Raw genomic sequence first — 104,631 nt, 5'->3', positions numbered from 1 at the left:
GAGTGAGAAAACTCCTGTTGTTGATTAGCCACAGGTTAGCTGCCTTTGCCCCATCGCCTCGAGTGTTTGTTGTTGGAGCTGTTTTGCGGTTTTCACAGCTACAGAGCAGTCAGCGAGGAATGCTCGCCTCTGAAACCTGAGAGGCCTGGGGCTGTCTGAGCCACTGGGGCCCCGTGGGCTACCGTGACCCGTAATCAAACAAGGACACCAAAAACTGTTGGTGTCTGAGCATATTCAAACTTTTCTGTGCAAACCACTGCCAAGCATTTCTGGGAAAATGGAAGCTCCACTGCCTTTGTGAAGGTCTTCACACCACTTGAGTCCTTCCACACTGCATCAAGTTCTGCAAACTCCATTGTATTCAATTGGGATTTCATGTGATATACCAGCACATAATTATAAAGTGAAACAAAAATGAAATATGGTTTTCTTATATAAAAAAAAAAATCTTAAAAGTCCATGAATACATGAATATGTTTTCATCTAAACCACTCAGTCTGAAGTCATTTACAACCCTAAACCAGATTTTTTTCTGGGTATGCACTGTCACTGCCAATAAAATTCAGATTCAGTCTTTCTGCTTATTGGTAAATCAGTGACTGTATTCAAATATGTTGAAGGTAAAGGCAACATATTTGTTGTTCTTGTGAAATAAATAATTTGAAAGTCAGTGTGGAGAAACATGGTTATTTTTGCAGACGTGCAACAAAATCAGTTTGTAACAGGACCATAATAATGAGAACACCATAGCTCTCCAAGAATGTCATAGTTTGGCCTCTAAAGCCAAGTTAAAAGGAGAGTCTTAAAGAGTGAGCTTAAAAGCTTCCCTGATCTAAAATGGGCAGCTTTCTGATAACTAAGCTCCAAAGCAATGCATTCAAACATTGATCACAGAGAACGGGCCTTTTTTTGTCTCATTAGGCCAGTTTTAAATCCATCCAGCTTGAGGTTAATCCCAGCCACAGCTGAATTGTTTGCAGGAATGGCTCAACTTTAAAGAAAGTTCATCCTACGAGTTCCAAAACCAAAAACCAACATCTGTAGTTCACAAAACCTGGGTTGTGTTTGTTGTCAAGACAGCAACACATTAATTTATTTACCACTTCAGCTCATCTACACCATTTTGTTTGATGTAAAACTTTGAAACGGTGAAAACTGATGATACAGTCACCAGTTTAATTTGTCAAGGAAGAGAAAAAAACAAATAAAATCAGGGCAAGATGAAACTATAGTTTTTATAAACTTATTTGTGCTGCCAGATCAAAGTGTTATCTTTGTGCTTATTTACAAGCTATAATTAGCACTGGTCGACATGTTCCAGTGCAGTCTGGGACACCTCTTCATGAATGTGATAAATCATTAGCCAACGGCAACTTTTTATGCTATTACGTTGTATTCTTTTCTGTTGGCGTACATTAGTCATTATGTAAGACAGGTTTTAGCAATAAGGACAGGTTTTAAAAAGCTACAGGTTCAATACTGCTAAAATGTCCAAAGAGTTTTAAATTCTTTAATAGAATTCAACAATAAGTGGGAGTTTGTCAAGTTTGTCGTAAAATTGTAAAAAATGTCATATAAAGGACTTTTTGCAGCATAAATTTGACCTTTGAAATTTTCTATGAAGTAATATTAAAACCTCGCCTGGTTCTCGTGAATTCAGTATCGTATGTTGACTTGTGAGTTTTATGTATGGTTACACTCATCGTCAATAAGCATGGGCAAGTTACTGGTTTCAAGCTTTAAGGTTATTCAAAAGTTCCAAAACATTCATGTCATACCAGAGATGCCAGAGAAGAATGAGTGAGAAAAATGTTCCCCAATAGTAGAGCGTAGACAGATAAGCACAGCACATCCTCCTCCTTAAACCTGTTTATGCAAACAATGAGTCGGCTGGCTGGGAAAAAAAAAAAAAAAAAAAAAACACAGTTGGCATGCTTTTTTTCCATTTACAAGTCAGACAAATGCATCTGTTTGGAAAAAACCTCAGTCACAAAAAAAGGCTGTCATGGTGTGGAAACGTAAGGAGCGTCTCTTTTCAAGTCAAACACGGTTTCAACATGACCGTTAGTAAGCTATGAGTGGTGTGTGCATTTAAGAAGCCACCTGCAGGCTGCAAACACGACTGTTGGGCTGGACTAATTCACCAGCTAGATATTTATAACTATATGAAACGGCAACATTTATATTATGCACAATGAGGACTGGATAAATCTTATTCTGTATTTTTAGACTTTTGTATCAAAAGAACACTGTATAAACCAAATCTCTAACGGTAATTATTGCAATAGAAGGAAAAATTCTACATTACACATTTTAGTTTTAAATCTTGTATAAATACTTTGGAAGAACTACATATTTACTTAAAGTTATACTATAAGAACATAACCTAATGCCATGGCTGACAGTAGTGCACTCACTACAATCTACAAGGAAATACATGACAATATTGGGGGGGGGGGAGACAGAAGCAGAGATCAGGCAGATTTAAAGCTACACCTATTAACTCTTCAGTTGCCAGTCAGCAGGTTGTGCACACCACCCTCCTACATCAGCACACCCACACTAATCCTGTCTCCAGGGCTTCACTGGGTCAGGGTTCATGTATGGACCAAAAAGTATGTCTTAGGTGTGGCTGAATTTACATACAAACGTGTTAGTACTAGGCAAATGTGCAAACCTAATGTGTAAAAGCTCTTTCACTGCAAGAGATGGATGAGTAGTTGTTCTATAGATGTAGAGCCTCAAAAATTGGTTTGCACACAACAAAGATGAAAACCTGAAGCCCATGAGACAAACTGCTGCTTCCTTGCTGCTGCTGTTGCGCAGCCTGGTGTAGCCCCTCTTTTGCCCCCTCCAAACCAACTCCTTGCTCATTGCACTACAAAGGCCTGGAAGCCAAGGGTGCAGTATTAGAGCTTCACTTCTGATGTGCATGTTTTTTTTTCCCTCCTCCTTTTTCTCGTAGACCTTTGCCATGTCTTCTTTTCCAACCTCCTCTCCTGTCTCCATTTTCTTTTTCCTAAACACTACAAAGAAAAGACAGGAAGCGGGCACTTGGGAGAGGAAACTGTTTGTATTTGTAATGAAAATAATAATAAAAAAAGAACAGTGCAGAAATAACTGCCTCCCCTTTGCAGTTTTTTTTTATGGTGAAGTTGCACTGAACTCCAGGAGAAAGATACATTTCTAGGGTTTATTTCACAACAACGATATCAAATGTAACTCGGTGCAATACTTCTGTACTTCTACCCAGTGAAAGTGATGTTTATCAGAAGTGTTGATATCAGCTCTTATTGATGTGATCACATGACAAATATTGCGTCATCTTGTTGAGGCAGCAGGTCCCGGTGGAACTGTTTTGTACAGATGTGTTGTGTGATTGAGTTAGGGGCCATGTTTTATGCAGAAATACGCTCGGACAGCAGTGCTGATATTTTGCTTCAATGATTCCACAATCTGGTGTTTTTATCTTCAGGCGACATTAAAAGTTTTGAGGAATGTTTATCAGATGCAGTGAGAAATGACATATTTTGTGCGATTATCAATACTCGCAGATTGTGCAGTTGCTAAAAAGTCCTGGATGTGTCTAATAAATGTCTTTCCAAAAGCCTGATACTAAAGCTCATCATATGCCACAAACAAGATCTTCATGGATTTCCAAAGTTTAGGTCCTAAGGATAGAATCAGATCTTAACAGGATTTAGACAGGACCATAAAAGAAACGACCAAATAAATGGAACCAAGTCAGCAGAGTTTCTATATTCAACCATAATGGCCAGAGAGGAACCAAACTGTAGCTAATTAAGCGTGTCTCAATCTCAACACTGTGAAGAAGGTTGGCTAATTAAATGACAAGCTGTCAGTGTCTACCAACTGCTTGCTGCTGCATTTAAGGGTGACGGGGGTCAATTTAATTTGAATCGACCCAACCGACCACCTGAGGCACCCTCAGCCCACCTACTGTGATGGTCTGGGTGCTGGTGGTGAGTGTGTGTGAGTGTGTATGTGTGGAGAATCTATTTTTGGATGTTTACTGGCTGTTTGGAAAATATCTCAAATCTTTACTGCACAAACTCATAAAAACATAAATCCTTATACTCATAGCAGCACACTAATGTGCAAAACTGTCCCTCATGCTCATCAAAGCTCTCTGGTGAGCCTCTGGTGGTGTCTCACCGAGGTCCCGCTCTTCACAAAACACCTTAAGTCTCACCCAAAAAGGACAAGAAAATGCTGGTTCTTCTGTACGAACGGAAGGCTTTTATTCTCTAATTTTTGTTCATCTTGGAAACACTTTCAAATAATCTGATCTGGAAATAGAAGATGAAGCAATGTAAAATATTCACTATGTAGCACAGGCTTGATTTACTTCTCTTGTTGAATATGCTACAGTTCAATTGGATCTCTATTTAAAAATCTGACACAAATGTAGTTACTACATTTATTTAAAGCCGCGCAGCAATTATTCTGACTGCCACAATGCTAGTATAAATATGCAGATTATTACAGTTCCATTAAGATTAATCATCTCTTATTCTGACACACAAGAAAAAATTAATCCCCAAATAAAATTAGAGGAAGTTTTTAATCTCGTTTTGCTATTCTAACTTTTATAGTTTAACAAGCTGTTATATTTCTTATAATCAGAGGAGAAGAAATCATAGAAACCTTCTTTCAGCCAGCTGGCAATGTGCAGCAGAACTCTAAGCTCAATAAAACCAGAGGAAACTCCAGTTCCTTCAGCTGTTTTTCACATCTCATTAAAAGCATTTAGACTGTAGGAAGAGACTGATGGAATGTTGTTTTTATTGAAAATCACAATTTTGAAAAAATTGTGATATTTGGAAATACTTCAGGCTGGTCTAAAATTTTATTCTGTCAAATAAAATACATCAAACAATAAAAGGTGCTCTCAGACACTAAAATGTGACTTTTGATTCTTCAATACGGTGAATAAAACAAAACTTGTTTTAACAGCTGGTATAAGTTGAACTGCCCTTCATCTCCATTTATATTTAACCCAGTCAGACATGTCAAATTATCTCACAGACGCAAACGCACAATAACAGTTTCATCAAATTTTCCTTGTTACTGTTCAACTAGGTTTAGGGCTAGGGTTTGGGTAAAGTCAATTATTTACAGTGAATTCCTAAAGTTCAATGTCTTAAATGGTTTTAATGCTTCAGAGGCAGTAAAATTGTGACTTTTCACTACTGACTACAAAGTCTTATCAAGTCATAAGTAGAAAGTGACTTTGGACCTTCAGGGTATAACTGCTGTATGATCCTACTTTTCTTTCAGTGGCAGGTCCCATGTTCCTCAGCGTATCGTTAGCTAAAATCAGACTATTGCTGAATGTAAAAAGAAGGACTAAGTTTTGGACTAGAGTATGTGCATAGTAACACTTGTGTCTTTTGCTGTTAAACATTTTAATGAAAATCTGATCTTCTTGTACAAGTTTGATCTCGTTTGAGTTGCCCTGTAGAGAAAACCAATAAAAGACTAAAAGAACTGATTTTTTTTTTTTTTTTTTTTTGAAAGCACTGGAATAGGCTGTTATTTTGATGGATCACCTAATGTTAAAAAAATAATGTGCCATAAACATAAAGAGTAGAAAACATGAACATGTGCATTTAAATAAATAAGTATTGCCTCTAGTCTATGACCACAGTGAGTACTTTGGGAGAAACTGGACTTTCTTTTATCTTCCACCACCTCATCCAACCAGGGTCTCCTCCACTCCAGTGAAGTGGGAGGATGAAGCCTGTCAGCTGGTGGGGCTGTGGTTCTGAAACAAGACTCACTTTTGACACTGCACCATCAGGGTCCAGGGAGAGTCACCAGCACGTCTACCCCAACAGCCTCTGCAGCACCTCCCTATGCCTCCCCCAGGAGGCTCTCAGCCCGAGTTGTTTGCTCTCCCTCTCCACCAGACAGGATATAATGCTTTCCACATGTGAGGGTAAAAAAGGGGGGAGAATGGTGAGGTGGAGAGAGAAGAAGTGGGGAGGAGTTGCATGTGAAGAGAAGAAAAGCATGCACAACTGGAGGCTTAGAATGACTAACCACAACAGAATCACATTTTATTTAACTAAAATACATGATTGCCAAAGATGTGTAATCTGAATAGTTCAGCATCTTTTTCATGGCCTACAGTCACTACAAAGCCAACAACTAAAGCTGTGTTGCCTTTACCAGTCTGTGAGGACCAGTCAAATCCTTGAAATGGAAAGTGGCACCTAAAGTCAACAAATAAAACCCTCAGTCTGAAAGTGGTTCCAAAAACACAGCAGACACCAACATCATCAGAACAAAAGAAAAAAAAACATGACAGAAACACTTTTAGAACAATTCAAAATGATACTTAGACATTTCATTAAAAGGCCAAAAATAACAAATTGGATATCTGATGATCAATCAAAAGTGCTATGATAAAGTAGTCCAGGTGAAATCAACTCAATCTATTTTAATATGCATAGAATTAAACACATCACTTAAAGACTATCCAGCATGACAGTTGCTGCGTTTCCATCACAAATGTGTGCAAAACTTTGTCGATATTCCACTAATGTCAGAAATGTCAGGAGGATATACAGATGTACAAAAAGTCAAGAATGATACCCTGGATGACTCCAAGAGACGGTAAGGTTATTTTCTTCTGAGGAAAGAACAGAATATAACCTTGACACCATACACTTAAAAAACAAGTTCTGTAGCTGATAAACCCATACAGTGCCAAGAACACTTTATGCATGAAGCTCTGGGGGTTAATTAATTATGATGGACATGTCTACCAGAGTGATTGAAATCACTTTGTGCTTCATAAAAACACTTTTAATGAGCACCATCTCAAAAGTTTAATATTACACTAACTGGCAGAGGCTCACAAGTTAGAGTGGATTTTAATGTGGTTGATGGTTAAATTCCACGGCCTAAATAAAAAGCCCTTTGACAGAACGCTGAACCACAAATTGCCACTGATGGCAGGCAAGCACCTTGCAAAAAAGCCCTGTGCGTTATTGTGTGTTTTACAGAGCAAGTTAGCAATGCGTCCTGTTTGTCATAGAAGTACAAACTCTGGTCTGAAGGTGCTTCAGAAGAACAGACAAATTAAAATTCACGAGCCTTAATTGCAGAGCAAAAGATTGAAGCATGAGAAGGAGCTATCTGCAGACCAATACTAAAGCCACATGGCAGGACAAAAAGCATAAACAGGACCGTAAAGTAAATGTATTTGTTCTTAAATACATTTACTTATGTTTTGTATTGTGTGTGCAAACAGTACTCTGCATGTGGAAATGTCAAATATACAAATGGACCTCTAACAACCAGTGATTTATTTTGCACCAAGTCGTCTCAAGCTTTTCAACACAATCTCCACAGGGATGTAATAACACCAACACAGAAAAATGGAATGACACTTTATTTTCCAAATTTTTCTTGAGAGCAAATGTCAAGTGCATGTGGTTAGGAGCATTGGGCACAAGCCATTACCTTATGCTTGTCACCACATAATACCTTCACTTTGAAGTCAAGGTAATGCAATCGTTAAATAACATGGCCTCGGGCCACAGCAACCACACATTAATCGCGTCAGACTAATTGCATGTAATAAAACTTTATGAAAGCAAATTTTAATACAGTGACGCAACTCGGAACAAACATTAAATATGTTCAAAATCCATGGCCGTATAAGTTAATAAAGCTTCTCAGAAATGTGTTGCAGACCTTTTTAGGCTTCCAATGGAATATCTGACATTTGTCTTTCTTGATTTTAGCCTGGAAGCAACAGCGTGCACACACCTTGCATCTGTAGCAGCGCCAGTTCTGTGGTGCATTATGGGAGTAACAACTCGCTGTTAAAGTGGAGCCTGAGTGAAAAGATTTGAAGGAGCGATCAAAGCTGCATACCAAGGCACTTCCATTAAGGTGATAAAAATCAGGCAGTAAAGGGGGAGGAAAACAAAACCTCACACACAGCAGTCAACTTATTCCAACAACACATAGTAATGAGAAAATCCTGCCTTTCTTTGGAAACCATGAAATGTTCTCTCAATCAAAAGGCTCATCAACTGTTGCTTTGGCGCGCAAACAACAAACAACAAACAGTGTTTACGTAGAGTTACAAGGTCGAAAGACATCATTTACTTGCACAGTCTTAAGATTAACACAGACTTTAGCGATCAATTATATTGAATTAGTCTGTGGTCAGTCTGAACCTTTTGACCTATGCTGCCTGTCGACTCAGTGACGTTGGGTAAAGAGCCTCTGAAGATAAATTTTCAGGTTCTGTCACAGATTCTTAATTGAATTTATCTCTGGACTTTGACTGGGCCATTCAAACTAAGGACATATGATGACTTCACTTGCAGAAATTGTGGATGAAATCACTGAAGTTGGCAATAAAAATGGATATCAATGTATAATGTTGAATATTGTAGACTTTGTGTGGTGGAAGGAATTAAGAATGGATGGACGAAGGAATTAAGAATGGATGGCCAAGTAATGGTGGAGTTTAATGCTTTTAGAAACAGTCAAAATATAACAAAGAAAAATACTTAATTTGGAAAAAGAATTTAAAATAAATGTTAACCAGCACCGATTTTAACATCAATCTACTTTGACCTAAATTATTCCACTGCATGCTTTGGCTATATGTTTCGGATCATTGTAGAGCATTGGCTAAATGGCACTCATCTAAAATGTCTCACAAGCAGTTAATAAGCTAAACAGAAACATCTGTTACAACTAAATGTTAACTAACTTAGCATTAGCCACAGGCAGAGCTAGTGAAGGCAGCTGTTTGAGGGAGAGGAATTGACTCTTGTTTTCTCTTCCTCAGTAAGTAAAAACTAAAAGCCGTTTGTTGCATTTCAATACAATCAGGAATTGCAAAGTCTGTTTCAGTAAAAGACGATGTTACTGCTGCTGTAGTTTTCAGAAAAAGTCCAAGACACCTGGATCGAAACCGGGAAAAATGTAATTGAGACCATTGCAACACCAAGACTTGGAAAAAGCATTCTCAAGAACATGAACATTTTGATGGCCACAACATAACCTGTGCTTCATAACGTCCGTTTTAGCAGGACTTCATATATCAAATGAAGACCAACAAGTGTGTGACAGAACCATCACTGATAGGCTGTAAGCACTGTCCAGAGGAAAAATAAAAGATACAAACAAATAGGAACCAATAAAACTGTGGATATATCGTTCCTGTTTAAAAAGCGTCTCTGTAAGCAAAAAGAAAGTTATATGGTCTTAGATGGTTTATGCAGATGGTCTGGTTTATGCAAACCATCTGTTTCCCACAGTAAAATTCAAGTTATTTTCAAGCATTTTCAATGCAAGTTTTCAAACTTTTTCAGCACCACACTTTGGAGACCAAAATTATACAAATGAACTCTAAAGCCACTTTCAATTCACTTTCATATGACAATTTATAACTGTAATTATATCTTGTGATAGTATGCTACATGCTAAGTAGAGACAAAGAATTAAAACATAAAGTTATGTTTTGAAATGTCTCTCACACACTGGGTTATCACACCTGGAAGGGCTTTCAGATGTGGATCTTGAACCTTTTACTATAGAGATGAACAATAAATCTTCAACGCTCTCAGCACAAGGAGACAAAAATAACGGTGTATATTCTGAGAGAAATGCTGCTAAGTAATCAGTGAGCAGGGAGCTCATAAAAATGCTGCCTGGATCCAATCAAACTGAATGATGGTTCTTGTTTTAGGCTGATTAACCATTGGAACAGCAAAATGCAGGCGAACGTCAGGGGACAGCATGTGAAAAAAGCAGAATGTTTAGATTGTAGGGAGATAAGAAGCATAAAAGTAGGAGACCAGGAAGAAAGAAAAAATCCTGGGGTGGTCTCCTCAGGTTTCTGAGCAAGATATGAGCTCATGTCTGGCGTGTTATAAAGGTCTCTATGCAGACAGGGGGCTTTGTTCGAATACATGTACTCTCAGGGAAGTTCCACTCACTGATCATTGGAGACCAAGAAGAGGATTAAGAGTCATATAATAGAGGTTTTACCTTTGAAAAGCTCAACTTCAGCAACCTTGACTTGATAATCTTTGTTGGCCTGTTTTTACTTGACCGAAAGAAAAACTGTCTAATGAAAGAACATACATTACCTCAAATGTATTCACAAGGCCATGTAAATATTGTGGTTGTTGCTAAGGTTTGAATGTTAGAGGTATGACGCTACGGTTGAAGAAACTTTACCTTATGCAATCTAGCACTAAAAAAATGGCATTGGGTTCAAAAAATTACGCCAAGATACACAAACTCAATTTTCAGTTTATTTAGTCACTCTTATAGTCAATATACAGTCGTTACCAAATCTAATGCTTATAGAATTGTCGTGTTTCAATTTTGTAGCAGCGCATTACATTGCAAGATTGTGCAAAGGCAAACAAAATCACTAGATAACAAAAAATGTGTTAAAAAGGGTATTTTAACTCACAAGCCACTTTTATCTCTATTTTTAATGGAAATAATAATCATAAGAACAAGAAAAGCTGGGAAATACTCCAAAACCAATTAACTACATAAAAGAGGAAAAGATGATACAGTAAAAGTTACTTCAGGGCATTCAAGAGAATATAGAACATGTCAAATGGTCTCCTCCTGAGAAGTGTACAACAAAACTGCGTTGCCATTATATGAGAGCACAACTCCATCAAACAGAGAGAAAAACTTTTAAACCAAGACCTTGAGACAAAACGTGTTCTGATAGCAAAGTCAAATTCAAATATATTTTAGGCATTTTCGTGCATTTAGCAGTCATGGTTGTTTGGGATAGATTGTTGTATTTAGTTGGTTGCAGTTTGTAACTTTCACTACATCTTAAATTTTTAAAGCTGCAATGCCAGAACATTTTTCAATTTATCACTCCTAGTAAGAAATGATGCAACATAGGGAACAATATGCTTTAGAGTAAGAAAGCATTAGTCTTTATGACATGAGCTCATTAACAAGAGACATTATTTGTGTTAGCTGGGAGCTGAGCAAGGAGGGAAAACATCAAGCAACAGTTGACTGTTTTGCAAAAAAATACACCAATATGTCTATGAAGATAGAAGGAGTAACCGATTTAAACTTTACACATTAAACAGCCTTTTAATGCCACATTCCCAGCAGACCAGCCTACATCTGCACTGTGCTAGAAACTCTTTCAAGCAAATTCAAATATTCTAAGAGGACTGGATACCAAACTAAATACACAAAATGCATTTGGATGGACATAAATAGAAAAAAATATATAATTTTCTCTAGTTTCAGAAAACAAAATCTGCCTGAAACGAGACCAATGCAAACACGAGGAAGAAAGGACAGTTTGGGAGTTATAAAAAATAACGATTATGGATAAAATAGGAGGAGGAAAAAAAATAACCAATCAGTTTGAAAAGATCAGAGAGTTGCTGTTTGGGATTGAGATCAAAGTACGAGAAGGAAAAAGGTGGAGGAGAAAAAAGAAATGCAAACAAAGGATAGGAAATGGACACCTGTTGGGTTTTGGATCATGCAGGGTCAATATTCCCATCAACTAACACACACAACTTTTGCTGGAAATGTAATCTATTCATTGTATAAAAAGACCAAAAAAAATTCTAAACACAGATATTCTATCAGAATAAGAGCAATTTATCTAATTTGCATCAATTTGCTATGCTAAGTGCTACCAGAATTTGCACATAAATTTATATTTTTTCCTCACAAAAATTAAAACAGATGTCATGGTTGGGGGTATTTCAGCAAGACACACTACACACAGAGTGGTTGACAGCGCCTCTGCACCAGCATGTCAACAATGTAAGGGGTGTATGGGGTTGGGGTTGTCCGCTGAATATGCATCAAGTGTTGTTTTTGTTTTTTTTCCAGGGTTGTCTAAACATTGGAAAGCTCTCTCCCATTCAGATTCACGATTCAATTGCTGCCGGGTGAAGAATTCAGAGTACGAACAGAGGAAAGGAGTTCCCCAAGGACATTCACAAGTTCCTGGTATGTAAATAGCAAAAGGCTTCGCTGTCGTAAATGTGAGGAGTAGGGGAGCACAATGCTTCGCTCACGACATATGCAGGAGACATATGACTGAATCTCTCAAAGAAGAATCTCCCATTTGGCATTTCAGCTGCAGCAGTGCGTCAATCAAACTGCATGGTTCTGCATTTCTTAAATATCAAAAAAGAAATCTGAATATTATGGAGACATGTAGTAATGTGGAAAATTAGGACATCCTACACCGGCCTGTGCATTTTCCTAAAATGTTAGCACATATGGATATATAATACAGGGCCATAGGAGTCATTCAGAAAGAAGGCTGTAGCAACCATTGAGTCTGGTGAGGTACTGAAAAAAAAAATCTGTAATCAACTTTTCTGCTCTCCAGAAATAGCATCCAAGTGGAGGGCATTCAAAAATACTTCCAACATGCTTAGTTCTGGATGTATAAGTAAGTTCACCCTGGAAGATGGCTACAAGATGTTAAAAGAAGTCTTGACAAGTTCTAAAATGGAATAAGTGGACGTACAGCAAGCTCTTGTGACTGTTGATATGAAAATGCATGCATGCCAGGACAATCAAGCAACTCACAGTTCATAATATAAGAGATTCAAAAATAAGTAGCAACAAAAGAAAAATCAAATCTCACAAGTTACTGTTTAAGTTCTGCATCAGATAAACCACTTAAGTTCTACTGCCCTGGAAAAGATCTGGCTGTCCCTTATTTTAAAGAACAGGTATTATTTTTAGTAAAAAGAACCAAACAAGAACCCCGCAAATACAATGACAACTAAACGTTGAAGACCTGGGCTTGTCTGTTTTTCAAACCAGCAAGTTACAGTATGCTCTTTCCCTCTTATCATTTTTGCTCAGTTAGATTTTGTTCTTGTTTTTCCTTCACACACAAATTATTTTCCCGTAGCTGTGTAAGCAAAAGCAATCAACACCAGGGTAAAAAATAGAAAGTACAAAATTCTTTGGTTGAGGCAACACATTTACTTTTGACAGATCTTGCTTAAAACTCTGCATTTCTAAATTTTAACATTTCTGAAATTAAAAAAAAAAAAAAGTTCCAGCAAATGTTCAAAAGGGGATGCAAGATTTCCAGTAACACTGCCAAGAGATGCCAGAAGCCAAGTCCAGCTGAATGACCCGCCAACTTCTGGGCTTGAAAGACTGAGAAAAATTGGCATGAAACCAACCAGCCAATGCTGGTGCCAAAGCTAATCATCTGGGGAAAGAAACTTTCAGACATACAGACTACGAATGATGATAAAAGACATGAAACTGGGCTGCTAACTTAGAAACCTTGCAAATAGAAAGTCAGAACTAATTTCTTAAATTACTTACAATTTGGGATTTGGAGATGTAATGCACTTTAATGTGTAATTTATCCAATATAACAATCAATTTTAGAGTGTGTTTTACTGGATGAAGACAGTGCAAGCGAGTTTGTAAGTCAAGCAGCATTCTTATTTTTATCCCCCGTCAATCTTATAAACCAGCTATCTGTGAATGAACATTCAAGAACAGTCTCTAAGTAAGCACCCAAATAATAATTAGATGAATTACTTTAAAAAGTAGTGCTAGTGCCCTACTGTAGGGACCACCTCAAGCATTTAACATGCATAGGTGAGTGAATCTTCATCAGTGCAGAGCATGAGATTGAATAACCCTACAATTCACTCATCATTAAGACATTTTAAGGGAAACTGTGTATATTCCACAGTAGCCTATGTGCGGTAGCTATGGCATCTCTACACTCTTGACACTTGTCCAAAATATCCACGGCAACCTAGCTTAGCCAGGGATCAAAGTGTGTATAATAACGTTTTACATATACTTAAAAGTAATATATTATTTCACTGAAACTTGCAGAAATGTAAAAGTGAGATGAGTATTCGTCAAAGAAGACATTATCTTATATAAATTATTTGTCTTAGGATTTTTCTCTAAAATAAGCCATTTTTATGCACCATTTTCACACTAACTGTAAAAACAAAATTATAATTACAGTGCAAACATAAATTTTAAGAACTACAATGAGAATGGTTCTTTCCTCTTGCTTCTTTTCCTTTACATATAGGTCATCTACATTATTTGAGCAATACTTCTGGTTGAGAGAAATCTCAGCAATAGCTAATCCAAGCAGGAGCTGCTCTGGATGCTGAAATTTGAGTCTGTTTATGTCAAGTGTTTTGGTGTATTTGTAAAAAAATAGAGTAAGAGTGTGACTTCACCCCTTTGCAGAATTTTGAACACTCAGCATCGTCTTATGTTTTATCTCAAACTCAAAGTCCCGACTGCTCCTCTCTGCTTCCTAATTAGCAAGCTGCATCTCCCACCCCGACTTTGCCATTTTCCTCCAGCAAAATACAAACACTGCACATCTTTTCATCTTCAGAACAGCCTCGTCTTACTGAGGCTCAGGCAGAGACGGCAAAGTTCAACTGATCAGCACAGGTCACCTACTGATTCATCTTCAAAGGTAGAGAAAGGAGGAAAAAAAACAACAGCAAACACGAAACAGCAGAGGACATGATTCCACATACCACCACCCAAAGACGACAACACCAGGAGGCAGGAGATGATCAGGATGGTGTGGAAGACAGACCAAAGCATAACTAGGGCCAGTGAAGAAGGCTTTAAGAAAATAAAACCTCTAGATTTATTTTACAGAAGCTGGCAGCTCCACTATGCCTGAAAACAACAGCAGAACACTTTAGTAGGAGCTTCTTGGTGACATCACGACATCCAGCATAGTTACAAAATTGCAGGCCTATCATCTCACAAATTTTGCTGGGTGATAACTTGTCCCAATGTTGTTTTGAGATAATTTTCTAATATAATATAATGGTAATGGCATAATTATGCATCAACATTGTCAAAGATTAATAACCTTTAAATTCTAATGAATATTGAACATTGGAAGACATTTTACATATCCAAAATATATCAAATATATAAACAGAAATATATAAACAGAAACAACAAAGTTGTTCTTTAATAAAAGGCTAGTTGAGATCAAAGCACCAAACTAAAGACTTCTGTCATTCAATTTTTGGTAGAAAGAGAGAAAAGAGGAAAACAATAAATCATGCAAATGGAAATTGAGCTTGTTTTAATTAATCATATATTTAATTGATTTATTGCTTATTGTGACAGCCCTCACTAACAGCAAGCATATTTGTTCCATTTTGTATTTTTTGAAATATATTTTAGGATGTCTATTGATTGTAAATAAATGAGAATCTTGATTTTTATAAAAAAAAATAAAATAAAAAAAAAATTGGCACACTCAAGGTGCACAATACTGCATATTGGGGGATATTTTGTGTTTGAACTATTAAACTAGGCAGTAGAAAGTGTTTTTGGAGGGAATCTCAAGTATTTAGGGAACGTAGCTGTCATTGTGTTCCCTTATCCAGCATAAACCAGTGCTCCATTGTAACCCCAATATTTGCTTAAAAGTCCTTTAGAAAATTGCAAAGAAACCACACACTTCCAGTACCCAACTAAACAAACGAAACCATCACAGCTCAAGCCCAACATGAACTAGAAGATGATGGACCCCCACCTTGCCTCAGAATGAAGCAGCTATGTAACATAACCCAGGCTTTTAAGTATAATTTTGAATTTGTGTTGATGGGGAATCTGAACTTTCAATGCACTGCACAAACTTCTGACTGGCACCGTTTCTGCCCTACATCGTAAAGTTGAACTTCAGTTCAACTATTTATTCACACTGCAGGAGTGGTTGTCAACATGCAGCACTGAATTTTTCTGACACTCTTAAACAATTCAATGAGCTACCAGTCAGAGAAGAGAGTTTGAACACTTAGTACAGGTCTGGTTTATATTTTTCATGATGCTAAATTTCTATGTGGCAGCAGACTAATAAATGGCTGCACAGAAAGAAGTTAAATCAACTGAGCTGACCTCCATGACTCTGTGACCCTGAACTTTGAGTAGTGTTTTAGCTCCTCAGGAACTGACAAAAGACTGCACTGACTGTTTTTTATACACCAGTCTCAGACTCCACAATATGACAGCCTGCTATGCAGAGACTGGATCGGCTGCACAAAATATCTTTGAATCTTCTCTCTCTCCCAACCCATTCACCTAATTTAGCATTTTTTCCCTCCTGTTCTCTGAACTGCTTCCTGCCTAAGGGAACAACCCTGAAGGCTGCTGTTGCATATGCAAGGTCACATCTTTACCCGAGAATATGCACCTACTCTCTCACAAAAAACCAGGGGGGTATAAACTATGGATGAATCTTTGAACCTCAGAAAGGAACTTCCAGAAACCTCAAAGGTGTCTGTATACAACTTAGAACTGAAAATGTGAGAAAGACCAGGCGTAGGCAGGAAGAGAAAAATGGGGTTAAAAAAATGCGAGGAAAAGAAGTCCAATGTGCTTCTACACCGTAGGAGTTCCAACTCTCTCCTCATCGAGAATGCAAAGCCTCTTCTGCAGCAGTGTGTGAATGTGTGTGTGTGTGTGTGTGAGGGGGATGGGAGAGCAACAAATTCAACTTGTCTGGGGGAGGGAGCTGGTCTCTAAATTCTGCTGCTTGTCCCCCCAAATGCATATTGTACCACCAGACCCCCACTCCTTTCAGCTCCTTCATTTTCAATATGGGCCCACATGGCCAAAAGATGGCCTTCGGTTTTATCGTTTCTGCTGCAACACACCCAGCAGGGCCTGCAGGAGTCTGACAGAACACACCAACAACTAGAAAACTAGAAATAGAGGTGAGAGGTGCATCAGAAAAAGAAAACTCACTTAAAAACAGTGAGTTAGCTCATACAAAAAAAACAAAAAAACAAAAAAACAGACAATTGGTTCCATAAAAATGAAATCAAATGGCTCCATATCTGGAACAAGTGTGTATAATTAAGTGTAGTTTAAAACAGTTGCTTTCAGGGTTTTTCCAAATTTTCCACGACAAACATCATACATTTGCAAAATCTTATTTTTTAGTGTTATTTTATACTTGCATTTTAAGGTACTTCTACGATGGACTGTCGACCTGTCCAGGGTGTACCCCACCTCTCGCTCTAAATGTGTCCCTGGAGATAGGCACCAGTACACGTCCCAACCCCTCTAGGCACAAGGGTGTAAGAAAACGGAGGGATGGATGGATTTTAAGGTAGTTTTATCTTACCTTTAAATGTAGAATCTTCAAGAACTTCAAAGAAAATGAATGAATGAATGAATGAATGAATGAATGGATGGATGGATGGATGGATGGATGGATGGATGGATGAAAAACAGGTCAATCGATGGATGCAGAACTAGACATATCGATGGATAGAAAAAGGAAAAATTGATTCACACTGGATGGATACAACTTTTAGGGATGAGATGTTAGTTTCCATACTTAAACAGGCCTGGAAAGCGCCCATTCCATAGTTTTTAAAACTGTAGGAACTCTGTTCTTCAGAACCATACATTTATAAACATAAGTAAACAACGACTCAACTTTTTATACAAATCACAGACGAAATGTTAACAAAAATCAAGGCTTTGTTGGCCCTAAATGCTGCAGAAGCATTAAACAAAATATCATATTTCTTAAGTAACCTCCCTCTGCGAAAAAGTCACTGGTTTTTAGTTCTTGTGGTGGAAAATCCAAACCGGTTAGGGTCTAAAGCTCCTCACACAAGGAAATCGTCACGGCAGCCATTTTCAGTTTGACGGAAAGGAAAACATTCATGTCAGTCAAGGAAAAGCCAGACATCTGGTTTGATTAAAGTTGCTTTGGAGACTTCTGCACTGAAATGGCTCCTGTGCTGATTTGGTAATCAGGTCTCAACTTGAAATCAGTTCCGTTTTTACTACACCTAGCTATCGACAAAAAATAATTGCAACTTTCTGCTTACTCAAAAATCTACCTCCATCAGGAATTGAAGGTGAGCTGCACTGTGACCAATCAGAATAGAAACAGCGAAAGTATGGCAAACATTTTAAAAAACAAGAACTGTAAGTAAAAGTAGGGCACCTTTATAACAGAATGCAGAACATGGATACTCCCATCAGATCATCTTGTTTGATAACGAGTTGAAGTCAAAACCTCAACTGAAAACAAAGCTTGGATTGCATTTATGATTATCAAACAAGTTTCTGATAGCTGCAAGTGGCATTTTGATGCATATCAGGAAAAAGTCATCAAGAAAGTGTACTTTGCAGATAGAGAACGTTGTTTTTGTCAAATCAACCGCACTGTGATTTTATCCTAAAAAATATTCAGACGAGACAGGCGTTCTGCGTTTCGGGGAAGATCAGTTTGAGATATGAGGAAAAGAGATAAAGGGCATAAAAAAACAACATAAGCAGACAGAAAAATGTGAGAGATGGCAGGGGCTGCAAAAACACTTCAAAACCACTTTCGGTCAAGGCCAAACACAGAGGGGGCCCCTGTTTCTGCTGAGAAATGTGGGAAAAGGATCAAAAAGCGGTCGCATAAATGATCTGGCCACGTCAGGACAGAGATTTAAACCACAACAGCTGGTGCACATAGGGAGGAACATCAGTTTTGTGTTCCATTTTAACCGCAGTTCAGCAGAAACTAAACAGAGTGCAATGAGCTGTACGTATACCGACACACAATTATGATTGATAGAAATGTACTTTGTATCAAATGAATGCGTGGTTTCTGCAAAAATATTAATCACTTTAGGACTTGTGAAAATATTTTACATACTTATGATTTAAGTACAAGACTCCTGACAAATAATTTCATGTATTTGGTGTACTTACGATGAGATGTTATGTCCAACTTCTTTCTTATTGAATCACAAACACTGGCCTTAACTGAGGCAAGGGAGTCCTGCGGTGCTTTAGATGTTCCTCTGGGTCCTATGGTGACCTGGATAAGTTCTTAAAACTGTCATTGTCCTTCAAACTTTTACACACCACTGCACTTGTGTTAGAAGGTAAATTGTTCTTGCTCCTCAAAAACTTAAGAAGGTGGAATGTCTGTGTGTCTAATGTTTCTACTACGTTGTCCTAGAAAGGTCCATAAAATTCAAAAGTCCCAACAAGTCACAACACAACAGCAAAGACATAAGGGATGCTAAAGCTAAAGTTCTGCTATAAGAAACAAAGCGAAAAAGGCTGTAAAAACCTGACTGCATATCATCCACTTTAGCCAGTGTCCGCATAAGCATAACGCCCATTTAGCATAACTTCTATTTTAGCAAGACGTTCCTTTAGCATAACATCCGGTTTGGCATAACTCCCATTATGGCTTTTGTTGTTGTGTTATGCCTTTTTGCTGTTGTCTTGTGGCCTTTTTGTGATTTGTTGACCCTTCAGGACCAAAGACCGTCCATTTCACAGCAGTTTCACAGAAGGATTTTGTTCAACTTTCCAATATGTGGATAAGACAACATCTTCAAACAGCCCAACATTTTAAGAAATTGAGTCTTTTTGTTCTGTTCTCATAACTTTTACTAAAGAGGTAGATGCAACAGAACTGATTCATTTAACCCAGGTTTGTTTACAAGACGAGACCTTTAAAGGCTATTGCAACAACACATTATCAGTAGGGTAAAACTAGCCTGTGTCACGACAGTCTAATCCCAGCTCACGTTCCATATTAGTGGCTGAACAATCCAACACTTGGTGAATTCTGCTTCACAATAATAAGAAGAGCAAATATCGAAGGATCAAAAAGCGACATTACTATGAACGCTTGGCCACCCAGTTATCCTCATGGTAATCTCTACAAAGGAGATTTTATAGGTTTTCAAAGATTACAGATTTCCCAGTGGGACTCAAGGGGGAAAAAATCCTTAATTTACACCAACTATAACCAAGCACCTTAAAAGTCAAACACACACTGTGAGTAATATTTAAATTTTAGTTTGAAAAAAAAAAAAAAACACTGAAGCTTGGAGATATTCTTTTATTAGCTGCAACGGGGGAATTAAAATCTATGGCTCTGCCTAAAAACAAGGAAGTTTAAAAAAAGAAAAGTACTCCAAACAATAATAGTTATGGAAGAGAACACAGGCACAGAGATTTCAGCAAATCCTCTGAGGGCTTATAAATCACTGAGACTCATCATGATTTATAGGAGGTGTAAGACAATTTCTGCTCTCGCACTGCAGTTCAAGGATGACTAATGGGAAGCACCTGAAGCTCCGTAAACCTGAAGACATGTGAAAGCAGGTGAGACGAAAACCCAAACACCAGACAGCATTATTATTTTTTTTTGTATAAAACATCATGTACAGTTCCTTGACTTATTCAAGGTTTTTTGTTATCTAAAGGTTGTGGCCAGAAATGCATAAAGCACAAAAATTAGCCGTAAGTCTAAAAAGAAAATGGAATAGAAAGAAATTATGCTCCCAGATGAAGCAATGAGTCTGTGAATGTAAAAGTAACCTTGATAGAGCTCAGAGTCATGCAGGCAGAGCAGCAAGACGTAAGAAAGCTTTGAAGCTTTTACTGCAGAGAGCATAGCAGGAATTCTGATGCCCTGCTATATCTCCTCAAATCCCCCACCCCCGACTCTCTCCAACTGGTTCAATATAAAGGGAGGATAAAGAGCAGAGCCAGTGTTTATCCAGCTGAGGGACAATAAAAAGAAAAGTAGTAAAATGAGAAATGGAAGGTTGCTAAGAAGCTGGAGGAGGAGGAAAAAAGAGGGAAGAGGAGTGAGTGTCTGACAAATGTATTGGAACCTCTGAATTCAAGATATTGAAAACCAGTAGGAAAACCACAAGGCTCTACAGCTCTTGGATTGAACGCAAACCAGAAAAGTTACAGGCTAAACAGCATTAATGCAACATGATTTCCTCTTTTCCTTTTTCTTCTATCCATCTGAAATCATAATTAATTTTATAATTATTTTGTGCCGTCTAGTTCATGGGTCAACCTGGCCCCACTTCAGATCAACATGTTGCAGTTTCATTCATACAGCTTCGTATGAATGACAACTCAGTTTTTAGACTAATATTTAAACCTCTGTGTATATGTATTTCCCTTTGCAGTTCAGCATTCAGAATTATAGTTAAATGTTCATTAAAATGATAAATTAGTATGTAGAATTTGAAATAAATGTACAAAGCCATCTAAATTTTGTATTACATCTTATTTTTATCGATTGTAGATCTGATCCCCAGTGATTCGGGGGACCCTGATATGACAGCTTTTAACCCCAGACTCAACCATAATAGATGTCAATGACCCTCAACTGGTAGAACACATTTATTGGAGTCAGAGAGTCATATTTCCTGTCAGTAGTACATGAGTATAACAGAAAATTGCCCTAAAAACAGTTTAATTCATACCTTTCAAATGTTGTCCACCAGGACCCTTTAAAGATGGTTGCATCCTGCCTGGATCCAGTGACTGTACGCCAACAGACAATACAACTACTATTCAAAAGGGGGCGCCCTTTTCATCAACAGCAGATGAAGAAAAAGCTTAAAATCATGACCAGAAAAAAAAAGACAAAATCTACCAACAGCTACCTGAGCTAGTCATCAAGAACGAGTTTAGCTAAAAATGGTACAAACAACTCAGATCATGATTATGTTTCTAATAAACAGATTAATTTCATACAAAACAAATAAAATCTCATTGTTCAGAACGTTTTCAAAACTTTAAGATCTATATTGTGTATTTTAAATGAACAAGAAATTATAAATAGAAAAAAATCTGATCAGAAACCACTTTTTAATGAACTCTACAATTATGCTCCAACTGCAGGAGAGAAGTAAAATCTTTAAACAAAAAGAAGAAAACCTGCCTAGATGTGACACTCAAGAAATATGAACACCAACTAAAGCAAAGTGTCATCTGTACACCTTCACATCTTGTGGGAAACTCAGCAACAGGCTGGCCAGCCTCAGATTACACAGCTGTAAAAGAAAGAGGGGTGGAGCAGAGATGACTACAATTACATTTTACATTCTGATTATGGGACACTCACTCAACCAAACCCCAGAAATCTTTTACGGAACTGAATCTTTAAAAACCACACTGCTTAAAAATCAAACTCCTTTTTCTACACAAAGCTGACTGAAACAAAAAAAAAAAAAGCTTTGAGATGTAAAGTGCCTTGAGGAAAAAAAATATATATATTTTTTTATATTTTTATAGCAATAAATTCCACCACTTCTATACAAACAACCAGCAATAAAGTCAAGAATATGTGAAGTGGAAGAAAATTATAAAAGAGAAGATATTTTTCTTTAAAATATAACTTCCAGAGAAATGTAGAGTGCATTTCAGTTCAGTCCCCTTGGGTCCATATTTTGTCTTGTACAGAAAAATCAAGACTGACAATTTTTTTATAACTCTTTGCAAAAAGCTCCAGCAATCTGGATGGAGGGCACATGTGAACATCAACTGTATGGATTATATATTTAAAGCTGTTGGGAGCTTTCGTGGTGATGTCAGTTTTTATTTTACAGAGTTTTGCAGGAGGGTAATCCTTCCCGTTTCTTGTGTTTCTTACAGAGATAGTCAGAAATGTCTAACGTTCTCCTACAAACTCGGAGGCTTTCAAAGAACAGCTGGATTTATAGATCCAACCTGTGGGCTGTAGTTCCCAAAAAAGAATTTCTGAATGAAGCCGATTGCTGTGGATTTTGTTTAGTAGTATACGATTTTTCAGAATTTGATTTAATATAAAAAAATTAAACTACAACAAATTTCCTTCCACTTCAAAATGCTGCACATTATGTCGATGTATGACTAAAACCTATTGAAATTGGTTGTAGCTTGGCAAAATGTGAAAATGTTTAACAGTTATGCGTACTTTAACAAGGCACTATGTACTAATAAGCTATCTGCTCACTTTAGGAAAGTGTTGGTACCTGAGCAGAACGTAAGAATATATGACAGAAAAAGCAATACATAGCAATTTATAACTCCGGACAGCGTCAGTTATAAAAAGATAAAAATCAGTATTGGCCTAATTTTAAGTGATATCTTTGCTCTAAAAGCCTGTTAGCCTTCATTGCTGTTCTATTTTCACACCTATTTTCACACCAGCAGCTGTAAGTAAGAAACAGCACTTCTAATTTACCATAAATCTTTCTTGCACATCACAAACAGAACCGGGAAGCTCATGGGATCAAATCTACACAGAAACTCCTCCAGTCTGATCTGGACAGCTGCTTTCTCACATGCAGCTCATGTGAGGGCAGCAGGGAGTGACTAAAAGCAAAAATTCAGTCATGTTCTTTAGTTTCAAAACATTTGGAGAGAAGAAGAGAAAAGAAAGAAACTCCACATAGTAAAAAAATAAATAAATACAAATTATTGAGTTTAATTGAAATTCTTAAAATGTTTGAATTCAGGATTCATCCAAACATCCAGCGGATTCCTGCAGTCTCAGAGCGTTTTCCCTGCATGCATGTCTGTTATACTTGTAGCGGCACAAAACGCATCACAATCAGTCGGATCAGCTTCCAGCCGTGACAGATTCTCACAGCTTATACAACAACATGACAGCTCCGGGGAGTTTACCCTGATGCTCTGGAGTGACGCTGAATGCCGCTTTTGGTATGAATATTAAATCAGTCATAAAAGTTTAAAGTGAGACTGACAAAAGCTAAAATTACTTCTAATTAATTACATCTTTGTAGTCAACAGAACGGTTTTCCAGTCATTTGAGAGAGAGGGGAAAAAAAAAAAAACATAAGCAGCCATTAATTCTCTGCGTTTGCAGGCAGAAAAACAGGAATAATGCCGAGACAAAGCAATAGAAATAAGAGCAAGAAAGAGAGCGAGCACAAACTGGGGCTCTGGGAGGGGATGAGCAGTGACAACGGTGGATCTGCCGGGATCAGAGGAAGCCCTCAAAGCCGACTCCCGGTGCTGGGATGAAGGCGGCTCAGTGTGGAGGCAGAGGAGATGAAACAGCGTTTGGGGCCTCGGCCCCCCCGCTGCCTTGCCTCTGTGCTCCAGGCCTGTGAGCTCCTCTGCCTCTGAAGTGCAAAACACCCCTCATCCCCCTTCCCCTCCCTGAAGCAACCACCACCCCTGCACCCTGCCATTTGGTGTGTTTAAGGGACTCTGCATGGATGGACATGACAGGGTATGGATTTAAAGGTGTTCATTCTGTCTGCTTCTAATTAGTTACAACTGGAACATAAAATCCTCCTCATTAGTGGGAAGAGTTGAGGAAAATTAAATGCATCAACTTATTGGCTGAAAATCGAAATCAGGTGATTTTCCCTTGTTCGGTGGATCAATCACCAGCAGCCCCCACTAGTCATTAAATGCATCAAAAATAAGAAATCCCACCATTTGCAGTCAATGAACACACCACCAAGCTATTCTCTGGTGCATTTTAGTTTTAAGTTTAGCAAAATAAATTAAAAAAAATAAATAAATCTGACAAAGGTTAGGGACACATTGCATGGATGGACATGACAGGGTATATAAATATGTAAATGGAGATAAACTTGTAAATCTCTCACTTTCTTCTCTAGAAATGGATCATCGAGTGCATTTGTTCCTCTTCATGTTTTATAAAATACTTTAAATTGGTCAGACTCTGGCAAATAACATGTCACGCTGTGAAGAACCCCGGAAAACCCAATCCAGCAGTGCATCTCAAAGAGAAAAGAGTTAAGAAATTCCCTCTTATTCTGAAATCATTTACTTATTTGCAATTTGCTGCAAAGCAAAACCCCCAAACTAATCAGTTCAGTAGATTTTGATGCAAAATAGTGAGAATTTTCCCCTGATTCCAAAATTAAAACCTCTCTTGCTCTCAGAAACTACACTTTTTTTTTTTCATTTTGGGGCTTTTATAGTTCTTAGGGGGAAAATTTAATCTGAATAGCTATGTTACACCATAAAGGAAACTAGAAATTGGTAAAACCATAAAAAAGCAGGATTGGTGCATCTCTAAAAGCTGTCATCAACAATTGCCTGTTTAAACCAACTGTATGCAGAACTGCCTTAAAAGCAGCATTCTGTTGATCTGTTCATTCACAGAACATTTTCTGATTTTATTTTTTTTACTGCAAAACAACCTTTATCTGATGTTTATCAAACTCCAAAGGGTGTATAAGACCACATAAACCATCTGTGCTGTCAGTGATTAAAATAGATTTAAGAAATAACTGGCCCATTTCTTAACCAACTGATCGGTGCACTTCAACAATTAACACATCTACAGGAACTTTAGATGACTCTCTTGGGGGCGAAAGGCTTTATCTGTGATTTAATTATCCGCAAGAAATAAAAAGAAAACGAGGATATTTTTACTGACTGATCTGTGAATGCTGCATTTAGAACCCCTCAAAAAAAAAAAAAAAAAATTAAGTGCATTGCAGAGACATATGAATCAGCTCTGAGATACAGCCTGTTAACCTTGATTATAGGGTCCCGTCTGCACATAATTAGTTAATGTCTCCTGATGTAATTCCTTATCAAGATTTATCGGAGGACCGCGTGCTGATGCTCCACATTAATGAACCCAAACTTCAAAGCATTTCTTTCGCGCTGCAACGCCACAGCATTTTGTTTCATAACACCCCAATGTTTTTCTCGACACGATTCTTCTGTCTAGAGTATTTCAGGTGCAGGCCTCCAAGTAAGGGTCAAAACGTGAATAAAATGCAACTATTTCATTACCTGCATCGTGAAAACTCCCAGCTCCTGTGAGGACAGCTTTTTCATTTGCTCCGCCAAAACTTGCGCTTCTTCCAGGATGGAAAACTCCGTCTCGGCTCCGCAGTATCCACAAGAGAGAGCCGAGCAAATCAAAGCGAGGCGCCACGAAAAAGCCACCGAGCCGCCGCGGAGGGGAAGGTGTTTATCCCGGAAAGCAGCGCGAGTCCTCGGCGTCTGAGCCTCCGCAGTCCGCCTCGCCATGATGGCAGGAGGTTTACAGCGCTGGAGGAAACACTGCGTGTGAACTGAACTGGTGGTGGAAAACAAACAAACAAACAAACAAACAAGAACTTCAAGGGAACTTCTTTTTACAACTTTCCAGCGGAGAGTACGAGTGTGCTTTCTCCCCGGCAAGAACCTCAAGTACTCCCAGCAATGCAAACCATCGCGCCTCCTTTACGTCCCCCGGGGAGAGCGAGGGATATCCATGCGGAAAAGTAGATGTGTTTATGCTGGTTTTCCCTTTTCTTTCTTTCACAGCGTTGCTCCCTCCTCTAGTCGTCGTTCCAACTCCTGGAAGTCTGGCAAAGTGTGTGAGAGCCGGAGATTCACCACAATGGGAGTGAAAGTAGGAGGCGTGGAAACAGTAAGGAGTCCCACCGGCGCCTGGATCTCTCGATCAATGGATCAGGGGCCCGTGACGCGTTCACTGTTGCTGCGAAAAACAACAATCGAACAAACGGCTCCAGTGAAATTAACTGTAAACACATTAGAAAACATTTTTGTTTGTTTGTTTTGATGTAACATTTCCTTAAAAAAAAAAAAAAAATTCATGTTTTGCTAACTGGATTTCCTTGTCAGAAACCGTTACTGAGCAACAAAAGCGACTACATGATTTTTGGTTTACACAACGTATTAAAACTAATTAGACGACGGTGGTCATAAACAGCTGAGCAGTAGTTTGAATTTCCTTTGCTTACGTCTCATTTTCAAAATAATGAAAATATAAACTCGCCAGCAAGGAATAATAATAAATAAAAAATGACCCGTTTTTCTCTAATTCCGACGTCCTCCACATCCAACTTCACTACCAAAATATTATTCACCCCGTGACGTCACTTGGGTTTCCGCAGAAAGGTTCACATTAAATGATGAAAAATTTAACATATATATTCCTCCTCAAATTTGATTGAAAATGTAAATATTACATTAGTTCTATCTTCTATTTTAAAAGTTGAAAATAGAACTACTTTTACAAATAGTTCAGACAGAAGAAACAGAATATCCTACAGTTGCAGTGTACTATGGTTGGGCCTGCCATAAAAAAATAAAATAAAATAAAAAATACTGACCTTTTTTCTATTTTGTTTTCCCTTTGATTTTGAAGACAATACTGATAAATTAAAATGTCAACTCATTTGTTTTTGACTGGTGTTTTATTTTATGTTTTGCTATAAAATGTGACTCAGATGACCATCTTTTGTTTTTTGAAGCCAATTGTAAAATAATAATAAAAAAATAACAACATGGCTCATTTATTGTCATGAGCCACAGCTCTTTGTGTTTTTGGTTCTCACTTGTGTTTGTATTCTGACCTCTCAGTTATTTTGTTATTGTTATTAGGTTCTTGCCATCACACTTTATTCGTCTGTGTTCAGTTCCTTATTTATTCCTGATGTTCTGCTCTTTATGGATTTTGGTTTAGGGTGTAAACAAAACAACATAATGATCACAGCATGACAAACAATATGTGAAACATTTAATCAACAAAGAACTGGAGAGCTAAATATAAACTGAACGTGTACAAAGTGTGCTTCCTAATTATCTCTTCATTCTAAAAATAACTCAAATCTTAATAAGACAAATTGTTCCTATTATTAAACAATGCAGCCCCATTCAGTTTATCATTCAAATTAGTTGAAAAGACAGTCGACAGTCACTTGTGTTTTGTGCTGCTGGCTTTACAGCAATCCCTCACACTGACAGCAGAAAGGAAGAAGTCCCTTTAGCAGGAAGAAACCTCCAGCAGAAGCAATTTACTGCTGAAATTGGTGTCCTTTCTATATTGAGGAAAGAGTTAAGAATTAATGGCAGCAGCTCCTTTAGTGGCTGTTAAACAGATAAATAGTGTGTCTGTTTTTAAGCCTAAAGGATGAATGACAGCACCATATTCTTTTAATATATATTTTTATTTCCAGGCTCTTTGTTCTATTCTATTTTTTGATTTGATTCTAGATTTATCCATTTAATATTAAATCATGTACAAAGATCAGGTAGGGAAGGAAAGTGGGATTAAAAATGTTTAAATGCTTTCTTTTTAGCACATCTTTACAGAGCTGGAAACATTAAGTTTACATAAAGACTAAAGATTGCATTCTAAATTGTTCATTGTCCTTCTTCCTTGAATTCATACAAGATGTAACATCAAAATAATAATAATAATGCCTATCATTAAGTAAGTTCTGCTCAGCTAAATAGTACTAAGGACCAGTTTATGAGCTGAATATTCAAATATGTTCTTTATGGGTTTATACAGAACAAACAGAGCTCCTCAAATGAACTAAAATGTTTTGTAGACAATGTATTCTTAAATTTTCTTCACACCTGCTTTATGTTTCTGTGTGAAACGTTTGACAGAAACAGCTCTTCACGAAGAGAGTCAGCATAAACATGCTTTCGCCTCCATTTTAACTGAAGTAAAAAGTTAGTATTGTATTCATTTGTTGTGTTTATTTGAATAAAAATGGAATTCTCAGTTCAGAAACCAGCCAAACATCCGTCCCAAAAGAATCCAGTTCTTGTTTTCCATACAACCAGCACACGGAGCAAAGACTTTGTAGATTTCTTCATTTCATGTTTTAATCCATGACTGCAACATAAGAACGCAAGGAAGATAGTGGGTTCATTAAAGAATAGCGTAGTCAGGGCAGATGACGCAAGGCTTTGAAGTGCAACAGCACTCCAACCCATCAAACAGCTGACCTTTATTCACTGTTTTCAATTCATCTCCACTTCATTGGATTGCAGAGCATATCTGCATTGCAGCTGCACAGCTGGCCTTCCCCCAAACCATCTCAATGATTTATGTTAACTTTTTTTTTTAATTTTCAGGCAAAGCATCATTGCAATAAGGCACAAAAAGGTCCAGTCTGTGGCGGTTTCAGATCCCAATAATAGAAGGATTTGTTTTTTCAAGATGGAAACTGATTTGGAAGCTGTGCCATCATTTGATGATTTGCCAGTTTGAATTTAGGTCATTTTATGCTTTACTTATTATTCTGATCTCAGTTGTTTGTTGCTTTGGCAACGTTCTCATGGGACCATTAACACAAACTCTTCACAGTTAATTTCAGCCTTTTGGTTCACAACGTAATCTTGGAGACGTCAAATAGCTCCGCAAAACTGACATCTAGTGTCTGCCACATTAAATAAGCTTAGAAAAGATCAGCGGAGTCATTGAGAGTTTACAGATAAAAAAGGAAAGACGAGCTCTGGCGAGATGGGAGTATGCTCTCAGGAGACGGGAAACAAAAGTTCTGAATAACAAAGTGCAATTTGTGCATGTGAATGAGCGAAAATGTGACAGAATGACACAGAGTCAAAGAGACTGAAGGCTCCTGAAAGTCAGAGAAAATATTTAACAGAATATTATGCTGGGAAAAAATTACAAAGAATATGTTTTCTGCAGTCATCCTGTTCACAGCCACAGTTTTAATTAGATAAACTTTCTTTAATTTTTAGAGGAGCTAAAAATCCTCTAAATGATTTAATTTAAGAACTTAGAGAAATAATCTAATGAATATTGCTTTGAGGATACATGTAATTGTCTTTGTGACTTAAAAAACTTTTTAGGTGCTTTAAAATCACCTGGTGATGGCATCATAAATGTGGATTTCTCTGCTTGTTGAGTACAGTTGGGAGTGAGTGGGTGAACACGCAGCTTTGGAGGCTGTGGTCTCTCCCTGAATGGCTCATCTGTCTGTGTCGCTGGCTGCAGAACCCCTCAGCTGTTTGCTGGAGTGTCACATCCTTTCAGGCCCTTGAGAAAACAAAAGTGTTGATTAAAGAGTCTCAATCAGGTCTTTGCATGGAAAACTTTCAGGAAAATTATGCTTAACTGCTTTATGTGGGTCTGATAATTCTTCAACATTTAGAACGGCTGTTTCCTACAAACAAACTGGTTCTGGAGTTGGTGCATCGTTGATCTTAATTTGCTGATGGTAGACAGCAGAGTTATTCAATTCTCAGATTTATATAATTCTCAACAGAATTAACTGGGTATTGAAAATTGATGAATGCTTCATGAAATTTTGTATTTTTCTTTATGTTCTTTTTCTAACTGCGTCCTTGTTGGATATGTGCAGCAATATATCAACCTAAATATAGATAAACGTCCGGAATCAACACAACCAATTTGAAAGACAGCCTACATATTTTGGATAAAAGTATTTTTATACAAAACTTTTCCAAGAATCCAGTATGACTTTCTTAGGTTCTACTCAGGGTTTATTCCTGTTTTTGTTTTTTTTCCACTGATGTCACATGCATGTTTAAAAGATTTCTGCAAGGAAACAGCTTGATGTGGTCAACTATGTACTGTTGCTATGTGCTCAATCAGGAGGAATTGCTGCAAACTTGCTGGCACTGATTGAACTTTGAAACTTGTATGAATGATTTGATTGAGATAACTGTATGTTTCTGTTCATGAAATGGATGTGATTGTTATGTAAAGCACCTCTGGTTGACTTTTTTTTTTTTTCAAATTCTTGCTATATAAATAAGCTATAATGAAATGAATGTGAATTTATGTCAGAGTAAACTCTGTGACCCATCAGAAAACCCACACAGTCTGATTGGAGTTGCAGGAGGGGCGCTGTTCTGATGGGATTGTTTGTTATATTTTTAGTTACTGGAGGGACAATTACAGATTAGCATCACTGACTTCTACTGTATTTAGAAAGCTGTGGTTCAAGCTATATTTTGGGGTAGTCCACTTACAACAACAATCTGATCCCCAGCTGCTTCTATTCTTTCCATATATCAGTGAACTAAGCATGAAGGAAAAAAGATCAGGAGACTGGCGAGCGTTGGAAAAATTAGAGGAACACTCAAAATTTAGGTTTCAACAGTAGACAGAAGATTACTACTAAACTGTACTACTAAACAAAGCCGGAATATAAATTTGTTAATTTCTGATCAGTTTTAATTTAAGCCTAAAGAAAAAAAAAATATCCAGAAAAATATTAACCTCCAAAGTAACAATTCAGCAACCCCACAAGGTCTCAGTAATGTGCTTCACAAACACAGCAGGCATTTAAAAATGACTGTGAATAAATATTTACTCATATGTATTTAGAAAAAAAATCTTTATTTTGAAATTTTATGTACAGCAATCAGTGACAGCAATGGGGCCCAGTGTGGGCCTCGGGCTTTATTGAACAAGAGTGGCTCATTGGTTTCTCGTTTGTTCAGAGAAAAGGGGAAATACGGGAGACATTTTGTCACACGTACGACAGTTCCTGGCAAAACTCATGTTGCTCTTTCAGTGTTACTGTTGGACTCCAGGTAATTACTGGCCAGTTTTGGAGAGATTTAAAGTTTTTATAGTGTCACTTTTGCTCTATTTTCTCTAAAAATGCCTTTCTTCTCTGTGTATAAAATATCATAGAATTTGTCCCGTTCCCTGACTTTGTAAAATAAATTTCTTAGATCTTTTTATGCCTTAAATGTTGGGTTTAGCTAAAAGAAAAAAAAACATTATTTTATTTTAGCTCAATTAGATCCACTATGACTATTGGCAGGTTTGATCTCAAGGAAACCAAAGGCTCAAAGGGTACATCAGTCAACCAGGTCATTGTGGCTTCTTGGTTTTTACATTTTTCCCACCCAAATAGATTAATTTTAATGTTGATTTATGCAGGGCATATACCAAAATAAAAGTGGAAGAAGTTTGAAATAATTTATCACAGTCAAAGTGCCTTCCCCAAGCTCCAAAAAGCTGTCAGTTTAAGAGTATTTAGCCACTGTACATCTTTATTCCTTTTATTTTCCAGTCTTTTTCAGAGGAGCAGCATTTAAGAGCTGTCTGACTTGCAATTTTCTTTGGCGTGAACAATACTGGTTTATTTTAAGACAATTTGACTTCACAAGAAGGCAACCAAGGTTTGTCATTAACAGAGACAAAAGGATTGGCTTTACAGGATTAGCCTCTATTTGCATTTTCCTAATTATGGTACAAACCCACAAAGCCACCTGGTTTGAGAAGATAAAGGGGAAAAAAAAAAGACAGTTTGAGACTGATAAGTGAACACTGCAGGATTTATGACATTTGGAGTAAGATGCAATGAGAACCAAATTAATGCAAGCCACAAAGACTTTTACATCAGGCTTCAAAGACTCAGATGCACCTTGTTTTTATTCGAAAAAACTAACAGTATTATTATGAGCAGCTACTGTTGAAATTGGTTAACCAATGTTAATTTATAGCAGAATTCTCTAAGCTTCATGAGTTCATATAAAATTCTTAATATATAAACAAGGTTGTATTAGAGCTCTGTGGGAAGGAGACAGTGCCTGGTGAAAACCAAGCCAAAACTTACTGCTGTAATTACAACTAAACAAAGGGGCTGTTGCTTGTTAGCAGGTCAAACCACTTTAAACCCCAAATTAGCTAGTTTAGAGTTGTTTTTGAATGCTCATAACCTCACTGACACAAAGCAATTTAGTTTGTTTACTGCTGCTTTATTGCCGTTCTAAAGACAGCATTTTCTCTAGAAAATACTGTTGTATTTAGTATATAAACTACCAAAATTACAGGGCTGTGTCATGACAAAAACAAAAAAACAAAACAATACGGTAACTGTCTTGGCTCAATGGTTATGCTCACCCGAGACCAGTTTTAGATCCACCTGACACTTCAATGTATTTTAGTTTTTGCAGGGGAGGTGAAAGGACATCCAAATACATTCTTACTTTTCATATTTGTACTTGTAAAATAATTTGAGAACCATGTATCAACATTTTCCCATTTCTGCTACTTCTAATGCTATTTTGTGTTGGTCTAGCACGCTCATTAAATGCCAATGAAATATGCTAAATGCTCCTCATACAGTGGGGTAAATGGGTGTTTCATTACTAGGTTACTATTTAAGAACAAAATAACATTTATCAATCTTTATGAAGAATGTGTTTTATGAACATAAAACACATGTTAAAACTCATACATGTTGTTTAGCTAAAACAGTTGGCATTTTCTTCCTCAGCTTTTTGCTGGTGATCTTGTCCAGACTAGCAGAAATTCATGATTTTATCTACAGAAATCCTTTCATGTTAAACTACCTACAACCTTGATTTAACCAACAACCAGTCAGTGGGAGCAAACATAAAAGATTTTGATACTTTTTTTGCTGGATTTTTAGCTGGTAATCTTTATAAACTTAAAGCGTCTATGAACAGCCAATTTATCATTTATCCCTGAACACGGCGGTCAGACACTCCCAAATGTTGTTTTTTATTGCCCTTTGCTCAGTACTTTTGTTATTCATGTTTTTAGATCAGACTTGGTTTTGGACTCTTTGTGGTTCTGCCTGTGCAGTACCATCCTATAAAACCAGCCATATCAACACTAATTACCAGCATACTTCAAGCAGTGGTGGTAAGAAGACCCAATTACAAAAACATTTCTTTTGACATGCATGACAGCTTATATTGCACTATTGCACGACTGTGGTCACCATAGCTTTTTTTCCCCCAGCTGGCTCCGGGTCAGTCTCTAACCACGTGGAAGAAATGTTCTGGATGAAGCTCCACCTAATATTTCTCTCTAGTTTACAAACAACTTTTTCATAAAAATCATTCATCCCTAATTTCTGCCCAATTACGGAGATTTTAACGGGAAAAAAAAAAAAAAAAAACTTAGCCATGTTTCAGAATTAAAAGTAAATGCTAAAAACATGCAGGAATGTTGCTATTTATTTTTTTAAGGCATTGTGTAGCTTCAACAATAATCAGCACAAAAGATACATTGTCTTAAAATGGATTCATTTGACTCCGTGAACAACTTTGGTAGATCGGATGGCTGACTAAATGGATTTTCTGTCTTGATGACTCTGGCGTCTCAATGATCACTTGATAGTGAGCTCAGAAATCATCCCAGACATAAACAACCTCCCAGTCCCCAGCTGATGTGACCTCGCTGGCAGCTTCAGCGGTTCAGCTTCAGCGTCTCTGGGCTGCAGTCCATCTGCAGACAGGAAACGCTGCGGGGACGAACCAGCCAGACCCAGATCTGCTGCTTAATGCATGACAGTCTGCTGCGCTTCGCCACAAACGCAGAATAGATCAACAAGGCAGAAAGGATTGTGTTGTTCTGGGTCACAAACAGACACGGAGACTTTATGATTGTATGGAAACCTTAAGACTTTTTGGAACAATTGAAAACATTGCTATGCTTCTTTTAAAAAGGTTGTTGGCTAAAAAAAAATGTTGTGGCATTAACACAAAACTGAGGGTCAACTTTAATGCAACTTGATACATCTGGTATCCAGACCCTGCTGTTGAAACTACATTCTTCTTCAGAGGTGTTTGGCAATGTTTGGTTTGATTACAATGTCTTGAAGAAAGAGCTCAGGTCAAACGAGACCAAAATGTAATGTGTGTTAGAATTCTGACACTGCACATCTCCCTGAATGCTCCTTTGTTGCCTCAAAACATAGTGGTGGCAGCATCATTGTCAGTTATTTCAAACCAACACAGATTGGTTTGGGAAAAAATAACATTTGAAAACTGCTTTTTTTTTAATTACTCATCTTTGCATGTTATAATTTATTTACTGAAACAAAAAGTGGTCAAACCTATCTCAAAACCCTTACACAGCTCAAATAAATCTGAATTTTTAATGGGAGGCATACATTAAAATTTTGGCATGTATTTAGCATGAACCATTTTGCATCTTAATTTTATTTTCTTTGGACAGCAGGACATGTTGCATACATCAACATTCTAACTAATTTTATATTCATATATCAAATCTGGTTGATATGAGCAAAGATTCCTGAACATTATTCAGTCATTTGTTCAAATATTGGTTGTGTAGGGGCAAGCAAAAATTGTTAAAGATAATACAAAAACTATAGAGTGTCATCTTCACCAAGAACGTACACACACAAAAAAAAATCAAAGCAGCAGACCTAGTACACTGAAATAAAATTTAACACGTTCACACAAGAAATCTGGTCTCTTTGTACTTTTCAAAGAAACTTGCATTTAAAAATCCAACTTAATAAAAGAGCAGCGAGAACGCAAAGCCACGCCACGAGAAAGAAGAAATGACAGTGTGGGAAATGGATCTGATTACCAAAAACAGTTTAGATGCCTATGGAATGATAGCATGTCATAATTACAGGGAGCGAGTCCCAGACATCAATGGAGAAAAACATGAAGCACTCATTGCCAGCTTTGAAAGATAAGACTAAACCGATCATTTCATACTGGGAAAGTGAGGCAGTTACTGCTAACCCTATTGGGTTTTAATTAGCTGCAGCAGAATCCATCACTGAACACATCAGTATGGTCTCTGCTGGAGACAGAGGGCAGCAGCATGCATGAAAAAAAAACAACAAAAAAAAAAACAGACGGACAGAGAAAGAAAAATAAGTGATTAGAGGACGAATCTGTAGCCATCATGGATGCCAGTCCTCCAGCACCATCACTTTTTATGAATGCGTTTCTGATGTATGCATGTTTAAGCAAAGAGGTTGTGTGGGTGGGGTGGGGTTTCAAAGTAGCACCATACTGTTACCATAGAAACATGGGTCTTTGAAGTCTTTTGGCCCCCTTTTTTTTCTTTTTTTTTTTTTGCAGCTGGATCTGCTCTGCTCCTGGCCCCCTTCTCTCCCACCATCCTCTCCGCTCTCCTTCAGCTGCATCAAAAATTTCTCTCTTTGAAGACTTAAGCCGATTGCAAGTCAAACGCAGAGCTATTTCTGGCTCTATTCAAGACGTGAGGCTGAGGCTTTGTGCAGGGCTGTGTTTGACATCTCCATGTAGGAAAGACGAGGGGAAAAAGGGCAGCAGAAAACCTGTAGAAATGGTTGTGTTCACACCACAAATGGACAGTGTATGATCAGTAAGGTGATTCGTGTTCCTGAGGCATACGTTCACATGCTAACAACATGCATGCAAAAACAGACACGGACCTTCAGAAAAGATTTCTAAAGGAATGGGGAGTGGAGGAGGTGATGAAAGGATGGGAGAGTAGAGGAGTAAAAGAGAATATGAAAAGAGGATGGGAAAAAGAAAAAGGAGGGAAGTTAACATCTATTACTCAGGTAAGTAAATTAACTGATACCTTCAGTGTTCACACCACAACACAATCATTCATTTATTTGACTTTCTGGCGACATTACTTCATGGGGTGTGCCTTGAAGTTACAAAGAGTCCATTCATGATAAATCCAGTAAGTAATTTAGTTTAAAACACATTAACAGGCCAATTTCAAGTGATTAAATTAAAAAGATCTTGTTTTTGATATTTCGTATCCAACAAATATGTCTAATAAATGTAAATAAAAAAGCTGTTTTATATTCGTTTCATTCATTAAGAGAAACAGAAGCAATCCAAACCAACCTGGCACTGTGAAAAGTAATTGCCTCCTACAGCTCACATTGTACCACATTTGGAGCAAGCAACCACTATCAAGTGTTCCTTGACCATCGAAAGTATGTCTGGACTTTGACTAGGCCACTGCAACGGCTTAATTTTTCTGTTTTTAGTGGATTTGCCGTTGTAATTTGTATCACTGTTCTGCTTCACAATGCAAACCAAACTTTCTCTTTCAGGATTCATCAATAGAGAGCAGAATTCACGGTTCTGTGAAGCTGCCCAGAGTCTGAAGGAGCCAAGCAGCACCAGACCATTACACCATCACCACCATGCTTGATTGTCTCCATTTTGGTCTTTTTCTGAAAAACTGAGCTAGTTCATAAAATGCAGTGAGATGGAGACGTTCCAGAAGGTTCTAGTCTTGTCCTGTCAGTCAGAAGAATAATTTACTAAAAGTCTTCTGGGAGAACATATCTCCCATTTTCTGGGACATGGGTCTGACATTAGGAATATCAAAGATGTATGAAGAGGATGGTCTGGGCAAAAGTGGTCATCAAATAATGGATGACAACAGAAAAAACTGGGAAAACAACTTGAAAATGATTATGTCTGGTTATGAAACTGAAATCGTATTGTCACATTAGATTTATGGTAACAGTGAGAATTTCAATAACGTGAAGCATGCGTGGACAGTTGATGAGCTAACTGTGCTGTTTACCACACTATCCGTCTCAAATTAAGCTCATAAAATATGAGCTGATGAAAGTTTCAGCACAGACTGTTGCTCAACGCTTCATCAAACGTTGTCCTCAAATGCCGTAAATCTTCTCAGGATGGGGGTTGCTGGAAGGATAGCTGAGATCAAGCTTTTTGCTATTCAGGATATTCTTAAAATCAAACTCTTCTGGTTATTAACCGACCCTTTGGTTTATTCCAAAAATCATTAGGATCCATGGAGAACAAATCCAGGGATCCAGCCAATCCTCCCTCCATGTGCCCCAGGCTAGGTGGGGCCCCAACATGGAGCCAGATCCCAGATTTTAGAGTTGAGTGGAACCAGACTGAACGTTTTGCTGGAAATGCGCTGAAGCAGAGAAAGGGGATTGAATAAAGAGTGGCAGGCCTTCCTTGCCCTTGGAGCCCCTCCACTGACGCACACAGATGGAACGCATTAGCCTCCATTCCACAGCATAGCTGGATGGATTATTAGATAGAGTCTGACTGGAGCAGGGAGAGAGGCGTGGAGGGTACGAATCTGGGAGGAGAGAAAAGAACTGAGGGAGTGGAAATCTGTTCATTTCACTGCAGATTAAAAGTATATTTACTTGCTGATTATTATTTTTGTAGCATAATGTAATTAGGCAGGAAGAAAGTCATTTTTTGCACAAATGGTTGCTATTTTATTATCTTGGACTGCAACATACTTTTTTATACGCATTTGCACCATTTTAAGGGGAGATTTATTTGCCAAGCGCCATTTTTGAACCTAATCCAGGAGCCATTTATGCACTCCCAGACTGTAAATAACACACACGTTATGTGTGTACCAAATGACCCATGCTCTAAGATGTGTATCTCTAATGACGCAACAGAACTTTAACTTCATGGAATGTGAAATGTAGCCTTTAACTCAACTAATTTAATAAGACTGTGTGTTTGCAGGCACATAGATCTAATTAGGTCTCTGTGTGTTTCAAACAGGAAAAAAAAAATTCCCTCTGTTCTACTCCGGTTTTACTAAATCAACACATTGAAAACATTTCTAGTGCAGTTGAAGAAACTATAAGAAGTGTTTTGGTGCGTTTCCTGCTCAGCACATACAGTATTATACAAAATAATCTAAGAATCTATTTTCCAGTTTGGGTCATTTTCTCCAGCAAGTAATGAAAGAAAATTTTCTTTTAACATTTAACATCTGTCTGTCTGAAATTCACCATATCCTGGTGGCAAACCCACATCTTTTTTGAAGTACCAATCTTTCAGTCCCAGTTGATTAGAATAGTTGACTTAGGAAAGACTGTTAGAACTATTTGTGGGTTTTGTTTTTATTCTATTCACATGAATCATTGTCCTGCATGTTTTGAATGTCTCTGCTCCAGCATAACTAATTAAAATGATTACTTGATAACTGCATCACTGACAAGTCAAGTAAAGTCACTGTTCAGTTAAATTTGTTTTTGTCTTTACTTTTATAATCTGTTTAAATATTCATGACATGAACAACTTAATTTGATGATTTGCAAATGGGAAAAAAAAATCTCTTATAAGGGCAAATGAAAAGACAGACTTTATGATGGACCTAAGCTTTGTCAAAGTCCATGGTTGGGTAAATTAAACTATTCATTGGTAGTTCACTTCACATCATTCACAGACTTCTCCCCTCCTCCTCCTCCCTTCTCTAAGGTCACTGTGTGGCAGCGCAGACAGCGTAGGTCAAGCGCCTGTCAACCCCTTGGACAAAAACAGCTCATGTTCCCCAACAGTCAGCGGCTTGTTAGAGCCATCTGACATATCTGACCGGACCGAGGCTGCAGCGAAACAGAATCTTTGAATTTCAACCCCCTGCTACCAATACACCCGGTTGTGCATTCAAAGTCTTTATTTTTAAATCAAAAGGTCTTCATACAGGCTCACAGGTGTAATTAATTGGGGATTCAGTTGATGGTGTCATGTGTTGTCATTGGGACTTGACTGAGCACCAGGCATGAGCCAGGCAGAATTATGTAAAAGGTGAAGTTCGGTAATATATAAAAAAAATTACAAAACTTACAACACAAAAGAACGAAGGCAGCAGGAAATCCAAATCTTGAGACAGAACCAGGGAAAAACTGGAAATATAATGGGAAAAACAGAAGATTCCAGCAATGACTAGCAACAAGAAAATAAAGTGTTGAAGTTGGGAGGAATGATCGGTACAAAAAACAACAGGTGAGTCTAGTTAACTGAATGTGCTGCAGGTGAAGCAGAACCTAAATTGGAGATACACAGAAAAATATAAACATTACAAAAAAAAAAAAAAAAAAAAAGAAAAAGCCAAAAAAATGATTGACATGGATACAGTGAAGCACAGTTTGAATGCGTTCCTATGGTACTTTAACTGATAACATCAAGAGAAAAACATGATCAACTTGTTTTTACTAACGTTACGTTAATAAAGGTAACAGTTAAACTCCATGGTTTTCTGACCCCATTTCTGTTGTGGCAGCATTCCTCATCCTTCCCAGACAAGCTAAGCACAGCATCATTCCACCTGAGTTGATACTTTGCTGAAACACCTTCAATTCTTGGGAGCATGTCAGATGTATCTCCTGCACATTTAGTCACTGACATTTTGCTGATTGTTCTCAGAAAAATGGATCAAGACCAGTAAAACTGGAAGGAGATCTTTTTAAAGGTTGTTTACAGTTGTTTATATTATTTGAAATCTTAAGTTTATTTTACATACTTCTACAACTTTATTCCTGACCTGTCTGCCGAGTTCCTTGGCCTCCATGATGCTGTTTATTCAAGTCTGAGGTCTTACCAGGACAGCTGGATCTATAAAGGTTAAATCACACACAATTGCACGGAACTTACTATTTAAGTACAATTAGATGCTCTGGATTGTATTTTGTGGTGTCAGAGTAATGGGGTGAATAAGTTCAAGGGGGTATGAATTATTTTTCTAGACGTTGATCTCTCTCTTTAATACTCTGTTATTCCCATAAATCCTTTTTCTATGGAAATATTTCAGCATGTTGATCCTCCTGCTACATAAAGCACATTAAAGACCATCTTCAATGGGCCTAATGGGGGTTCTACAGCACATTGTGCCCTCAAGGCTCGCGTGTCACCACTGAGAAAGGAGTGTCTGCTCTAACTATTTACATTTGTAGAGGGACACACCCATTTAACATTCATCACTCAGGCGATACAGGGAGCCTGGCACGTGTATGCTGAGGTAGAAGAGATACATTTGGGGAAATTTCATCCTGTTTAAGAACTATTCTCTTAGAAGTTGGTAATGCATTTGTTTCTTGTTTAAGATACCAGAACTTCCAATGAAGTAGGAAAAAAGAGAATATCAAGGAAATTGTTTGAGGCAGAAACACTAAATAAGGAGATCTGGATCGATGCAGTGCCTGATATTTATGCTATGGAAAAGCCAATCACTTTCTGCAGATTTGAACTGAATACATTTGAGAAACTGGGGAAGGGATGACTGAAGCATATTAAACCGATAAGATAAGTTAGATTAAGTTTATGTACTTTTTTTTTACCATCCGTTTTTTTTTAGTTAATTTTATAGATGTTCTTTGGATTGTTTGTTTTTTAATCCTCTTTCTGTATAGTTCTTTTTATTATAAACAAAAGAATGGAAATTGGAAGTTGTGATAAACTAACATGAGGCCAAAAATGTCAAGAATTAGACAACGTACATTTAACTTTTGTTCTGTGGAGTGTAACATCAATCATAAACAAAGAACTTGTAGTGAAACATTTTCTATTCTAACACTGCAACGGATACCTATAAATGCGTATAATCTTTGTTTACAGGTCGAATAAAAAGCATCTCTGCCTGAGCTTTAACAAATAAAATCACGCATGAGTAAGCACAGCAGAAAAACTACACTAGATTTTTTCCCCCAATGTGGTTACGTTCTTTCTGCTCTAATATCATTTCCAGCTGCTCAGAGGCCAACATTTTTTAAACAGCTGAACAGCGCCACCCCCTGTCCAATAATGGCCACCGCAGCAAAAACAGGAAAATTCATGGACATGGAAATTTGCTGACACCTTGTGGATTTGTGTTTACATTACACTTACAAAGAACTCGGAGAGAACTTTAACCAACATCATTTAATAATAATAATGATTTTTGCAATACAAAAACACCTGTGCAAAAATATTCAGACAAATTACAAAGATAAGGCTTAGCTTGGTCAATATGCGAGTAAACCTTATTTGAATATGAATCTGTGTTGGTTCTTGGAAGTAAATGACAAAAATAAAAAGGCAGATTTATGATGGTTTCGCCAACGAAACAAAACAAAAATAGACTTGATAAAGATTCACAGTCTTGTGTACAAGTGGTTTTTGCACTCACACATCCGTTACGTGGTGGAAGTGAACAAACTCAGGTTTAGGTAGCTCCGTCTACTTTAGAAACAAAACAGAAACAAAATAAAAACAAAAAGAAGACAGACTTCTTAGACAGAGATAAAATTGTACTTCAAAACATTAAAAATTTCCAAAACGTGGAAAATGCTTTTATGGACAGTTAATTCAGTTGTTTCTTATTGAAATTCATAATGTAGAAATAGTTAAAGAAGTAAGAGGACACTGAATGGATCGAATAAACCTCGAAGTAAATACAGAATAATATTTATCATCTGCATTAATATAAATGTTATTTTGTTAGTAAAAAATCCTGTGCTGCACTTAAAACTCTCAAGCGCAGCTGACTGATAGTCTGACACACACATTTGCGCACACACACAGCTGAGTGTATCTGTCTGAACATACAGATTTTTGACAGTAAAATCAATGATAAACTTCTTCTCAAGGTATCATAAGCCCTAAAAAAATTCAACAAAGGCTTCATATTTAGTAATTAATTGACATTACCACCCAACAAAAAGAGAGGACAGAGTTCACCATTTACACAACACACTTCTTCATTTTGGAAAAAAATATCAGAGAGAATCTAAGCCATTTTTCAATACATTGAAAATAAATACAGATGTGGAGAAAACTTGACATATTTGAAATGATTTGTTTTTCCACCACAGCGATTCCTGGGTCACTTACTTGTTACCCTGCATGCCAAAACACTAAATGCTAGATTAACAGAATGTGGTGCATGAATGTAATCAATGAAAAAAATCTTTCAGAGCCAGAAAACCCCTCTCAAACACATGATGACATCCAACACTATCGTTTCTCACACATAAACAGCAGACCCTAAAATGTTACTAAGTGACGTCATCTGGTAGAGGCACTTTGTGTTTTACAATTCAACTTCCAACATTTCAATCCTGGATGATAATTCCTGTCTCAAAACGTAAAAAATAATAGTGAAGAAGCACAATTACAGTCTGGAAAGCAATGATTTACTTTTTTAAAATAAGGCATCAAAACATGTTCAGTAAAAGGAATATCTAAATGGCTGTGTTGGAATAAGAGTTTAAAGGGATAGTTTAGTTTTCAAAGTTATTTAATGTGGTCAAAGAAATCTCAATTTTGATAAAACAGAAAAACAAAATCTCATTAAGGAGGTAAGTTAACAGAAAACATCCAACATAAGACAACTTGTATGCTCTCATAGGAGATTGAAGACAAACTCCTGTGAAAGTGGGACATCGAGGAAAATGGCTGTGACTATGTCATTTTTTTTCCCCTTTTTTAGTTCAATGGGAGATTTTGCAACGATTTCTAAAAGTAAATCCCCTCAGAAATACCAAAGACATTCCTTATGAATAAAATGTAAAACTACAATAAAAGCTAGTTGTTGTTGTTGTTTTTTTGGTCTAAAACTGTTGTCGTTTTTTCTTCAAGATTGTTTTCACTTCACCAACTTTTGCCAACTTGGGAGAAATAGTACAAAAAACCCCCAACAAAAAACAATTTTTTCCAACTGGTCAAAACACAAAGCAGTATAAAGCATTTGGAAAGCAAACTGCCCTTTGCCAAATACAATTACACCTAATTCAACAATCACCACTTTCAAAAGTTTCTTTTCTTAAAGTCTTTTTACATCTCAGATTTTCCTAACAAAAAATGTAATTTGATTTATATAATTTGAATGTGTAGCTGCATTACACTAACTGCTACTGTGCCTGCTAAACGATCCCATTGCTGTTGAAATTAGTCCACCAAGAGTTGCTAATAGATCTTCTCTCTCTCTCTATCCTGTCCTAAACATTCTCTTAACATTTTTTTCCCACAACTACAATTTAATTTGACTGAGGCTGATAAAGTGTTTTTGTGGTTGAGAAAACAGCAACGTCATAAAAAAAAAAAAAACGTGTCTTGGATCAATTGCAAAAATGTTATAATTGAGTTTAGATTGTTGAAATTCAGACCAGTATGGCTCCCATTTTGATTAGCTGGAAGTTTGACTCCTCCATGAGAATTTCTTTCTAATTCTCCAAACTACGATGACTCTGACTACAATCAAATGACAAAAATGGCTTTCTTAAAAAAAACTAAACTACCTCCTTTAAATCTATATCCAACAACAAAATTGCTAGCTATGTAAAGGATGCATGTTATCTGGATCCTGATGCAACAAACTTCTTTGTTTTGAGCAACTCTGAGGTCAGTTTAAGCAGAGGGGAAGATGTTTTTTTTTTTTTTTTTTACAAAGAGAAAGTGTCATTCATGCTGAAAATGCAGATAAACAAACTAAAACAAAAGAAAACATTCAGCTGTCATTTTCTAGGATATGTTATTAAATGGGATGCCCTCTGTGATTTTGTTGAAAGGCCTTGACAATAAAACATGAGCTCCATCCCAGTGGATGCCATCTAAATTTCACTGCAGAACTGCCAGCTCTCAGGAAGGCACAGAACCAGACACACTTGAGTCCTGAATCCAAAGGGTGGAGTAGGAAACCAGCATGTTGATCTTCTCACTGGAAGCCAACAGTCGGTCTTGCTTGACTAACCATTTTATTTCTTGAGTTGGTATGTGTATTCAGGAGCGTAGCTGCAAGGCACCCAAAGGAAGTCTCAAGAATGTTCATGTCTCTGTATGAAACAGTCCATTAAGAGAGACAGAGACTCACTGCCACGGTCAAATAAAATCTGTTTAAACGGATGCAGGGTGGACTTGCTACTTTTTCTTGTTTTACCATCACACTGCTCGTCTTAAAAAGTTCTTTTGAATATATATTTATACGTATTTTCATCATTCACACAACACTTTTATGTACTGTATTTACAGAGATTACCATAGTAACATTGTTAAGCCATGATAATAAGTACACATTAAACAGTAAGGAAAGTCGGACATCTGTTTGCAATACTTATGCAGTTGCAGCAAAGTTTTTTGTTTGTTTTGTTTTTTTTGTTTCTGCACAACCAGCAGTGTGTACAAGTCTGCATCTGCCTGGTCTCACTTTGACCAAAGATGAACTGTGATTCCCGCTCCCTGGCTGAGAGGCAGAGCTTCTCATGTATGGGAAGAGAGTGAACATACCTCTGCCTGTTTACAGGTCTGCGGTGATGACCGAGTCATTGTACATCAGCATGTCAGAGTCCGGAGTGAGTAGAGCTGCAGTTTGCGAACCGTGGTCAATCTGCGTCACCCCTTTTTGGGAAACTTGTCCGTAAACCTGGCCCTGCCCTCCGCCGTTTCCCGGCATGACGCAGTGAGACAGCAGCGGCGTGTTGGCCTCGTGGTTGGAGCCCGTGGTGGAAGGCACCCCGCTGACGTGACCCGTGCTGGTGGAGCCGCTGGCACTGCTGGGCGAGCGGCTCTTAGGAGGCGGCAGGTGGTGCTGGATTACTCTAGTGGGCGGAGCCGGAGCTGCAAAGTGAGCTGGGAAGGCTGCGTACCCCGGTGGGATGGGGTATCCATTGACGGGGATGAAGCGCTGATGGGTTTGGGGCACAGCCATCGGCGTCCAGGCCGGAATCGGACCCATCTGTCCCGGTGCAGGGATGGCCTGGGCGGGGTAGAGGTACCCGGCGGCGGTGGCAAAGCGGGGGTTGCTGAGGTTGCTGACGGGACTGGCGCTGAGCGAGGTTGTCTGGGTGGTGGCATTGCCTCCTCCACCAGAGGGCGTGCTGGAGCTGGCATGGGAAGACAGCCCCTCCCACGCTCGCAGGCGGCTGTGGATGTCTTTGAAGCGTGGTCGTCGTGTGGGTCCTTCCTGCCAGCATTCCGTCATCAAACCATAAAACCTGAATAACGGGAGAAATAGGTAGTTATTTCCCAGTAACTACAGTCAGCATTAAAACTTAAACAGATGTTTTTATGGTGCAAAAAAGAAAAAGACATCTTAAATATTGTCTTTACACAAAATTGGAAAAAGTTTGCATCGGTGTTCACCGCCTGAGATCCTTTTCACCTTTTCATTTTACAATCACAAAGTATTTTTTATGGGTTTGTTACGTCACAAACCCAATTGTGACATGGGAGAAAAATGTTACATTGATTTTTTAGAATAAAAATAAAAAGTGACATGCACATGTATTTAACTCCCCTTTCGAGTGACACTAAATAAAAACCTGCAGATGCCATCTTATTGGTGCATACGTTAATCACAGTATAAATCCAGCAGTTTTGACTTAGAGAATTATGGACATCAACAAACAGAGAGAAAATGCTTTTTAAGGTGTCACAGAGGATTATATTCTGCATTAAAAAAACATTTATCCAGTTAAAATGATTAAAAAATGATCCTGATAGTTGTAAACCTTCTTGCGTGCAGATTCTACTCAATGTATCTGAACATTTTCAGTCCTAATACAGTGAACCGTTTTAACCTGTCTTTTTTTAGAAAAACAAATGTGTTTATATTTATATCATGTATACATATAAATTTACAAAAAAATATCTAATCAGTGGCTGATCGACTGATGAACAAACAGATGGATGGATACAACATCTGGGAATAAATTCTGTAATTCCAAAGCCTTTTCCATTCGTATCCAGAGTTGGTAACTTCTTTTCCAGACTATTCCAAACATAAGAGCCAAATGAACAGTTAGAGCTATATCATCTCATCATAATACACTGTGCAGCAACACACCTTGGTGGGCAATCCTCAGGGCAGGGCAGCAGCTGCCTCTTTCTCACCATCTCCATCACTTCCTGGTTGGAGAAGCCGTAGTAGGGCTGCAGGCCGTAGCTGAAGAGCTCCCACAGCACCACCCCAAACGACCAGATGTCCGAGTCCGTGGTGAACTTCCCGTAGGCGATGGCCTCAGGGGGCATCCAGCGGATGGGCAGCAGAGTCTTGGGCCGGATGCAGTAGTAGTCGGAGGAGTAGATCTCTCTGGAGAGACCCAGGTCAGAAATCTTCACATGGAGCTGCTCACCGACTAAAATGTTCCTGGCTGCGAGGTCTTTATGGATGTAGAAGTGACTGGCTAGATATTCCATCCCTGCAGAAACCTAATTAAAGAAAAAGTGTAGGTAGTTATCCATTTATTTGCCACACAGTTATTTTAAGTGCCTTTAACATGTGAAATGTGAAGGGAAGAAAAAACAAACTGTGGTAAAAGTCGAAATAACAACATTTTTGAATTCATATAGAAATGACATTCAAAAACAAGGGAAAGTTTTATCAAGTTTTAATTGCCTGTATCATGTTGTGTTTGCCATTAAGTTTAAGAATGACTCCAGGCATGCAATAATAATAAAAAACACGCATATTTGAATGTGTCATTTAAATCCACCTGTATGGCCATATGCAGAAAGTCTCCATGATCCAGGCTGGATTTTACAGTGCCGTCCTCGTCACTGCTGCAGCCGACGTCAGAGTGCGGCGAACGCATGATCAGAAACTCGTGGAGGTCCCCTTGTGGCAGAAACTCGAACAGCATGCAGGCTGGCTGCTCCTGGGTAACCACACCTAGCAAACAGACCACGTTTGGGTGCTGAAGGTCCGTCAGCACGGTGGCCTCCTGCAACAGAAGACAGACGAGAGATACAATTGACTGAATTTTTCTTTTTTAAACCTGTGTCAGGAAATTTGTACCTAATAGTTGGTCATTTGTTTCAAATTGAGATATACCACAGCTTGCTGGAACAGGTTTTCTTTAAAAGCAGGCTCATCACCCAGTCAACCTTGACTGTTTAGTTTGAAAACTTTTTCAAGTGAACTCGTCTTTTCATTAGTGATTTTAAGCAGTATGAAGTATTCCTTTAATTTATAAATAGAAATTAATAGAGGTATTGCAAAATAGATATGTAAATAAAATTGAAACCACTTTCAATGGATAAGTTAACTAGAAAGGATAACATGTACGCTAAAGTGAAAAATCTCTGAGGACAGTTATTCACCTGTTGGAAGTCTGTCCAGTGCTGGGCGGTGGAAATATCCTTCAGAGTCTTAATGGCCACCAGCTGTGCCTGGTCCATGCCTGGCAGGTACAGATGACCCTTGTAGATCTTCCCCAACGTGCATTCCCCAAGCTCCTCCATGAAACGCACCGCTGACAGGGGAAGCTCTTTGGCTTTACTCTGTGAAGACAAGCGGAAGTTAAAATCAACGAGTTGCGGAAAGGTGGCAGAAAAACCAGGTCATTATTTTCGGATTCTGACAGCCCAGTTACACCAAAGCCGAAGGTGTAAAATTAAGAGGAGGAAAATAAATCTCCCAGGCAATTTATAATTGCTCAAGTCCATTACATCACCACCCAATAATTCCTCTTACAGTTTTGTGAAAGCGGCGAGGGACATTTTTGAAATCCAGCCACATTTCCTGTGATGAAAAATGTGATTTGGCTCTCAGCTTAAGCAGCATTTGGGGAAAATTAACTCCCAAGTCAGTTTACTTAAAAAAATCCACAGCAGAAATAACAGAAAACACTGTTAGGTTAATTGTGCAGGAGGGCTTTGTGTGCCACATTATTATTTTAATACGTATTGCTGTTGGTATTTACAAGCACAATACAAAAACTTGGAAACAATGGCAAGAGTCTCATTTCCTTTTGGTAATACTTTTAATCGGACAATGTGTTGTTTTGAAAACAGCCATCATTATGCACTTTGACCAGATCATCTATAGCAAGGACATTCACCATGAATGGTCAATGAATAATGTAATAATTATGTCATATTTGTGTCACAGAAATCACACAAGATGAGGTCAACTACAATAATAGTTTGAAAAAATGTGGGACAACCTATAAAACTCAGCAATAGCAGGTTTATATTATTCTTATTTCTATATGTGTGTTAGTATGGACATTAATGAAATGCAGTGAGGGTAAATTGCGTGTGTGTGTGTGTGTGTGTGTGTGTGTGTGTGTGTACGAGACGGAGCTCCTCCGGAGTGCGCAAGGTTAGATCTGAGAAAAGATGCAAAGTGAGCGAAGGTTGGCAGAGATTTTTAGATTCCAGGAACTCTGAGTTGAATAATGAAATTCCTCTGTAAGCGTGACACACACACACACACACACACACACACACACACACACACACACAGGTCAGCGTGAGCTCTGAGGGGGGTGTGATTATGTGCTGAATATTAGGAGAAAAGCAGATGTTTTCAGTTATGGGTTTGTTTCACCCCTTCTTTACTCCCACACCCAAAGCCTCAGATCCTCTTCACACCACCACAGGTTTGTGTGTGTGATTGTTAGTGTGTGTGTAAAACATGTGTGTCTAAAAGAATCATTAGAGGGTATGGCCCCTTCATGACCCTGAAAAACAAAAAAGCCTGATGAGCAGCACAGTTGCAGTTTCAAATAATGACTTAAATAAAACAAAAGAGGTTTAATTGGAAATAATACTAGGAGATTCCCCTGCAAAAGCATTCATAACCTGGTTCACACAATTATGCACTACTTTCTGTTGGTCTATTACATAAAATTCCAATAAAACATATTGGATTTAATGAGTGAATGAATTGTCTTACAAAGCACTGTATGAGGATATTTGCAGGTTTAAAAAACTTGCAGACCTCATAAATTTCAAAATGTTAACCAACTGATAAATGTTATCAACATACTTGTAAAAATTGTAGAATCTGAACTGGATAGCTTATCAAATGCAAACTTGTCACAACAAATACTTCCTTTCCTTTGATCTTCATGTTTTACTGATACATGTTTGAATCCAAACATACAGAGTGTGTCCATTTTTTAGTAAGAGAAACATTTGTTCTTGCCAAAATCCCTTAAATAAACAAGTAACATTATTATACTCTGCTTATCTTAGAACTTTTATTTTGACAAATGACTGTATAGATCATCACATACTCTCCTCTTCAACTGGTAAAAATGCTAAGAAAATGATAAACGTAGATGGAATGGCTGAGAATGGCAACCTTCAAGTTAAGGCCCTGATGTGAGCTACATCATTTTAGTGCAAATCTGATGATCTGCACGACAAAGAGTCTCTGTGAGTCAAAGAGACTAAGATGGAAGGAGAGGACGTCAGAAGAAGAGCAAGAAGAAGATGGGATAAGTGAAAGCAGGAGTGTGAAGGGGAGCTGAGGAAAAACAGACAGTGGGAGAAAAATAAACAGAGCAAAGGAGCTGCAGCTGGACATTCCTGGACCTGCTGAGATCTGATGATAGAGATCTGAAGATTTGCCTCATGCAGGTCATTTCCACACACTGAACCTTGTAACCCTGGCATGCTGCGAAGCGTCCCAGCCAACGCACAGAGTGCTGCACCGGTGTTTTGACTTCTCTAGACTGCTCTTACAGACAAAGAGCAAAGGGGCTTTCTTTACGAGAAGTTGCAATCGGGTCCAAAAAATGCAGTTCAGATTAAAGTACTTTATTAAATTAATGTGTGTTATTCAGACTGGGGTCTTATGATTTGTCTAAGATGTGAGAGTGGAAATCTGGAGGGCACTCCATCAGAGGTGTTCAGGGGTGCAAGTGTTTTTCTGAAAGTAATGTCCTTTAAAATGTCATTTTTAGGCACATTTTATGTAAATACACACCAACCGTAGTAAAGGTTACACCCCAAACAGCACCCCGAAACAACAGGAAAATCTTACATGCAATCATGTTTGAATATAATACAATTTTATTATATGTCTTTCCCCCGCCCCCAACTCCAAATAAATAAATTATAGCAGAGAAAGAGCATTTACCCCATCGCCATGTCGTGCGTTGGGATGTGTCATACCTTTGGTTTGTAGGCAGTCGTGAGCATAGACATCTCAACGTTTTGACCTCGGACTGGTTTCGGTGGACGAGCAGCTGGGGGCCTGGAAGACTTCTGGTTGTTGCGGCACACGCAGATGAAGAAGAAAAGCAAAACTATGGCCAACGGGATCGACACACTGGGAACTAAAATCTTGAGGATATCTATGCTGCCACCTGACTTATCTTTATGGTCTGAAAAAGAACAACAACAAAAAAAAAAGTGTTTATGGCACAACTATGCTCTATGCCAAAGTTATTTATAATGGCAATTCTGTCGATCTTTTGTTTTAGAAGTACACTCAGTACTTTTGGAACAGTTGGTGAAGCTATTGTTGTCATGAACTTTGCAAACACTGCACATTATTCACATCTTTCCAGAGCATCTGTATTCAGCTGCATGTCTCTTTAATAAATCCATTGAAGGAACTGTTACTGCTATTAACCATGAACTTTCTTTATTTTCCTTTTCATAGATATTACTACTTGATCATTGCTCCAATGTTTGACCATTTTCATGTATCTGTTTGTAGGCGGAGCCACTGATGCATTAGTTGATGTCCTTGTTCCCGTTTACTTCCTCGATCTTGAAAGTATTCCTGTTCCATTACTGCTGCCTTCTTGCTCCCTGTTTTTCCTATGGAAAGTATTCCTTGCTCATTCTCTCTATTTTCAAATAAGTCTGTTCCTTGGACAAACCCACTGATGAAGTTATAGTTGACGATATCCTTGCATAGACAGTTGATTGTTTTCCTTTCCGTGGCTCAGTTCTTTTGTGTTTTCTATATCTTTCTTATAAAATCAACTAAATATCATAAAATTTAATTATGTGTATAGTATTAACCAAAATCTATATGAAAAACATTTCAAACATTTATATCCACTGATCCATCATCTATATTCATTTATCCTTGCATGGTTTTATCTCCAGCTTTCTCTGGGTGAGAGCCCAGAAACACCCTGGACAGGTCCACCAGTCAATCACAGGATCAGTTAATAGCTTTTAATTGACTATGATTTCATACTTTTTTCAAAGGAAACCCTGTGTTCACTTGAAAAATGTTCATGGAGTAAGTAATTCTACAAATGAGCAAATATATTACAGCCATAAACAAAGGGCATATTTCAGAGATGTCGAAGAAGAAGACAAAAAAACGAAATGAAGAGCTTGTTTATTTTAAGCAATTAAAATGTTCTCCATGAAACTGATTTGAAAAAGTGTTTTTTCTTTTTCTTTGGTTTAGGAATTGTACTAAAATGCACTGTAGTTGCTTTTTTTGGCTTTACATAAGTAAGTATTTCATACAGAGTGTCATCCTGTAGGGTGATCCATCGCTTCCACCTCCCTCCTTCCAAGTCTGACTTTTTTCTCTACTTAAACTCTTCCAGGTTCCCAGTAAATGAAATGCTGTTTAAATAAAGCCAAGGACTGGTAAACTGCATCAGTAAGAAGAGCTCCGACTTTTAAAGCAAAAAGTGCTTTAAAATGCACTAGTGTGAAGAAGCAGCATAAAAAGCTAGGATGATATGCAACAACTATAAAATTAGAAACGTGTGCTTTCATATTCCAGTTCCTCACCACAGATTGGAATGTCGCAGAGCTCCATGGGGACAGCGTCATCCAGCGTGAAGCACCAGGGGGCATCTTGGGTTCCCCCCGGGTTGCGGCAGTAAGAGTGGCCCCCGTTCAGCTCTGTGTAGCGGACAGCCAGGAAGGTGTGGCTGTGAGGATACTGCGAGTTCCACGGCTGACACTGACGGCCCGATTTGGTCACGCTCACTGTCCCTCTGTAATCTACCCCAGTGTTGTTGTAACACTTGTGACCTGGGAAGCATAAAGATGAGGTAATTACTCCCTGTCCCAATAACCGTTCATTTAACAAATTAGTAGTTTAAATAACATCCCAATTTAGAGCCAAGCACTTTTTATATATACAAATTAAAGAAAGTCTGCCTTTCTTTTGCTTTTTTTAAAGTGGAAAATTAGATCTGACCAAAAAAAGAGCTTTTTGGGCTCTCTAGGCCTTCCACGTATGCACAGACACATAGCATTTGTTAATGCCGACTTCAATTGCTGTAAACAGAAAAACAGATTATTTTCTTTATAAAAAAAAAGAATATGTCAAATGTGACAGATATAATGAAGATATTTACTACAAAAATCATAAATGCAGGAAAGTGAACAGGTAAGGAGATCACAATGCTCATCACTTATCAAAAAGTCATATATTGTAGAATACTGGGAAATCTGTATGTAAATAAAAACTAATTTACAGAGGTGGGCTCACTTACAATAATCCACTAATAATAAAGCTGATTTTTTCAATTTGCTAACGTTAAAAACATTTAGCGTCCCCTAAATTACATTTTCTGGATAAACTAAAAAAACGCTAATTTACTTGGCTGTTTTGTAAACTTTCATTTGAATGAAGTTCAACATCTGTGTTTAAGTTTTGATTATCTACTTAAGAATTCTTCAAGTAATAAGACGTTCATGCTCATATTTTGAAGGGGGTGAAGACTGAACAACAGTTTGTTTCCTTTAATCAAGTTCTCTCTTGTTTTTCCCGCTAGAATTTTGTTTCAAACTAAATAAAACACGGACAGCAGACAACAAGATAAAACAAAATCTAAGGGTATTATAGAACATTATAGAACTTAAATTAAACGTTATTGATGCTTGAGTGCTGCAGTCTTTCAAGCAAAGAACAAAATTTAATTGAATTTAGCGCATTAGCTTCTGTTTAATACCATTTAGATGTAGTACTTTAACATTAGCAGAATTAATGTTTATGATTAGTGCTAAATAAAGAATGCTACAGATGCATTGATCTCTGTGGTCAACAATGAAGCAAACCAATAGAGTGGTCTTACTCTTGTTAATGGGTTCAGCCATGGGAATTCCAATCCTTAAACAGTTGGCTGCCTTTGGGCTGTCGAAGGCAGCTAGCTCGTCACAATTTGGCAGTTTTAGGCTTTTCAGTATGATGGGGTTGGAGCGGGCAATGATGTACTCCGTCTTGCATAAATCATTCTCTAGGATCTCACATTCGTCCTTACAAAGGTCCCGAGGTTTGTCAATGCCTGAGGTGCGGTCACATGTTGGGAAGGCAAAGTGGCAAAGGGAGGGGATGGCAAACTGGGAGCAACGATCCGACAAATGATTGGAAGTTCCAATCATGGTGAAGGCAGCTGGAAACAAGAAAGGGAAAAGTTTGAAATGTTAGTATGAAAAAAGAAGGAAATTAAGACATTTAAATCTATTTTTAAAACGAAGTACGGTAGCCCATATGATATTTTAAAGATTGTCAAAAGTTTACAACAGTGTTCCTTATGGATGCCATCCCATTATTTTTACTGGCTTCTTCTGCTACCTATAATAATACAATACAATAATTCAAGGGAAAAAAAACAAAACTGATGACCACAGATGCAGTTTTCAATGTGTAAGTCTTGGCTCTGAAGTTATTACAAGCATATGCTTTTTCTGTCGCTGCCATGACCAGTGCAATTGCTTTGTCTTGAGTAGAGAAGACGACAAAAGAATAAAAAGTTAAGTGAAGTTGGTCACGATCCAAATGTTCCTGCTGCACATGCTGTTTGAATAAAAGTGATTATAAAGACTAATAAAGGTGACAGTTACTCCATGATGCTGAATATGTATTCCAAAGCTGAAACATATATGATTTACAGCTCTACCATCAGCTTATTATGATACAGTGGCTATATAAATCCGCTGCATCACATGTCCTTGATGTTCCAGATTAAAGTCTGGGTTCAGACGACGGCTTGTCCGTGAACTGTTCAGGGAGAGAAGCTGACAGCTGCATGAATGTCATCAATAACATTCAAACTCAACTGCCTTCGGAGGACATGTTGCACGCAAAAAAAGCAAAACAAAAGAGACAAAGCGGAAACGCAGACATCTATAACAGTGTGGCTCTTTGGGCCATGTGTGCTCCATGAATGGAGAACACAAAGCTGAACTCTCACTGAATTCTGAAGGCCTGCCGGCTTTCCCAGACCCAACGAACATGATTAAAAACCTCATTCACAGAAGGTTCTAGTGATATGCAGAGAAGCCAAATATAAAGATGGCTACACTTTAAGAGGGATTTACTATAAAAAAATATTTTCACATCACAAGGAATTCTTTAAGTTACCTTGTAGCAATGAATGCTGGGGGTTCTTTCATACTCTTGCAACTTTCTGTAGCGCCTACCTAACCAACAGAGCCCTATATGGCTGGGAATTGGATCTTCATGGCCAATTCTCACAAAGTTAATTGCTCATAAAACATTAATGTAGGACAACTGCAAATAAAAAGTGGGGTCCATGTACTAGCCAGCATGAACTGATGTCATTAGTGTATATTTGAGACACATTTGGACCCAGTAGGTTTTACCAAAATGGTTCGCTTTTAGTCAACCCTGTCAGGTTCTGTGCTAATACCCCACCGTGTCGCTTAGCCTGAGCAAAACCCACATGGGGCCCTAAATCATACAGTAGATATGCTAACAATTGCTGTGATAAAAATACATTTTGCTTTGTTGTTTTTTAAATGTTGTCCTTTTCTTAATAATACACAGAGCATTTCTATTAGCATTTCTATTTGTTGAAAAAGTAATGCATATAGATTACAAACAATCCCATAAATCTTACTTACATTGCAACCAAAAAGCACATGTATTTATACATGAAAAAGAAAAGTTCCAGCAATTAAGCAGCTAAACAACCCACATTGTTGGCATCTGGTTGGCAGTTGATAGGCATAGTGCAGAGCAATCCTCTTTGAAGCTGTTGTATTTGGAAGTGTTTGTGTTTCTAATGAAGCTATTCACAGCTGAAACCCAGTAGTCTGTCCATTCTCTGCCCACTTCAGCATTTCATTGTCAATGTGTGCTAAAAGCATTGGTGTGGATTTATTTATCTAACAGACTGCGGTACACCACACATGCATTTCTGTTTAAACTCTTAACCTAGCTACATCACCACTGGAATATTCACAATGTGTCAGTTTGTCCATGATATTTGCCATAGAAAGAAATGTTCATGTTACTATTTCTTCATATTCAAATTGTTAAAGTAGAAAAACTATAATTCAACAGGGAAGGGAGGGTACCTGTAGAGGAGTATAAGCGCTTTTTTAAGTGCCACTTTAACATAAGAAGAAAACGTGGAAAATCAGGTGTGACTCAGTGGTTTAGATAAACACAACCAGCTGGGTGAGACCAGGCAGAACTACAGCAGATGGCCAGCTGACCTACCTCTGCTCCAGTCAGTGGTACAAAGAACATGACTGAGCAGAGGCCAGACAACTGATAGTAAGGTGGATCAATGAAGTATCTGTATAGGACACACATCAGGTAACACCATGGATCATGCTATGGATCAGCGATAGAGCAAAAATGACTACGCAGCTAACGCATTATGTTTATCTTGTTTGATGTCAGTCTAAGCTATAACTAAGATCTGAATGCTAGAACACTGCCTTTTCCAGCCTGGCCCTTTTTTGAACCTGTACTCCTCACTCTGATGTTCCTAATAAATGTCTAGAGAGGAATCAGCCGACTCAAGTCTCTTCACTCAAAAGCGAACACAAAGTTGTTAATACTTCTGTAAAGGAAACTTTTACAGAAAGAGAAATAAATTTTCTTGAATTTGTAGTTTATAAAATGTAATATGCTGTTTTTGTCCATGTCATTCTTTTAAATATCAATAGGTCCTTCCTGGTTGAATAAAATAATACTAATAATAACGATAAGTTACATGTACTTGTAATGAATTCAGTCAAAGCAAATATGCAAACAAAACTGAATAAATAGAAATAATTCAAGGCACTAAAACTGCAGCACAAGTGCATTTTTCTCACCTGTGATCTGAGTCTCAATCTCCCCCTGCATCTGCAGGGAATCGACGTAGATGGTGCGGTTTCCGATGAAACGAGCGCAGGCTATGCCTCTGTACGGCTGGCAGAATCCATCTTCATTCAGATCCACCCTGACAGCAAAACAGAGGGGAGAGGAGGATCACTTTTAAAGTCATCTGTAGTCTATTACCACATCTTTCTGGGCCACTTTAACAAACAGCAGAAGCAGATGGAAGCAGGAAGAAAAGCAGCCTGTTGAAACCACAAGGCTGCAGTGCACAGCACCACCTCTAGAGGTCAGTCCAAGGTTGGCTATTAGACCAAACCACACAGTTAGAAGAGAGGCTGGTTCTGGTTGCTGCCTTTGCTTGGCTAACGATAAGTCACAGTCCTGTCAAAGACTGAGATTTAAAACACCCATGCATGCAAATCACAGTTCACAGCACATATGTAAACCACATTAGGAATTAATATTTGGCTGATGTCGGAGAAATGTCACTTCAGGGCATAATTTAAAACATGTGCAGAAAGAGCAATCACGGTTTCACAAGTATTCAAATCCAGCTTCATATCGGGGTTTTTCTTTGCGCATTACACCAACTTTTTACTTCTTTTAAACTCGCTCCCCACCACCTTCGTCTTGCTCAAAGTGGCCTGATCTCTCACCTCTCCTGTTCTATATATACATCCATGCACACTCCAACCGCATGCATCTTAGCGAGCTACTCGCTCAGCGTGAGATCACTTAGTCATGAGCTTTAAGTCATGCCATATGGGGACTTTAATGCCAGGCAAAGCCACATTAAATAGTACAGGGGAGGACATGATGCCACTGGGCATAGAGGCGCATTTCTGGGGGGATGTAAAGTATATCCTCATGCTTTAGACTCTATAGCTGGAATAACCAGTGGAAAAATCCTGCTGAAATGAAAAGGACTGTAAAGACTAGCAAAAAGCATTCAACAATAAACATTTTCAATAATTCAACTCAAAAATGGCTACTCATATTATATAGATCCATTCCATTCAACTTTATACAATTATTTCTTAATATTTACAACCACAGCTAGCGAAAAAACCTCAAAATTCAGTTCTTTCCCCTGTCCTCACAGAAAGACAACGCCAGAAGACGATGTTGTTTCCAAAATCAGTGGTTGTGCAATTGTCACATTTGACATCTGCTGCTTCCCCCGTGACCCGACCCCGGATCAGCGGAAGGAAATAGATGGATGGATGGATGGATGGATGGATGGATGGATGGATGGATGGACATCAAACACCCGAGACCCCATGTCTTTCTGCTCTTCCTATAGATTTTATTAACTGAATACGTCTATGTTTGGTGGTTCTTGAAGAACTGATGGCACTGACTCTAACAAATATCCTACAAACATTTAAATGGACTTTGCTTAAAAATCTTATACAGGTAGTGGTTATTCTTGTTGATTGTGCATCTCTTTCTAATAATGTTTTCATCCACTCAACTTTCTATGCATGTACAGTTCAGCCTAACATTGTTTATATTCCAGGCAGATTTAGCTTGAAATTAATATTTTATTTTTACCAACACTTTTGACAGGAAGTAATATTAACGTTTTGACCCAAATGGAGTTTCGCCTTGAATATTATAGATACTCTGTCAAGAGAGCTAACAATTAGGGTGATGGCAAAGAGGACTGTCCCATTTTCAATAAGAAACAAAAATCATGGTTGAAGGAAAAAAATATTTAGCAATATAAATCTGTCAGAGTGTTAATAAAGTTGAGTTTAGCTGAACTTGGATACAGTGTTTTGTGAAAACTTTCTTAAATCTTTCGTGGGTCACAATTTCTCCTGGAGAGCGTCAATGACTGTCTGTATAATTGTGGAGGCCAGAAATGGCAATCACATTCATTAAATTTCCATTTTGACTGGATTTAGATAAAATTCTAATACTTTGGAAAATCTATTTTGATATTTTCATGAACTGTAATCACCTAAATTAACAGAAATAGTTGCTTGAAACGTATTAAGGTGCATGTGATGAATCTGTATCATCATTTTCACATTTGGAAATGAATTACTGAAATACATTAACATTGTGATGATGTTCCAACTTTTTGAGAAGTACCTGTCCCTGCATTATGAGACTTTTTATAATAAAAAGCTGTTGAATGATACATTTATAGACAGAAAGATGGGGAACTTCGCAGTTTTGATGCACAAAAGAAATAGATGAAACCAAGCAGAAACCTTGATTGGCAAATCAAGGTTTGATCTGCCAATCAGAGCCGATGGAGGTAAAATTGGCAGATTCTGATCACTGGCAAGTTGGTGCATTTCATTACTATTGAATCCACAAAGATCAAAGCTGCTCTAAATGGCATTAAAACTGCAACTTAATGCACACACAAGCAAGAACATATGGGAATCCATATGTGCAAAATCACACAAATCACACACACCGTTCTAATGACATCAAAAGGGTGTGCAAGTTTGGTGCGAGTCAGGGGTCAGTAGGTTCCTTTTCTCTGAGGAGTGTTAAGTGACTGAGAGGTCAAGGTCAGACCACCTTTACCCCTCACTGTGCACATCTTAATGGACTTTCCAGACACAGATGAACACAATAAATATAAAAGCGCTGCTCTGCCTACTGTTGGTTAACAATATCACATTTTAAGATGGTTTTAGCAGATTATATCCTTAGAATATGGAATTCCCTACTAAAATATTGACATAAAAGTCAAATGTGTGTTGTGGTCTGTCTGCAGAAGTTTTTGTAGGTCTTAAAAAAAAGCCACAAAAGAATCTTCTCTGTAGTAAAAATATTTTTTTTTTCAAATTAAAAAACAGTGAGTAATAAATCTACATAGTGGGACTTACATGTTCAATAAATTCAGATTTTCATAATGAGATTTGATTGACTTGTAAATGAGATGAGCCACAGTTAAAAGGATGCGAGTACAAGAAAGGACACACGTGTGCATACATGCACAAAAATGGAGTGTCCAGACAGCAGAGAGGTCTGTGCGTCACCGAGAATGTAGGACACACACATTTATGCAAGCAGAAAGCCACACACAGACGAGCAAATGACAAGGGAGAGCAGACGATCCACCACAATTCAGCAAGGTCCCTGCAATGAAATTATAACTTTGCTTGGTCCGAACATCCTTTAACCAAGGTCGGCCTGCATAAGTCACCAACACTGCCCTGTTGGACAACATTTCCTTACTAAATCAACTTAGATTTATAATAGCCTTCATACAAAACTGAATTTTAGCATAAAAATGTAATGTTTCAAAACAGAAAAAGAAGACTGATTGTGAGAAATCTGAGGTTTTTGGAAAGTAAGTGTTCTTATTCTTGCATCATTTTATTGTTTGTGAGAGAGCAATCCCAAAGACGAAAAGCCAACTGCGGTTTCTATTTGTGTAAACAGTGGATAGCTGTTTGGGGCTTTTATTTTACACGCCAACGCCACAGGCCCTCTGTAGAAATGTTTTATAACCGTCAATTATAAGGAAAGCATTTTCCTCCTAGACTTGATTTACAGTGGAAATATAAAAAGAAAGACAAGCCTTTTTGTTGAAGATGTGTAAACCAGGAGACTGAAAGTCAAACAGTTTTTCCAGTCATTTTATTTGTTCAGGTATGCGAGTACTTGCTCTGCTTTTAGCGACAGAAACTTGGAACAGAGCAGTGGATGTTCCTGTTCAGAATGATTTGACTCTACACATGAACATTGTATCAGTCATTTAGTTCTGTTAACAATCCATTAAAATATTTTCTTATGGGTTTTATAGCAGGCATCATCCAAAAATGTGGAAAAGGCCCAAAATATTTCCATTCACAAATCCCCAACAAATATTGGGGATTGTTTTTTTTTTTATTTATTTATTTTTTACCTACATCCACAACACTGTGTGGTGAAAAAACAACCACTACAAAAACAACACACCATCAATACAGAGAAACATGGCAGCACCATGTTATGAGAATGTCTTTCTTCAAAAGAGAGAGAACAGGTCAGAGTTAGTGGGAGGATAGAGCTATAACTGGACAATCCTTTCAGAGGCTTCAGGAGACTTGAGATGGGGTGAAAGTTCAACTTCCAGCATCATGACCTCAGCCTGGTTTAGTTTAAGGACATTTAGACATTAGGACACCCCAATGTCCAAACCTAAATATAATTGGGAACTTGTGATACATTTTTTTAAATATAATCTGAAAGATTTTTAAAGTTGTAAAGAGGTTGTAAAGAGGAAAGGGTTCAAATTTCCAAATGTGCAAAACCGGTAGAGATTGTGTACAAGACTAATCTACAAAGTACAGATTCGATACAAATGTGTGCCACAAGCTTTGGATTTAATTTGTGAAAACATCTGAAAACCTTACAACTACACACTACTTTCTGTTGGTCTTCCATCCCTAAAATTACAATCAACTTTATGTGCTGTAACGTGTCAAAATGTAAAACAATGTAGGCCTACTTTTATTTTACATATTATTTTTACGCACTGTAAAAATAATATGACAAATAGGTCTGTTTCTCTTAGCCACTCTTAGAAACAGGAAAAACACTTCTGATCTTCAGATGGCTACAGAAACACCTTGTTTTTATTTTATTTTTTTGCCAAAATCTCTCCTATAGCAACTGTCATAGCAATAATACAATGTAATTATAACTGAGACTGTGACAATAAACCACATTTATCTTGCTCAGTGAGGCTCAACTTGTACATGTTTGGAGCAAATGTATTCAATTTAAGTCAGTTTTTCAGGTTTTCATCACTAAACTTACACAGGCTGTTTACTGTATATAATGTGGGTAGAGAGAAAAACTAAAATAATTGGGTGTGAAATGTACCCAGTCAATCCCCAAGCATGAGTTATTTGCCAAATAAAACAGATAAGCGATACCTTTATCCATAACAGTGACACGTGAGGACATAAATCCCCAAACTATGTTTCATGAAAGCTTCACACACATGACTTTTATTCACTTCCAGATTCTAGTAGAGTATATTGAGGAGATTATTTCAGGTCTTTTGACCTTCGCTTTCCTTGCTGTATGAGAGGAAATGTATGAATAAAATAAAAGGACGCTTTGATCTCCGCGGCTACGGTTAACAGCTGATGACGGATGTAACATTGGAGGCAAAGGGAGTTACTGCTGCGAAGGTAAACGGATGAGTTGACTCCACTATTACTCATCTTCAAGGAGAAGTTGAACTCAACATCAAAGCTCAAACAACCAGAATCTTTTAAGGCTTATAATCGATCAAGATGTCAAGCCACTCTCCACAGGAATAACCATGCTATAATGGCACACGTCTCCAGCTGCTGCAGTTTTTCAATGAGACGGAGGCTAATGCTAGATATAATTTTCATGTGGTTTCTTCAAATCTTCAAACTGAACCTAAGACTGTTTTGCATCTCTGACGGTGGATTTAACTGTGTTTAAATCTCCCACTTGATCTCATTAAACAAATACCTCAAAGTGCCTGAAGCCTCCACTGTTTATTTTCAGAACCGAGGTTTTGATTATGGACGAAATCTTAAGGACATCCACTTTCGCTCCCCGGGAATATTTAAGCTGAGATAACAGGTTTGATTTGAGTCTTGGGATATAAGGATGTGAAACTAAAAGCTCGTTGTCAGAGAGAATGCAGGCGGAACAGGATTTGAGAGGATGAAGGAGGCGAATGGGCGGATCCCGGTGACATTTTAGATGTCAGGGTTTCATTTCCAGGAGCTGCTGTGGGTGCTGAGTGAAAAGGAGATGAGCTGCCAGCAGCAGGAGATCACAACCCTCGTTGGAGTCCAACCCTCGGCATGATTTCTTTAAGTGAACAAGACCGATAAATTTGATTTCTTTTACACCCATAATTGTGTCAATGTGTGAAAGAAAGTAGACTTCTTTCTTTCAAAAGGTACAGAGTTCCTACTAACTCTTTATGTTCAAATTCCAAACTTCTCCAGAATCAAATCCTCAGAGTACTGAAGGGATTGACTGACAGAAGTATGAATGGATGAAATGACCGGAGCGATATTCACAGAGCATTGCCTCAATTATGACTTTTTTTTTTTCCTGAAATCTCTTTTTTTTTGGCGTTCAGGAGATTATAACAAAACAAAGGAAGATAAGAAAAGAGAGATGTTGTCATTGCTTACTTCTATCATTGTTTGTGTCTGGCTTCATCTGTTCCAGAATTATGATCCATGTTTCACATCAATTACATAAAAGTTGGACAAATTACAACATGACCGTTCACAGAGGAGACACCTTGGAAACTGTTGGATATGTATCCAATTTAGTACCACATATGGAAGTGGAAAAATCTGAGTTTTGGGAGGAGAAAAAAATCGGAATTGGGCCGTTCAGACTGGCATGAAATAATCAAATATGGGTAAGGGAAGTTACCTGGTGTGTGAATGTAGCCAAAGCGAGACAAAGTCAGAAGGGCTGGAGGATGTTGGATGGATGGAGTGACTGATGGAGAGACATAGATAGAAAGACAGACTGCCAAATGGACAGATGGATGGCTAGGACACTTAGACAATCGGACAGGAAATCAAAATGAAAAACTAATATTTTTCAACAAATACTTCACTTTTCCAGACTGTGTAGAAACCTTGAAAGTGTGTCTCTCCCACTCTCCATTATATAGTACAAAACATCCATCTGACCCTAACTAAGTGATTTGGCTAGGTTCATGCTGCTGTTTTAGGATTCGGTTACATTGTGAAGATTACCAAGAGATTTCTTGGAAACTGAACAAAAGAACCAAAGCTCACATTTGAAATAATCATCTCAGATTATTGAAAAACTGCTGGCGAATTATAGTTTCTGAATGAACCAGACTAAACACAGACAAGATGTACATCAGTGATGGATTGTTACTTATATCCAGCTATGTATGCATTCTTAGCAAAGGTTCTGTGGTGTTAATCAATCACTGAGATTCTTCTTTGTTTGCAGTGAGCTGTGGTTAAAATGAAGCGTTTGCATCAAAGGAAAAGTGTTCAACAATAAATCAGACACATTGGCCTTCTAGATGGCGTTTAACTTGATTGAAATAATAGAATAAATACTCTGTTTCTATCAAAGGAAGCCTAAGAAAGTCAGAACAAGGCAGCTTATGAGCTGCAAACTGTAAGTTGTTAAAAGTTGGACACACACTCTCAAAGCTTTCTAGGCATGAACTGTCTCTGCACTATGAGAACTGACTGCGTGGTTCCACCGCGCAAAGATCTCTCACTGACCGGGAGCCAAAATGGCCACCAGAGGCTGAGGTTGACTGGGATCTCTGGTTGCCAGTGGCCCATGACCGCACTGGGAATAAAGAACCAGTGAGGGCAACTGAGGAGCTGGCGTCAGGATACAATGGAGAAAGAGAAGGCGCTCCGGGTCCTCATGTTACTGCTGCTCAATGATGGCAACAATGGATGCTTCTGTCAAGGAGAAGGAGTTTCAGGGGGAACTAAGAAAGGAGGGAAGCCAAGGAGAGTCATATGGGATGGAGGTGATGTGTTCAGCTCTCATTTCAAAGAAGAAAAAAAACAGATCAAGCCTGACGGAAAGTTCTTTATGTAATTGCTCTGAAATCCCAGTTTTTCTTGGATTACAATATGAATGTTCAGTTTGACTTATGTATCTGTCAGAGCTACTGCACAGCTGCCAATTCTTCCAAAGCATTGAGATGAAGGAATCAACTCCTCTGGAAAACTTTGACAATACCAAAAAACACTCAGAAAACAGCTGAAAAAAAGTCATAAAAGTGGACCTCATATTATCTCAGTGCTGAGTTCACAGTTGGGTTATGTTCTTTTTTTGTTCCCGTTACTTAGTTCAAACTGGCATCAGATAGATGATTTCCACAATTATACTGTTATCAGTTTTAAGGAATCGTATTGCATACATAATTTGTAGTTGTGGCTTTTCCAGATAAGCTGATGAATCTGTAGGAAAATATGTCATTTTTTCCAGAGAAGTTATTACAGACAGGCACAGTTTTACTATTTGCAGGAGCAAAAGCGAAACGTTTAGACTCGAATGCCACTGGTAAACCTTTATTTCATCTTTATGTCAGTTATTGGGACTCAAATTCAGACCTAATCTTAAACACTGCACCAAACTGACTCAAATTTATTTGATGTGTTGGACTTTGTTTCAGGAGAAGAACTTTGCCCACACAGGCAGGAAGTCATAACCGAGCATGAAGTTCAGAGCTTTTAATAAAAGGCTGGCTGCATACTTTGTAATTCAGCACACAGGAAAAGATTCGAACATCAATCCCGTCACTCCTCACAAAAACTCCTGACTTGGTGACATCACTTCCCCAGAGGACTGCAGGAAATCAGAGGTGAGCGAGTGAGTAAACACAGCGTAGGGTTTGGGGAGAGGAAGGGGGGCAGATGAGCCTGTCAGTTAAGATAGGAGGTGACGTGTGCTGCCAAAAAAACATTCTGTGATTTCTAGCTGAATGCATACAGCGTCCTGCAAAAGTATTCATAACCCTTGAACTTTTTCACAAATTGCCAAATTACACCCAACAATCTTCTTTATCCTAAATTAACTGTGACAACAAGTACTGCATATAGTGGAGAGGAAAGAAATGGTACATATTAGCCATTTTTTTCAACAAATTGAAATCTTAATGTTTGGTATGGAACCAACTTTTGACTTAATTAGAGCTGCAAGCTGTTTGGGGCACAGATTGGGGTTCAAATTAAGTGGAGAGCTTCTGTAAACAGAAACTTTCAAATCTTTCCACAGATTCTCAATTACATGTAGGTTTGGAAAGTAACTGGCCAATTCAAACCTTTCTACAGTATAATCTACTATGTTTAGGGTCATTGTCTTGTTGGAACCTCCGCCCAAAAAGTCTTCCAGCTCCCTGTCCATGATGAAAAAAATAAACATCTTCACATCATAATACTGCCACTACCATGTTTCACACAGGGAATGGTGTGTTCTGTGTTATTTTTTTGCCTCGCACATGCCTTTGCATGTCGGTCAAAATGTTAAATTCTGGTTTAAGCTGAGCAGAGCAGCTTTGTTTACAAGTTCGCTGTGACCCCTGCAAAAGTTCAAGGTGTATGAATACTTCTGGCACTGAGCAGACAAATGGAGCACAATAGTCGTATTGTTGGATTCACAAATGGCAACATGAATGAAAACAGGAGGAAACAAACGTTTGCTTTGACTTATTCTGCTCACTCTAGAAAATACTAAGGTATGCCAAAAAGAAAAATGTAATTAAGTAAAAAAAATAAAAAATAAAAAAGAAATAACTGAAGACATTGTTAGTTTGTCGATGAGAATTTCATTCAAATATGCAAGTGGGAGTAAAAGCTAGGAATATGAAGATTTTACCTCTCATTGAAAAATGTTTTCCATTTTTATTACAGTAAACGTTCCTTCCCTTAAATGTTTGTTACTGACATCCTTCCTTGATTCATCTCTGTGCTGCTTGCAACATCAGTGTGGAAATATTAACAGGAAAATAAACTACAGTAACACGAGCAAAATCAAACCACAACTGCCTAAAGCAAAGATGTGTCGAGTTTAGACCCCCTCCTCCCTTCCAAAACACAAACACACAAAGTTTACAGTGTAATTTACAAGGGTTTGTTGCAGAGATCACAGATCACAATCTGAGCACACAAAAGGAAAAAGACAGGAGGACACATGTTTCGGCTGAGTGGCTGCTGAGCAGACATCAAGGGCGTGAAGATGCATGTTTTAACATGAGCGCGGCTTCCTGGTAAAAGTACAATAATCCATGAAGAGAGTGATTAAGAGACGCTAAAGACAGGCTCTGTGGTGAAACAAAACACTACTATGCTAAGAAGCTCATAAATAATCCCTCTTTACACACGCCGCTGTCAGAAATGTCTAAAGGACACAGAAAACAAACAGAATAGGCTTATGTTTTTGTAAAATATCAAAACACATTCATCCGGTAGTTAAACAATGTTGCTAATCAGCTGTTGACATCAGATTGTTTTCACTTTCAGCATTTGGCACAATCCTTTATGTACTAATGTGGCCAGTAGCTACACTAGTTATTTGTCACTGTAAATATGGAAAACAGATTGAGAAAAATATGAAAAGACATTCAATAAGTTAAGACCTGCATAAAAATGACAAATGGTTCGGAACATTCCCAACGAACGTGCCCATGCAGGACTCCATGTGGTTTCACACTGGGCTCCCCACAGCGGCACCCTGAATGACTGCAGAAAGGTGGCTTCATGGTGGTGCCAAAATATTATCCTAAATGAGGCTTTATGTTATTTTGTGTCAGTCCTCCGAACCGGAGAAACAGGCAGATCAGGATGGTCCCACCTGGGCTCTATCCTGTAGCCCCACTGAGGGCCTAGTCAGGGATGGATACATTTTACGCCAATAACCCAAGTTGGCATTTACCACCAGAATGTGCCTGGAGAAAAAACCAACCTGGAGAAACAACCTGCCTCCTGTGGTCCTACTTTGGACTTTCACAGTGAAGTCCACTTGTGTCTAATGTTTGGTACCAGGGTGCCTACAGATGTATTATCCCATATGGGTCCTACATTGTGGTTTCAACAGGTTTTGGCTAACAGACCACCATGGCCTCACATGGAGCATTTTGCTGTGAGGTGAGAGAGAGAGAGAGAGAGAGAGACACAGACAGACAGACAGACAGACAGACAGACAGACAGACAGACAGACAGACAGACAGACAGACAGACAGACAGATAGATAGATAGATATCTATATATGTGCCATAGGACAAGTAGTCCTGCTTTTCATTCCGGTATATCTGGGCAAGCTAAACCCAGATGTGGTCCATGTTTATTGCTACTCCCTTAGTCCAAAGAAATGAGCATCCCACTTCATCCTTGTTTGGGCCCTAAATATTGAGCCCACTCAAGGCTGATTGCTGGTTTCATGGATGAAACCTGAGTAATGAAATGAAAGTAAAGGAATGTGGGCAGCACAGAGATGTAGATCCCACCATCTAATCAGAGAAAATTCATGACATTAATCTCCTGCTCAAAGGGGCTTGTGTTCAATGAATAATACATTTATGGGGGTAGAAATTAAAGGGAGAAGGAAAAACAAATGCTGATTTAAACACACAAACCATCCTCAGTGAAGCACTGAACCCCTTTTCACATGCGAGATGAGTGACAGTAATGACTTCGTGTTTCTCTTGAAGCGACAGCATTCAGTCATCCAAAGCCCTCTAAAATTCACATGAATGTTACTAACACTTTCACTCATGGAAAAAGTTTAATACTTTAGCTGACACTTAAGCTTGACATTTAGTTGCATTCTAAGTGAAAAGAGACCTATTTCAGAGTTCATTGTGCAGAATGGCCTCCAGTCATATGCCCGCAATTTGGTGGGCGCCACGGCTGATGAAAGTAAACTTGATTGAAACAGTGATCTCTGTGGACAAAAGGAAAAATCCCATCCTTTATCAACTTTCTTAACATGAAACTGTATTGACCCTGTTAAGGTCTACAAATAGGGAAATATCCTCACTCTTACATGCAGGTTTCTGATCCAAACCTCTAACAAAAGCTTTCACTTATACCAAGAAATATTTAGGGTACACTGTGGCCGTCTGTTTCCCTCACATCACCGCTAAGCATACATGGGAGTATGGGTCTTTTTTTTCCTGGTCGGGAGCGTGTTCGGGGAGGGGTGTGTTTGCTGGAGGTTCAGGGCAGAGTTCAGGGAAACCCCACATACCCAAATGTAGGCCTCGAAACCCTCGGGGAGAAACCGTGATTCACAAACCGTACACACAGACACTCTAACCACAGACTTTACCAGACATGACCTTGACCAGACCTGCCAACAGGATCACCAACAGACTGACACAGGGGAATCTGGGAAAAAGGAAACAGGAAGTGGGCTATGTCCAATCGGAGTGTGAAGGCTCCGCTAATAATGTAAGAAAACTGCTGTGTGTGGCAAAGCATGCGCAGATGGACTTAATGTCTTTGTAACAACCACTAATGTAAATTGGTAAAATAGTTAAAGCAGTCTCGTCCCCAAGAGTTTGCATGTGTGTGATGTAAGCAGCATTTAGCATGAGGGCAACTGAGCTCACAGGGAGTTGAGTGGGGAGGGGGGGGGGGTATTGGGATCTCTGGTTTCAAACAGTGCCGGTGCCCTGGGACCAGGCCATGTCAAAGGGCCTGTCCCCGATGAGCTATATTACAGCCCCAATCTCCAATCAATCAGCGCCACCCTAAAAAGAATCCACAACAAGCCAGCAATTAAGCCCCACAGAGGATTTAACCAAACATGTGTGAGGGAGTGGGTTTGTAAGAGTGACTGTGTGCAAAGTTCTCTAACTCTGTGATTCATGCGTAAGGGCCTGTGGTGAGACGGTGCAGTCTGCTCCGGATGTGCAAAGTAAAACACACAGGGGTGAAACTGTACCAGCAGGGTGTCTCCACTTCTCAGAATAGGTTATATGGAATTTTGCCAAAATACTGTTTTGACATTAATTATTGTTCAGGATTGATTGATAACAGCAAAAGCAATCTGGGAGCTTTACAAAGTCACCATTGGATAACTTGATACAATTTAAGAAGTTTGGTCGGGCAACAAATATTGAATACTAAAATTATTCATATTTGAATCAGGTATATTAATTTGTATAGGAAACTAAGCTACTCAGATACTTAAACATGCTAAAAAAATTCTTTAGGTGTCCCTTAATTCTTAAACTTCAATATTTTCCACTCAGAAATCTTAATTACTGAATTTGTTTCATCACTGTAGTGTGAGTTAAACATATTTTTAAAAAGTGACATAAGAATTGGAGAACTCAGCCCTCGTATGAGTCTCACAAAGTGCTGTTAAAGTGGGTCAGTATGTAGCAGAGGAATACTTTCAGAAACTGAGTGGGCCTGTCATCCCCCCTCAGCCTGAATGGCTGCAGCACTTGTGGCGCGAAGCAAATCATCATCTGTCCCGGCCAACATCTGAGAACCACAGTGGTGTTGACACTGGCTCTGAGGTGAGCGGGAGTGAAACCGAAATCCAGAGTTTCTCAATGCGCCACACACAAGTTCTAGGTTTGAGTTAAGAGCCTATTGTGACCAAAAACAGCACTTACTCTATGCAGTGGGCTGAAGGGTTGCTGAGTGGGTCAAGACACTGGTTTTTAAAAGGTGGACTTGGATTACAACTGCATCTATCTCAGACTGAAGGACACTTTTGTGCCTCATCTCAGATTTTACACAGATAAAAACAGTGTAAAAAGCTGGGCAAGTTGTCTTACGGGGATAGTGGGACTACTTTTTTCAGTGTCTTCTGAGAATACTACAGCCAATTGTTTTTAAATGTCTTGTATGATTAAAGAAACAAGAGCCGTCACTCGGTATGCTTTAGATGTGGGTTTCCTTACAGATGAATAGAGCCATGATGTGTCTTTTCCTGTCTGGGTGTTGGTGGGCTAACCAGTTGCTGCGTATCCTTATTCATGTTGCAGTATACGCACATCATTCTTATATTGTAAAAAAGAAACGTATTATGATATTTGATCAAATCTTCTGTTCCGTACTTCTTGTGGAGGAAGTGCTGCTGTGTTATGCCTTCATAGTTTTGTGATGTTAAGAGGAGTTAGACATTTTCCTGCCGTAGGATAAATATCTTAAACTCATTTTAGAGAAGAACCACTCCAGTCTTTTTGCTCCAGGTTGTTTTCATTTCACTCAAACCTCTCTCTATTTTGCACATGAAAACAGATAATTTCACACAAATGTGTTTATCAATTGTGTATCCATTCATTTGTGTTGGTAGAAAAGTGTTTTGATCAACTGTAGTGAGTAATAATCATAAATATTTCAACTACAAATTGCATGGAGTGGTTTGTTTTGAGGTTGCAAATGGATGAAATAAAAGGTAAAAGTGCAATTACGATATCTGGCTACAAATGGGAGTAAGAATTGAAGAAGCTGGGAAATTTGACATGGGGACATGCTTACATTCTGTTTAGAAGCACTTGCTTCACCTAAAAACAAATATTGCAAATGAATGCAGACCACAGTGGTCTGCAGTGTAAATAGCTATAGACATCTAACATAATAGTAGCTAGTGTAAAACTTTAGAAACTAGTATTTACAAGAATACCAAAGAAACTTTGGAGATTTGTACTCTTTGGAAATGTAGAACTCTCCTTCTCCTTAAAAGCTAACCGCATTTATCCTTGGATAAATGCGGTTAGCTTTAAGCTTGAGAATTCGTAAGAGCTAATCTCCATTTCTTTTGACTGAAGAATTACTTAGGCAGCCCTCTGATGTTGGTAAGGCTTTGACTTTTTACCAGATGGTTCCTCAATATGGTTGCAAGGGGAATAGTTGTTGAAGCTCCTGCAGCTTTTTATTTAGAAGAGAACCACCCAAGCAGCATGAATGGATTCAAGCACCGCCTGCCACTTCACACTTACTCACCCACTCAGCTTTATTTCTACCTAATGTTTAGTAGTGCTGGAGTAACTTGTCACTGCGAAATTGCAAACAACCACTTTACATCCACTTTGAGAAGAAAGTGTCTTTTAGAACATGATACTGACTAGCTCTAGTTAAATAAAAAAATACATAAACTATATTAAGAAGCTAGCTGATTGTACAGTGAGGAGTGGTGGAAACAAAGAATGTCACATTACAAAAACCACTGCAAGTGATGAGAAGAAATATAAGAAAATGTGTTTGTTATAAAAGTGCCTCTGGGGTCAATAAATTTGAAAGGAATGTGTAATCAACACTTAATATGAAGAGAAACCTCTGCTATTAACTTGGTTAAATATTTCTTTGTGGTTAAACGTTAATTGTGGTAAGCTTCAGCTTGGACGGCCCAAATCAGAGCAAAGTCTAATTGTAGACTTTAGATAATTAGCTAAAAAAAACTCTTTGATGGCATCTCTTTGTCTCCCTGCAATTTCAAATCAAACCCAGATGACTTGTTTATTGTCCAATTACCAGTCTTAATAAATCACTAGTTAATTGCAGACGCTGTAGCTACAAAAACTGCGGTGTTCAGGAATGAATCACCTACGATATTCCGATTGCTACACACGTAGGTGAAATGTGCTCAGGCAAGGCTGATAAAGCTTAAAGATCAACTTCTCGTGACATTTTTAAATCATCACACATTCGAGAAACGACTTCCTTAAGGCAATTTGTCAGTCAACTCCACAACTGCAGAAGGTGAAGACATACCGGCTACAGTCCTGTCCATGAAAAGCCAAGCGGCTCTCTCTTTTTGTCTTCAAAACTTTTTGAATCTCTGACTGCATAATTGGATCGTCAGTGAGCTGCACACATGTGCTCCAAGGTCGATTTAATACACTGTGCTGACAGCTGGCTAATTACAGCGCCATCTGCGGCACGTTGGCTGTTTTCTTGCCCAACAGTCGCATGCAGACATGCCGGGCCTATTCACACGATCCACACGCGATGAGGAAGAATTATACTACATATGTGTTTATATTATATCAAAGTTAAACACACCTGATTGGAGTAATTGCTCCGAGTGTTCAAGTTACACCCAAGCAAGATCTCAACTGGAAAATTAATTGCAAATTGAAAAAAAGGCATATAAAAAAGTCTTAATGGATTGCAAAGAAAACACTAGCGAAGAAATTTGGACACATCTACTTATCCAAAATGAACTAAAATGGCACTTAAAACCATTTGATCTACATATAAACCAACTTAGAATTACACAAACTTTAATTGACAGCAGCTAGACAAACTCCAATTAAGTTTAAGGAACTGCCTAAGAAAAGAACAGAGTGCAAATCCCATCAAAGTCAGGCAACTGTATGTTAAAAACAGGAAATATAGAAGCAATATAAAAGAAGGTTCAGGATGAGCAAGAAGCCGAGACAAAAAGAATGCAGTAAAAACAGATCACAGAGAATCTGTTCCTTGTTAAACCTGCCCAGTCTTTACTCTTCAGAATAGGGTGGACTGGAGAGGAAGAAGAGGCGCAGCGGAGGGAAAAATGGAAAAAAAGCAAAGCAGCTATTTTTGTAATTGCTCTTTTTTCAAGCTGGTGTTGAGAGAAACGTGGTGGGGAAAGTTTTGAGAAATTTAAACAGCCTCGACAGCCTGGGTGTAGTGGTATTAATCTTTTCAGACAGCAAGAAAACCCCTATATTATAAACACAGACAGAGACTCCGGGATAAGCAGCCGTGCAGCATAAACTCTGTTTATGGCTACTGTCAGATTAGGAACTTCTATATCCAGAAAGTAAACATTTATTGGGAAATACAAATTAATAAATTTGGGCCTGCTGAGCAGCAGAAAGGAAACAGAAAAAAAAATTCTTTATGTCTTTAAATGTTTATAAAACTGGCACTGTCTATTTATTTAAAAGTGGAGCTAATTGGGACAACCACAATACAGAGAACCTGAAAAGTACAACCCAGTATTAATATCACAAGCACTTTGGTGGAGGTGAGGTTTTCCTTCAAAACTTCACAGCGAAGGGAATAAGTAGAGTGATGAAATGAAGTTTCATGTTAATTAGACCAAAGTAAGACAAAAAATCCTAAACATTACAATACAACTAACAATAAGCAAGTAAAGGTCTTTATTGTTTGCATTATTTATTTTTCAGCAGGTTCACCAACATGTTTACTGTGTAGCTTTTGGAAACTTTTGGCCACATTTCATGTTGACATTTATTTTTGAAAACAGTGACTTTTGAGAGCTTACCAACAGTTAAGAACTTGTTTGCACTTATAGCCTTTTTCGCATTTTCATTTTTTGTCTTAATACAGATCATTTTGTCCTGTTAAACGTCTTGTAAACCGAATACTATATTGTCTTGTGAGATTCTTACAAATCTGTTTCTGTTCTATTAGAATCAACCAAATCTTCCTAAACTTGGACTGTATTAGAATTGGGATAAAGCTTTTTTATATACCAGCCAGACAGAATGTCTCTATATGTAATTAATTATGAAATACAAGGTATGATACAGAATCAAAACCTTTACAGTTTAAGCCACCAAGACACAAAATTTAACCTGCTAAAGCATATAAATTAACAAAATATAGATATCAATGATAAAGAACCATTTCAGGAGTTATTAGCTGCTTCTGATGCGACTTAACTTTAAACCTCCTGTCAGCTAACACAGCTAATCACATCTGATTGCCACAGATCCAAGAATCAAAGGAAAACATGCAGCACTGATGACACCATCCTCCTACTCTGAAAAGACTGTTTTTCTTTTCCTCCTTTTACCCTCAATGTTTCCTCCACAACCATCATTTTCTGCAGATGAAGAAAAAAATGGCAGCACAAAGAGCAGAAAAAAATAATGATATGGTAAGTTGGGGGAGACTAATAAGAAGTAAGCAAGATTTTCTTTCTACCCATATAAGCAATTGTAAATAAATTTCCGCAAGGCAAAAGTTAGGCGAAAGGAAAAAATACTGTTGACATAAATCGAATAAAAGATGAGATTATGGGGCTTTTATCTAAGGTGCAACAAGAGTTAATGTCATCCATTGTAATTGAAGAACAGAAAATAGCTGTCTCCTGTTGCTCCTTATTTGTTTGGTTCAGAAGTTTCAGTATTAAGCAAAGTAAAAGAGCAAAACTATTTACAAATGCAATCTGTTTCACCAATTTAATCAGCTTTATCCCTTACATCTTTGTGTCCACACGTAAATCCACTCGCTTGTTCTGTTTGCAGTTTTAGCTTGAACTTCTTCCAAAGCCTTCACTAACCTTCCTAAATTAAGCAGCTACAGTATTTACTTAACTTTGTTTAAGCTTTTCTTAGGTGTCATTTCTATTTTTGAGACACATATTAAGCTGATTTGTGACAAACATTTCCCAGAAGCCCAAACAATTTTCCTGAATTAAATCTTGACTTCATTGGAATGTTTTGGCTTTAAAGTGATCAAAGTTTGCCCTTTTCAGATCACGGAACAATACGAAATGGCAAGACAGTGGAAATCGACAGATCTCGCAGCGGCCACATGCCTTCTATATCTAATTATTCAGCTCGAACTAAAAGATACTCGACTCATCTTTGTCTGATTTCAGTATTTGCTTCTCATTCTCCAAGTTTTGCATTAATAAATTGTTTCTTTTCAGGACAGAACCCTGGACAAATATAGAACAAATGCATGTGAATTTAGATCGAAAGAATTTATAATTAAACCTCTACAATAATCTCTACACAGTTGACATTTATTTATAATCTCTTCAATGGCGACAATCCCAAAAAATGATAAAATATTCAAATTATTTGAATAGCTTAAACACCAAATAATGGTTGAAACTGTAATGGTGGCACTACCACAGAAGCTAACAGCCTTCCTGATCTCCTTTATTGGGGGTACTACATTGGTATTTTCACTCAACGTTCTTATACTATGAAAATGACACCAGCGCTAGCGGCATGCTTCCTGTAAACATTTCCAGACTCAAATTTTAGGGTTTAGCACTTTAAACTCATTTATACATAATAAAACCACTGAATGAAACCTATAATAAACAGACTGAAGGAGAAGATAAATGAATGGATGGCACTTTTAGAAAATGAATAGGAAAAAAGGCTGGCAATAACAAATACTTGCCCATACTTTGTTTTCTTTATCCCATGGTTATTCAGACTCATAGTGCACTGAAATTCCATACTTTACTAGACTGCATAGAAACCTTGTTATTCCTGTAACTAAGATCTGCTTTAATGCGCTTCTCTCCGTGACTTTAAGGAAGCTACACTGCCTGGACTCTGAGCTCTAACCTCTGAGCTGTCAGTTTGCCTGTGGCTAACCTTGAAACCTCACGCTTCAGGTTAGATACAAACACCCACACACACACACACACACACACACACACACACACACACACACACACACACACACACACACACACAGCTGTGATGTCCCGCTCACCACAGAGTGTATACTCTAGCCCAGTGTGGAGGGGATGGAAATCAGAGCATGGATCATGGCAAAGACAACACAGTACCTGAATTTCGCCTTGTGCTCAGGTTCAACACAGTGGGTGGTGTAAAACGTTTCCCCCCAAAATTTGTGAAGAACATTTGTTGATAGTAGAAACCGGGAAAATGTTAGTCACTATGTTTACCACCATGTTTGGAAGTAAGAAATTCTTCTCTTTTTTTTAGGGGGTGAAAAGTAAATGTGTAAACTTCCCAATCCCAAGGTTCTGCGCCAGATGTTGGAAGTTTTGATGCTTGAACAGCTGCGGTATTAATAAGCAGGCGCAGGTCATCCCTTGTCATCATTAGCTGACCTCATCTACGTGACGGCTGCCACCTTGACTCTACGGCTAATAAGTCGGGCGTGACACTAACGATGAGCAGCAGTGACAATCAGCACAATATCACTGTTGTTCTGCCGCTGTGCAAACAGGCCGCTGTCTGTTTAAATGAAGTCTGTAATGACTGTAATGACTTACCAGCTCACAGTAGTTTTTGCTTGACTGCAACACATTAAACATGTCAGGGTAAGAAGGAAATAAACCAGTAAATGTTCATTTTCTCCCATTTTTGGGGGGGACATCTGTATAGTAATGGGTCTTGTTCAATGTGTTATTGTTCCTTAAATGTAGCATCTCTGTCCCTTTGCAGCAGATGCAAGAAGAAGGCAGTAAAAGTCTGAAAAGATGCCCAAGGTTTGATTTTGCAGTACAGCAGACCCCCAGTATTCAAGGCCCTGCATGGTTGGACCAAAGTCGAACTGATGCGTAGTAACGTGGTTACAAGATATTTGTTTTTGCACTCTGCCTTCACGGTCCGCAAGACGGTAAGCACAGCGATTATGGCAGAGAGGAATGACTCAAAAGTTCGTCGGAGGAGGATATAATGATGGTGGTGGTGTTAGGGGTGGACGACATGAGGTCGAGAACAAAGTGATGTGATTTTGGTCCCTCAATTGCGACAATGAGAACTGATTTTGCCACTTTGGCTCGACCATGCAGAGCCTTTTAGAGATCACAACCACCCATCAATAAATGAAATCTGCAAATATTTGATACACCATCTGAAGATGCCTATAACCTCCTATTTCAATAGTTAAACACAAAATACACCTTCATATGCATTAATAAGCACAGCACAAAAAGTTTTAGTCACAACTGGAGGAGCTAACATCTGATCTTTCTTATGTCCTCTCTTGGGAATACAACCAATATACACCAAGGAAAATGACTGGACTCCAGGATTGGCTGCTTTGGCAATGCCAGCCAATGCCAAGCAGAACAGAAGCTAGGTATTTTAGCTTTCCAAGCTATATTTTCTTAGATATGTGCTTCCGAAAAAATCTGTGAATGTGAATCCGTGAATATGAGATGGTTATAGTAAAGGATGGACTTTTTGCTGATTTAAAGGCTTGGAAAATTCAGAAAGTAAACCATGTTCACCTGGAAACATATTTAATAATCAAGGAGCCATATGAAACTGAAATCAGACTCCTCTATTTTTCTCCTTCTGCAAGTTTCATTTTAGTTCATTTAGACTGCATAAAGAGGTAAATGCCTCTGACTATCTCAAAGAAAGGCACAATCGGTTTAGAATTAAAAACAAATGACAATAGCTAAAGCACACATAGAAGGACTTGTGTACGACTCTAGGTGACTGTGTATTCATTTATCTCAGCAAGGGGGTGGATTTACTAAATGCACGTTATCCAATCAGCGGTCGGAGATTAGATGTGCAGAACGCTGTGTGGAACATGGCAGTGAGCCTCGGCATAATGTCACTGCGGAAAGTCATCCAGGCTGTGTCCTTTGATCCTCAGAGAATCAAATCAACAGACAGAGTTTGTGGTGTTTTATTCAATAAAGCTGAGGAAATGTCAAAACAAAGCGAAAGAAAACTTCCAGACTCAAAATGAATTTTCATCCTGACAAAAGTGTTTCAACGGCCAAAAGAATGTTCTCGGTTTGGTTTCATTTACCACCCTGAAGACCCCCTCCGTGTTCTGCTCATGTTGAGCAATCAGTGCTGTGGCTGGTTCTGCTGTACGCTCACACAGCTGGCAGATAACTGGGTTACTATTTAAGGCAATAAAATCAAAACCATAGAGACAGATGAGGGTCATTCTGCCATTTTGTGGATTTGAGGGAGCAAAGATTTAGTGAGAGTTCAGGGAGGAAGCATCTATAGCACTTTGTATACATGTTAATATTTTAGTTTATGTCTTGCCTAGTGGTCTCAATTATCCAGGCAGGCTGTGGTTACAAGCTGGACATCGTGTTTTTGCACCAGCATCTGTGTTGCAACTGGTGTGCATCCATTGGTCTGCTTGATTCCACATTCCAATGTTAGCTGAGAGTAAACAGTAACCATTTAAATTTGAACCATGTGAGCTTACAGAGCTGAAGAAGAAAAAAACAAAACAAAATGCTTTCATTTTTACTTGACTAGATGAATGCAGCATGTTGCTTTTACGAAGAACCAGAAATCAAAATGTTCCTTCGCCCCCCTCAGAATCAGGGAAGAGAGATCACACCAGACCTGTGCTGCAGAAGTCCTACTGCCCCCCAGGAAAATGTGGGCTTGATTGTAAAATTGTGTTGCTCCTTCCTAAGGCCAAACGTTGTCTGGCGAACACATTTCCTTTGGCTGTGCTTTTAGCTGTTGAGCCAGCTGGAGCACTCGGGTCATCTGGAATAATCTCTCTAGTTGTTGAAGAGTGCCTGTAGCTACTGGAGCAACTGCCCCGACAATAACCCAGTTAAACAGTCGCAATTCTACTTTCTTCGCCATTTAAATCAGATTCATTTCACATCGGTCAGTTTTCCACCAGACATGCTTGTTTTTGATATTACATCTGTCCTTTCTTTATCAAAATGTATGTTGTTTTTTGTCATTTTTATTCACTTTGAAATGCCTTGCTGCTGAAATGTGCTATACAAATAACATTTTGAAATTTGATTTTGATTTTATTTTTTATTTCTATAGTGTTTTTACTCTTAGGTTGTCGTGTCTAGCAGGATTTTCTATCACACTTTTTTCCTTCCACTTAACTTTCAATTGATCAGCTTGAATAAAAGACATGGAACAACCAGTCTCTTCTTTTGGAGCCTGTCAATCACGTCTGGACAACTTTTAAGTCAGCAGTATAACCAATAGCAGTAAAAGCCACAATGGCTATAGAATAACATTTTTACATTAAAGATAATTTTATTGCTCTGACACAATATTCAAGGTTTCTGAAAAACTGAATTTGGATTTTAATTTGCTGCAAGCTATAATCATAAAGTTAACAGATGTAAATATTTAAATTATTTCTTTGAGTGTGTACTGAATATAAGTATTTTTACATTACATTTTTAAATAGAGTTAAATTTGAACATCTAACCTTCAATTTATATTTATAACAAAATGTGCAATATATGGATCAAAATGATTATTTTCATCTTGGGGAAAAACCTGACAAACTGCCAAAGTTTTTGGTACAAATGTTTTCAGTCTTTTTAATGTTGTATGTCTGGGGGACAATTCACATTTTCTTGCATTTTCTTGCATTTTCTTTCTGCTGTCCCTTTATTTGTAAACAATACAAATTGAATTGAATATTGGGAAAAAAAATGTTAAAAACATATGATTAACAAAAGTAATAGAAAAATCAGAACATCACACAACTTTATGAAATATTTTGGTGGATCTTTGTTTTTTGTTTAATCAGTGATATTTGTCTTGTTCATTTATGTGGTTTTTACTTTAGACACAGGCGAAACATGATTACTAAAAAAAAAATCATTCTTTTGGAACCCACGATTAGCATGAATCTCTTAGGTTTAGGTCTATAATTTATATAACTAAGTTATAAAAGTCTCAGATTCCCTGTAGTCTGCACTGCACGATCTGACAGATGGAAAGAAAAATGTGCAGAAGAAAAGCAACTTACGTTGGCCGTCCTGATAGAGGTGTAGGGAGTGGATCTGGAAAAGAAGACAAGGGGAATTTTATGACAGGATAAACAATATTGCTTCCAGATTTTCTCTATGCAAGCAGCCAACGAAGAGAGGAATCAGCTGGTTTAAGTGTTGCTGATGAGCTTGGAAAAGATGAGCAGAGGAAAAGCCTTGTCATTGTACAAAGATATATGTGTGGCAGTAAGTTTTTCTTTTCGTAAATCACTCAACAAGATCACTTAAGATGTTCTTACCAAATTTGACAAACAGAACCCCTGTTGTGGAAACGGTACCATGCACGTTGGTCGCAACGCACTGGAAGTAGCCTGTGTCTGTGGTGTCCAGGTTGCGAATTCGCAGGCGTGATCCGTACGACATGGACCGGTAGGAGACCCGCCTTGGCTCCTGCACCACTGGGGCGTCGTTTTTCAGCCAACGCACGACAGGCTGCGGGTTCCCGGACACACGGCAAATAAGCTCTGCTGTTTGACCCAGCGACGTTGTTATGTTGTTCATGGGAGCTTCGAGCCGGATAAATGCCCCTAGAAGACAGACAGGATGAGTAGGATACAAAAATAACAGGATAAGAGTTGTATTGAGCAACATTACTGCCTTCAATTTCTATCTGTAGGTACGAAATAAAAGCAGAAGATTTAGAAAATACATAAAATCAGCTGGAAAAATTGGTGCAAAACAAATGATTGATTTCAGTCCCAAGGCTGGTTTTGCACATCGTTCTGTGGTCACCTTAGCTGTGACACCTATTTTCACTTTTCATCGTAAGATGCGGTAAGAGACCCTGAGGTTTGAGTTACTTAAAGCAGAAGCTTATGAAGGAGAAGAACATAAATTATTGAAGAAGTTAGAGAACCCACAACATTTAGGTTTTGAGCCTGTTTTGAGTTGCTTTCTGAAGTGGTTAGGTTGCACACTAGCATTTTGCCAGCTTTTCTTTTCCTTTTGCTCTTTAAATAAATTCCACATCTTTACAGCACTTTTTCTAAAACACATCTAGGACAAGTTACAAAGCAAAAGTCAACTTTGAATAAACAAGTTACAAGTGTTAAATACTTGCATTATATTTTACCACATGATGTTACATAGCTCACAATTAGCTCAAGTAATGACGTTATTTCAGCATAAAACATGGTGTGTAACTGAAGGAACTTGTTCACAGAAAAATAATTTTAAAAAAAATTCTCCTTTCAAATTTGTCCTAATAGTTAAAATCACAACAGGCAACCTGATTATTCTGACGACTCTGGTGTAAATTGCCTCATGATTTGCACATGACCTCTTTTTTGCATCAGTAACTGCAAATATTACAATGAAGACCAACAATTTAAGTCATTTGTATCTATTCTGGTTTTGTTTGGTTGCAGTTATCCTAGCATTGTTGTTGGAAAAACATCCGACTGCATCTGGGAGAAAATTACTCCCAGAATAAGGTTTCTGCTTCAATAAGAAAAGTATGTCATTTTAATGAGATAAAAGGAAAAATAAAGTTTCCCTTTAATTGCATGCATGATAATTACTTAAAGCGGGTAAACGGTGTTATTGCAAAGAGACGTTTGTCCAATAACAATGTTTTAGGAATAGATTTTTGTTTGTCTGTAGCTTAAGAATTAAATGGGGAATGCAAACTCTGGTTTACTCTCATTTAGCATGTGCATGTAGTGTAATAACTTCGCCCCTCTAACCATAAACATAGCTGCTAAGTATTTAAAAATGTAAGTAAGCCCTTAAATAAATGTTGTGGTTGCCATCTAACTGACATCGTACATTCCACATCATAAAGAAGACATTGGCCCCAACCACAAGGCTAAAGGTGTTTATGTAACCCATTAAAACAAGTATGAGGTCCCCACCAGAACCAAGTTGGGCTTAAGCCAGGTTTTGGGGCAGTTTGCTGCATTTTGCAGCTTTCAGTACGTGGCAAAATGTTTGCCACAAAAATGTGAACACTTACAGAAGATAATGAAAATTGTTACTCTGAAATTACTCTGTATATTCTAACATCTAGACAGATGGTGGCATCCAATTGGATATTCACAAAACAACTAAAAACCCCTAAATCTGAACATAATATAAGAATGACAACCAAACACACTGGAGAAAACAGGACCAACTGTTCACTATGATGTTTTGCCAGAAATATCTACAGCCTTCCTCCACAACAAATCAAAACTCTCATTACAAATCCATGTAAAACAATGTCTGGTCCTTTACATTAAAAAATAATAATAATAAAAAAACCTCCACCATCCACTGGGGGAAAAATATTTATTCTCAAGTGTTTTACAAAAAAACAGGAAAAGATGCAGTTATTATTTATGAAAACTAATGATGATATCGTTTGTAATTAACCTACATGCACAGTTTTTTCTCGTTACCACAAGTTTTGCACCAATCTCCCTGTCTTTGACACATCTGCTACTAAATCCTATGTCAAGTATAGGCAGCAAGAGTATTCAATGTCCATGCAGCATATGCATGATTGGCAATTGAAATATAAAAACCTACCAAATATTGCATTCAAGCAGTCCATTTTAATTCCACGCAATGATACTGGAATGACAATGTTTATTACCTGATAATCGATAAGGTGCTGTTTGTTCTTAGCCTATTCAATAATAGGCCAAATGACTGTAATTAATATCAAGGTAAATACGTAATTGCAATACTTTTGAATACTACAATAACATATTATTATTAACCTACATTTTAATGACTCTTGACTTTCTTTTTCATCAATGCAGTTTCCCAACCATTTTATGTGAGCTGTTGCATTTTACGTACTAAAAATACACATGTGGTGGGCATCGAAGGCAGCTGGAGACCATGCAACTTCCCAGATATATTATTAGCATGCAGAGAAATATGATATCCGACCACAAATTGCATCCATGCATCCCTTTGCAATAGCAATTTTGCACACATTGAAACTACAGTGAAAATTGTGCAGCTATTACTGTAATTGACAATCCCCCTATTAATTTCCTAAAAGTTATTTTGTATTCATAAACATTGCATTTAAATGTGGAAACCTTACCAAAACACCTGAACAGAACTTCATTTAAATGTACATCAATAGCTTTAAAAACTATTATATACAACTAAAGTCAACTCCTAATGGCTGAAAAGGAGAGATGATAATAGCAAGCAAATTTGCTCTGTGGGCACCAACTTATGTTTTACGACCAGCTATATAAATTATACACCTCTTTTAAGTGCCAAATTTACCAGAACCCAGAGTTTAACACTGATACATGGCATGCTATTTGAAAACCGGGAAAAAAAATGAATGCAAGATTATCTTCACCATATCTTTCCTAAATGTGGTTAGAAAAAAAAAAAAAAGCTTCCTGGAAAGCCACCTAAGAGTTTAATGTGCTGGAAAACATTGGTCTTAATGTCATAAAAAAACTCCGGAAAGTTCCTTCAACCCCAAAACCCAAGCTTAGGTATGCAGAAATGCTTCTGGTTTCACAAACTGGCCAAGACAAACAGAGGCGAAGAAGCACATGGAGGGGAAATCTCAAATACTCGTCGGATGAACATGAGTGAATAGAAAAGTTGGCGAGGAAAATATACTGTGGAGGTTTGTTCGAACTGAAACAGGGCGAAGCAAAATATTGCACTTTTACATCTACGCCACTATTAGAGGCTGAAGAACCCTCTGTACCCAAAAAACAAACAAAGACCACCACGGTTTCCTGTTTTCAATAAAGTTCCCATTAAGGATGTGTTTACAGGAATTGTCTTCTTTTCCATTTGGTGCTCTGCTTGTTTTCATCCAACAGCAGCAATTTTCAGACTGGACTGCAATCTGGACTTAATAGGAAGTCAACCTGGACTAGGACCTCATATTTCCTCAAACTCCAAGAGTTCTACAATGTGAAAAATATGAACGGACGTATGTATACAATGGAATCAGTTTTCAGCAAGTTTTTTTTTTTTTTTTTTTTTTTAAAAAAAGGGCCTGTTTCTTTATGAAGTTCTGAGGTAGGGCTAAGACACTTTCCACTGTGCATATTACGGTATATTTTAGTGTTTGAACTATTTAAATAGACAGTTTTAAGCATTTATTGAGGCGATATCAAGTATTTGCAGATTTAAAGCCATCAGTGAATGTTTCTGACAATACAAACTGGAAGAGAAGGAGTTTGTCATATTTCTGACTAATCCAAAGATGAGGAGCCAGATCATTTATTCAAATAAACTTTAGAGAATAAAAAGGGTGAACAAATCATAATGGTAATGATTTATGACAGAGTATGGGAGCTCAGAAAATCCCTCTCAGAAAGAAAACTCCCCATCTTTTTTTCCCTCTAACTCAAGTTTTCTTCTCCTACTTCTGAAGAATCATGGACCCTTCTATGAAAGGTCGACAAATATAGTCCGCTTTTGAACTGCGTATTAACTAAATCTATGTGAAGTAACAATTACAACACAAAATAGTAATGCATTAAATTATAATAATCCAAATAAGTCACAAAGAAATCCTGGTTAAACCAAACAAATCCTCAACTGAGCTGAAGGGGCAATTACAGAAGGAAAAACCGCTGCTGGGGTTGTACCACCAAAGAGAACTGAAGCGGCTGATGTGACCAAAACCTACAAAATGGCTACAAGGTCAAAAATGAAGGGCACCAAGGAATGGCTGATCAGCCCAGGGGAAGACTCGAGTTCTGTTAAACCCAAGACTTGACAAATGTCTGACAACATGTGGAGAACTCCACCAAGAACAGCAAACTTGTGTCAGTTCTCTCCCTTCTCACTTACTTTGTATTTGTCCTCCTTTGTCACTATATTATAAACAAACGTCTTCAATATTTGCAGATTTCAGTCTCTTCTTTATAGAGACCAAATCCTTCAGTAAATCCAAGTAAGACCATCTGGAAAAAATGTCTTTCCTCCATTACAACTTGTAATATTATGATTTATTTTCTGCTACATAAAATGTTCATATCCTCCTTATGTTTTTTCTTCAACTCCTCCTCAACTCTACTGAAAAGCATTTCCAGGCAGGAAAGTAACTAAATCTCACTTATTTGTGAAAAGGAGACAGCATAATAGAAACGAGAGAGTCTGCAGGGATCTAGACCCAGTTTCTGATGCGTTGTCTCAATGAAAAACTTGGGCCCTCTTTAAGATTTGATCTGACATTATAAAATGAGAAGAAAAGAAAATGTAATCCAGAAGTTTATGGAGCTAATTTGTGACATTTCTTTTTTAATCACAGCTTGTTTATGCAGCCATTTTGCTAATCTGCACTTTGTTTGTTTTTTTTTATTTGATTTGTCCTCTTTGATTATGTTAACATTTCCAATGCCTCAAAAACTCATCTAAGATAAGCAGCCATGACTGCGTCATTGTTTTTTTAGGCTATTTTTACTCGCTCTAAATAACATAACATTGTTTTCCTCTAATCTTCTGTGTCGTGTGTATTGAATTTACTGCATTAGCAGACTCACGTCTTTAAAAGATAAAATGACCTCAGTGTGGAGTCAAACTATTAGTACTGCTCGGTGCAATAATAAGCAGCCGTCATGTGATTTGTTGCACGACCAGAGTAAGAGGTTTCATCCCTATAAAACATTTGTAGAGGACATCAGAAGCACTTTTTTTCTTGGATTTTCTTCAAAGCTCCAAGTTTCCTGGTTTGCATTAGTTTGTTATTTTGAAAGTTCTCAACTGATAAAATGTTCTCATTTTCTGGTCCTGATGTGATATGTGTGTAATTTTAGTTGTCTCAGTGGGAAGAAATGTGGGATTTAACAAGATTGTATATTTTTATTACATTTTACAGTATTTTTTTTAAAGGTATCTTCTGTTGTTTTGATTATTTATTAATATCGCTCGAATTGCTCTGTTGTTAAATTTAATATTAAATATTCATGAAATGAATCCTTTTTGTGTCTGTGTGAAGAGGACAGCCAATAATTTAAGGCAAATTTCCCATATGGCTTCACAGTGGATCAGTTGACTTGCAGCATGAAGGTTCTAGGTTCGAATCCCAGCCTGGGCTCTTTCTGCATGGAGTTTGGAGTCAGTTAAAGGTGATGTAAGTGTGAGTTCATAAGCCCCGTCTCCATTGTCAAGTCTCAGTCCAGATGGTTAATATCTGGTTTGGTTCTGGCCAAGCTGGGGTGTGTCTCCACTGACAGTGTGCTCCTCGCTATGTGGGCGTGAATGTGGGCGGGCTGTGTGGTTGAATCTCCATTGATGTCACTTTTTGTGTGTACCCTTGAGTGTTCAGTTTCTCCAAAATCGCTCTGTATATTTGTTTATTGTGGGTTGCCTCTTCCACTTGACGCTGTACCTTCCACAAATACCATCTTGGTCATCAAGTGATGAAAATCCACGAGTCAGTCAGCGAATGCAGTCTGCTGCCAATCAAATCGCTTGCTCGCAATACCTGGTTTGACCCGACTTGTACCATCCCTGAGGTAATTCCACAAAAATGGGAATTACCTGGAAGAGCTGACTGGTGAAGAACTTGTTAATACTATACCCATGGAGAAGGGGCAATAGAAGACCAAAGAAAAAGTATTCATTGTGTTGTGTCTAAAATTGAGCTAAAGTGCAATTCCGACCAAACGAGTTCCAACAAGTCATCTGCTGCACCGTAGTCTTACTTTACGGAAACAACTTCACCATGTTTAGCGGTAAAACTACACATGGATGGGTGCAGATAAAGGTCAGCTGCAATGGGTGTCGCATTCATCCTGATGAGGGTATATGACTGTTCGACTGTGCAAGCTTACTCCTGGGTCTCTGTGATCCGAGTGCCAAACCATCAACAAAAAGGCATGGAGGTCTGCAGAGAATCTCTGCTTACATGTGCAGTCAACATTTAGAGGACCAAATTCTGCCCACTCGTTGGTTAACCTAGTATTGCATCTGAACACACACATACTTTTAAATGAGACAAGGTGCTTTTGCCAGAAGGCTGGGGGAGGAGGGTCAGAACAGTGACTCACTTTAATAGTGTTTCATTAGTTGGGTTGATGGAAAAGAAAATGATTTTTGGAGTGGTGTGTCTACGTACTCCATTAGCTGTTATAACTACTGACAATAAAGCTCAATGAGATTAGAAAAGGAGAGAAAAGAGGTGTAGAGGAGGAACATGTGTCTGTGTAACTAAGCCTCTGTATGTAATCGTCTTGTGGTAAGTGTTGTGGTATTTGGCACAGGGGGCATGTTGAAACTTAAACCCTCGCTGAGGATTGTCTTTTAATGTGGCGGGCGGCTAAAATGCTGCCCTGTCATCGGTGCACATTTTCCCCTTGCTGTACTTTGGTGCAATCAAACGCTCACGTGCGGACACGTAGCTGTAAACACAACCAGCGAGATAGAGACCTTTACATGCTCAGAGCAACCTCTTCGTTTCACCACTGAAACTGTATTCTGCAAGCAAACGCGTCTGTTCGTAATACCACACATATAGAAAAGCTGAGCAAGAGATCCTTTCAGGAAGGCTCAGAAACCTAAGAGTCTCCACGGCTCACTAAACATTCTCAGCCGATATGAAATCTGAACTGTAGCACTGTGCCATGTACGGAGAGGCAAAGGCGGAGAGGATCCCAGAACTGGCCCTTCCAACTATAAATTATGGCCAGAAATATTTGCTTCTGGATAGGTTTGTTGGTGGATAAAAAATGTAAATATTTCAGTTGCATAAAATGTGAGAGCAAGGAGCACTTGTTAGAATATTCTTCATTCATGCTTGAATGATAAACAAGCCTCTGGTCACTAGGTGGCACTACTGCTAAAACTAATCAACAGGTTGCCTGTTCAACCCAGCAGAAGAAGTAGCCTACAGTCAAGCACACCAGTGTGTAGGACTGACGGAGGACGAGAAATAGAGAGGTTTATGGGAGTGAAAAGCAAAATGGCGGAGGTGTCAGGGGCAAGTAAAGATATCCAGCAGAAAATGGCCAGAAAATATGAAACAGTCTACATAGGTCTTGGGTTTACTGTGAATCCAAAATGTTATGCACTTTTTATCTCTTCTGATAATCTAAAGGCGATATTGTTTCAAATTTTGAACATTTATATATATATATATATATATATATATATATATATATATATATATATATATATATTTTTTTTTTTTTTTAGAAAAAATAAGATGATGAAGCATCCAAGAAACCAATGTTTGGAGCTTAAAGCAAGTTTGGAATGTTTGTGTTTAGTCTAAAAATGCACATCCGAGTGAGTCATCTTTACTTCCTCTCTTTTGAGAATCATACATACTGAGTAGTCTTGCTAAATGTTACAAATTGAACTTGGAAAATGTATGAAAACTAAATAAATAAAATGAGATGCAACAACTTAAAACTTTGCATTGAAAGTCCTTTTATATTGGTCTAATGTAACATTTAAACCTTCCAAGAAACTATAATTTGCTGCCTTACCAATGAATGTTAACAGAACAAAATCATTAGATATACAGTATATTTCTGTGTAATGAATCAATGTCTTACTAGTATTACTTTTACTAAATTAAATACATTTAAAAATGTATTTTAATTTAACAGACTGCTGGTTATGATTGATATAATAAAAGTTGAATCATTGTACAATAGGACAATCTAAAAGGTAAGAGAGAAAGATTAAAATATTGAAAATTAGTAAACCACCATCGCCTCCGATTTTATCGGCACATTGAGGGTCTTCGGCATTATGACTTCATGGTACCGATACACACCGACATCACCATACCATCTTATTGTTGTGCCATGCTGGTAAAACACAACTTTATTTGCCTGCAGACAAAACAAGAACTACAATGACCACTTCATTAGAGTAAAAACAGATGTGGATGCTAAGCTCAAAATGCTGACGCACTGTTTTACAAGTTTAAATGTTTTATGCTGTGGAAAAACGAAGCAGGCTTTGTGATTTGTTTGGATCTTCTCCTGGTTGTATTTATGATGTTCTAAACATCCCTGATTGCTCTCAGTAATCATTATCTCCGCTGAACTGCTCAATCATATCCAGAAACTACTGTTTGCCTTTATGCCTGTCCGCTTGAAAATGCCTTTTTATTGTGTACGCGTCGTGGGAAGGATGTTGTGGGAGTGTTGGCTTTGCAAGAGTTGAATTAAACTAAACCAGACAAAGAGCAAAAAATGAAAAAAAAAATAAATAAAGGTCACATCCATCAAAGTTTCATACTCCAGGTCTTCCATGGCTGTGTTTCTTCGTGGGAATTTAGGCGGATCCTGGTAGTTCAAGGAGAAACCAAGGGGAGGAGCAGATTTTGACTGATTACATTGTGCAGGAGTTTAGTGAAAATATCCAGAAAACGTTGTGGATTTGGCTCAGTAAGCGCTTCAGCTCTGACAGGAGAACAACAGCTGCTTCCTCTGATGGGAAGTGCTGAAGAAAGCCTGACAAGCTGCAGGAGACATGACAATTTATTTTCATCGCACAAAAATATATTTTGCTTGGAGTGTTATTGATCTCAGAGAAATGAGTCTGTTAGACAGTTCATCTTTCCAGATATCTTCACCAGTTCTGAACCAGATGAAAGGCATATTTCAGGGATTCACACAGGTTCACTAGAAGTTTTGAGATTTCTCCAGCTTCATCCTTGTCATCAAGTAGAATTCATCTGCAGGGGCATTTTGCTTGGCAGAAAAAAATGATTTGTGGATGACAAATCAACAGCTTATCATGACTCGGAGGTGGTCTAACGTACAATTATTACCCTCATCAGCTAAATTCTTGGCTTGTTTTCCAGACAATTTTTTGTCCACTAAATGAGCCTGGCCGAATGTCCAACTCCAGAAAATCCATTGCAGAAACCTTTAAAAATGATAACCAACTGATTATGGCATTCAACTGGTTCAACTGAATGCTAAAATCTGAATTCAGTTGAACCACAAGTTCAACTGAATTCTGATTATGGCAAAAATATTTTTTCCTTCCACAATTTGATGATCTGACTACAAGTAAAACATATAAAGTAGGTGAAGGCAACCCTGACATCTTACATCTCTTCCCTGCCTTCTTCTTTTAGCAAAGTGAACAGGAAATAGTCATAGACCACACCAGGACAAAGCCTACTTAACTGACATTTACAGACACAAGAAAATGAAATCTAATAGACAGAAACTAAACAAATCCCGAAGCCTGATAATGATTATTTCATTTGATCCAGGGTAGCAGAATAAGTGTTGTATCTATAGCATGCAAGATATCGGCCTTCAAGAATTGTTTGTGGACACTGCTTGGTCAGATCAAAGCTTATTCATAAGTTAAAATCGCCCAGTCAAAGTACAGACCTTAATCAAACTGAATCTGTGAGAAAACCTCAAAATTGCTGTTCTCAGACTCTTCCCCTCTAAATTGACTGTGAACAAACCAGAATGAGCAAGAATTCAGTCTCTAGATGTGCAATGTAGATAGAGACATAACCCAAATGTTTTGAGACTGCAAGTGCAGTGGAAGGCATTTCTACAATGGATTAATGCAGGTAGATAAACACAAATGTAGGTCGACAAAAAAGTCTAAGGTTGTAAACAGTTGATTCCCACAGATAAGTAAGCATAGATTACCAAATAAAAAAAGTACAATGAAGATGCACAAAAACAAAACCAGGTTTTCTAGGTTGATAATAACGTCCACATAATGCAGTTATAAGTTTTTCAGTGAAAATTTGAACAATGCCTCATTTGTAGCTGTGGACCGGGGGGGGCAGAGGAAGGGGCTGGATTACTGCCGACGACATATTCGCGTTTGTAGATAGATTTTTACCCAGAATGCAAATGGAAAAAAAACCGTGAGCGAAACGGTGACTGGTACTGACTAGTATATATTCCATTGAGGGAAACTAAGTTTCATATCTGCTCAAGAGCCCCCCTGGTGGTTGAAGAAAAATCCACATATATATGAAAAAAAAACACTGAATGCTCTCTGGTATTGTTCAGGGGGCCGGACCAAATGAGGAGGCGGGCCAGACCAAGTGTCCGGCCCACAGGCCATAGCTTGGGGACCCCTGCTGTAGACAAACATACTGCAAGCCTTTCCATCAATTATAAGCAGCAGGACACACATAGACAATAAACAGGCTCTAAAGCACTCAGTGAATATTATTTTAAAAATTTGATTAGAGCTCAAAACTCTATAGACAACACATCAGCAAGATGTGACTCTTAAAAATGTGTTCACATTGGTATAAAAGATTATTATTATTATGTTACCTTCTGTGGCGTTCCACGAGGTGGCGGCAAGTACACTGAGGTCCTGGGGAAGCTCTGATCCTGAAGACAGAAGAAGTAAAAAAAGTTAGTCTGAATGATTGCCAGATGAAACAGCAAAAAGTGAATTTTATTTTATGTGTTGTTGCAGAAACATGAAAAATACTCCATAGATACATGTGGTGATGGTGTAGGTTTGCTGATGGAGATCAAAGGACTGATTGTACAACAGGGAGCCTATCAGCAGGCCATTTGGGCCTAATGCGCCTTTATTACCAACTGACGACAGAGCTACGCTTTTCATTACAGGAGGCTGAAAATGGGCTTCAGCGTGTGATGCTGCGGGTCATGGGTGATTCCCTGCAAATTAAAAAGCCAAACATGGAAAGAAAGGTCTCCTGAAACAACAGCCTGCACTACAAATGATTCTCAGAGGTAACATAAAACACACAGGTGGCATCCCATTGTGTTTGTATGCATCGCTATATGTGTAGTGAATAACACACACAATCTCAGTGACAAGCACATGCAGAAAATGTAGGCTTGTGCAATGACATAATCTCTGCGAATAAATATTTCTGCATTTGTTCCACAAATGAAAACAGAGATGGATAGAGAAATTAGCTTTTGAACTTAATCAGTCAACTTTTAATTGGATTCATGACTGGTCAGATAGTGCTCCAAAAATCCATCTAACCTATCTGAAACTAGTTCACGGTGACAGCTTAAACATTTTTGTGTGCAGATTTTTACCGTGTGAAGAAGACTGGGCATTTTTAATGAGGTCAGAGGCAGCACAGAAATGTATGAAGATATTTAGCAGATCATATTTTTCAGTACATGTGGAAACATGTATGTGGTTTATTGAGGCTGCGAGAGAGTGAGAGAAAGCAAAACGTACAGGATATCACATACATGCTGAAGTGACTCCAGTAAAATTACTCTTTCGTTTTAGGTTAGATTTGGAAATGTTGACACCTAAACCAGAGTTAAGACAAGGATCTACCAAATCTAACTGACACAGTCGATCAAATCAGATGGTTTAAAATGTGAATTTATTTTGTTTTAGTTTAAAAATAGCAAAAGCCTATTTTATATCGACTCCCACAGCGCCTAATATAGATTACAGATGCCTGCTCACAACCATAAAACTAGTAAAAAAAATAATGGTATTCTTCACTTTACTCTTCTTAACCAGAAATTGTTATTGTACAAATAATAAATATACTTTAAAATTTGAAACAAATCTTACAAGTGCTGCCATGTAAAATGGCAGCACTTGGTGAAAAAGTGTGAAATCAATGTTCCTCAGGGACAAACAGAGAGCCTAACTAATTAAGTGATAATGTGTTGGATCACATGTTTCGTCTCGGGGTGGGGACAACTTTGCGGTGGTCCTTGGTGTTAACAAGCTACGCTTCAGGCCTCTACACCTGTCACCAAGGACGTCCCACGTCTTGACAACTGGATAACAACAAGCTGCAGATTCAGTTGTGGGGAGCGCTGTGGCTCCTGATATCCACAGTGCTAAAGGGAGCAAACTTAACAACACTGGAACTCAATAAACTCTATTCTATAATGTTAATTTATTATCAAATGATACTGCAGGTTTTTCACCAAGTGTACTGTTGTGTGGGAATAAAAGCGAAATAATGGTTGGCTCCTTAACATGATGTGGTATCAAAGGAAGTTTTGGCCTCAAAATGAGTCTAATTGTCCTTTTTTATGTGCTGACAGACTTTCAGAAGCCTCAAGCTTCTCAGTTAACAAAAGACAGAGGAGAAAAGACGTTGCAGCTCACTGGGTTCAGCAAGGCAGAATAAGTCGAGCGCAGCAGCAATATGAGAGCTCAGGAGTCAGAGCTGGTGATGGGAAAAGCGGGAACAGAGGGACAGAAGGAAGTACTGACTGTTGTGTTATTAAAGGCAATACAGTAATAATATAGTGGAGGCAATTACAAAAAAAAATACTCAATTGAAGAGAGACAATTGGCTTGTTTTTGTCCCCATGGTTGTCCATTTTTTCTTTTTTTAATTTGGGTAACTTTATTTTTTTTAACTGAGTTTCTACAGCCTTCGCCAACCTCACTGTCCCCAATATGTTTAGATAGTATGATGAGATGTAAACATATAAAAACAATATACAACTTTATTCAACTGACTTTGAAGTAAAATTAACCAACTGTAATTTTAAACATACTGTATGTTCAACAGTGAAACTGAATTACACTCTTGTGCCTGATTTTTGCCAGGAACAGCACCTGTAAACAAGAATACTCTGATTTCCGGATGGACGGACAGACAGATGGACAGACAATGGGATAAATAATTTAAGTCTGATATATTTTTCATTCAGGCTTTAAAAATGCAATGGAATTTTTATTAATCAAAATGATCCCCAAATATCACGCCTCAGCTCTTGAAAAATATTTGGTTAAGCTTCTCATTACACATAACACAAGTATGACAAAGAGAAAGTGAGGTTTTATTTAATTTGTCTATATCAACTTTATATCTTAACTTTCCACTTCAGTGACTTAAAAGTAATGGAATGTGAACAACTAAGCTTTTAAAAATATTTCTGTTAGATTGTGCTTTGGAAGTGAAAAAAGATCTCACCCGATTTGGAAAGTTTTTTTATGTTTTATTTTATTTGCAGCTGTTTGCCACCACTAGTGTGAAAGGGGTTAAAACTGCAGTTGGGTTTAAGACATCCAAAGTTCACAGAAAGTGAAATGGGAGCAGCCTTTCATCCTCATCCAGCTGTATTTGGCTTCTGAAGATAAAAATCAGGCAGCGACACAAGCTTAAGCACCATAAACCTATCAGATTTTAGTGTGACTTTGCTATGACAGCAACATATGGGAATCAGAGCTGAGCTCAGGAATGAGGAAAAGGAACTGAGCAAAGAGCATGAGGAAGGAGCAAGAAACAAGAGCAGCTTCGGAGGGCAAAGCTTAACCAGAAATCAGAAATGTTCAATTTGAACTGTTATGCATATTGTAGCAACTAATATGCTGTTATATGGTCTGGGGGCTGAGTTTGGAGCCAGGGTGGTTGGTGTGGTGAGGAAGACTGATGTATGAGCGCTCCCGCTCTGTTATTAAGGCCTCTCCCAAAGACTTCTTCCATCCCAGTTAGACGGAACATTGACCTAACTGAGAGGTTATCTGGAACAAGGGCAAACCCAACATTTTTACAGTGCAATATTTCTGCCTTGAAGAGATGAAAGGGACAAATGCACAGAAAATTAGGGATGATAGTTAATTCTGATTCCCATTTATCTTCATCAGCCCTCTCTCTCATCTAATCTTATAAAATGAGATGTTTCTACTTGAGAAATGGTTATTTTCCCGTATATCAACCAGGTCATCTAAAGTGCTCCTCATATTTGGGTAAAGGAAACCGTTGAGTTTAAATGTTGACTAATGTCTCCGAAGCAGTCCATTCATAAATAATACAGAGACTAAATCAAACCCACAAACCCTGAAGACCAAGATATAAAACCAGAGCTATTGCTCTTTAATGAACTATTGGCAGTATAAGGTTTAAGATGAGGAGACTTAGTGGAAAACTTCAATCACGGTGAAGTAAAACAGATTAATGTTATTGAATATGCCATAATGGGGGGATTCATAGAAAAACCTCCTCCTAAAAATAGAGTACTGGAAATACTTGGAAAGTATGAGTTAAAGTAGGAAAACGGCAACAAGGAAACTTCTAGATAAACTCTCAGAGAAGACTTTTTTTTTTTTTTCAGTGACCTCTTTTGACAGTGCAGGTTTACATTGGCTTAGCCGAGTATAAATCATCATCATGTGGAATGAAAATAGTCAAAAAGGAGAGTCACACATGGATGTCTTGGAGCCTCATGACAGACAAAGACAATCAGAAGAAAAAAAATATCTCTGAAGACGCAGGTCAGTAGAAATGACTGTCCCTGTTTTTCATGATGGGAGAAAATTTGAAACAGTCAGATTTGTTCTGTTAATGAGAAGCACAAAGAGTATTAGGCTTAGCTCAGTCAGCTGGAGGAAATTGACCAATCCCAAGAAAACTGATTGAAAACATTTTAAATTATAGATACAAGCAAAATGGAAGATTTTTGTTGCCTCAAAACCAAAACTTTTTAAAGCCTGGGTATAACTGACCCATGCCAACTGTTTGCAGAGCGAGATAAGAACGGTAAATAAGACCGGTTTCACATGTTAGTTTCTGCCTGCCTGTGATCACCCAATGAAATCTTGCCTGGTTGATCGGAGCACTCCAAAAAGAAAATTAGCTGCTGAAACACTCCTCTATGCACATTTATGTTAAAGGGCACCTTCTTGATTCAGAGGACTTCAGAGAAAGAATGTTGCAATAAACATTTAGTAAGCAGAAAGGCCTGCTTTTGTTGAGTGTTACAAAAACATTTCAAAACTACTTGCAAAGACAAAATATTACCAAATCCAGAGTCATAACAGAAAAAAAACTCAGGTTAAGTTATAATACAAAAACAATCCTTTAAGTACAAACAGAAAGACAGTGGAGCAAGAAACACTCTATATGTGTGCACGCCTCCATAGCTGCACCTGCAGGTTTGTGTGCAGGTATTTGTTCCCAGGATGAACTGAAGCAGAAACGGAGACAAAACCAGGCCCAGTTCAGAACTGTTCACCTGAGGACATCATGGACCACAGAACATAGGAACCAACACAAACACCCTTACACACTCACTCCTGCATCTATCCTGCTCTGTAACCTTATAAGACCACAGATGGGGAGGTGAGTGTGAGTCCAGGGGGAGGAGGAGGAGGAGGAGGCAGATAATAGCAGGCTGTGTGACAAGGCACTTTCTGGATCAGAACATCTAAAGAAGACATGACAGGAAGATGGAGCTCAGACTGGAATACAATGCTCTGTTACAAGTACCTGTCGGAACTATGCTACATTTCTTTAAAAAAAAAAACTATTATAAGAGGTCAGATAACAGTATATGTTGATCAGTTGTCCAGGAAATCCTTGAAACTCATGCTTTGTTACACCTAAGACATTACATTGTTAACTGATACACCCACCCACACACACACGCGCGCGTGCACACACACAAACACACACACACAAAAGATGGAAATGGAATGCAATCCATGGAAGTGTGTTGTTGAACTGCTGCACGGCTACCTCAGAGAAATCCGACGCATCGTGAAGAAGCTGAAAGTGACACACATCAACAAGTGCTGAGAAGACCTCCTTTAAACAGCATAAGGACCATGGTGACAACTGTCACCACCCGCCATTCCTCAGCGCTTCCTGAAGAAAGCCGAGTCACAACGAGCAACGCAAAACACTGACCCCTCACGACCTTCTGAGACCTCTGACCTCCAAAAGAGGCGCAAAGATGAACAGATTTACAGCACAGGCTTTTATGGGATCATTAATGTATCTAGAGGCTTAATTAAAAATGTTAAACATCATATCATGGTTTCAATTAGCACTCAGCACAGTAACACAATATGTTCATGAGAACTTTTATCCTGATGAGGCACACCAAGACAGAAGAGATCATTGTGATTGGTAATGTTTATAGATTAAATATTAATGCTAGCAAATGGCATAGTCAGTCATAAAAAACAAAATGTCTCCATACACAAAAATTTGCTACGCTGTAAAATGTTCACAATGTAAATCTTTTGAACAAATTCAAAATATTAGCTTAGTGTTAGCTTAGCTTTCTTTCTTTGTAACTTCCCTTAAACTGGATTTCTCAGAGTAGCCAATCTTGTTGCCAGGCAATACTTTTTTATTGCCATTATCCTTATCATGGTGACTTTGTCGGTCTTTTAACTTCCGACAATTAGCCTAGAAAAAAATAAATCCTTCCTCATGCGTTTTGAAAATTTTTTCACCTAAAACTATGCTACAGTACCACCACGGAATAAATACTAATGCCATGCAGAAGAAGAGCAGCTATGGGAATATTGTGGTATTTTGTCAACAGGGTGGAACAAGTTTGAACAGAATTGCTGTGGAAGCTTCTTTAAATAGAAAACAATAAGGGCATTATTTGATGGACAACTGATGCGTCTCTGTTGAGCAATGCTGCTTGCTTGAATTGGACCTGTGAATCATGAAACCACTTGGTATTTCTATGATGCTAGAAGACTAAACAAACCTTCAAAAAAGACATTTTAATGAAGGGATTCCCATTTCAATTTAATCTGGACTAGACAACCACCATCCCTTATTTGCATTGGGTGCAAAGATGCCACAAGGAGGAAAGAGGAAGAAATAAACATGTTGAGACTTTACTCTAACTGCATCTAAACTCAAACAACAAGTCCATATCTATCTTTTCTCACACTTTTAACAGTTAAGTTTTATGCAGGTTTCATTTGATGTGATGCTCTGTTCTTATATATTTTAGGTGGCGTTGTTAAGCTCTCACATGGTTAGAATTTTAGATGAAATGTTGGATTTACCCTATCTTGTCATATACTGGTAATTCTTTGCTACATGGAGACACACTACCACAACAAGTATGGAATTTGTATTTCAACCTATCCTGAATGTAGGAACATGGCTGTAAAACTTGATCTAGCATCTGTTTCCTGGTGCAGAAGCCTCTACTGCTCCTGTGAGGCTCTGCAGTGGAGGCCACGCTGATCTAAAACGGACCTGGTTAGTCCATTTTTGGGTGAGCCTCCCCTTGGCTCCAGTTACCAGTGGTGTAAGCAGACTGTTGAGGAATGTGCGACAGCATTTTGCCACCTACTGTGCATCTCATCTGTTTTCACCTGACAAGGCCTGGTAGGAGATGTGTGAGCCCATCCACTCATGTCTCTGAATAAACCAATTCGCTTCCAAAGCTGACACATCGGACCTTGAGAGCCTGACGTAATTTCCAGTGGCTGTAGTTTTTCCTGTCCATGGATCATGAAGAGAGTCATTATCACACCTGCAAGTTTGAAGAACATTACTTGCTAAGCTGGGACTGGAAGTATTTTGGAGATTTTGTTTTCCCCCTGGGTTGAGATGTCTGTCACAGGTCATGAGTGTCAAGGAAGATTAAAGACCTGAAGCCAAAGTCAGTCAGACTGTCTGAGTGCAGGACGGGGATATAGACATCTTTCTTGACGTTTTGTGCATGACTTTTCTGTAAATAAGCTACGTGCATGTCAACAGACTGAATAGTGTGAATAGGAAACATGCCATGTTAAATCCCTGCCCGCTCATGTGAATGCTCTGGGAAACCAAACCAACAACACAGGCTCTGTGTCTGCACTTCCAAGATTACCTGGAGGTGAAATCTTGAAAAGATTTCGACAACTGACACTGGCACGCCTAACATGGGAAAGACAATGCTGCTAGATTAACAAAAAAGCTTGGATGACAAGAATGTCAAAAGTGAAGTAAAGAGTGTGTTACTTTTATTTTGGCTAATTAAGGCTTACACACAATGAAAACCCCAAATCCATTCTTTTATGCATTTATTTTTTGTATATCAATTGCATGAAACCTCATATCTCATCTTCCTCTTAATAATATTCCACAGATGCTTTGTGAGGTCAAGGGATATTTCTGTCCAGTCAAACTGTGTTGCCATGGCCACTGAAGCAGGTATTTATGCTTTTGCCAGTGTTGACAGCCGCCAGGTTCTGCTGGAAAATAAAATCAGAATCTTCATAAAATGTTTGAGTAGAGGGAAGCATGAAATGCTATAAAATTTCCAAGTAGACAGCTGAAATTAGATTTGATAAAATAGAGTGGACTGGAAGTAGTAGATGGCAAATTATCAATGATATAATTTGCCATCAATGATGGCAAATTATATAAAGTAACTTGAATTCTGTACCTCTCCACTTCTTCAAAATCTGTGATGTTCATCTTGATGTTCAAATTAAATGCAAAAGTTGCTTCCGTCTGAAAGTAGGACTTTGAATTCACTGGCAGCAGTTCAGTCTTTTTCTCCTTAGCCCAGGTAATTTGGCTGATATGTCTGGTTAAGCAGTGGCTTAATGAGGCATGAGCAAGTTACAGCTCATGATCTAGATAAATCAATGCATGTCAAGCACCTGGTAAACCTCCCCCAAATGCTGGAATAGGCTTTGACTCAAAGTATCCTACATTATTTATTACCGTCGACCATGAAATATTTCTGACAACATTGTTTTTCTTCCACTAAACTTTCCCTTATCTGGCCTGGACAAAGCAGTCTGTAGGCAACCAGCTTCTTTGGCAGTGAATGTTTGTGGCTCTGCTGGACAAACATCAAATCAACAGCCTTTCCTGGCATTGGATCTTACAAAAAGGGCAACATTTCTGTGTAAACTTTTTTTTTAGCTGGTGTTACAAACTAGTAAAATTTAAATGTTGAGTTGCTATTCGCTGTGTGTGTCTTAATCAACAAAGTGAGCATAAATACACATAAAAAATATATCAATCTGTGTGTAATAAATTTAAAACATAGTATGAGTTTGAATTTTTAACTGAACTAGTGAAAATAAGGCCTTTTCTATCATTCTCATGTTTCTTAAGATATTATCCTAAGCATCATTGCAGATAATTTTCTAATATCGTGCAGGCCTAGATGTTGTTATTCTAAGAAGAAATAAATTGAAATGGAGGATTCTCCCATGTGGTAAATATAGATTTTACACACAGAGCCACAACTCATAGTTGTTTGGGAGTGGTGCCACAAACATGGGAAGAAATTGAGCCCTAAAAAGTATTTTGGACACAGAATAAAGAAAAAGAGACATCGTGGTTTGTTTTGGCAAGCAGTTTAAGCTGACATTAGTCATTCTTAGAATAACTGAAACTCTTAGCAATTAGTGGGCTGAAGTGCTGCACTGAGGCCAAACAGCAGACAAAAGCTGAATAAAGAAGACCTAATTTGTCATTTTATTACAATGCTTCATTGTACGGAAAATGTAACTAATGTGGCTGGTTAATTTTTTCATTAACTATCATTGTAAAATTCACAAATTTGTTCAATAAACAAAAGTGGGCTCAGCGTGATGGCTTCAAGCTGCATTAATAAAATCTGGATAATTCTCAGATGCTTCTGGGAAACTGGACGTGAGACATCATGTCTCCATCGAGTCATAGCTGAGTCAGCTCCCAGTGCCTGACGTTAAAGGATAGTCTCAGTCACAAGGAATCCAGGACTCCAGACAAGAAGGGGATTAAGACAGGGATGCAGTGAGAAATTGATTTGTATGAAAACAATACTCTGAACAGATTTGCAAAGGAATAAAACTGCAGAGACAGACACAGTAGGTTGGAAATGCATGAAAAATTCAAAGAATGCAACAAAATCAAATCAATAAATGCATACCATGTCATTTTGGTTCCTTGATTTTTCCGCCAGGTATTGGTCTCTGTAGCGGTTTTGAAAGAGCTGCACAGTGCGCATCTGGCAAACAGAGAACATCTGAGCATTTGCAGCACAGGCTCACCTGTCAATCACACAGATGTTCTCTGCAGGAAACGTCTCCTTGTCACAGGTCAAGAAAATAAGCGCCGGCATTCCTTGACATGTTTGGACAAAGAAGCGGGCAGGTAATGAGGAAGACAGGAGGTTGGAGGAGAAAGGGAGACTCGAAGAGGGCTGAAAATCAGGCAGAGTGACAAACCCGCAGAGTCGGCATCCAAACAGCTTTCCACTATTCGGGAAAAAGTTTGAAGAGCCAGCAATTTGCACTGTGGGAATTCAGAATGAGATACCACAACAAGTAAGAAAATAACCATGGGAACTAAGCAACTGGAAGCTGAATAAATGTATGTGCTGCGCTTATGCACGTGCTGCAATATCAAACCAAATATTAACCTAGAGATGACTCATTTACGTCTTATTGTTTAACGTTGCGATATTTCACAATTACCATTTTAAAAGGAAATTACCAATAAGCCATATTCATTTCTTGCTCTATTAAAAAGGATTAGGATTCAATCTGTCCAACAGACGAAAGCAGAAAAAGGCAATAAATGTCAAACGGGGTTCAGAAAAAAGAAGAAAGTTTGCAAGTTATGAGAAAACTCAAACTCTCTGATGTGTAGATTTTCTTTTGCTTACCAATAGTGTTGGAAAAATGAAGGACTGCAGCAGAGGCAAAGACACCTGGCTGGATCTGCTTAGATTTCAAAGAAAGCCAAAAGGGGACCATATGATGTGAGGATTAAAAAAAGGGAAAACGTAGAAGAAATGTTGGACATGTGAAAGTAATAAAACTGTGGAGAACATGCAGAGCAAACTAAACAATGTGGGAAGCTCATGGAATGGAAACACAGAATTGACTATTTGATGTGTTTAGTGGACTATTGGTGCATAAAGAGGAAAAGATCATGGAAACAATTCTAAAAAGGGGCAAAGGAGGAAAAAGAGCAAAATGTCTTTATGTATAATATTTAGGGCAAGGAAACTGAAAGACTGAATTCAGTTTTTTGCTGGCCATAACACCAGTTTGTCTATTTTGACATGAGTCTATCTGTGAAATTTCTCCTCTGTTCTCTAAGCTTTCCCTAATAAGTATTTCTGGTGAGGAAGCTGACTCAACTTATCCTGGAAAGCATTCTGAAAACTTCTCCATAGTCTCACCACATCACTGATTAACTCATTTTCCCTCAAACACCTTTTATAACCTTTCCACCTCAAACACAGTCAATAAAAAGAACAGCAGGCAGATCAGGCCAGGAAGATGCCTCGTGGATTAACTCATTTCCAGCTTAGCTCATTCGGTTTGAGTGCGGTACAAACTACTTTCATTAGTGTTGCATATGTTCTATGTGCATTTCTTGTATAAGTTTTTATTGACTGTTAAAACTTTTACAACATCTCAACTTGTCCTATCAGGAAACGCTTACTTCCTGCTTAGAGTGCATCACTATTATTTACAGAAAAGTCATGTTGTATAGCTTTTATATAAAACCTTTTTCATCTCTCTCTCTCTCTCTCTCTCTCTCTCTATATATATATATATATATATATATATATATATATATATATATATATATATATATAGCATCTTGAATTGCAGTGCACACTCAACTTTCTAATAACTTTGTGTATTTATAACTTGAAATGTCTTCTTCAAAATCCATCCCACTATTCAATGTCCTGCAGAAAACCTCAATGAATAGCCAGTAAGATTAAATGTTTCTTTTGTTGCACATTATATTAGTGCTTAATATACATGCAAATCATAATATTAACCTCTTAAAACTGCAAGCTAACTTTTCAATAATATTAATACATTACAGATGGCTGAAAACAACATAACAAGCTACTTCATGGTTAATTAGTAATTGTTGAGGATGTTCTGAAATCCTACATACACACTTAAGTCATTAAAATTATGTACTTGCTGGTACCATGTCCAAGCTACATTAAAAGTTAATCAAATTCATGCAGTGCACACAGCTGTGTAGAAAGTATTTTCCCAGATTTATTCTGTTTTGCCTTTCTTTCTTTCTTTTTGCCAGACTCATGTTTCGGTCAAGTTAATTTTAATATTATCCCGAGTTTAAATGAGGATTTCTATTAATTCCAGAAAAAAAAGGGAAAAACCAAAAGAAACTTTATGTAACAAAGTAATTATCCCACTTGTTAAACCATGCATTTAGCACGATTAACCACATTTTTTTTCAATTACATTTTTTGGTAACATTTTTTCAACGACAAGTCATTTCTAGTGTTGGCTTTAAGAAATAAGTCAAATGGAACCTATTTGACAAATGCATACTGAAAGATCTCAAAAAACATTACATGACACCCCAATCTAAAGAAATTTAAAAAACCAAAATTATTTACATCTATCAATATGGAAAGAGTTGCAAAGCCTTTCGAAGGCTTTGAGACTCCAGTAATCCACAGTGAGAATCACACAACTTCAAAAAGGAGAAAACATGGAGCAGTGCAGTCTTAAATTTAATTGCGATGTTGAGGCGCGATCTTAAGCAGACATTGAATGCTCTAAAGCCCTCCAAAGTGGGAGTGTTTTTTGCCAACTCTTATAAAACAATTTTTAAGAGAAGGCAAAAACTCTTCACCAACAATGTTAAAGCTACGTTCAGTTGTCAGAAACAACTGAGGTCAGCTGTCACTGCCAAGGATTGGAGGGTCACATAGGCCCAGGTTGTTTGGGATCTGATGGCTCTGACATGTTGGAGTGGAACATCCCAGAAAACGGGTGTATGAGTTGGTACAGAATCAAAAGTTAATGAAAACATTTAGCCACAATCAACATAATTGTGTCAAAGTCTGGTATGTTTCATACTCTAGCACAACAAAATGTGTTCACTCAAAGTCTGAATAGTTTACTGTTGATAAGACCACATTAGCCATTTAAGAGACGATTCCATAATTGCAGTCTACAAGGACAAAAGAGTGTGAAAACCTTTGTAATATCAGCTTTTAAATGCGGTGAGCTGTGTGGCAGCAGACTGGAGCCGCTCTGGGCTTCATTGGGCCTGTCCACCATCACTGACTGAAGCAGTGAATTACCTTGCCTGATCTCAGTGGTGTAATTGGTGACACATGCAGCCTTAAAGCTCTTCTTCTGGCCCTCCCTCCGTCTTCAGGTCAAAACAGCGGTAAGGATCAAATATTTGCCTCAGCAAATAAAACAAGTGAGCAAAGAAGAGGGGAGAAAGTAAACTGGAGGAAAATCAAAAGTGACATTCTTTCTTTTATTCCAAATGTTTACTCTTTTCTGCTCAAGAGAGCAACGCACACGCTGCGTCTATTCAACGCCACTGCAGGATTTCCAGTCTTCCAGATCTGCCCCCTCCAGCATTCCCTCTACTGTACACAGTGTCTCTCTTTTAAACGCATTACACAGTGCCCCGGGTCCTTTTCAAAGCAATAAAGCCACGATGGGCTCAGGTCTGGTTCATGCTAACATAAACAATCCTCCCTCTACTTCAAAAGACAAACAGAAAAAGAGGCTGAAGAATGGGCTGCTGGGCTTACAGACAGTGTCTTCGTTTGTGATCCATGGCAACAAAACGAGCTCGGATCCAAACAGTGTGCATAGCTTTAAACAGTTTATCATGACTTTGAAACAACGATGGAAAAATATTCTAATACCTTGAGTCTTTGATGATTCTATCACAGCATAGAGTTCTGCAGTTTCAGAATCATTTCTCCAGCTTGTAAACTTTTTTTTATGGAAGGCATTAAAAGGCATTATGTAAGGTGGGGGAACCCATCTGAACAGAAACATGTGTATGGGTCTCTTCAACAGCACAGGTGAATAAATAAAGAGAATGAAACTAAAATGAGACGGTTATTATTATTGGCAAAGATGTGTGAAAATGTTAAAAATAAAATCCTTTCTTATTGTCGTGGCAAAATCCAGACTAAAAACAATAACCTTTGTGAATTAGGGTACATTAATTCATCCATCCATTGCCTACACTGCAGTACAGTCATTGTAGGGGAGGTGGGATACATCCTGGATAGGTCATCAGTCCACCACAGGGCAACACAGAAACACACAGGATAAACAGCAATGAAAACAGACACACACATACCTAAGAGTAACACGTTAACCTAACAGTCATGTTTCTGTGGTGTGGGAAGAAGCTGGAGAACCCAAACAGGAAGCACACATACCTGTGGAGAACATGCACACTCCATACAGAAAGATCACAGACTAAGATTCAAAGTAATGAGATGCAGCAGTGTGGTACTACGCCACCTACAGCCACACACTGATTGAGAGAGGGCTTTAGGAAAGAAATGTTTTAGGACAAAAATGTTGAGTGCTTGCTGGCACTCAAGCTGCTTTGTACAACCTCCTTTTCCAGGTTATTCTTCTACTATTACATTTTACAAGGTTAGAGCATATCAAGAGAGGAATCTTTTATCATTCCTTTTAGTTTAATCTATACTCCTGGATAATCTCTTGTGTTCCACAGATTTCACTGAGAATTTAGACTTTGGGCCCTGGAATAATCTTGGATATGGTTCAGGCAAACTATTTCTGACTTAATTTGGGTTTTTAACTTGCTGACAGACCTGATGATTTGACAGTTTCTGTCTACTGGTAGCATCCATCAGATTTTTAGTTAAACTGACAACCATATTTTTGGACTGCGGAAGGAAGCCAGAGTACCAGGAGAGAACCCATGCATGCACACGGAGAACATGAACCCTCATGAAGACAGACCCAAGGCCATAATTCAAATCCAGAACCTTCTTGCTGAAAGGCAACAGTTTTACCAACTACATCACTGTGTCAAACCCCACCTGGAGTTTTTGTTGCATTAATCCATAATCCCATGTGAACAAAGCACAATGTTACACTTAAAGTTGTAGAAAGATATAACAAATTCCACATGTTGATATTTGTTATAGCAGGATACAAAAGGCTGTTTCTTCACGCTATCCAACGGTTTCTGTATAGACTGGGTGATTTCAAAATGTCTCTTGTTGCTGTATTTCTTTAACACTGAGCTTTGAAGATGTTCTTTACCTTTCTTACCATCCTTCTCACTTTGTAAAGCAGAAAGATAAACTTGGATCTTTTTCCAGCTCTAGTTTTTTTAATTGTTGCTCTTCCAGTACATATCGTCAAGATGGATGCCAATGGCATCTCTGGCATAAAATATTTCTTAATGT

At 38.2% G+C, this 104,631-nt stretch overlaps 2 protein-coding genes across 2 annotated transcripts in view; both read right to left on the bottom strand.

Moving 5' to 3' along the window:
* cachd1 (cache domain containing 1) overlaps positions 1–26,341 on the bottom strand; it is a 94,809-nt gene extending 68,468 nt beyond the window's left edge. The window contains exon 1 of the mRNA XM_015038335.1: positions 25,633–26,341. Within this exon, the coding sequence (XP_014893821.1) occupies positions 25,633–25,872 (240 nt within the window). The 5' untranslated portion in view covers positions 25,873–26,341. The remainder of the gene's footprint in view (positions 1–25,632) is intronic.
* A 14,692-nt stretch (positions 26,342–41,033) lies between these two features.
* ror1 (receptor tyrosine kinase-like orphan receptor 1) lies at positions 41,034–90,103 on the bottom strand (the record flags this gene model as incomplete). The annotated part of the gene is made up of 11 exons (XM_015038334.1): positions 41,034–45,101; positions 45,953–46,317; positions 46,602–46,829; positions 47,209–47,388; positions 50,014–50,225; positions 51,610–51,855; positions 52,905–53,222; positions 55,903–56,030; positions 78,805–78,838; positions 79,066–79,353; positions 90,031–90,103. Coding segments are annotated over 11 exons (2,769 nt in total), but the record flags the coding sequence as incomplete, so codon positions are not given.
* Positions 90,104–104,631: the final 14,528 nt, after the last annotated feature.

Source organism: Poecilia latipinna, unplaced genomic scaffold (genome assembly GCF_001443285.1).
Source record: "Poecilia latipinna isolate Pla-1442-1.1 unplaced genomic scaffold, P_latipinna-1.0 Scaffold438, whole genome shotgun sequence".
Taxonomy (NCBI): domain Eukaryota; kingdom Metazoa; phylum Chordata; class Actinopteri; order Cyprinodontiformes; family Poeciliidae; genus Poecilia; species Poecilia latipinna.
This window is presented reverse-complemented; position numbering and strand designations above follow the sequence as displayed.